Genomic DNA, 121,948 nt, shown 5'->3' with positions numbered 1-121,948 from the left:
ACCAACATAAACCAGCAACAAAAATTTAATTGGAAGGACTTCATTTTACTGCAAGTGACAGAAGCAATGAATAAAAAACTGTTGACATATTTTTCGGTTTCATGCTTGTTTCACATCAACAATTTTAATCGACAATATTCTACACAAAAGTTTATTTCTTTTTAAGCTATTGCTCTCTTATCTATCCATCTTTACACATTCATAAAAGGATCACACAATAAAGAGAGGATTTAATAGCAATTTGTGTCAATGGCACTGCAAACAAGAAACAAAAGAGTGAAATTTTTTCCATTTTAAATTTTTAAAATATAGCAAAAAAATGGTTCTGCTTCATGCCGTGCTTGGCAATGCCTACATAGTATAATATAGGCAATGTATGTTGTGCATATGTTCTATTTCCCATAATCTACTTACTGATCCGATTTCGGTAATAATATCGATAAATTTTTAAACATTGTTTTTTAGTATTTACTATGCTGTATTGTGCTGGATATCCAAATTTTTGAGTAATTTTATTGACTTTTTATAAGAAATACAATACAACTGTAAAATGACATGATGTATAGTCTATAGACTGCTAGAAATGAAAGCTTGATAAACAAGGAAGTAAAAAGTTGTTTGCTAAGCTTATAGTCATGAATTAAACTTTTATAAGTGATAAGTTTGTTCACTGGAAGTTCAGCAAATGTTCAAAGTCAATAGAACTGCTTCCATTTGATCTAACTTTTGAGTAAATATGTAACTATCTCACTAATTAGCTAGTTCCTTTAAATACACTTCAACATATATTTGAAAGCACAAAAATCTTAATCTGTATGTCTAAAGCAAACACCGACGTCCTGTAAATGCAAACGTAGGTTGAAAGTATGCATATATGTGATTCTCATGATTGCTTTTATCAAATGTTTATAATCTGAATTATGTCGTCAGCATTAAAATGTCTGAGAAGTTTTGAATTACGTATTTTAATTAATTACGTCAGTTCTATTTTTAAGAAATGGTGACCGACTTTGGAATCTGAAGAGCAGAGTTAGAAGTCGACTTAGATTTTGTAGACTCAAGTCGAATTGACTTCATATTGAATTTGAGTCGACTTCGAGTTTTGCTGAAGAGTTGACACAAAAAGCAATATCCAGACATTGTAGACAGATCCTTGTATAATCATGTACTGCTGCGATTCTACGACTTCAATGTTGAGCAACTAAACAGTTGTCCTCAAGTTTTAAATACAATTTAAATTGATTTGAATAACCTCAAAGCTTCTACAATGTAATTTGATAATTGAATAACTTTGCTGTATTTACAGCATAAAGCCAAACTTTATTCAACTGTCAAACCACTTAATTGACCACTTTTATGTGGATTACTTCCAAATTTTTATAAATTTAACTAAAAATCTCTAGCTTCTGCATGCTCATGCAAAAGCAATTATTGAAAATTAAAATTCGCTCCAATTAGCAAATGGGATCATGAATAAGCTTAAAAATAAGCAAAATATCATTTTGTTAATGATCAAAAAAAGTGAGAATAAATTGTAATCATCATTAAGTGAAGCATTAAAATGCGCAAAATAAAAAGATTGTTGAGGAATTCATCGAACTGAAAATGAATTATTCATGTAGATATTACGTTGATTTCACATTTTACAGCACGAGAAAATTTTGTTGCTGATAGACAACAAAGGATGCAAGTGAGATCGCATGAAATATTTTAGTGATAATAAAAATTTTACGATAGCATTTTCATTGTTACACGGTGCGATAGTCGTAATTAAAAATCATTTTTACACATGACTAGAATTAAACGATGTTCATTCAGGTAATAAAGGAAGAAGTTATTGAATGTGTGGTTGGAAAAGTTTCATTTTTCCATGGGGAAATCACTTCCAGTTGAGGGGAAAATTGAGGAGAAGTTTTGTTCAAAAAGCTCATTTTGAGGTTAAAGCTTTCAAAGCTCAAAAGCTCAGTTCAAAAAGCTTGCAAAAAGGAGAAGTTTTCCTCCCTTCCCCACTTCCAGTTGCTTTTTCCCCAACAATAAGAATTTTCCATAAAAGTTCTGTACTTCCAGTTTGAATTGACAAGTCTAGTCTGTTGAACGTTTTACGGTAATTCCAATTTTTTATTTCCTTACAATTTATAGTCATGACTTATAAGATTTTCTCGTTTATTTATATCCAAAGTGCTTCTATATCTCCACTCTAATATCATCGAATAGGTATTAAGGAATTCTCTTTGGCGAAGCTTCCGAGAAGGAAACGATTGCTAGGAAATGGAAGAAATTTTTCATGCGCGACGTCTTTATTATCCTCATTCTCAGTCTAATTTACTCCCTGGTTCCTTTCTTATGCATTTATACAAAGAACTATCATCGTCACTCGATGTCTGCATTGAGATATGATTTAAGATAGACACAAATTTTTATTGATCCAACTTCTGTGCAGGAATACTCTTAATGATGTTCTATTCTAGGTGTTGCTCACATGCTGTTTATGTCATCAAAATTGTCATATTCTCATTGATGCTCCAATTTATTTTATGAATGACTCGAATTTTCCTTGTCATAAATAATTAAAATTTTAACTCAACATCTGTATGCATGCATAAGTTCCACTGTGCTTCTTTGTTCAAACATTGAATGAAAGTTTTGCTAAAGGTGTCAATGTTTTACATTGAATTTCCAAGGATGTGCTCTTTGTTCTTTGTTGCTGCATGAACAAAAACTTTCTTTGATCATTGATGTCAAATTATTGAAAGCGAAAATAAAATCGTCATAAGAACTCATGGCTGTTGGAAATGAAACTATAATAATGTTTGCTTCACGCGACTGAAGGTTAATCATGAAAAATTGTAATCTTTGTTCAGTGCTACTGAATGTTCCGTAATTATGTTGGAAATGGATGTGGATTAAGGATTGAAAGCTTGATAATGGATTTGGGAATGGAAAATGTTTTATGAGGTTGAATTGCTGTTTTTGTCACATTGAAAGATCATTTTGAAATGCTGAGAGCTGAAGTAATTCAATTGGGTTGTGATTTCAAGGAACTCAAAGGTTACTTATGTCTATTTTGAGTATCAATCAGTGTTTTCGTGAAGTAACTTCAAATGTAGATAAAACAACACGAATTTCATAACGTTCATTTGATATTTGAATAATATTTACAGTCCATAGTTGAAAGCCCCTTTTTCATGAAAACATTCAGTCTGTTTTTGAACTCCAAAGAATAAACATCATTTTTAAATAAATAAATCCACTAGAAAGTCATTTATTTAAACTACAATAATACAATTAGAAATTCATTGAACAATTGCAAATCCATTGAATGATCTCAACCTGTAATAAAACTTGAATTCAGCGTAATCTCAGTTGTCATTCTCAATGAAAATCCGAGAAAATCCATAATTCAATTGAACAGAACTGCTTATTGCATGTAGAAGATTTCTTCGGAAATCCTTAAAAGCACAAAACTGACAACAAATATTAAGCAATACGTGCTGATGAACATATTTCCTAGAAAAATCGATTTTCAAAGCAATTCCTAGTTGTAAATAGAATAAAGTTAGTATTATTCAATCATTAATCTCCTGCAAAAGAATGTGAGTAATAGACACTAATAAACAACAAATCTGAAAGGCTAATCATTAACAAACCAAACCAAAAAGCTTCTGATTTTGCAGTTTACAATAATTCTTTTATTGGATTCTCTTCATTTCATTCAAGGTATGATGTTAAGGATGTTGTGGATGATAACAAAAATACCTTTCTACACTAAATTTCACCTGTATCTATCTAAATTTATTATCATCATCAACTCATGTCGATTCCAACTTAAAGATCCTTTATTAATGGATGTAATCCATCTTAAGACATTGTAATTTTGATTAAGGAGAATACTAAAAATATTTTTTTGTTTTTATTTTTAAACACTTGTCTTCTATTCTTTCATTAGTTTACATAAATCAGTAGAATTAATCATAATAATAATAATTTTACATTTAAGGGAAAATTCTATCTACGTTTTTTCACTTCTCTGACTGCATCTGTTTGTATTACATACTTATTATCAATATTTATTATGTCTGCAGTCAAAGCATCGTCAGCACTGCGATAGAAACATTTTTTTAAATATTTTTTAATTTCATATATACTTTTTTTGTCCTTTAATAAATTCAGAAAGTTTGCATAAAAGTTTTTTTATTTTTTTTTTCATGATTTCACATCAATCAGATTAAGTTTTGAGATTATTTGATTTTAATTCATTTTTTTTGTCATAAATTTTATTTGTTGTCACACGGGTGTAAAAACTGTGTGTATATAAATGAGTGTGTATACATGATGGAAAAAAACGATCAATTTTTGTATCTTGTCATTGTTACTATGTTCACATATTTTTTTTAATGCAGATTTATCGAATGATTTTTTGGATGGAACTCGATATCATAAGACTAGTTGAAAAATGTGTATTTGCAAGTGTTTTAAAGTTTTTTTTTGGACACAGAGTGAGAAGTCGACTCGAATTTGTATGGAGTCGAGTTGAGTCAAAATCTGAGTCAATTTCGATGGAAAAGTCGATTCAAATCAACTCGACATCATGTAAAATCCAAATCGACTTCGAAGTCTGAATGTACAATGAAGTTGATCAAGTTGTTATAAAATTAAAACAAAATTGAATTTCTATCTGAATGTTTCAAAATTAAAACAGGTTCAAATCCTTATTTAAAATTATTACCTTCTTTATAAATGTAAAGAACTTTGGAACATCGAGATTTTTATTTTAAATTTAAATTTTTTTAAGATTTTTTGATTGTTTTAAATTCGTTAAGATGTGTTAGAATTTAAATTTCACAAAAATGAATTTTTGAAAAAAAAAATTATCCTTTTATCAAATTTAAATTTGTTTATACGAAAAAAAATTCATATTTTTTTCACATGAAAAATTGAATAAAATCCTGGATCTGTCGTTATTACTTACATTGCCGTCTAAATATCAAATCACGAGTTTTCAAAAAATAAATAAATAAATTATTAAGTTTAGAATCTATTGACAATTCTGTAAGTCATAAGTAAACTTTTATGAGATCAAATCTCTATTAATCAATTAAAGCCCGTGAGTTCGATTCTCAAAACAACAAAACTATTTGTATTTCGAGTTAGCATACTTTTATTCCTTTTTTCACAAAAATTGATATCAAATTCCATCCACACCAATGAAAAATCCGATCTTTTTTTACTAAACCTAATCCCGTGACTATTACTTTTTTTCATGCTGTCATTTTTATCATTTCTTGAAATTAAAACGTGAATTTTTCATTAATTTTTTAAAAATTAAATTTTTCTTTTTTCAATATTTAACGGAAACACGACTTCCACGACATTTTTTTAAATTTATTATGGAAGGAATTAAGTTACGTCATTTTTACTGATACTCCTCATCACTCGACAGTAGCATCGATTTCTCATTATAATTCTGACTGATTGTTGACACTTTTTGAGAAAATTTCCTACTCGATCCTAGAGTCGGTGGTTGTGCTGGTTGTTTATTTTGGCCATTATAAGATTGTTGTTGTGACGGTTGAATCTGTTGTTCAGTTGCTGCATATTTCTGTGGTTGTGGCTGCTGTTGACTAGACTCATCTGGATCATATGAGGAAACGCGAATGCCACGTGAATTTTTTCCACCTTTAAGAACATAACAAGTCGTACAATGGAAATAAATTGATAAAGTTGGTGGATTTTATTCATTTTTTTTTAGAAATTTCAACGCTTTACATTTAAAATTCATTAATATTTTAATAAGTACCGAAAATGGAAACAATTAGAATATACACAAAAACTTTTGCTGATTATTCATGCTTCAATTTCATCGCAATTTAAATCTATGGCTTCAAATTCGTGTGACTTCTCCACATTTTAATATTATTTTACGTTCTTGGATTTTTAAGCACTTGAACTTGAAATTGTCATTCTTGAAGAACAAATGACGTCTGATACTTTTACTCAAAAAAACATTATAATTACAGCACGTGCTGATGACTGTTAAAAAATATTGGCACCTGAAGTGGTTTCACGTGGAAACAATTACTAAGAAATCTTTAATTAAAATCAATCGGCCTGTTTCACTAAAGTGGATTATCCTCGAATTCGGATTATCCACTTCAGTTTTTTGTAAATATCTCCAACATTTTAAGAGTTGCAATATTTTTTATTTTAGTTTATAATAATGCGGCCCAGCCGTAACAATTCTATACATTTTGAATTTTGTTGGTCCTTTAGATGTATTAATTATTCAATTTTTCAGTCAAATCTACTAGATTTGCCGCAATTATTGCTATAAATTTGTCAATAATAGAGAACCCAAAATTCCAAATATACGAAAATATAGGCTTAAGTGTACTCTTCAAGTATCACATATTATATCTTTGAAAACTCTCTAAATTTTAGAGATACTTCCGAATAACTGAATTGGATAATCCAAATTTGAGGATAATCCACTTTAGTGAAATAGACCGAATGTTCTCACCATGCTTATGGTTTTGATTTTAAAAGATCTTTGAAATCGTAAGCTACCTTTTTAAAGAATTTATTTATATGATTTTCGAGTTTGAAGAACAATATTTGAGTCTGATTTTGTCAAACAATTCTTAATCCAATGATGATCTAAAATAGCACAAATCGATTTATCGATCAAAAATCAGACTTCAGGTTGGGTGGATTCTGAGTTGGTGCCGAATAGGATTTAAATTTAACACCATGACTGTGTAATTTTAGCCTAGTGCCAGAATTTTGATCAATAAACCGACTTGTGCTATTCGGGTAGTCACAGGTTGTCATTGAAATCAGAACTTTTTTTACCAGATCAGGCTCAAATATTATCTAGATTGGATATAAAGTCGCTAAATTAAAGAAGAACTCAACTTCATACAAATCGCAAATCAAATTTGAGCTCTGAACTTAAGTTTGCTTAATGTCGATTGAAATTTCTAATGACACCTTGTGAAGTTCAACATTTCATACAAATTTCAATCGGTTCTTAGCGAACTTTGGGGAGCTGAATTTGACTTCTTTTTGATTCAAGGGTAGCATAGGTCTGAAAATCTGAGATTCACCAAAGTGTCACGACCAACTTTCATAAAATAGCGCAAACACTCTGTCAGTGCGAAGAAACATGAAAAATCTCATAAAATCGCACAAATTTGAAGCCATTAGAAATGTAAGTTGTATTAAGTAGAAAATAAAGTCTATGAATTATTAAAATAAATTATTCTTTTGAAATCTTAAAATACATAACAATCATCATTCAGCAATCATAAGATTATAAATATTTATCATCAAGCATATTCACGTGCTTCTTCTTTTTTTTTGAACTTTTTTGTTAAATTGTCTTAAAAATAAGAAATAAATTTTCTATACACAATATCTTGATTAGTATTATATCCAGTAAATAAATAGACATGCAATTGTCATCATCACATCCAAAATAGAAAATTGATTTCCTATTGAGACTGTCTTTTTTACATGACATGACAGATTTGATGGAATAAGCATAAACAAGTTAAATTTAATTTAATTTATATCCAAACATTTTCACTCTCGGGTAAATTTTTATTCATTTAATTCAATAACATGCTTCGTGCTAAGGCAATAAAAAATAAATAGAATAAAATGAAATTAAAAAAAAGTAAATTTAATATACAAATCAAAAAATATGTTTCATTAAACGATAAAAAAATGAGATTAAATAGAGCTATTTAGAATATACATCATACAGCAGAGGATATGACACCTTTCGGGTCGTAAATCACATCTAGAGAACGATTTATGTTGGCGATAAAAGGCTATAAAATAAATAAATTAAAAACTAAGAAGCAAACAGTCAATATCATCCATTTATTGAGTTTCCCTTAAAAATGACAGCATTTAATGAATTGATTGATGCTTTTTCGATCGCTGTATTTAATGACTGCATTGGCTTAATATTTGTGATGTAAACAAAGTGGTTAGGTCATAGATCCGCCAAAATTATTCGATTATTTAGGTAGAGAATGACTCATGAATGACGATGATCAAACGATTAGAGGTTTTGAAAGGTAAAGTATGAAATCATCTCTTATCCTATCACTAGCTTGAATCATGTAAATTCAGTTGAATCCAGGGATAGTATGGTACCATTGAGAAGAAACACTGAGATTCCCTAGTGACACAATACATCAAAATTTGGGTGAAATTAGCCGTCAGATCTACTTCGCGAATAACCGATAATGCGGTGACATGACGGTACATTAGCGAACACGCTGTGCTGTTCGGGTTCAGAGTAGTTATAAACTTAAATGCCTATTGGAACAAACTGCGAATAATCGACACTATGCTAAGTACTAAACTAAACTTATTCCATGGCATGTTTCACAAATGCTTAGTTTTTAATTAGGCATTAAATCGATTAATCCAGGCCTGATCGACTCGAGATTAGACCGTTCAAAAAATAATTTTAGGCATGGCTCAATCCTACACATGTACAATCAACCCCTAACATGCAAAGAGCATGCTTTGCCAAAATACCACAACGGTCCCTAAAAACGGTCTCTTTGTTTATCATGGAACTAGACTGTAAACTTGCTTTGATTTAACTTTTTAAAATCTAGTGACTAGTGCTTCATTGACCAATACTATAGAACCCCTAAAACCACAAAGTTTCGTGCTGAATGATATTGACTATTTAACAAAAAAAAATCCAATTAACCTAAAATAAAGAATGGCAAATTAAAAAGTAAAAATAAAAATAATGAACTTAGGAAGAAATAAAGACAGGAATTGACATTTATTTAAAAAATAATAAATAGAAATTATGACAACTATACATAATTGTGTAAACTTATTGATTAAAGTGTTATATCATAACAATTTTTATCATTAATATCTATCTATGGACAATAAAGTCGTCAAAAAGCCATAGCATGTAGCTTATGGTGTCAATAAAATCTAGGTCAGTTTCATGCTTTTTACACATGTTGGACGTTATTTTTTCACATTTTTTGCTTGTTGTGGATATTGCTTATTAAAAATAAGACATCCGTGAAATGATATTTTTGTCAAAATTAAATTGAGATAAGGCATTCGATGTGATGCAGCGATCTACGTCCGTAGATTAAATAGAGTCATTTTTATATGTATGTATGTACAACGATAATCATATGCGATTGAGCATTCAGTGGAAAAATATTTTTTAATTAATTATCATTTTAAATTAATTGCTTCATAACTAATTCATTGTTGCTTCTTATGTCTTATGATTTGGAAATGAAATTATAGGATGTTCTTATTGACTATTTTGATATACGCATACTGGTTTGAGGAAATTAAAAGTGATTAAAATTAATACAAAATATGAAAAAAAAACCTTTTTTTGTGCAAATTCATCGCATTCTTATTGAAACTATTTACTGTCTGGACTCTATTGGATATAAGTACAATTGCTTATGATAACACTCCCAAATTCAAGGAAGTTCCTTATCTAATTTAAATTAACACAGTTTTTATATTTAAATGTTTTTCTTTTTTGCATCGTTAAATTCTGAAAGCTCTTTAAAGGATATACGTTATTTAATGATTTAAAGTCTTTCGTATGGTTGTTGCGTTACAACTTCTGTAAAAGAAAAAGAATTAAACAAAATAAAATCATATTACAGAGAAAAAAGAAAATAATGGAAAATAATAAAAAGTTTTTCGGGAAAATGAGGGAAAAATCAAGGTCAAATCAACAAGTGATGGTAAAAAGTACGCATTGTTGCTGCTGAGTTAAAAATTACATAAGTTGAAGAATTATGCTGGTTATTTAGGATGGCTAAAGTGCATTTTTTGATATTTTGTGGAAATATAGGCTAGAAAGGATATCAAGCTAATGTTACGTGATTATTGCTATCTTTCTAGAGAGTCTGAAGTTGAAATTTTAAAGCTTTTGAGCTGTTTAAAGGAAAAAGCTCATTTTTTGTGCAACAAACTAGTTAATTATGAAATTATCAATATAAAATCGAGGAAGCCACACGAATCACGAAGTTCATTTAGACTCGGTATGGATTCTATTCTATTTGAGGCCAAGAATCACAGATGATCTGTATGGTCAACGAAGTTCGTAAGTAAGTATGGATTCCATATGGATATTCAAATTTCGTATTCCATATGGATTCTGGTATTGAAGTAGTGAGTCATTAAAAGAAATTGAAACTTAAACCTGTCTACAAGACATTAATTACGTATCGAAAGAAGTCAATAAACTTTTGCGGACATTTACAAATGAGTTTCTTCTTAATCAGTGGTGGGCAACCTTTTTTTGAACTACACCTTTAGATGGTAAACCTTGATCGAAATCGCATACAGTTCATAGCATTTCCAAATATTGTATGTGTCACACTCGTGTGCCGCAACATACAGGTTGTCCACCACTGTTCTAAATGAATCTGCTTTAAAGCTACAGTCATAACTTTGTTTACCAAATTGTTACTAAATTGCCATTACAACACCTCAACTCTCAGAAAAGTATCATTTATAGACAATATGTCTGGCAGTTGTGTCTTTCAATCTTTCAATGCACTCATTGAGTCGACAACACATATCAAGCACCTTTAAAGTGCTTCAAGTCCAATATAATGCAAAAATGCTTATCCATAAAATGTGTTGACTATGGATAAAAATTGGACAATTGAGATTTTCTTCGGTAAAACATCTGACTACATCTTTACATTCAATTTAAGATCTAACGATAAACTGACATAAATCTGATAGAAAATATCTCAAGTTGCACAATAAAAATAATCTTAAGATTCTGCAAAAAAATGCACAATAGCCATACGTAATCGCAATAATTCTTCTCTTATTTTCGCAAAGAATGCAATAAAAAAAAATATCGGATTAAGTGACAACAATTTACTTCTTTTCTTGCTATTTGTAGATATACAGTTAGATTATTTCTATTTCTCCTTCTTAGTAGTGACTTATTAGACTATGAAAATTAATTGTGTTATATACGGAAGCACAATTTTGCAGACAACTCATAACATAAGAAAAATAAGCAGGTATAGTAATGTAATAACCTTCCACCATTCAACATAAATCAAAAAATGTTATTTGCAATAATTTTTGCTTTATAATTAACGTTGAAAATTATGTAAATAATGAAATGGATTTTTTGTTCACTACCTTTTATACTGATTTATGTTCAACACTCTGTTCTTACCCTCAATAACTTTCAAAGTAATATACTGAACTGGGGTCCTCGATTTGAATAATTGTGATTTTGAGTAAAAATTTAATTCAAATTCATTTTCCCTTTGGGGTCGGTCACTTGTTGTGCTTACATTTTAAAATTTAGGAAAGTCTCCTATTTCCCAAAATAATAAGTGAACGATCCCTAACAGAAAATGATTTTGAATCCAATTTTTGTGGAAAACTTCAATTATTCAAACCAAAGACCCCCTAACTTTTTAATATATTAAACGGTTGTGGCATGTCGAAACTTTTATCAAACAGCAATAAGAGGGAAATTACGAATAAAAACATGAAAAATCCATATTAATAGATTAACATATTAAAAGATTGAACATATTAATTATACATGTTAATGGTTTTATTACAGTTTGTCATGCTATTTTATGCGCATTACTCAAATTCACCCACGTCAGTCAAATGATCATTACAGATAGCTTTTTTCGACTAGCTGCAATTATTTTTTTGACTTCTTGATGTGTTTTTCGGTGTGTACTCTATAGTATGTCCATTAATAAGGAGAATACTCAAGAGTACAGCACGGAAAACTCATTTGTAGGATTGTCAGAGAAGAAAACCAGAAAATATACAAGAAACATAAAACCAAGCAGAAGTAAAGTAACACTAAACAAGCAGAACAGATAAAAATGACCATTCATGATATTAAATAATAAAAAGCCTCAAATATTCCACGCATAATTAAGTCTTAAAGCATGCATAATGAAATAATACTCTGGAAAATAAAATTTCCATGCGAAATTACGCATAAAAAAGTTTTTTTTTGAAAATTTTATAATCACCTGAGCTATACTGAGTGTACGAGCTGTATTGAGGATGGAAGTTGTGAATAGCATCTGTCATAATATCCTAATAAAGAGAAAAATTGAAAAAATTGTTAGTATTTATATAATGAGCACGTTTGACATTTCCTTTACCTTTGGATTCATCGTTTCCTATCATAACAAAGAGCACACGAGGGAGATGAAAAGAAGACAGAAATGTAAATTGTAAGAATATATTCAACAAATTATCTCAATTCAATTCCATACCTTCAAGCTACTGGAAATTGATTGCATAGTGACAGAGCGGCCATGGATATCTGTTGCACAACTCTGAGCATAAACCTGAAAGAGATTGAAAAGGTTAATTTTTAATTATAATCTAATTTGTCATCCCAACTTACTTGATATGGGAAAGCATAACGCAACGCAATGGCAGCAAAAAGCATTTCTATGCAAATGAAGAAGTTCTGATATCCTGCGGACACCGTACCCGATGCGGTTGTATTTCCAGCTGAATCAACAATCGATGAAATGACACCACCTTTTTCTAGTATGGCAAGTAACACACCTACAAAAATAAAAGAGTATGGAATTTGGAATGGAGAAGAAATTTAGAAACGAAAACCAAATAAATTTCACATTACAATTATGATTTTCTATTTGTGGGAATGAAAATAGATAGAAACTTTTTCCGTAGACCATTAAGTAGGGTGAATGACGATTTCTTTTAAGTAACATTGATCGAGATAATCGATTAATGTTCGATTTTGCGGTCATAATATTTACAAAAATTTAACGGTTTTACAAGATTTGAATTTAAGTTGTACACTCTTTTCATTTTTGAACTTTCAAAATAAATTTCATAGTTAAACACCCTTTTCTAAGAAACGTGAATCATAAATTCACATTTATGTCTATTTAGTCTACTTAAAGTGACAATTTTATCAAAGTGTTATCTTAATTACATTGACAAATTTACTTGATACAAAGTAAGCGATTAGATTATCTTATACAAGAGCTTTTCATGTATTTTTGTGCATTTTTCCTACGTTTGCATTGAAATCATCTTCGAAATAGACATTAAATGTCATTCCAAAATAAAATTGAGCTGTACTGATAAGCAAAAAATAACTGGAAATCCCACACATTGAGTTATTCAACAGAACAACTCTCAAAAAAAATTTATGTCAATTAATATTTACGTAAACAATTTTACGCAATTAGACAATTTATCATTTTGTTTGGAATACTCCATGACTAAATGGCCAGTCATATAACCGCTTCATGAATCGACATCACTAAGTGAGTGTGAATTTTATTTGCAACGTTTTTATGTTGCATTTAAGTAGTCACATAATAGCCGTAGAGTGTTCAAGGAAACAACCATGAATCAAGTATACGCGACGACTTCTGTTCAACTTTTTTCTACGCAAAAGATCGTCAATAAATTCCAAAATAACACATTTTCATTGCCACAGACAGACATTCGGAGATATTTCTCAATCAAACTCACCTTGCCAAAAGCTCAAGAAGATGACCGATTTGATTGTACAAAATTTAAGTACAGGATCAAATGGTGTCAATAAATCACGGGTTGCAAAATAAAAGAGATAAAGTCCATAAAGAGCCAACGAAACTGACACATTGTAAATGATTGTAATATAGATATAGCCTGTATTTGCACTCCAATCACCATCATGATAATGTCCAGAAGATTGTAGAAAAATTATTATGAAAGCCATTAATGGTTTAACAAGACAAAATTGGAGTGTTGCCTGCTTGCAAAAGCGCAAGAATCCAATAGTATATGTCTTTCCTGCGAGACAACATGTTCCATATAGACATGATGACTTGATAGGCTTTCCACGAATTTCTGACATGATGTTTCCTTCCCCGCCGAGGTATTCATAACACAGTGCCAAAAAGTTGTAAATTACAAAAGCTACAAAGAAAAAGTTGTGATGAACGGGTGAGTGAGTGAGAATAAGATGTGGAAGTAGAAATATAATCATCATAAAAAAAGGTATATGGAAATTTTTTAAGCTTGACGTTGATGATGATTCACACTTACCTTCATAACAGTCTCGTACGGTAAAAAAATATATGTAAACGCTCTCTGAATTGAAGAACATTAAACTTATCCATGAATAGGTTGCATAAATGGGCACTATAAACAGAATACGAACTATCCATCTTTGTTCTTGTGGATTTGTGTACCACCTCAAATGATGATAAATCTGTTGACATGTTATAAATAGTGCTACCCATACAGCTATTCCGGCAGTTATCTGGCAAGTTTTTGTCTGTAAAAATATACCGTCACCGACGTGACTTAATAGCTGGGGATCAATTGGTAATAAAGCTGGAGTCTCTGTCATTGTGTGATCACGTAATGTTAAATTTGAAGTAGTTTTATTAATGGCATCGGATACAGAAGTCATAACAATGTTTTCAGTTGTGGATGGATTTTCCATGCCTTGCTTTAAAAGCCCGCTCTTAACTTATTCTTTGTCTGTTCTTCACCAAGCAGGCAATCAAAATTAAATGAAAGAGAGAAAAAAAGAGATATGAGCATGAATGAATGAATATATCCGCGTTATAAAACAAAACTAGTCTTGAAGTGTGAGATCATTACGAATTTGTTGTATGCATTGAGTCAAGGCAGAAATTGAACGAAAAATTAATGCTTCAATAATTTTTCCCAATAAAAAGTAGTATTAAAAATTGAAATAAATAATTGTGTAGATTTTTCCCACAAAATAAGCGGTTATCTTTTACAAGCTTATTATTATTTAAACTAGTAAATTGAAACCTTACAAGATACTTGCATTGCTTTCTTCTATTTGCTTAGTTTTACATTTCAATTTCAAGATTCTGATTGTGGCTTCACTTTTAAATAGAAATATTGAAATATGTATTTGTAAAGTCCATATGGTATTATATTTTTTTTTCCTAGCCCCAGTAACCTTGAGGAAACATGCAAACCAGTTTGTTGTTTTTTGATGTGTGTCTATCTGTATGTATATATAGATGACATTTAATTGATGAAAACTGAGCACAATAAAAAAAAATGTGACAATCTTTACTCAGTGAGGTTACTGCTCCATTGTATTTCGCTAATATACATTTTTTGACTGACGACACCTTTGTTCACTCGATGGAAATTATAGAAATATTTTTTATAGTCAAAAAAATTTGTATATTGTGTTGTTGAACCATATTTTCATGAAGTTGTATTGTAAATATATGTACGGAAAAAAGCATTTAACTATATATAGTTTTTTGTTTTTCATGGATGAACATAAGGAATCATTCATGTATGACGTATGATGTCCTGAACTAACCAATATCTACGAAAAGCCACAAAAGCTGTGGATTGTCAGTTTTGCATTAGTCATCCCTCACCTGTCCTTTTACTCTATATGGACGTAATTAATAAATCATCCCCAATACATTTAATAAATAAAGCAATAAGGTATTTTTTGGAAAATCAATAACTATCTATGTGGTGTAAATGTATAAGGGTTAGTCAACAATATTGTAATAATGTTTAGCTTATCATTTCCCTACTTGATGCAACATATACATCAATCATTTAGAACTGAAAAATTCGCAGTTTAGTTGATAAGACAATCTTGTCATTTTAAATACAAATGACTAGGCAATACGACAGTCATATTGTATTACATTGACAATCTTGAATGGAGCATTATTTCATGGCTATGGGAATGGAGATGATGTGTAAAGGAAAAACAAATTAAGCCAAGTACATGGAAAAATAGTTCAAAGACACAGTTTCTTCTTATTTCGGACTTGTGTATTGGAATGCTCACTTCTTTTTTTTCGTAATATTATTTTTTTTCTTCATTTTCTTACTTCACTCACTCATATTGTAATTATCCACATCTCGTTATTTTCGTGAATAACAGTTTATATTTGTTGTTATGTGGATTGCATTGTATTTCTTTAATTTTTTTTTACCCACCTTTCACTAGTGTTTTTCGTACACTCAATTGTATAGATGCTCAATATGTATATTTAAGACAAAATATGTATAATAAATTAATTGAAGAAATGGAAAATAGATTCAATGAGGCAGAAGTCTTATTGCAAAAGCAGATTTTTTTCTTTTCTCTCTTTTTTTCCTTCTCGTCGCCAGTTTCCTCCTTGAAAATTTTTATCCAATATTGTTGATTGTTATGTATAGTATTTGGTCTTTTATCAAACTTTTATTTACATTAACTGATTTCACAATCATAATTTATTAACGTATTGACATTTTTTCACTTCTCTGAACGTTTGAATCAGCAAAATTTTCAATAAATTTTTTCACGCATCCACTGTAATTTTTTTTCGTTGCCTTATTTTTCACTTTAGCACTTCGATTCTCACGTTAATTCGACTACTTTTAATTGTATCTGTTGCAGAAAGGTTTATTTAATTAAAAATTAACATAATAACTTCTTGATTATTATTAAAAAAGTTGAAAAATATAAGAAAATTGATTTTGTGTCTTCAAGAAATTTTTTTCTACTTTTTTACTTCGAAAATTTTTTTAGTTCTACAGGTCTGCGAGGTCTACAAATGTGTTAGCATTTTTGCTAGTGGATGGTGATTGCTATTTAATGCGGTTTGTCTGTTTTCAGTTGCTTAATGTATTACACCATTTTATTACAAAAATTACTGATATATTAGTTGTATTATACTATGTATGACGCCTTAGTTACTGCAAAGATCACTGTCAAGTGATTTCGGTTAAGTTCGTTTATTTCTTACAAATTGATTAATTTCTTAACATATTTTGAATTTGTCAAAATTTCAATTTCTTTCAAGTCAACATTGAAAAACACGAATTTTCAAAATAACTCACCAACACAGATTGTTTATTCCTCAAATGTTAAAATTCGAATGAGGATTTTTCTAAAATTTTGTCCGTTTTATACTTTTCAAAAAATATTTGCATCTTTTCACTCATTTTTCATCAATGGTCTCACACTTCAAGTTCAAAATTTGAACTCAACGAATTTTAAGAAAAATGATGAAATTACCACCAAATTTACTTAATTCTGCTACTAAAGCAGTTAATCATACCAAAAATGCGTTGAATACACTCACCGAATACGATTTTCCAACCAGTCTCTGTTAGATTTGTTTTTGTTTTTCTTTATTCTAAGGTTTCTACGATTATTTTTTCAGCAAAATGGCTTTAGTTAATATAGATGACGAATTTGATTCTTGGCTATCTGATTTCTCAGCTTTAGAGCGTCTAACTCAACAAATTTCAACGCAAATAACCGAACGAGATTCACAAAATACTGTTACAGGTACTTGAGTTATTCTGAAATGAATCATTCCTTATCAATTAATTGATTCGATCTTATCTCCGATAAATATAATAGAGTACAATAAAATATCTACACGCTTGAAAATACAAATACGACAGTTCGAGAATGAATATAAGCAGCTGGAGAGAAAACTGCAAGTGCTTGGGAGGCAAGGAAAAGTAACATCCGATGAATTAGAGCGTAGAACTCGTCAATTAGAACAAATTGCATCGAAAAAAGTTCAGATCGACTCAAGATTCCGCAATACATCAGCTTCCTCATCTCGTAGTCAGCTATTCCAAACAGCTGCAAGAAATGACATTCCTGATGATGATCCAATTTTAGATCCTGAAGTTCCAGTTGAAGTTTTTAGACAGGAACAGCAACAAATTATTAGACATCAAGATGATTCACTTGAGTCACTATCCAAAGTTATTTCTCGCCAAAAGAATATAGCCATTAGAATTGGCAATGAAGTTGATACACAGAATGAAATTATTGACAATATTGCTGATCAAATGGACACTATGAATAGTCGAGTAGGCAGCACGACTCGTAATGTTGAGAATGTTGCTGATAAAGATTCTACTTTTGGCTTATGGATTATTATAATTATCTTATTTGTTGCTATAATTATTGTTGGAATTCTTTAGTTCCTCTATGCTTAAGAAGCTTAAATTCCTAAAAATGTGACTGTATACCTAAAAATAATTAATTAATCAATATATCCAATAAATAATGAACTAATGATGTCATTTATTTTTTTATTTAATTATTTTTGTTTTATTCTCTTTTTTCGGAAGTGGCATTCATACTGTACTTAAGTGCCTCGATGACAGAAAAAAATTGTAGTCGATTCCAGGATTTATTTGACATTAAATACCCAATTTATTTAGTTTTAACAGATAATCTAAGTTTAATGAAGGTTTTTTTTTAATTTGTTTAATTCAAATCTGCGGCATATGGAACGTGCTCTAAGTTTCCTACTGCTCCTATGGACACTTTGTTTGAGAGTTTACGTGCAGCCTAAAAAGAAGTATCAAAATGTCAAGATATGTCAAATATAAAGAATAATAAATCATCTTACGGATTTGATGTCAGCAGCTTGTACGGCATCGATAGCATCGAAACAGCCCTTTAATGTGTATGTATTTCCATAGATGATGCCTTGTGCAGCAAGCTCATTAACGAGTGATCCGTCTGTTTCGTAGATGAATGCAATTTCGGACTTCAATTGAGCCTTTCCACGTGCAATATCTGCATCTGATAATGAAGCTGATTTCAATGCTTTAAGTCCAGCTTCGACGGCGATTCCAGCTTCCTTTGCTGGTCCACTGACAACGAAACCGAAAAGACCACTGTCTGAGTAGCTTGCATTAAGTGTTGTTGCTCCTGTATTTGGTGCTGCTGCTTGGATGGCTTTGACAAGAACTCCAGCGCTTTGTCCCCATTTTGTGGCTGGTCCTACACCTGCTGCACGTTGTAAAACAGCGAAAGCAATACCTTCTTGAAGATTTGCCCATCCAGCGCCACTTGTAGCAACGGCGACTGATGCAGTTTGTCCACCACGTTCCGAACGGACATCAGCTCCACCATGATATTTGCTTTCATTCTTTGCACCTTCACCAGATCCAAGTTGCAAGCTTTGAGCATATCCTAAGAGCATTTGATGGTCAATATTAACACCTGAGACAGCACCACGATTGGCTGTGAAGTTGCTTTCGAAGAAATGTTGGAGTGTCTCGCTTGAAATTTTGCCTACTTTATGATCTGGACAGAACAATGAGTTTCCAAGACCGGTACGGTAAGCAGCTTGATGGAGATTTTCAACGGCACGAACTTGATTTGAGACATTAGCTAAATCAAGCTTGACGCGTGGTGTACTGTCTTGAATTTCCCATGGCTTGAAAACTTGTCCAGTTACGCTCTTTTCTAAATATTGAAGTCCTGTCTCTAAATTATCACGAGTTACTTCAATTGTATAGGTGAGAAATTCACGATCAGCTGTTACTGATAAAGCTCCACCAACTTGCTGAACATTTCTTGTGATTCCAAATTGGGTGGCATGTTTGGTTGATAATCCAGCAGCAACTCGGATGATGTGAGCAGCTCCTAAACTATCGTGAGCCTCGTTACGGGATCCAGCGCTGTAATGAAAAAATGAACGATTACTTCTAGAAACTGTCTATTTGGCATAGAATATAATAAAAATTTACTTGAAAGCAATCGAGATACGAGAAATTGCACTTCCAGTCTCTGTGGATGAAACAACAAGCTTATTTGGTAAGGTGGTTGTTTGGATATCACCAGATTTCAATGCTGCGGCGACTGCTGGCTGTGAGGCATATCCACGAGCCTAAAAGATATTTAAATTAAGAAAATTAAAATTGCATAACACCTCAATCTTGACGACTGAGAAAAATTCACTTAAAATCCATTAATATCAATGTCCACTATGATTAACACATTTTAACTACTTACAGCTAATGTTCTGAATAAAGGAATCTTGGAAACCGCAGCGGAATTAGCCATTCTTCGTAATATTAATATTAAATTTAATGTTTTTCTAAATCGATGAAATAAACCAATCGCTGGTAAAGCTGAATGACTGCCTGAAAAGTTCTGAATTGAAAATTTTAAATTTTGAAAAGTTCGTTAATTTTATTACACATTTTTCGACGACTTACCTGGAGACTCACTATGTGATCTACTTGAGCCTATTTTAAGTAACACTAAGTTTGCTTTTGACAACAATCAAGTTAAAATAATAACGGAAATGTTCAATTTAAAAAATAACGAAAATTCAAAATTTAAATACATAGAAGTTCAAAATTTGAACTTATTTTTTAGACAAAAAATAGTAAACAAAGGAAAAGGTCTGAAATATCAACAAAATCTTAATTAAAGCAAAAAATGCATAAAACAAGAGAAAAAGTTATTGAAGATGTAAAGGAACCTATGGAAACGACCATATTTTCGAAGGGGCAGTCGACTATTGGAATAAATACATAGAGGAATAACTAAAATAATCGAAAAAAGAAAAATAAATTTTAAAAGAAATAAAAGGCTTTAAAAATAACTTTAAAGCTGTGTAATCAGTACAGTGGATATTGACAAAGACAGTGAAATTGGAGTATATTAAGAAAACAATTCAAAATGGCCAATTTCTTAAATAATTTAACATCAAATCTTTCAAATCCATTAAACTCAAAAATTGGTCTTAAAATCGGTAAGAAAAACATAAAAAATCATTTAAATCAAACATTCTGGAATCAATTATTCATTTCGTGTAATCACATAAAGAACTTTTCGTCCAGCAAAGTCAATCGATTTTCTTACGTATCACGAATTTTTCTAATTTTTCCTCAAAAAACTACCTCGATGGAAAAATGAAAAAAATAAAAAACAACAACAAGATCATGAAAAACATCAAAATATTAATTTATTACGGCATATTAAAGGATATCATGCAAATATCTTATTTCCGACTATGTTTCAAATAAGAATACATTCCATCTACTAGATCCAGTTAGTATAACTAACTAAATTTCGTATCATATTTTACGGAATGTTTATTTAATTAGCGACTCATCGCATAATAAAGACTGAATCATGTGGGAAGATAAATGATTTGCAATTTGCAGTCATTACAACAAAAAAGAGTAGATTTCATCAATAAATAAAGCCAGTGCAACTTAATATAGCACATAAAGGAACAAGAAGAGTAATCAAAAACTCTTTACTGAAATCTTATCAGACAAATGAAAATATTTTATTTTTATTTGTAGCCGTTCATGACAGCTCATGATGTTTTAAACTCAATTAACCTTTGTTAGATATGACTAATTACGTATTTAATGCATATTTATTAATATGAAATAATTTTTTTTTGTTTTTAAATTGATTATAGAGCAAGCAACAGACCCGAGTTTGGATCAAGAAGATTGGTCACTTAATATGGAGATATGTGACATGATAAATGAGTCTGATGCAAATTGTAAAGATGCTATGAAAGCTCTTCGTAAGCGATTAACACAATACATTGGCAAAAACTATAATGTGATTTTGTAAGTTCCTCAAAATAATTAAATGCGTCTGCAATTCATATTTTTCATACTCAAAATATTTTCATTTTCGTCTATGTCTGTAGATTGACGTTAACTGTTTTGGAGACTTGCGTGAAAAATTGTGGTAAAAATTTCCATGTATGCGTTGCAAATAAAGAATTTATACAGGAATTAGTGAAGCTCATCAGTCCAAAACATGATCCACCAATTGCTGTACAGGAGAAAGTCCTAAGTCTCATTCAGTCATGGGCTGAGACATTCGCAAGTCAGCCAGACTTAAAAGGAGTCGTTGAAATTTACCAAGAATTGAAGAATAAGGTAAAAATGCGTGTAATTTGATATTTACATGAATCATTAATTAATTCTCATTCTCTGTTCAGGGTATTGAATTTCCTGTAGTCGATCTTGAAAATACTGTTCCAATTTATACTCCACAAAAGGTATATTATCCTCAACATATGTTAATGCATAAAATAATTTATCTAATATTATTCTATTATTAAGAGTGTTGCTACGCCACCACCAAAACAAGTGTCTGTTCAGCGTTCACCACATCATGATATCGTAGACTCGCCGATACATGCAGTTGCTGGCGCCGGAATCAGCAGTGGTATAACACCAGATCAGATTGCTAAGTTACAGTCTGAACTCGACATTGTTGGCATTAATATTACAATATTAAGTGAAATGTTAACAGAATTGAAACCAAATCAAGAATCGCCTGCCGATTATAAATTACTTATCGATTTGGTCGGTACGTGCAAAGAAATGCAGACACGAATTGTCGATCTAATTGGAAAAGTCAGCAATGACGAAATAACGGCTGAATTATTGCGATTGAATGATGAACTTAATATTTTATTCTTACGTTACCAACGATATGAAAAGAATCGTGATCCAAAGACTGCAACTGATAAAACTCCATCAGCTATTTTGGGTGCTGCTATGGGTAAGTTTTAAATGCTCCCTTTTCCATGTTAGGCTAGTGCTCAATTTTGCTATTAAATCCCTTATGTAGGCATTCCATCATCATCAACCAATGATCAAAAGGATTCATTAATTGATTTAGGTGATCAAGCAGCTGGCTGTGATCTAAACACTAAATTTGGGGCTATGTGTAAGTCTAATACTATATTCATGACTATCACAGTGAAAACCGTTAAATTAAAATTTTGAATTTTTGTTTCGTTAAAAAGTTCGTTAAATTATTTTGAGTTCAAAAAATTTGAATCTCAGAAGACAGTTAAAAATATAATTTTTAATACAATTTTTATGTTGCGGTTCTTTCACTTCCGATGACCATACTCTGATAAATGAAACCATAAAAATTGAAATCATTCCGTTTCCATTGTAGCAACTTCACAATTGAGTAAGATAAAAAGTACACCAGCGAAAGTAGATACTGAATTCGATATGCTGGCACAATCAAGAAGCACTGATGCAAAGAAGGAACCAGACGTTGATCTCTTGCAATCGAAACCAACAGACTTTGACGAGATTGAAGAGTGGCTAAAGGCTGAAAAGTCGGCAAATGCCAAAGATGGTGAAGAGAGCTTAACAAGTAAGGAGTTTGATAAGTTTTTGGCTGAACGAGCGGCTGTTGCAGACACATTACCAACGATAAATAGTCGAAGTAGTGAGAAGAAGAAGCAAGAAGAACCGTTACTGGGTTAGTTATCGTCCTTAAAGTAGATATTTGTAAGATGATGATGATAATGTGTTAAAGTATGTAGTTTTTTGGGGAACATACAGTATGAGTCATAAAGAATAACTATTTTTACTAAAAGATAAAAAAAAAAAAACATTGAGTATAATACGTTAGATACACATAAATTCTTATTATCTAATCTTTTTTCGTCGAGTCTTTTTCTTACAATCAAAGCTATATAAATTAACTATAAAGGAACGAAATATGCTGTCAACTATAGAGTAACAAATTCATTAATTCGCTATTTATATGTGTTTTTTAATGTTCAAAGACTTTTCCTTTTTACACCGCTAGCTACTTATGGTGTATTATGCTAATTGAATTCCTTTTTAGTTGTTGACGTAGTTTGAGCTTTTGCCAAACCAATTTTTTTTGTTTATCAGTTTACCTGATTGTGTTATTATTTTAATTAAATTAACTTATTTGAAAAAAACAAAACATATTCGATGATTAAGGAAAAGCTTATTATTTCATTTAAATTAAATAATTAAAAAAAGAAATGATCCGATTGTAAATTATTGTTGTATATCACATGCTTTAAAAAAAATATTTTTTAAATTCCAAAAATGATGATAATTAGATGTAAAGAAAAAAAAAACAATTGTTTTGTGGGGAGACGTGCATTTTATTTGCCTACAACAAGACATTTATGCAAAATGATATAGATTATAAATTGTAACAATACATGATATATTATTAATAATGATAGAATCAACCTTTTTGAGAAAACAAAATTAATGTAGCGGAAAAAATAATGATTAAAAGAAATTTGGAATAATTTCTTTAACAATTTATTAAATAAAAATCTGTTTCAAGTGCAAGACAAAATTAAAATTTTTGAACAATTATTTATTACAATTTAACGGCTGAATTCAATTCAAAAATTCAGTTCATTAATCCAAATTAAGTTCAATTTCATTTTGTTTCAGTTCAAAATTCAAAATTTCCTTTCGTTAAAATTTTGAATTTAAAAAAACCGTTGAAATTCAAATTTTTCAGATCCGTTAAATTTTTCAATAAAAAACTCAAATGCTTCAATTTTCATAAAAACATTCCATAAACTTTATTCAATTAGTTTAACTTTTTCATTGTCTACAACGAATCCTTTTGATTTTTTCAATTTCTTACTAAATTTACTTTCTAGTTTTTCATTAATTTCACTTCCGGAAAATTTCTTGTATCGATTGAGGACTTTCTTCTTCAATTTCGACAGCTTGATTTCATTGTTTTTACTGACGAGAATGTTACGAATGGTTTCTGTCCAATTAAATTTCTCGGTTGATTCTTCTTGTGTATCACCATTTTCAGCATTTGCTTCCTCTTCAACCTTTTTCTTCTTTGCTTTAGTTCCATTTTCTTCAGGTTGCACATCATCCTTAATTTTACGTTTGTTGCTGTTGCCATTCTCAGCATGACCGTTGGTTTCTTTATCAGCTGAACCATTCTGTTGTGTTCCATTTTGTTGTTTACCATTCGGTGGCTGTTGTACAACTTTGTTTTCCTTCAAAGCGACTTCCAGCAGATCCCAAGCTTCCTCCAATTCATTGTATTTAAAATATTTAAATGAATTTTTCATAAAATTTAAGAATTTTGCTTTTTTACGAGGAATATTGTCATAAGAGGAAATTGTTTGCAGGACATTTTTGACACCTTGTGAGAGATTTGTATTCTTTTCACCAATCGATCTGATCACGTCAACCTACAGAGGAAACAGAATTAGCATCCAGAAAGTGAAATTCAGGATAATTAATTTACTTACCCAAGCTTCCTGTTTCTTCTGTCCCTTATTCTGATTAGCTTTTGGTACATAATCCTTTCCTGAATACCTCTCCGCTTCAGTAATACATGTGTTGTGGACATTATATTCATCGCCATAAAAATCTTTAAAGCAATCCATGCATGATACCGAAATATCCTTCCTACAACGGAATTTATGCTTGTCGACTACACCTTTTTTAAGGCTTTCGCCGCAATGATTACATGTGAAGACTACCATCGTTTAATATTATTTAATTAACCACTTTTTATTGAAAAATTATTTTGTTTAAAATTGCAATGTTATTTCTAGAAAAGCATGTTTTACTCAGGGGAACAACAACTGACGTTTCGTTAAATGTTAACGAATTTTAAATGTTTTGAACAATGTTTCATTAAAATTTAGTTTACTGTCTCCCCCTAATTTTTGAAAGAAAAAGGAAAAATTAATAAAAAAATAATAAAAAACCTTAGCTAGAGCTATCCTTTAAGTTTAAAAACAAGTTAGTTAGTAAGTTAGTTGTGGATTATGATAAAATATTGATTAATATATATGAAAGATGTGCAGTTAATCACATAACGAATAAAGATAGAAAAGTCGAGATTTAAATTTTTTTTTTTGGAAAGTTGCTGTAAGATAAATATCCCTTAAAAATGGAATCAGATGATATGGATTATTCAGACGATGATGATTTAGATGATGCAATGGATTATTATGGTAAATATAATTACTAGAAAGTGCAAGGCTATAAATAAAATGAGAAAATAATCTATTTCCTGCAAAGAATAATAGAAATGTGCAGCAAAAGCTTAATTTCTAAGGATTCTTTGATGACTAATTATAGTGAAATTATCTCATTATATAATAAACTCAATGACTATCCAAAACATGTGATGTAAACTTTCGAATAACGTAAAAATTAGGTGCTATACGTAAACTTTCATTTATGTAGTATTCATGTACATATAAATATCCTTGAACTTTTTTCTCACGCTTTTGCATTGTACTTTATTATATTTTCTTCATATATAAACGCTACCTTTATGTCTGCATTCATTTATTCAAGTTATTGTCAAAAAAAGTCTACGCTATAGCGATAAATATGCAGTACATAGAATATGATTGACTAATTTCCCATGCATTGAGTTTTTGGAACAATAAATTGACGTTGACTCCCGCAGAGTGCTAAGTACTAATGAAATTATGTTTTATTCTCTTTTGTAGGAAATGAGGATGATATCGATAATGTTGACCCGAAGAAAACTGATCCTGAATTCTTTCAATATGAATGTCTCACAGTGGACGAAGTGGAAAAGTTGCTGAATGAGTCAGTTGAAAAACTTAGTAATACGCTTAAAATTACGCCGTCATTAGCAAAGGTTCTCCTAAACGAACATCGATGGAATTCAAACGATATTATTGAGAGATATCGAGATAATGCATCAAACCTTTTAGTTAGTTCACGTATAAAATCAGGCAATGGAAAGAAAGTCGCACACGTTACACTCCTATGTCCCGTATGCATTCAATCCCAAAGTTTTGATAAATTTCAAAACCTTTCGTGTGGACATTCATTTTGTAAAAACTGCTGGTCAATGCATTTTGAGATACAAGTCTCGCAAGGTATATCCACTCAAATTCGATGTATGGCTGCAGGTTGTGATGTTTTAGTTCCCGAAGATCTCGTATTAAGCTTATTAAGTCGTCCTCAAATTCGTGATAAATATAATCAGTTTTCTTTTCAAGACTACGTCAAATCTCATCCCGAATTGCGGTTTTGTCCAGGTATGTAATCACTTCCTACGCATACTTTTATTGCGTTTTCTGTAAAATGAACTTTGACCGTTATTTTGAAAAAGAAGATTTTGAACTTCAGTTTTCAAATATTTTTTGACCGTTAATTTATTTTCATTAATAAATTTTGCAGGTACTAACTGTCAAGTGATTTTAAGGAGCCAAGACTTGAGTTCAAAGAAGGCATCATGCAAAACTTGCCAAACCTCTTTTTGTTTTCAATGTGGCAACGATTATCATGCACCAACAGATTGTGTTATAATTAAAAAGTGGCTAACAAAATGCGCTGATGATAGTGAAACTGCCAATTACATCTCTGCCAACACAAAAGATTGTCCAAAATGCAATATTTGTATAGAGAAGAATGGAGGATGTAATCATATGCAATGTAGGCTTTTCTTAATTAAAGGCTTTTGTGTGAGTCAATTGATTAATATTAATTACATTCTTTAGGTATGAATTGTAAGCATGACTTCTGTTGGATGTGCTTGCATGACTGGAAAAGTCATGGTTCTGAGTATTATGAATGTTCAAGGTACAAAGAGAATCCAAATATCGCTAATGAGAGTGTACATGCTCAAGTAAGTTTTTAATAACAATTAATCTGCCAGATTATGATTTATTGAATAGGAATTAATCCACTTGCAGGCTCGGGAAGCACTCAAAAAGTATTTGCATTATTATGAACGTTGGGAGAATCACTCGAAGTCCCTTCAACTTGAACAGCAAACATTAGAGCGTCTAAAAAATAGAATCAACGAGAAAGTAATGAAAGGCCTTAATTCTACATGGATTGATTGGCAATATTTATTTACGGCAGCTACTCTTCTTGCTAAATGCAGATATACATTGCAATACACTTATCCGTTTGCTTACTACGGTAATTGAAGCTTGAATGCAATCATCTGAAACCATAAAAATGTTTTCAACTTAAAACCATACAACAGCTTTCTAAATGTTATTAGATGTTTGAAATCCGTACAACAGCCTTTGAAGAGTGTCAAAACATTTGTACGGTTTTTAATTAGGTCTTGTTTCATATTGCTTGATATATTGAATATGAAATGCAAATTTACAATTTTACGACCCTGGAAATATTTACAAAGCAAGTGAAACTAAGCAATAATAAAATTATGTTTATTTACAGCCTCAATGGATCCGACATCATCGAGAAAAGATTTATTCGAGTATCAACAAGGTGAGTGTATATAATTAAAATATTTTTATTATTTTTTATTAATCCACATCATAAATTTAATGTTTAATTAACTCTCGTCTCATATAGCACAACTCGAAGCAGAAATAGAGAATTTATCATGGAAAATTGAGCGTGCAGAGACAACCGATCGTGGTGAAATAGAAAATCAAATGGATATATGTGAAAAACGAAGATTAACATTACTGAAAGATTTCTTTCCCACCACTACATCCGATATGAATAGTTAAAGATAATTCTTTTATTCGCATTAAGATTAATCGTTTAAAGAAATTAAAGCGTGTCTTTTTTGTTTTAATTTTTAACGAGAAATGAAGTAAATTTTTGTCCTACTTATTTTTAGAAAAAGAACTACCTAAGTGTCAGGTGATAAATTTTATGTTTTATCAATTTGATAAAAATTTTTGCAGAGTATGACAATACAAATTAGCAAATTGGCATGTTTGACAAATCAATCAAGTTGTTGGCAAGTGCTTGTACAACCCAAAACGCATGCCAATTCCATCAATCGTCAAAACTCTGGATTTAATTTACTTTTCAAACTAAATTTTTTCGATTTTATCATAATTTAATTAAATGTAATGTCTAATTCTAAAAGTGAATGTGTATTGTATATCCTTGTTCTAGATTTTTAAAGATTTTTTTCAGTTTAAATCGCGAGATAAATAAAGATTAGTTTAATTTATTAAATAATAATACAATTTTGTCGTCCTTCAGAACTTAAATGGAAATGCGACAGTTCTCAACATTCATTTTTTTCGGCGGCATTACTAGATATATAATAATATTTTAAAAAATTGTGGAATAAAAAAATGAAAAGATTTTTAATTGCAAATTCATAAATGTCTGTTAACTTTTTATGGTGGACTTTTTTTTGCAGATGAAAGCTGTTGAACAAGTCGGCATTTTGAGTATTACAGAAACTAACTTAAAAATTGACTTGACATACTTAAAATTACTTAAAGAAATTCATTATCTAAATTTAAATTATAACGACCGATATTTTTTCAAATTTTTGAACCTCAATCTTCTTAAACTTTTGAACCTCAATTTTTTCAAATATTTTCTGTCCGTTAAATTTTCAAATAATTTTCAAAAGTTATTTCAAAAATATAGAAACTTGATAATTTAATTAAATTAAGCTCTTCCTACCTCATCTTATTAAGTATTCATTACTCTTTTACCTGCAGCCTCTGTAGATGAAAGCTTTTATTCGAAAAAAAGCTCATAAGATCCCACACAAGAGTGTCAAATTCAAGACCTATCAACAAAAGTCTAGACGTTTATTATTTATAGCAGGAAAAAGGTATGAAGGTAATTTCAAATCAGAATCAGAAAAACACAATGTTGGGAGTAGAATCCATAGAAACAATTTTTTTTTTGTGCATCAACAATCCTCTCATGCTCTACATTCATTCAAAAAAATACATAATAATTTCCATAAAAATTAAATTCGGAAGGAATGAAGAAATATAAAAAGTTATAAGATGAAAGGAGCAGTCAAAGTCGCACACTCAGTAGCTAAAACATCATCTCATGGGTGTTGTTGGGTGGAAAGAAAAAATTGAAAACTTGAAATGTTTTGAAGGTCACTTGCTTTTTCCTTTATGTATGTCGACTACATCTTATGAAAATGTTACAACAAATGACCTTGACAATAGCCTTGCCCGGAACTTTCGACGTTGTAACACAGAAAATATCCAAGAACTGATTATGGAGCATATTTTTATCGATTAGAAATGAAAGATAAGATTTTTTTTTTACTTTCTTATTCTTAAGCTTGCTTCTGTGATGTAAAATAATGTCCCAACACACCTACATCTCTCGATGAAGACTAGAAGCTTCGGTTGAAGAAGATCCAAAGCATGCCGAACATTATGAAAAATTTAGAAGATGAAGTAGACTAAAAAGCCTGCTTTATACAGTAACAGTCCTTGAATGTGGAATATATAATGGTCCACTTGAGAAGAAGTAAGCTTTTGAGGACATTCATCTGTTAGAAGCTTGAATAATAATTTTAATTTCTTGTCTATTCTTTTCTATAGCCTCATAAAATATTGAGTTCTTCTTGTTGAATTTGATCAACGAAACGATAGAGAAGAATGAGCGAAAAAGGAGTATGAAAAAAGTCAAGAACAAATGATGATGATGTCGATGATATGTCCCGAGCGAGTCATAACAAAGTATGTGTTTGCTGATTCACTGTGTAAATTAAAGTTAACATGTTGTATCAATCAATTTTAGAACTTTTTTAGATGAAATTTTCTAACGGTCATTTTGAATTTGAATTGTATAAATTTCTTTACCGCGAAAATTTCAGTTTTAATCTAGAATTCAACGAAAAAGCATCAAATCTAAGGTAATTCTTCCAGTTTTCACATAAAAAGCTCAGCTTATCAGCACTTAACAACATTCAAAACCGATTTATTAAGGCTACTATAGGTCAAAGCATAGATTATCAATGTTTAATTGATTTAAATCAGCAGTGAAAATTCTAATTATGCAAAAATTAAAGAATAAACAATATTAAAGGAGCTGTAACTAAAAATTACCGGTAATCGGGATTTGACGGTAACGGATATTTACCGGTAATTACCGGTAATATCCGTACATTCCGACTGTATATATTCGAATATTTAGGGTAAAAAATTTTTTATTTTTGGTCACTTTTTTTGGTCATTTTTTAAAAAAAAGCCATTTACAAACGTTTGGTCAGTTTTCGTTTCAACCGCTTGTGTTAAAGAACTAGTTTTTCATAACCCAATAAGTACCTGAAAAGTTACCTTTCTCAACTCTCTATCATTACTGATATTACCTTTTCAAATAAATAAAGCCCTTCTTCCGGATTCATCATACAAAATGACTGATTTTCAGATGTAATTTTGGTAATTTGTTTTTCAATAGTAAGCATACGTATAAAAGTTGTAAAATATATCCAAATATCCAATGCTCGTTGTGAAAAAATATGACCAAAATAATATTTTTTTGACCAAAAAATTACATTTGAATTTGAAATTTATATATCTTTGAATTGACAAGTCTAAAAATCCACATTAAAAGTTTTCAAAAATGAAAAATGTCTAAAAATTACTTTTTTACCTTAACCAAAAAAATAAACTGCGGTCTTAATATTTGAATTTTTAAAAAATTCGTTAAAAATCTGTTACCGCTGGATAATCCATATAAATTAACGGTAACGGTAATGGATATTACCGGTAATTACCGGTAACGGACGGTACGGATATCCGTCATTCGGACCCCTAGCTGTAACTAATCAGGAATTAATGAAATAAAGTATGTAAGTGTCTTGCTGATCAAATAAGTAAGCTGCTTGTTCTTTTTTAGAAGTATAGATATTTCGACTGCTTAATGTACGAGATCAATCCATGAATGGGACTCTTAGCAACGTTGAACGGATCAGGAATCTGTATTGCAGTGGGAGAAATAGAGACGAGAGCTTTAATATTGGAATATTATCAAAACGGACCTGACAGTATCACATCACGTTCACAGAAGATGAAAACGAGAGTCTCTGCATATTCAACCGTTTCTCAGTACACTCGAGACAACATAGTTTAAGTAACACTGAACTTTAGACTTTAGTCTATTGAACATTCAATAAATCTTTAAAGTCTGCAAGACATTTAAGCTACCCGGGTTATAAACAATAACAAATACTTTGTAAAACCCCCAAAAATGTATTAATCTCTAATTATCCATTGTGCTATTGTCGTGAATAATCTTCAATTTACCATATCTAATGCGTGTGAGAGACACCACGCAGTTTGTCGTTCGGGTGGGACTGGTTTATATTCGCAAAAAAAAGCTAAAGACGAAAGAAATGTTTTCTCTCTTCTCATATATCTAAATTATATACATAGTCAAGACAGTGATCTAAATTTAAATTTTTTTTGATACTTTTTTTTCAGCTACGCTTTTCTTTCGTACTTTAATGATTTGATTGATGATTTCTTTTTTCTTTCTTGTTTTCGTAGTCAATTAATTAAATTTCTACGGTCATGTGTATTGCAAATATATAATTCTGTTTTTTTTTTTTTTGGGCGAATAGATAGATGGATAGACACAGAAACAAAGATCGAACAAATGAGCGAATGAGGCAGGCAAGAGAGGGAAGGCATAGAGAATCGCAAAAAAGCAAGCAAAAAAATTGTCAGTGTGTAAAATGAATGACTCTAAGTCCATCGAACTTTTAGATGAAATTAAAAAGAAATATTAACGACCTGTAAATGATGACGAAGATGAAGAAGTAAATAGAGAAAACTATTCATTGATTTTTATTTATATTATCATAATTTTTAATAATATAATTTTGAGATTTTGTAATAATTCAATTTTTTTTTATCCAATCAATCAAATTGATTTTTTACCACGTAATTTTTTTTTTTGTATTTTGTATTCCTAATCGTTTTTCATCGTACAAAATTTATATTTGCTTTATCGAGGATGAGGTATTTGTTTCATTGAGCACTTTTTAAGTCCCCAAAAAAGACATCTTTAGATTCCACCCCGTCATCCTCCGTTACTCACTTTCGTACTCTTTCAATCACTTTCAATCTAGCTTAGCTCAATTTATTTCCTTTAAATTCATTAAGCAATATTTATATATGTTCTCCTCAAACATCCTTCCGTCCATACTTATTAAAGCGTATACTAAACACAAACATAACCTTTTCACAATTTTTTAATTTTGTTTTTTTTTTTCAATTTTGTTTTGAAATTTGTACCAAATTTATCATCTTAAATTTTCATTACTAAAGCTTGCCAAAACCATTTGAATTTTCATTTTTAAATTCTAAATTGAGAACTTTTCTAGATATTCATCCTAAAATATCTTTCATTATATTATTTACATTCATTATGTTGAGCTCATAGCTCGATTTTTTTACCAAAATAGAAATTTTTCATATTCGTTTACAATTTTGTTTGTGATTTTTTTGCGTCTATGTTTTGTGTGAGACATATTGACTGTTTTTGGCGCGTTTTTGGGAATCATTATTATCCTCTATTCCGATATTCTCCATTTATTACTGACTAGTTGTAAATTAAATGATTTAAAATCATTATGAAAAATCGCATAGTATGCTATGAAAAAGTAAAATTAAATGTTACAACATAACTGACGTAGGATCTGACTTTTAAATTTCAAAAAGCCGTTAAATTCGATATTCATCATTTTTAAACGTCAAACAGTTCAATTAAATTGACTGTAAATTATCACAAATTATTTGAAATTTATCCTCATTCCACAAAAACACGCCCTTATCAATTGCCTCGGCTGTGGTGCTTGATTTTAAAGAAAAAACATTCAAACTCTGTGAGTTTTGTGTGTGTATGGGTGTGTACATATTTTTTGAAAAATAACTGTCACTTCAAATGCATTGAGAACATATATAAACATTGATTTGTTAATATATAATTTATCTTCAAATTGTAATGAGTGTAATATTCATTTAATATGGATTTATCTCATCTTTTTTTTGTCATCAACAAACATAAAATATTTTTTTTAAAGATTTTTTTTTCTCAAATTTTTTTGTGTCTCCTCTGTGTGCAAAGACATTAATATGTTGTATTCAATTGGTAAATTTTTAAGCAAATATATTTTTTTTAATATAATTTCTTTTTTTTTGTATCATCAATATAGGTAGAGCTTAATTTTCTCAAATTGTATTTTTTTTAAATAGGTAATTTTAACAAGTTACATTTTTTGAAGGTAGATTTTTTGTTGTGAAGTATAGCAATTATTTAATTTTTTTTTTAATTGTAATAATTTTTTTTTTCTTTTAAATCTCCTACATTTTTTTTAATTATACTCAAACATTCCATTCCTTTCTCAGTCGCACCGTCTTATAAATGTTGATAGGAAAACAATTTTGAACAAATGCCTAAATAACAATTTTTTTTTTAATCTTTGTTTCAGTTTCTCAGCCAAAAAGGTAATAACACAATTTCGATTATAAAATTTTTTTTTTCTTATCATTGTCTAATACCAAATAATCACAATTCCCTTTCTTAATATTAAGTTTTTTTTTTTTTCGTTTTCATCTCTCTCATATATTTTTACATTATTCTTAAAATCATAGAAAGAAAAATAATAAGTATAAAAAAAATGAAGGATCATAAGATGGGATTTTAGTAGACCCTTGAGAAAATTTTTAAAGAAAAACCTTTCTTTCCACAACATTTCACTCACTGTGATACTGTCAATATTTTCATTTGATTCATTGTTGCGCAACCTTTATCACGTTTATGCCACGTCACACATCTTGTCTCCTCAATGTCTACTTAGATTTTGTATGGAGAAGTCGACTTGAATCGTCACACTAGGGTGGCATGTGACACATAGGTTGCCCACTACCACATTAGTGTGACACACAATTACTATCACATTAGTGTGGCACGTGGCACACATGTTGTCCCACTACCACATTAGTGACACACGTAACACACATGTTGCCCACTATCACATTAGTGTAGCTCGTAACACACAGGTTGCTCAGGTTGCACTACAATATTAGCATGACTCGCAACACGTAGCTTGCCCACCACTGACATTATGTAATCCACGACGTTTGAATGATTTTTTCGGGTCGATAAAAAGACATTTTATGTCCTTCCGAAGAAAATCATTTTACGTCAGTCGTTTCGTATTTAGGCCTTAATATAATCTGTTATTTGATTCTGCCCCATGTCTCGAAATTGGCAATCATGGGGTGTACATATGAAATGACCTTCATGAACATTGAAGACATTCAGAATCAGTCAAATTTAATCACAATTTTGAAAATATTTCAAACTCTTATAAAACTATACAAATTACTCAATTTTTACATGAGAAGAACCACACAATTTCTTGATACTTTTCAACATAAGAAATTTGAGTATTTGTATGGTTTTAAAAATATATGTATATATAAAATTAGACTTTTTTTTGTATGGTTTCACACTGCTCAGCAGAGATATCAATCAGAAAAATTCACAATTTTTCAGTCTTTTTCTAAAAGAAAATTTGATTTTCTTTTTTTATCCACACAATTTAAGGAGATCATAGGTTAAAATTTTTGAAAAATTTCGTAGAAATTGTATGGTTTTCGAAGGAACTCTATAATTTGTACAGTTTTGGGAGTGTCAAAACTAGATTTTTGAGGTGTTTCAAATTTTTAAATCAAGAAAAATTGCTTTGAAGGTACACAATAACATAACCTCAAAATTTTTAAGAATTCTCATCTCTTTTACTTTATATTGCTTTCAAATACATACTACTTTGTAGTCAAAACTGCTTTAAAAGCACAACTGCACAGCTCAGAAGTTTTCTCAATTAACTTGATACTTAAAGATTTGATCCAAAATTTTGAGGTTAAGTTTAGTGTTCTTTCTTCTCAATGAGTATCTTACGGTACCAATGAACATGGTCTTTTGCATAGTCTTATCAGTACTAATGTGCATGCATAGTCAAATCTACAACAGATCCTGTTTTCCTTTGAAAAAGAGGAGACCTAACCTAAAAAGCACTAGTTGGCTAATTGATCCTTAGTCTGACACTTGGTTGGCGTAGCTCTAGCATAATGCAGGATTAGAATCCAACTCCTAGTCAGAGTCATGCCGACTTAGTGTCAGATTTTTGATCAATTAACCGACTAAAGCTTTTTTAGGTTAGTTTCAAGACAATTTTTCAAAGAGAAAAGGTTCTAATTCCCAGCATACAACTGGGAATGCATCCTTATTGTCTCTTATAGACCATTACAGCACTCAATAGCCAATTTAAGCTTACTATGTCATTTTTTCTTGATTACTAAGTGAATTCCCCCAAAATTATATCAAAGACATTCAAGTCTAATTTCATAATAAAGTTTAGACTAGTCTAGTCTAGTCAAAAAGGTCTTTAAAAATTTTCTCTAGGGAATAAGCTAGTTTGTATTTTATATTTATATTGAATATATATAAAAAAGAGAGGAAGGAGAAAGAAATCACGTTAATTAACTGCAAAAAATGAATAGTTCTCACAGAATTTATGCATGTATAATTTACTCTTTTTTTTGTATATTATTTTTAATAACGTTATCAAAAAAAAGAGAAAGCTAAAGAGACTATATAAAAAAAATCGCACTTAACATAATTAAAAAGATTTTTTTTTTCACTTCGAAAAAAAAACGCGTAAATTTTTTTTGATTTTTTTTTTCTTTCTTTCTTTCAATAATTATATATAGGTGATAATAAGGAACAAACATTTCATCATGTATAATAAAGAACAACGTAACGACGATATGGACTCATCTTTTAACTCACGAAAAGGGGAGGGTAGCAACATTCATATCACTTGCTCGTTCCCTTATATTTTGCTTGATTTTTTTTTCATATTTTTTTTTTATATCATTATTATCTCATTTTCATTCATTTTTTTAACTAAAAAATGATGTGCATTTCTCTACTGATTCTATATAATTATTTATAGCATCCTGACTTTATAAATTCTAAATTAAAAAAAAAATTAATTAAAAAAAAGAGAAATCAATTAAAAAAATTCTATGAAAAATGTTCCTTTAAAATTAAAAATTATAAAAAAAAAATCTTATAAATTAAAGTATTTAATAAATTTCATCACGCAAGAAAGAATATGATTATTATACGCAATGGACAAGTCATCTCAAGAATCTCTAATGCAAATCTCAAAGTACATATTTTAACTTATTTTTTGTTATAATATGTGTATACTTATTGCATTTAATGTGTTTCATAACATTATGCCTTTTTTTTGTGTGTTTTATATATGCTTATTATAATTTTTCTGTTCTTCTTTTCATTTGCTTCCTTTTCTCGTATGCTACGATTTCTATTACGTAACTTAAAAGTTTTTTTTTTTCTTGTTTGTTGTTGCATCTGAGATGTATACATGTGTGAATGCAATTTTGCCGGTTACTAACGGACAAATTTCTTTGCCTTTTTTTCTGGATCTTTTTATGAAATTTTGCAAATTTTTTGATAATTCTAGCTAAATTGTTGAGCTGGATGTGCTGTAAACATCACTTTCGGCAGTATTGTATCAGTATAAATCAAAGGATTGCTATGCTTTCTTATTAAATATTGAAAATTGATAAATTTGCAACTTTTCTTTTGTTTACAAAGTAAATTTTTGCTATGTTTACTAAATTAAGGCTGAATATTTCATCTTCCCTGGATATTAAAGCTTACTCAGTTACTATTAGAGGTTGCTTTAGGTATTTTATAAGAGATTTTCTCATTAATTTCATTTTTCAACCGGAAAATTCAAAATTTGCAATTTTTTTGTTTACAAAACAATCTAGTTTTGAATTTTTGCTATGTTTACTAAGTTAAGGCTGTATTTTTCATTTTCCCTGGATATTAAAGCTTATTCAGGTAATATTGAGGTTTCTTTAGATATTTTATAAGAGATTTAAACAAGAAATTTCAAAAATTGCAACTTTTCTTTTGTTTACAAAACAAAAATTGCAATGATTACTAAGTTAAGGCTCAATATTTTCATTTTCCCTGGATATTAAAGCTTGCTAGAGGTTGCTTTAGTTATTTAATAACATTATCATTGAGATTTTCTCATTAATTTCAGATGTCAACCGGAAAATTCAAACTAATCTTCATTTCACTGTCAAGAACTGTCCAAAAAATCATGAAACAGGTTCTAACAATAATGCCTTCAAAAATATCTGATACAGTTAGCTTCAATTTGCAAGAACAATAATTTCGCACATACCCATACATCTCAGTTGCAAAAAAAAAGAAAAAGATAAAAATAACGGATTTAATCTTACCCAATCAAAAGAGGAAATATTTTTTTTTTTTTGAAAAAACCATTTGTTAGAAGTAATAAAGAACACGGTCCATCGACGCAACTACGTTTTAAACACGGGCGTGACCATCTTGATGATAATTTTATCACACCAAATCCAACATGAGGTTTTTCTTGGTTTATATATTTTTTTTTGTTTGTAATATATGTGTGCACATGGATCATTTAAATATTATTATATTAATTTTTTTTTCTTAATTTTTTTTTTTTTTGCGAATTATGACGAAAACAAATTATTTGAAAACACACGACGAAGAAGAAGTAAATAAGATTGTTCTCATTCATTCAATTGTTGCATAATATCGCTCACGTTTTTGTTAATTCTTCTTATTCTTACTTTTTTTCATTTTTTTCATTTTTTGCTTCTTTTGCTCGATTTCATATATCATTGTATGTATGAAAGTGCAGGAAAAAAGGTTGCATGCACTTTAATGCTTGCCATAATCAAGATGATGCAAATGATGACTATTTAAATCTAAGAAGTTTGTAATGATGTGTCCATTTGTTGTCAAAATTTGATGATGAGCTGCGGCAATAGCCTGAGGTTGATGGTTGCTGACTTGAGAGTTGTGTTGCATATTTGAATGCTGCTGTAAGTGTGACATAACTGGTGGCGTATTTGTATTAGAGCCTTCATCAATTGTCTCAGTTTTAATTTCAATTGATTCTTTTTTGGGTTCTACTGAAGCAGCTACAGCAGATAGTACATTGTGTAATGAATGATGTACACCCCCATTTGATTGATGATGACCCAAGTGCGGATTGTTCATTGGATTCAAATTGCAAATCTTAATATGCTTATTGAAATCACTTATATCTGCCAATTCTTGCTTGCAAATGTTGCACTGGTAAATTATATAATTGGCAGTCGAGGTAGGTGGCAGAACTGGGAGAGTATTCTTTCCATTTTTCCCATTCTTCTTCTGATGCGTTAAAATATGCTTTTTCAAATTTGATTGCTGAGAGTAGGATTTCAAACAAATGTTACATCCATAAGGTCGAATTCCCTAAACATCCATACATAAACATGAATAGATCCATAATTAGTATAAATCAGATTAACCAGCTATTACACTCACCAAATGAATCATCTCATGCTTCTTTAAATTTGCACGTTGGGCAAATGCTTTATCACAAGATTTACACTTGAATGGCTGCATTTGAAACATAAAAAAGGACGAGTTTAGGTCATGTGAACAACAACAACAGCATAAAATCACTAAAAAAATCTCACCTTTTCGCCAGTATGCAACATCTGATGCTTAACCATATTAGCATGTTGACTGAATGCCTTTTGGCATGTTGGACATTTGTATGGTTTGAGACCTAATAATAAAATTAGAAATTAATATTCTAGCAACAACAACAGCTACAAAAAAAATCAATCAATAAAATGTCACACACTCACCATTGTGTACCAAATTATGACGCTGCAAATTTGCCAGTTGCGTAAAAGCTTTGTTGCAAATAGAACTGTAGATACATTTGTTATTGTTGTTGTTGTTTCGCAAGTCCAAAAAATTTTTTATTGGGTAGGTGATAAGAAGGAAATAAAGAATTATGCACGTGTAAGTCTCTTATCAATCATTATTATATGTGTAAATATTGATAAGGATTATATAAGTCTAAATATCAAGATTAGTATTAAGGAAGAGTTTTAAAACTTACCAAACAAAGGGCCGCTCGCCAGAATGCGCTTTTGTATGCTTCCATACACTGCTCTGACTCGGAAAATGTTTTCCGCAAAGCTCGCACTATTTGTTGTTGTTGTAGAGCATTCGAGAGAAAAGCAAAAAAAAAAAGAAAAAATAAGAAAAAGGGAAAGTGAAAATAGTTAGAAATCAGCTGTTGTTGACATGAGTTATCCGTATAAAACAAGTCAATAAAGTATGTTTGTATATGTGTGCATATCTACCTTATACTTGGATTCAGTCAAATGTTTTGCTTGATGGGCAACCATTTCTTCATTGGTATCAAAGCGCTAGGCAAAAAGGAAGAGAAGTAAGAAAAACTTGATGAAAATGATGATCTGAGTATAAAAAATTGGTTTACATAGCAGTCGGTCGTGGTATGAGCTCAGAATATTTTGAGGGGGGAATATGAAAATTAGATAGGAATGGGAAGGAAAACAAGTGGGTAAGGTATGGGTAAGGTGGATGAGAGAGGAAAGTACAGCACGTGCTCAGTACAACGATTGTTGGCCAAGGAAAAAGGAGAGAGAAAGAGCGTTAAAAAAAGAGAATAAAAAGTATAATTGGAACATGAACGAAAGAACAACAAAATTTGTATGATATATACTAAAAAACATTATTGCCAACAACAATGCCTTATTGCCAACAACGGTGGCAGAGCAGCAGTAATACCAGCTAGTGAGTAATAAGAAAGAAAAAAAGGCCGAAAAAGACGAAGAGATATCACCATGCCATGAAAAAAAAAAGACATTGTTGTTGGGGTTTTGTAGGCTTAAATAATTTCGAGGCCCAATAATAGCAACAAAAATATAACATACAGCAGAGCTATGGAGAACATGGAGAAAATTTCGTCGGTTTTTTTTTTCTTCATTTCTTTCTGTTTTTTTGGAAGAAAAAGAACATCGACAAAAAAGCGAATGTGGAGGAAAAAAAAGACTCATACAGGCACAGTGAGGCAGCAAGCAAGCAAGCAAGGCAGGAGAAAAGAGAGAAGAAAAAAGATTGGTTGAAGCGATGACGATAAATAAGAAGAAGAAGTCCATTACATATTATATCAAAGCATATTTTCAAGGTGAACTCACAACCGAAAAAAAAAAATCATTTTCGAATGTCTTCTTCTTCTTATGCCTCAATCGAATTGAAATCTTTTTTCATTTTTTTTTTCTCTCTCTCACTCTCTCACTATATTGCGTTATGCTGCTGCTGCTGCTGCTTTACTGATGACTATATGTCCTCTATGTTGTCCGAAAAGAACGAAAAAAACGATATATATGTACAAAAAAAAATGAATGAAGAGCAAAAGAAAGAATAGAGAAGAAGGAACAAGAAGAAGTTTTAAGCAAAAAAAATTGGATAGTCAGTAGAAATATGAAGAGCTTTTTTTTTTACCTTCCGGCATTGACCGCACTTGATTTTTACCAAATTCTCAGAGTCTCTGATGATGTTGGACACCACATTAACGTTGTTTTCCAATGATAGTATCATTGATCGGCTATCAGCTGCTGATACGGCCACAGATGTGCTATTTAAAGGAACGTGATTTGTACGGCTGTTGGAAGTGTCAAGATGCAAGGGCAACGGAATTTGTATATGTCCTTGTTGCTGCTCGTTCTGATGATGATGATGATGATCATTTTGAAAAGTCTTTTTAGTCAATAATAGGTGTGTGTATATATGATTTTTTTTTTTTTTTTGGGTATATTATGTATATAATTTCGGTATACATATATATATAAGAAATTTTGTATATATATTATATTATTATATATTATATATATATATATATGTATGCGACGGCGTGTGTGCGATGATGAGGGAGAGAGCGAGAATGAAAAAAAGACAAATGTCGAGAAAATTAGAAAAAAGGCAAATTTTAAAAATAAATGAAAAAGAAATTCAAATTGGCAAGAAGGTTAAGAATCGAAAATTTCGCGTCTTGTCGTCAAACTCGTTCAATATCAAATATTTGCAAACCCAGTTTTATTAGTGATCAAACCCTTGATATTGGACTCATTTGTCTTTTTTCGTTTCTTGCTTACTCAATTATCGTTTTTTCATAAATTTTATCAGCTTTTATCGAATGAATTATGCTTAAAATGTGATTTTTTTTCTTGCATTGAAAAGCATGTTTTAATGTCGGAAAAAAAAATCACATTTTATATTTATCGATAAATTCTGATCGTCTTGTTTCATTTACTTACCAACGGATAAAACATGATAAACTGAACTGATTAATAGCACTTTTTAATGAAAAACAACTGTTTAGGGCATTTTATTTAACTATTTAAATTCAACTTTTTTTCAAGAGTTGAAGTTCTCTTTCTCTTTTTTTGCAATGGAGTGAAAATTAAACCGGTCTCTAGTACATCGTACCAGTCATTGACAATCGTTCAATTTTCACGTCTACAACGATTTTTTTCAACTGTTTTGCAATTCCATCTTATGTTCCGCGGATGTTGTTTGTATCAAAACACATTATTCCATAACGCGACATTTTCAGCGTAGTAGATTTTATCAAGTTGAGAATGATTGAATGTGCTGCATAACATCAAAACATTCGTGCTGAGAAAAATGGCTGAGAAATCAAAACAAGAGTTTATGCAAAGGTTTTTAAATAATGCAAGGAAAAAAGCACTGAATATTAAAAGTCCACCAAGTGGAACTAGTACAATTAAACAGATTGAAACTCAGGGAATTGAGGCAAAAGATGAGGATTGGCTGACAAAGTAAGAAAATTGAAAAAAATATTATCGAAAAATTGAATCTATAAATTTTCATTTTTTTCTTTTTCAGAAAAGCTCTTGAGGAAATTGAGAGAAATGCAAAGATTCATAAAGTTAAGCGCGAGTCAGGATTACCATCGGATGAACCTAAAGCTAAAACAAATAAACGATTCTTAGCCACAACACTTACCAATGCCTTATCTCATAATGAACGCAAATCTACCAAAAACATAGAAAAATCATCTCATAAGCTTAAGGAACTTGATCGCTATCAGAAGCTTAAAAGTAGCACTGAAAAATTTGGTGATAGAAAACATCACTTTAAGAAACCTGAAAAGTCAAAGGATTCAGATGATAGCAGTGACTGATTGTTGAATTTATATTTTATGATGTATCTCCTTGAAATGTATTTTTCATATATGCAATAAGCCTTTTTATTTTTGATAAGTCAATTGTTTTACTTATTTAAATACACAATTATCTTAAAAAGCTCAAAATTTGAAATGTCTTTGAAGTTTTTAATTGATTTTTAAAGAATCAATGATATCATCCAGACTTTATATTTTCAGGGTCATGCATATTAAAAGTTACATTTTCCAGCTGTGCATAGCGCATATGAACTCTTCATTTCAAAATATTTACTGGATGTATTTTCATCTGCTGGATGTTTATATCTTTAAAATGGCAAGGTTTTGTGCATTCGGATTTGTTGCATTTGATTGATGTCTTTTTAGGATGAACTTTTTAAAGTTAAATTAATAATTTAATGTCTTCTTACTAATGATGTCTATTAAAAAGGGGAATTTCCGACTTCTTTCAACATTGTCATGAAATTTAAATTTAAAATTTTTCTTATAAAAGTTCTTTAACAAATGCTAGTTGAACTATAACATTTTATCCGAATAGCACAAGTCAGTTAATCAATCCAAAATCCAGCACCAAGCCGACTTAACACTGACTTGATGCTGGATTCAATTAAAATCTGGAATAAGACCGGTGTGATTCTGGAATCCAGAGTTCAAATCGAATTCAACATCAAGTCAAAATCACGTCGACCAAAAGCCGGTTTCAACCTGAATTCAGCATCAAGTCAGTGTGACGCAAGCCTGGAAACGAATTTTTGATCAATTAACTTATTTGTGTTTTTCAGGTTAGAGTTTAGAAATATTTTTGGAGTTTTCAGAATTTGAATAAAAGCTTTACCTACTTGACTAGCCAGAGTGTTAAAAAGTAAGTTCTAAACAAGCATACATCTTCGATATGTACCAAACTTCATACAGATTAGCTAAGAGATGGCTTTAAAACATACTTTTAAGAGTCCCTACAAATTGTTCACATCTGTCAAACTGCTGTTCAAACAAGCAACATATTGGCCTTCAGATTGGTAAACCTTTTAACGAATTGCAATGGTCAATATCACTCAATTTATCACCGACTACCCTTGAATTTTGCCAAAAAATCCACAAAAATTCATCATGTCTCACCGCAGATCAATGCAACCGATTATAGAAATAAATACATAAAGCAACATAAATCATAAATATTTCAATGATGCAAAACTTTTTGTGATGTACGCATAATATTGGCACAATAAATTATTTCATCTGCTGATGATGTTCACCTCGAACAAGATAAGTTTTACATCCAAATTTTGTGCTTATACAACTGAAATTCTCTGTCGAAATTGTCGATGTTTCCTGTGAGTAATGCATTCGATCGAATCGTAGCTTTAGGCAAATTTTCATCTCTGATTCAATAAATCCAATCAGATATAGTAAATCAACATTAGTCAATTTCAGCAAATAACATGTTAATGAAGTTTGTCTTTCAACATTTAATAAGAGATTAATGCACAGCGATAATCATCCCAAAATATAAAATTACATGTTTTGTTTAGATTGCTTCATCAAATTCCATTTATCTTACACTGTTCATAAGGTACTAATCTAATTTTCCCAAAAAATGTATAATAATGACAGGTCCACTAAAAACAACATCAAATTACAGTGTCCAAGTCCATCCTTTCACAATTGCTATAAAAATCAATTTTCATTACTATTTCCGACCACTTTTCACCTTTTCAAATGTCCATAAACAAGTATCATGCTGTCATTAACCAAAATAGTTGCATAAAGAGCCACTCGGACATTCACTGTCATCAGAAGAAACTAGATTTGACTACTCAATGTTTGATACTTGACTGTATGAGATTTTGAGGGTACCGAAGTTTATCAAGTGCCGCACAGCATTTCAACATGGATTATTAAAAGAGTTTGTGCTTAAGCCACAAACCAATGAGTAAATGAAAGTGATTTAAAATCTCATCAATGGATATAGTGATGCAACAATTGATTTAATTCGCAAATGAGTCACTTTCATTTTCGACTATGTTAAATACCAAAAAATATATAACAATATCTATTCATTTTCATACAATTTGAGATAAGATGATAATTAAACTTTAGTTTCTATCTCTCTCTCTCACTCACTCTCTCGTTAATCGAAAGAATTAAGAAAATAAAATTGAAATTGACATGCTTATGATCTGGAAAATTATCGAAAAATTTTCTTTTATTGATTTATTTTATTTTGGACTTTTACTTATTCACAATTTTCTGTATCATTTGGTGTGCTGGTGATGATAATGATGGGAATTTCATGAATAAATTGTTACGAATTGAATCTTTTTAATTTCATTAATTTTTCAAATTTTACAGATTTTTACAAATCAATTGTGATCCATGGCATACCTCAGATGGCACCTGATGCTGTCTCTATTGATGATGACTTCTTATTTATTGTCAATTTCAAGTGAAATACTGATAGTTTTAATAGTATCAAGTGCATCTTTAAATGACGAATTGTCAAATTTATTAATAAGTTAAAATTGCATATAGATTAGTAACAAAAAATGTAGAATTTGTGGGTTCAAATCCCAATTACAAATTAAAATATAGTTGATTAATAGGCCAAATGCGTTTCGATTTTTTTCTTCCAATTTTTTGTTCAAAAATTGTTAAATTTTTTTTTTTTTATTTTATTTAGTATTCGATGTGAAAAATTCCAAAATAATTTTTTGGTTAATAATTAAAATAAGTTAGATGTTAATTTTTTTAAGGATGTTAAAATCGATTGAAAATTTGTATGAAACCTTTGTATTATACTTCACAGGTAGTTGCAGTAAAAATTCTATTCAAATCTAATTTTAGCGAACTCTAGTCGAATTCGACCAATGGACTCAGAACTACTAAATCAAAAACTTTAATCAACAGCAGAGATATATGTATTACTATCAAACTTTAAATTGAACTCAATTACCGATTATTGATTGTAAATGTTCGACAAACATGTGTAAATTGCAATAAAATATTAAAAATTTAAAAATAAATAAATGATAAATGTTGACAACATCGGAGATAACCTTTGGTGAATATCCTATTAATTTAAATTACAATTGAGTTCAATAAAGTTTACAAATTGGTTCGAAGAACTTGAAATCAGGTCACATAAATTATCAAAAGATCCAGAAATATCTTCAAGACAACTAAAATAAATATCACAATATTTTATGTTCACAGTAAGTAAGCCAATATCCAAAATCACCTCGATATTTCAAGTCTCGACAAAAAGGCCTACCAAGAATTAATCACTTAATTAAAGACCTTACAAATGTACCCACACAGTTCTCAGAAAATCATGACAAAGTACTTCAATTTACAGCCTAAAAGAGAATCACCAACATGTATAAAGCTCCTCACGTCCACAACAAAAGCCTCCCTCAGTGTTTATTAATTTTTTGACATTTCAATTATGTTAAAGCACTTTTAATTCTGACAAAACCTATTACGAAATGTAAGTCTTTATAATTAATTTATCCGGATATTAATGTTATAGCAATTAATACAAAGTATATAATGAAATTTGGTTAAATAATAGCTTTGCATGTCAATATATTGAAAAGGCTTTTTTTGTTGCTCGGAAATGGATATTGATACAAAAAAAAAGTTATTAATTCAATATTTTTTCACAAAAAAAGATTTTAAGATAAATAAAAAAAATTTGCGTGCATTTTTTAAAATCAAAAAATATTTTCATTAGTGCCTGTTTGAGTCTAAAGAGCGACTTGAATGAGAAGAAAAGAAACAAAAAAAAAAATTAAAGAAAGTCAGATCCGTTGTTATTTATTGATCATTGGTAAGTTGGTAAGCTTAGCATTTTGAACTTCACGACGCATGAAGACGTTTTAATTAATTAAGAGGTTATTTATATCATGACTGGATGTATGTAAAAAGTTACATAAAGAAAAATTAAATTAACTTAATTAATTTTACAAGAAAAGAAACAGTGAGCACGTGAGCTGTCTGACATATATTTATATATGCGATTTCAAAAGAGGTAGGCAGTCGATTGCTTGCCATCTTCTTGCTAAAACGTGCAATTATGATGTTAATATAAATTGGGATAGAAGCCTGTTTGAGCGAATTTATGTTTCATAATAATAATTGGCGTCATTAGTCAGGTGAAAGAGTTTAGACAAGTCCTGAGTAGATGAGCAATTTTGGTTGGCAATTAAGGCAATTTTATTCACCATGGTCGGATTCCTTTTTGCTCAACAAGTCATGCTGTGGATAATTTTGATGATTTTTGAGGTGTTATGTAAGGCAATTTGCTTTAAGAATTCTTGTTCTAATTCTCTTTTGAAGCTACATATTCTGGGGTTCTTAAGTTGATTCCTGGTTGATCATTCCAGCAGTAGAGCTGCTATCCCAATTAATTACATCTGTCAATGTCTTGAGTATTGTACGCATTTATGATAATGATTGAGAGATCCGGTCTCTGGAAGGAATCGAACCCACATACTCTCAACTGAATGATATAGATTTCCAGTCTATTGCCTAACTACTAGGCAACACATATAAATACGGCTCAATATCTGAGATTCGACTCTGCTCGGACACTTGTTGTCAATCAATACTAATCGAAATTTTCCAAATTTCCAACCAAAACTCATCCAAAATGGCTGTTAAAGTTCAAAACCCAAAGATTACATGACACCAATCTTAAAGCCTTTCTAACAATCACCAAAAAAATATCATATCCATAAAAATCTTGCATAAAAAATGCATTAAAAAAATCATAACAAAAATTCCACACTTCCTTCTTCTTGTAGCATCGCTGTTGATGCGAAGTAAATAAATTTGGCATAAGCATAAGCAACAAGAAAAAGAGATTTAAATACATTAGATGATCAGATTTATGGAATAAAAGTAAAAGTGAAAAAGCAAGCAAGTGACTGATTCAGCAATCACCATGATTATGGATATACCATTTCATATTTCAAGCATTTGAAGCTCTTTTTTTGCCGATGAGAAGCCGCATTTTAATCAATTGCTTTTTTGCTAATGTCTGTCATCTGCATTCATCTACTTTTATAGTTGATGTCGATTACATTGATTGCGCAATTTTAATGAGCTATGCACAGTACACATAGACAGTAGGTATGATCATTTCGTAATTACTTAATTTACATACATTTAATAAACTTCTTTTCTTTACTTTGTCTATTGCGGTTTTTGTTTGTGTCTAGTCGCATGCTAGATCACAACCACAAATTGATAAATTCATCAGTTGCTGACCCAAAAAGATCAGTAAAAGAAAATAGATCTTATTGTATGCAATTGTTTGATTGTCGGCTTTTATTGTTTGTTGACACATCGTGAGCTGATTTATGTGAAACATACTAGTGCACGTACAGCACAGTAAATTCATTGATACATTTTAAGAATAGCAGGGCAAGAAAATTGATGAGATATTAGTGATGTTACTTAATACAGATGAGAGGTCTATATTTAATGGACAATTGAGACATTATAAAAATGATTTTGTTTCGTGCTTTTTTTTTGAGATGGATTGTCAGAAATTTTTAGCTAGGCATAACATCAAAGCAAGAAAGCGTGATTTAACAGTATGGAAAAAGACATAATGAAAACGGAAAAACGCCTCTGGTATAGATCGCTCGACATTTTGCACGTAATATCGTTATTTCATTGTAATTTCTTTCTTTTTATTCCTTAAAATGAAATATCTTTCAATCAAAACACAAGTCAAAATTGGTCAAAATAATAAGTTTCAGAATGTTGGAGAAAATTAATGCGTAAATTATCATTTTAAGTGTATTTTTCCCAAAGAAATGAACTTGCGATCGTTCGTACTTTGTCTGACTGTCCGTTTGTTTACAGCCTAAATTCTCTTTAAAACTAAGCATATTGTTAGCATATTTAGTGTTAAAACGTGTGTGCTACACAGTAGAACTGAATGTGAATAAATAATTCCAATTAGTTGCTTATTCTATTAGAAATGACAAAAAAACTTTTCGAAGTGGGCTACGTAAAGTTCTACGCAACGTAATTTTACATAACAGCAAATTTAACTAATACTTTTCAAATAGCTTTTAGCCGTTAATTTATACCGAAAAGATTATATTATGCTACGTACAATATGCGCCTCTAGCAGCTACCGACTACTAAGCCTCTACAATTTCATTGTGTGAGAAATTTAAAATTTCTTTGAAATCATCAGTGAAAAGGAATGTCCACACCTCAAGCGAAGGCTTTTTGCCGTGAGCGAATTTACTTTAATTGGATAAATTGGCGAACGCACGGGTCTTATTTGTTTGGACCCAAAACAATTAGGGACTAAAACACCTTTTTTAATTCACTGCCTACAAAACACATTCTTAGTCAAGTCAAATTAACAGCTGTCGACAAGTAAGTAATCATAATGATGAACGAAGGCAATGATTATGACATGTTCAGTAGATTTATTTGTTAATATTTATTTCTTATTTTTCCGTCCATGAGAAAATCTGATGTCTATTTCAGATCTTTCATAAATGTTAATACACTACTCAATAGAAAAAGATTTATCGACATTTAGACATGATCTTGTATCCATAGACTATGTAACAATAGGCCAACCTAGATTTGAATCTGGTCTATAGACTGTATCTGTCAATTATTGCCATAAAGACTATTCACATCAGCAAATTTTGAATAATCGACACTTTAACACTGACCTTATCTCAATACTTTTATCTATTTGCATCTCATAAATTGGCAAGTGTTGTATCACTTAACACGAAAATTAATGGTTTGGGATTTGAGAAGATTATGTGCGTTAAAATGATGAACGCCTTTATGTTGTTTTGATGGAAATTATGTAATTGATGCTCGATCAAGATTAAATCTTTCATCACTTATGTTTTTCATTCTGAATTCAGTCTTGTTATCAAGCATAATTTAAGTCTTGTGTGAAGAAATAATTTATTATAGCTTTAACAAGGCAATTTTAATCTTCAAATTATTTATAGCTATAATTTAGAATCAATTTTTTTGATCAGAAATAATTTGTTCGATCTCAGTGCATGTATAAATTCCCCGCAAAAAATAATCGTAAAATTAATGAGTTTGCGAAAAAAAATTACCGATATGACGTCAATGCCATTGTTAAACAAATTTTGAAGTATGATCTATGAGTAATCGACAAAATGAGATCAGTGGCCTGAATTGGAGATCAATGACTTTGTGAATATAATGATTTTTTAATGGATTAATCTTTAAAAGTTCCTTCAATTTAAACAAGTTTTGAGAATTATTTTAAAATGTTTCTGGATCCAGCATTTTCTAACAATTCTAAATGGATGTTACATAACGTTAAAAACATGGAGTCTGGAGAGGTTGTTAAGAATAGAATCGAATTAAAAATAAGTAACTTAACAATGCTAAAGATGTTTATTGTTTGAAGATTGGAAACAAACTTATTATTTTGAAGCAAGGGTTTGCAACTATGAAAGGAGATGCAACTTTAAAAGGGGATGCCACTAATTGCTATTGAAAATACAATTTAAATATCAAACGACTGTTGATACATTTTTTAACAATTCAATTTTTAGTTGATGATTCTCGACTGCTATCTGAATGTCTGCATCAACTTGACATCAAGTTTGTTACTCAAACCCACAACTCTTCACAGAGTTCCTCAATCTTAAGCTTTCTTTAAGCGTTTTAGTGAAATTTCGATAAACATCTCATTCGATGTCGCTTAACATTGTATGCAACATTATCACATATTTGACTCAGTCCACATATGATAACCTTGATTCTGAGACTAGCTAAAAGAAATCGCAGAGTTTTTTATTTACTCTACAAAATTTCTCTGTCAAGAAATATTTTTAGGGGTTTTTGTGTGCCACACACTTAAAAGTGTTTTCTAGAAGATAAAAATTTACATCTTTTTCAACGCTCAGTCATTAATCGGTAACTCATTTGTTTTAAAATTTGATGATGTACCGTTTAGTTTGTTATTCAGCATGATCAATCGTGGGACTGAATTTGGCATTTGTTCATGAGATTAAATATGTTAAAAATCGATTATTTCCATACTTTCATTCATTCATGCTGTGTCGATTGATATTAAAATGATATAAAATACATAAAAATAGTAATTTGGGCGTAATGGAATGTGCACTATGACTACGTATGTGATGAAATGCATAAATCGACTTTAAACAGCACGACATCGCACCAAATTATTGACATGCGTCTCTAATAATCAATTTAATATTTTTCATTTCCTTTCATTTCTTTCAATTCAAATTCAAAAAAAAAACCTCCGTATCCAAATTGATTCCGTACGCTAATGTATGATTATGTTTATTATACTTAATTTCTTTGTAGATAATCCACTGTCACTTGTGTTTATATCAAATAAATCATGTGTCACTATATTTTGTGTATTCTTCTTCTTGCCACAGCAAATTCTGCATTATTTTTAAGTCAGCTAGTATCTCTCAGCTGCGTCTATTTTGCTTACCTTTCTCTTCGTACCGACCGATATGATTATTATTATTTTGAGACGAAAGAAGAAGAAATTTTTGAGTCGTGTGTTTATAAAGGACGGTGGGGAGTTGCGTTCGAACGACTTTAACGTCAATAAACATTGAAGAGAAATAAAAAAACTTAAAACTTTCTCATGAGCATGTCTCTCGCACTGTAATGTTGAGCTACTTCTTGAGATAAAGATGGACTTTTAGTTGCTTACCAAATCGCGAGTTATTAGGACGTGCTTTTTTCATTATCCAACAAGCAATTGCATATATGGCAAGTTGAAACTTATATGAAATTCCATAAGGAATCAAGTCAAGCATCGTGAAAATAAATAGAAAAAAAAATCAAAGTTTACTGTGAGAAAATATTTGATGTTGCAAAATAAATAAAAAGAGGAACAATATATTGTGTGCAGATTGATATCTGTTCATCCATAAAAGGATAACAACAGTTTTGGATTTCAAGATATATAAAAATAATAATAAAAATGTTAACGAAGCTGCTATTTTTTGTAAGTACCATCCACTTTGATTAATTGATATTCAGTACTCCAATATAGCGATTGATCCATACAATCGTTATTCAATTGAGCTTATGGATATATATTTTTATTATCCAGAAAGTTAAATGTATGTCATCATTTTGTCCGAACATAAAAATTCTTCTCATGTATGCTAAGTTATTTTCATTATACCAGTTATTTTGTTGACACGAATATTTTTATAAATGAATATTATTGACATCTGTGTGCTCAAAAAATATTCAAATTGGACGCGATCATAGACAGTTTTAGAATAATTTTTACATTTTAACTTCTAACGGTTTTTTAATGTTTGAATTATTGAGAGATGCGAGATTTTGAGATGCAAATGAGATTTGAAATAATTTTTAACGGCAATTTAAAAAAAAAAAATCAAATTTCTATTGAAAAATATATTAAATAAACAATCAAGTGATATTTGACTGCAGCATGAACATCGCAACATTTCAATGACTTTAAAGAGCACTTTTGACTTTTTTCAACTCCATTAATGAAACTACTTTTTTGCAAGAAAAGTCACTTCTCGTTTGGACAAGATCCACTTTAATACATAATAATTTATTAAGTGTAATAATCAACAGATAAAAAGTCAACTTGGGTTTCTTAAAAGTCGAAAAACTTTCATCTTTAAACGACCGATGAGCTGAATATTATGCAATTTTATCGGCGATTTCTTGACATTCCTGCACATAGATTTCGTATGAAAAAGTAAGAGTTTGCTTACTTCATCAAAAATATTCAAATCACGGTAGTGAAATGATGATATTGTCAACTTAACAAGCAAATTAACAGAACTGATAATAAATGTGTTTATATCTTCATTTTCCCTGACTAATTGGCACCTCTATCGCAAAAATTAGTGAGCATTTACAATTTTGGATTAAGGAGAGTCTGTGAAAATCCACTTGAGGTATAATATTGTGAGCATACAAAGTAATAATGAACACACAATGCAGAGATACGATAATAAGACTTGACATGAAACTGTCGAAGGGTAATTGGTTATTTACAATCTAATAAGACTTTGTGCTATTAAATCAACCGTCAACATGAATAATTGAAAAGATTATTTCATCTCCATGTCTACCTCTTCTCTTGTCTTCTTCTTCTTTATGGCTATCAATTAAAAACTGCCATTCACTTTTCTCATAGATATGTGGATATGTCTAGGGTATCTATATGTGTCCATATGTGGGTTGACTGGCGGGACTGATTGAGATATTAAAGAAATTGATGTAAGTCATCAACGGATGTCTCATTTCTGGACACTAATAGGATATTTCAAGTATTATTTACGAATTCTCGAGATCCAGGAGAATTTCATTGTAGTTTCATGCTCGATCATGGTTTTGGAACTGACTTAGACCAATTTGAAGAATTTCTAATCCAACAGTCAAGGCCTACGCAATCGAAAGTCACAAAGTCAAGACAAATCCGATATAGCCAGCCCATCCATGCTTCGCACTCAGCAGATGAAGAAGATTACGTTAGCTAATTTCTTGTTTAAAAGTCCACAAATTGTTTTTACCGGAAATCGAAAACAAAAGTGATTTTTTTTTTTTCATTTTCGGGGATATGTTTAATGTTCATACATATAAATAATGTTGCTCAATGTCCATGACTATTAACCGTTTCATATAAATAAATAAATGAAGAGAAAGAAGAAAATTAGCGGATTGTAGTGAGGCGTTTGGTGATTTCACACAGTAATGCATAATTAATGTTGACCTTTACAATTAAATTTTTATTCATTTCTTCGTCTTCCTACTCTCTGTGCACCGCTGCAGTGCATTTAGTTTATTAAGTTTTTACTTCAGTTAAGTCTGGAGAAATGAGAAAAAAGTGTTATTATGTTACACAAGTTGTTGAAAAATATTGATGATGATGTCTTATGGGACATGACCAGAAATAATTTTCGTTTATCGTTGAATGAAAATAAATAAAAAAAAAAGTGAATCCGTTTCACGAACATTTGAATAATTTCGAAAGTAAACGTTTTATTTTAAGTGAAATAAAAAAATATCTAAAGTCGTTTGGCAGAAGCTCAACCGACACATTCCCACTATCAAAATGAATATATTTTTTGATATTCAATCAGAGCGGTCACGAAAAGTCTATTTTATATGCACAGTTGATGGCTGCAAAATTTTCTCAGTCATCACACTTTCAATCTCAATCTTCACCACCAAGTTACTACTTATCCATTTTAAGTAAGCATCTTAATTGATAGTGAATTGAACAAGGTGCCAGTTCAACCTCATTATTATGAATAAGCTTATGATTTCTCGTGACGCACTCAATGCATGACATGAAATTACTTTTCTCTGTCACTTAATTTCAATGCTCTTGGGCACTTTGCCTGATGAATTGAGGATTTATTTTTATAATATCATGAGATTTCATGTAGTAATGTGTTATAAGTCTCAGGTTGTATAAGATTTTATATTGTTTACGGCTTAAATCGTCATCAACATTCACGCAATCTTAGAGAACTCTAAAAAATAATGTTCAAATGCGAAAGAAGCAACTGCCTTTGTTTATTTGATAGGCATCAATTGAAAGTGAATTAGTGGAGTTTTTGAACTTTTCAATTTTATACACAAAATTCCCATATCACTTCATGCTTATTGTCATTCAAAAAGTTATAATTCACTAGAGTAGGCACTCTGGTAGAGTAGGACTGTGGTAGGCAACCTTTGTGTCTCATTACTATGAGTTCTCGAGATATCCCGGAATTGTCTCAATCTTCAAAGTCAATGTCGAGACATCTGTAGTCCTTACGATTAGCAATACAGAGAGAATTACGCATGCAATTCAAAATTTCATAAGAAACCCTTGCTGCACCCCAAAACCCAAGCAATTCCTCCACAACTCCGTAATTCGCGAATATTTAAAAGCAGCACATTTAAAAAGTGACTGTGCCTTTAATGAATTTCCCACAATAATTTTCTATGCAACACTTAATAACTGTATAAATCTATAATGATCCGCTTACGGTGACGATTTTTCTATACTCTCATAACAGCAACAATTATTATGAATAGAGTTGGAATGAAGTTATGCAATGATGCCCAAAAATAAGATTGAATTTCTTTCAAATTCTTAGAATAATTATTGAATTTTGTTCATGCAGGAAACACGTTTTTTATATAGCCATTTTGTAATGATTTAATGACAAATTATAGCAAGCTAGTGATGGAATATTAAAATTTCGTTCAAGTACAATAGTGGAACGTAATAACGACAATGGCTATATAAACTTTATAAGTATATTTTTGAGTGTCAAAAATTGTACAATGTGAATTTTTTTTTCTTTCCATTCTTTCACTCATCGTACTTCCTCTTCATTGGACTAGTTTGTCTTCTGATCGATGATGTGATGTAATCTATTACAATTGCAGTGCTATTGTGTGATTGTAAAGTGACTATTTACATACAAATGCTATAAAACCTAATTTTCATAATCACAATCTATTCATTCGCTCGTTAATCAGCTACTGACAAGAAACATTTATTATTAAACTGTCAAAGATCTCTTCAAATTTTTTTTCGACTGCTCTGACGATGATTATTGGCTTTTTTTTTTGAAACACATTGTGAGTCTCAAGTTTTCTTCATATCAATAAACTTTTTTTTTTGCAAACCGCTTTAAAGACAGCAATTTAAAGATCGATTGGCGCAATTTGTAAAAAGAAAAGCATTTTTGCTTAATTGTACACTATGGGTGATGCTGGATATTATTGTGAAATGAAATTTGCTGGTAAATATTTGCAATTTACAATCTCAAGGTCTTGAACTTAATTTATCAACGGAGTTATGCTAGGAAATTTCAATTTAAAGATTGCTTTTGTATTTTAGTAGGATGTGAATGTAATTAAGAATTCCTTACGGGTTTTATTTATTCACAATATTGTTTATTCTTTGAAGTTCGAAAATAGACTGAATATTTTATATGAAAAGGGGTTTTCAACTAAGTTCAATATTATTCAAATCTCAAATGAACGTTGTAATTACCCTTAAAATATCAATCAATATAGCCTCACTAACTTGATATCTTCAACAAAAACTATTGAATTTTAAAATATAAGCAATTTATCACTATTATTCTCTATAACTCACGTGCCTGCATCTTCATTTTTTCTCATTTTCTATTCAAATATCTTCATGCAATGATAAACGAACAATACACTCTGATAGCTTCAAGATAAAGTGATTTCTCATAAACAAAAGTATTTGCTGCATGAGACTAATTCCTGAGAAAATTATGCATTTATGTGGACCTCTGTCCTCATATTCATTTATTTAATAATACAACATTCATCTGTTGTTTAATAATAAATCAAAATTTAAAGGCAACAAAATAGAAAGAAATAAAAGAGATGAAATGTTTGAGACGTGAGATCTACCAAATGACATGTAAACATAATATATCAAAGTTGCTGTGGATGAACCACAAATTACTACTTTAATTATCATTTATACTGTTTTCTGTCTTGCATAATAAATGAAAATTATTATTTTTTATAGTTAAGTGTGGTTTTAATGATATTAAACAGTCATTAAATTCTTCATTTGGTTATTGGATTATATTGAGGTTTTATTCTCTTACAATTGAATAGTCATGAGGGATTGCATCGTATCATTAAATTCTGCTTACGGAAATGAAATTGAAATAACGATCTTTTATCCTGAGGAATTAATGGAGTGTTTTTTTGTTTCGACTGTAAAGTCAGATAAGTTTGGTAGCCAACACGAGTGGCCAGGTTTTTGTTTGATTGATTCAAACAAATCGACAAATCTCGGGATCTAAACTTCGAAGAATTTCTTTATAGTCTCGGTCTTGAAAATTCGTCAAAGACTAGACTTCGCGAAGCTCTAATATGTACGTGAATCTGCCAATATATTCTATATACATAAGACTATATCTCAGCAAATAAGCCCTAAATTTATGATTTTCTCTTTCAAGAGGTTGTGTGGGTTCAAATTCACAAATTAAAGATCTTGCAATCTTCATTTGAATAATGTCAACCATGTCTATGTGACATGAATTCGGCGAATATTACGATATTCCTAACCTACTTCCTATTCGTACAAATCAATTGTAATCCATGGCCTTCCTCATATTACTTACATAAGCCCCATCAAACTATCTAATAACCCCTTTTGAGTCATACCGCGATCTAGTATAAATCCATCCCAATATCCAATTTCGCGGAACTATAAATGGCCTTCAATAAATCGAGGGGATGTGAAGATAATTTTACTTCTCTATAAAAACTCCCAAATAATAGACTTCAACAAAAGGCTTAATCATCAATCTAGTAATTGCTTTTTCATTCATCAATTGCAAATAAAATCGAAAATGAATTCGTGAACTTATCAAAAACTCAAATGGAAATCGAATGAGAGAGCAATAAAAAAATTAAATGTCATTTTTTCCTAAGCAAATTCTTCTCGTGCATTGCAATGCTCAATTTTTTCTCCAACATCTCCAATACCTTTCTCTGCAATTTTGTACCAAAGCAGCAAGCAGAGAAAAAAAAGATCACAAAAAAAATATTGAGATTCACTAAATGCGGTGGGGAATTTTTCTTCTTGTTTCATATTTTTTTTACAGCCGTGGACTTCTTTAATAACGAGCAAATTACGTTAGAAAGGCAAAAAAAAAGCACTACCTTAGTGACTTTCTCAATGAAAACAGGCGAATGAAAAGTAATAAAAACATAAAAAAAGACTCTCACACACGACTTTTGGAAGAAGTCTTTTATATTTTCTTGAGATGGACTTCAGTTGGAGATTGAATTTCGAATGCTTTAAACGCATCGTAACGGTTCCGCGAGAGCTTTAATATATTTTTTTGGTTATTTAAAACCATATCGTGTGAAGACAGTTTGAACGAAGTGTAAATATATATAATTAAGACAATCTCGCTTTTAGTTTTTTGAATATTTAAAACGATCTAAGAGTTGTCTCGGTCAGTTTAGTGTGTTTGTCAGCAGCATCTTATGACTTTCACTTCTTTTTTTCGGGTGAATTTAATTAAGTTTAATGTGAATTTTATTCACATACAATTGATCGGCTAATAATCACATGTACTTTAATTATCTTAAATGATCATTGTTTTATTGTCTTAACAGCAACTGGATTTACATGTGGATAATTGAATACATTTTTTTGTGGACTTGATTTGTGTACTTAACAACATTGTGCAATAAAATTATATGGATTACTTGCTGTGAACAGTGTATAATGATATAAACGACACCTCAGTGTGTATGTGAGGAACTTATGCGATGGGAAAATTATTAGCTTGAGAAAATTCAATTAAAATTTAGTGACATTACTGCATAGGAAAGAAAGCACTACACAAAAAAGTTGCTTGTAATTAAACTGATTGCAATCAGTATTTGCAGTTGGAAGTAAAAGAAGGAAGAAAGTTTCATATATATAAATACAAAAATGAGGATTTTACTTCTTGTTACGGTAAGCATTTGAATATGTGCATATCATAAGCTTAGTGATCATTGCTGTTATGCCTATAGCCATGCATCTAATTCGAATTGAATGGATGACTATTGCGCTGATTGGTAAATGGTGTCATACAATTCAATGCATTGCCATTCACATTATTCAGATGGTAAAATATTGCAATGTATGCACAATTTATCAATGCACAAAAGATGAAACGAGTAATAATTGACCTACTTTATGGAAACAGCGATGGTAGTCATCATGTGAATAAAGAAATTTTAGAATACATTTTGTGGGACGCTGCATGCCAAAAATGAAAATGAAATTCAAATCTCAAGTTTTAGCATTTTTAATGATTTTTTTTATGTCGACGGCTATAAAAATTCAGTGTACTGAATTCCTTGCCAAAAATAGAGATTTTAGGAAGTGGGTTGACTTGAGAGTTAAGTTTATCTAGTTCTGCTTTCGATCTCTGTTGTGAGAAATCATAATCAATACAAAAGTTGCAGGTTACTTTGATTGACGAACAGATCAATTGTGATCCAGGGCATTGCTCAGATACCGTCTGACATCCATGGCCCTATCGGTAGCTTCCGCTTGTCAATTCTCAATATCAAATCCTATGCTATCTCTATAAACTGCTTCCTTGTAAGATCTTAACCTCAAATTGTTGTCATATTGAAATCTTCACAAAAAGATGACCTTTAAGATCCATTAAGGATGCATGTCGTAAAATAAACAGCAACAGTGTGTGTCCCACCCAACAAATTGTTCCGGCTTCATAAATCATTGAACAATCCGCACAAAAAAAATATTAAAAGTCATCGATGTAATGTACCAGAATAATCAATGTACATGGACTTATTGGCAAATGACGAGATTTTCTGCATTGCAAGTATTTCTTCTCTGTATCTCACCGAGTTTCTTTCTTCTTCTTTCAAGCAAAATTTATCTCATCGGTGCGGTGCGGCTGCAAGTGAAAGTAATCTTTCGTCTTTCATGCTATGTATAGCTTCTTCTTTTTTTTTCTTCAAGTTTCTGTTCGGTGCCTTTTTCTTTTTTTTTCATCTCTTGTTTCTTGCTCGACAATCCATTCGCGTTGCTTATTAACGTAATATTGTCTCAATAGAGCACCCCATTATAATGACGTGAGATTTATTAGCAAGACGTAGGCAAATTGATGCATGTTGCGTTATGAATTTTTTTTTAAATAGAAATTATTGCCTGTCTAGCTAATTGTTAATCTGTGCATCTCATTATTGAGACATAATGACTGAACTACTGACTGACTAAGTAACTAACTTTACCGGACTATTATGAGATGAACGTAGATTGTACTTGCGAAACAGCATCTCTTTTTAATATTCGAAACGCTGTCTATCCTATCATAAATTATTCGAGGCACAAGAAAAGGTTTCTTTGCAAAAAATAAGAAATATAAATTATGATGTAGCACATTTTGGAAATCCCAATACGAAACGAGTTTATGTAAAAAAATGCATCGAAATTTTATCTCGTCCGTCAGTTACTTTTGAGAGGTCATGAAAGTGAAATTCAGTTGAAGGAACTTTCTGTCTGATGTGATGTAATTACACCTCTTATGAGATCATATGTTGAAAATTTAAAATATTTTCTGTGTTTTTATGTACTGCACAACGGTAAATCGGATTAAGATTCTTAAGTAAAGATAATTCAATCATCTCATAATAGCCACTGTAAAGTAATACCAAGTAATACAATTCAAAAATTTGACAGTGAGACATGTGCGAAATTTGAGAAGTGAGTGTTAAAATTGTTGGAAGTATTTTGGTGTGGAATGCGCAATTTCTCTTGCTTGTTGTTTACAGGAATCAATGATCATCTTTTAGATGTTGCATATAGTAATGAATATTAGTAAAAGCATGAGACTTATGAATGAGGGATCATATTAAAGCATAGGATCAATTACTATAGAAACTATGGAACTAATCCTCAAAAGAATTGCTAAACAAACAGGATGACTACAGCGGAATGAGCTCTTGAGTCAAGCTACATTTGAGTCATCTGATATGCATACTAGGTTTCCCGGATATTACAAAGGCACTGAAAATTTCCTGTTCCGTTCCTAACTTCTCAGTCTCAAATCTCACAACAAACCGGGAAAGTCGATTAATCTTACATGCAAATCATATCCACTCCCCAAAAAAACACCTTCGTACTTTCCAATAAACATAAAATTCCCATCAAAAGTCAAATTCACAGTAGCACATTTTCATATAAGGTTCACGCCGGTCAAATACATTGCGTCAAGCTAAGCAAATTTAGTAAGTGAATGGATTGAGTCGACAGATCATTCATTTATTATATGCAGAATCCAAGATGGATGACCACATGTCACTTGTGAGAAAATTCACCGAAAACTTTTGGATAAATTTAATAAAACATTAAGGAAAACACAATTATATTTCAATAAGCACGAATGAAATTATGAAGCGTTATGATGAATACTTGTTGTGGCGTGGCGCATTACATATGTATGATGATGAACGATAAACAATTTTTTAGGCTCAGCGATTGTTTCACTATCGCATTAAATTATTATTAGATATCATATGAAAGCATCACGGATACTCTTTTTCGCTTGGTGTCTGAGTAATGAAAACTAATTAATCAAAAATTTACGTTTTTATGTGCTCAATCTTCAACATGTCGGAAGCTTTTCTCGCTTAGTTAGAAAAAGATTGAAGATAATCATGATTATATGTTTTGTGAACTTAATAATTGGCTTTAATTAATTTAAATCAATGATATTTAGTAAACCTTTTGTGAAGATTCATTTCCCTTCATCCAAGTTAATTGTTTCTATTGAATAACCAAGATCCAGTAAAAGATCCAGTAATGTACAGGCATTAATGGTGAGAAAATAACTGATTGAATTTCTGTCATAGTTTCAATTTCCCAGTGCATAACTATTAATAGCATGCAAATGATTAATGACTAAACATAATTAATTGGTACTTAAATTAATTGCTACTGACAGTATGCATTACTTTTACTTTCATTTGTGTCAAAATTAATAAAACTAAACCAAAGTTTAACGACAATCATCAACGATGATTGACTTCCTACTTGTCTGCCTTATGCTGAATGCAATTAATGTACTGTATAATTTTTACTTGAGAATTTTTGTTTTTCATGGAATTTAGTTTTTATGTACAATAAATGAAAACAATGGAAACTTCATCCGGGACAAAATAGGCGTCGATTTTTTTCAATCAATTCTTCAGTGATCTTTATCTTTGTTACATCAAATGACTTACTTGTTGTTTTGTTGGAAATTTTTGATGTTGAAAGTAATGACTGGAAAATTTAATTCAATTTCTTCCGATTTCTTGTGGTTTTCTGCATTTTTTAAGTCTTTATGGCTTCAAGTGCTGTGCGGCAATTTGATGGACTTGATTTTTGAAAAGATCACTTCACTTTTTACTAATTAAAACTTAATTGCCAGTCAAATTAATGACGATGGCATTTAAAAAAATTCAAATGCAAAGGTCACTTTGATCACTTTCGAAAAAGATTTATTAAAATGCATTTTCACTTGTATCCAGCAGGGATACAATATTCTTTTAAAGGTCACGTCCTTACTCTGAATTGAGGATTCAACTTCCAATACTCAATAACATCCGTCATGAATCTTAAACAATTTAATTAATTTGCAATATCCATTAAAGCATCCAAACTTTGTGTGTTAAAATTTAAAAACCATTTAATTTCCATAACGAAGCAGTTAATAGCCTGAATGTCAATTTGGCATGTTTCATTTAACCATGCATGTGACTTGACAACAAATTTTGTCAATTACCGTGCACATTAAACAGTTTGAAATCATAAAATGAATGAATACAGGTGTAACAATAAACATAAATTATCGACTCACAATAAAAAATAAAAAAATTAATTTATAAGTTAAATTACTCATCAAAAGAAGTTGAAAAATGATCGAGAAATGTTGTGTTAATAACTTTCCATTTCTTACTCACATTACTGGTAATTGAATGAAGTGTCTGAATGGACAGAAATAGATAGACATACGTACACCCACTTAGTGTACAAATTAGCATTAAAAGTCATCAAGATGAATAAAAACTCAGTAATTGGTTCCGTTATTTTCTCTTCTTTTGTCAATCTCTTTCTCTTTCTCTTTAAGTATTCAGTCCACTAACCAAATGTTTTGACATCTGCTAATGATTAAGTTGTGTGCTCTTGATAACCCCACAGCCTTCTTGTCTCGTCAAGTTTGTTTTGATGTTTAGAGCATTTTTTCACATAAATGGAGCTCTTCTCATTGATGGACAATTGCTCTGTCTGGAATTTAGTTGATTAAAATGCTTACTTCGTTGTAATAGCATAGTGGAATTTGACATAAAGGCTGGAATGTAGGCTAGACAAGCTAATGTATCTGTAGTGATTAGACTCTCTCATTTGAAGACGATTTGATTCCCAGAAGAAACGGATTTGGCATGATTTACTTCTTAGCAACTCAGGATTGAAGATAATAAGGAGTCTGGCATCTTTTTTCACACATCCAGCACAGGAATTTATGACTTTTCTCACGACATTAGTGACAAAACTCTCCAAATTCCACTTGTCATTTCACCTTATAAACATCATTGATCATATTTCACATTAGCCAATCCAAATTGCAGAAAATCTCTCTTTTTGAACTCTCACTTCTCTCTTAGCGTCAACAGCTATACGTGCTGAGAAAACGACTCACAACTTATCATCAAAAAATTCCCATATCGTACACATAAAGACTGTGTAAATATTTTATGATCTGCTGCGTGTAAAATAAATCACCTGTTTATGTCTATTGACTTTCTTACTTGTGCCTTTTGTTTCCTCAATAAAAAAACAATTTGTCATTTATTTGTCTTTACTAATGTACATCATGTACTTTAAAATGCTTTATTTGCACAGTAGCAATTTAATGTTCATTGACTCAGTTTAGCTTGTCTAATGCTTAGTACTACATAATTTTCATTCTCTGTGTCTATCTATCTACTTCTTGACTACCTCTTCTTGTTCCTTTTCTTTAAAACAAATAAACATCACTTGATGACTACATCAAACAAGTTGTATTGCACGCGATTTTAAGGCGTGATTTTTAAAGCATGTAATTTTTATTTATGCATTCTTATTTCCCATTCACAGACTGCAATTGCATTTATAATAATCGTCAATGCTGACGAAAAAGTGTCGAAGAATGCAACGAAGACTGACACAATAAAGACAAAAGACGCACGTGGAAAGAGGAATTTAAATTTATTTGGAAATTTTGATAACAACAACAACAGACGAAACTATAATTATCAACCGAATGGATATAGTAAGTATATGATTATGACTATTGTTGTTAGTTTAATACGCCTATTAGCTTGACTGTACGGAAACTTATTATTACAAGTATAATGTGTGTTTATACACAGCATATCCAGTCATTTCGTCTTCTATTATTTGCTTTATAAACATATCATTTTATTTTCACGATAGATTATGAAACCAACAATTTTATTGGAGGAGGATCGGCACCAGACCATCATAATCTTCACCATCATCAATATCCAGAACCACCAGAGCCTATTATCGAAATTATTATTCAAGATAGTAATGATACATTGCCTGAACCTGAACCATTGATTCAAACCAATGGAAAGAAGAAGAAGGAACAAGTGCAAGTGTTTTATGTCAAATATCATAAAGATGAGAAGAATGGATTAGTTATTCATGATCCTGTAGCTGCACTCTCGCCAATTGGTCATGAACAAAATGAGCATGATGACGATGTACATGATGAGCCGATTATAGTTACGCCACTTCCAAATATTCCAAGAAAAACAACAACGTTACGTACGATTATAAGACCAGAAAGTGAACAGTACGAGAGCAATAGTGGAGTTCATGTAACATTCAATCATCCACATAATCATCACAGCAAGTCGGATAATAATATTGCTCATGATGAAGATAAACTCGAAAGTGCCATACAGCCAGTAGTCCAATTACCTCAAAATCGAATTGGATCATTACAAGTAGCTCCATTAGAGAGACCACCACAGCATGTCTTTCCATCAATTGCTAATCAGGGACGTGTTGTAAATTCACCTCCTTCTCATTCAAATGGACATTTCCATCATCAACAACAGCCACAATTAGTACAGCCTCTCCCTCATCAGAGACCAGCAGCTGAATTCAATCCACAAAATAATTTTGTATCACATCAACAACATGGAGTTTTAACTAATCAATTAACACTTCCTAGTCAAGAGCCATCTAAGCCATTCCATCCACAATTCCATCAAGGACCTCCAAATCATCATCAACAACAACAACTCCGTCCACAAGGACCTCCATCAATTCCAATAAATCATCAACAACAGTTTAATCCTCAACAATTGGGACATCAGCAATTCAGTCAGCCACCACAAAGAATTCCTCAACCAGGTCCAATTGGTGCACAAAATACACAGCATCAAACAATCTTGAAGCCTCCACAAAGACCAGCAGTTCCTGGCAACTTCAATCAGAATCAAAAACCATTCAATTATCATGCATTCCCTACCCAGCCTCAACAAACTCGTTTCCCTCCAAATCAACAAAATCATAACCAACCACAATTCCAACAAAATCAGCCACAATTCCAACAAAATCAACCACAATTCCAACAAAATCAACCACAGTTCCAACAAAATCCAAATATTCAACATCATCAAGGACCACCACAAAGACCACCACAACATTTAGGACCAAGACCAAATGGAATTCCACCACCTCCACCTCAATCTAATATCCATAATCCATCTCAACAATTATTGCCATTCAATCGTCCACCAGTTCAATTTAATGCCCCACCATTCCCACAACAGCAATTGCCTTTACATCAACCACCACAGAACTTCAAACCAGAGCCAACTCGTCCACAAGTTCATCATTCCCAGCCATTACATCAACACAATCAATTTGCAGCTCAACAAAATGCCGCTGTACAACATAACATCCATCAACAGCAACAATCACATAATCCAAATGTCTTCCAAGGTGGTTTAGTGGAACAACAAGCACCAAACTTATCTCAATCACGTCCACATTTCAATCAACCACAATTCCAGACACAGGAAGATGTGCAATTCCAACAGCAACAAAATAAGTTTATTCAATCAGCATTCGGGGCCACAGATGTTCAAGTTTCATCATCAGTGCCGAAATATGAGCATCACATAACAGAAACCGTCAATCCACCAGTTTTCTTTCACTCGAAAGCTGTAGACATGGAACAACTAAATAGTGAGAAAAATATTGGACCCCTAGCCGGAAACATTGGACATTTACAAGTCACGCAACAGCCTAAAAAAGAGCAACAACAACATCACAGATTTGCAGTAAATTCACAGGGCAGTGTGTCAAATCAGTTTTCACAAGTCTTTTCACAACCAGACAACAGCCAGCAACAATATCAATCAGTAAATTATGTCAATCTAGATCCAAGAAATAATTTTTCACCAGAACATCGTGCTCAGCCAGTCATTCGTACACAACCAACAACGACTGTTCAAACAACTACAAGACGAACAACAACAACTGTACAAACAACGACTGCACGACCAGCAACAACTAAAAAGCCACCAGCATACTTTGATTTACCTGATGAAATTCCAGATGATTTGAGAAAGCAACTTGAAGAATCCGGTGTACTTGAAAATGCACAAATTTCAATTTTAGATTATGACAAAATTGGCGAAACACCATTACAAGATTTACCACCAGAGCACTTGGCTAATTTCTTCAGTGCCGGTAAGTAAAGCAAATGTCAGTGTAAACTTAATTTGATAATTAACAATGATTATGTCTCAATAGGAGGTGGCGCACAAATCGGAGCTTCAAATAAAGTCATTTCAGTGTTAAAGCCTAACGGTGAAAGTGTTGATGATAAAATTGAGGCATTACAAGGTAATAAGGATGTAGCAAAATTATTAAGTAATGCAGGCAAACTTCCATCAAAGAAAGAAGATGTTAATTTGAAAGTAGTAACATATGATGCACAGTCAAATGTCGAGAAATATATACAAAAAGACGCAATGATTCTTCCAACGATGAACATAAAACAAAATTTCAGCCGTTACTTGCCAATCAAAATTAATGGAGCTCATTTCCCAGTACCCGATGTTGAGGAATTGCGCGGAAAGAAAATCTCTAGTGTTGTTGTCTTAGCGCCCGTTTCACAAGACAATGAAGATATTCGATTTGAACGTGATGTTTTAGAAAATAAGCATATAAAGTTTCTAAGTGGAGATATCTTTAAAAATGTCATTAAGAAGCCATCGACAGAGAATTTCAAGAAATGGCTTGAGAAGGAACAAAAGTCCAATCCGGATTCACAAAGTGTCGTTTTGCTAGTTACAAAGTAAGTCACGTCTTAATTCAACAAAAGTGTGCAATAACTGCGCTTTTTCATATTCAATTGGTCAGGGGCATTTAATTGCTTAACTGCCTGCATGAATTCAAGTCTCGTAAAATTTTCCAATAATCGTTTAACTTTCTTTAAATGAGTTTTTCGTGAATCTAAATTAGTTTAACAAATTATCGACCCTGAAAAATTTTCACTTACGTTAATGACTTGCTAATCTTATGTAGCAGCAAAATGAGAGATTTTTCGGAGATATTTAATACAATAATTCGTTTAATTTTCTTACAGAGATAGCACAACAAACGAGCAGCAAATCTTTATGTATGATATACCAACAAAGTCTGTGAATCGATTAAGTGGTGAGCTTTCATCGAAATTCGTTGATGTTGCCGAAGACAATGCAAATGCAGAGGATGAACATGGTACACTAATAACTGAACAAATTGATAGAATCGATGAAGATATTGAGGATTCTGAACCAGAGTCATCAGATATTGTAGAATCAGTAGTTAATTATGACGATGAGTCGCCAGTAGAAGAAGAAGAAGAAAATAAAGTTCTCATAAGTTCCGGATATAGCGTGATTAAGAATGAGTGAGTCATAATGGACATAATGTGTTTAGGAATCAAATCGACAGACCTTTGTAAATAATTTTTCTCAATTGCTGCATTTCAATTTCGTTAATGAAATGAATGTTCTTATAATTATTTAGTTAATGAATTATAAACGGTACCTACATTGATATTGTGATGTAAATCCGTTTTGACACAAAATTATTTATATGAAATTTAAATTAATAAATTTTCAATTGTTATCACTTGCTTCATTTTGACATCATTTTTTTGTAAAGACGAAGTGTGCTTACTAGTGTCAGATTTCATGTTGCTGTTGTGTTAATCTTACTTACCCATATTTCTTTTTTACCTTCTTATAATTTTAAATTAATTATAAATGCAAGTTCAACACTGTTGAATAAAGAAAAAAAAAATATTGTTGAAATAAAAATTTCCATTTAATGAAAAATGTGAAAGTAAATTGTTAACGAACGTGATATTAATATTTGATAAACTTCTTTCTTCTTTCATAGTATTTCGTTAAAACATTTATTTTTTTTTTTGTAGTTATCTTTTCATCAAGGTCTCTCCTCATAATCAATACAGTGAAAAAATATCTTTTTAAAACTAATAGTCTTCCTCTTAGAAAATGAAAAAAATCACTTAAAATAAAGTGGAAATTATTTTTTTGGAATGCATTTTTAGTGTCACAACGTGAATCAGGTAAAAAAATGTATGAAATGAACAATAACTCTAATTAAACCTAATTTGTAATATCTTTTACTTAAAACATAATTTCATCATTATTTCGCAACACAAATTAGACTTTGGCATTTCCGTTTCACTAGCTTCACTAACCAGGACATCATCTATAAATTTAATTATTATTGGAATAAATGTCTACTTAGTAATTTTATGTAACTATTCTCTGAATGTCTTTTGAGAACAAAACTTGTAATGAACAGTTTGTAATAAAAATATCAAGGTTTGGTGTAGTTTCTGATTGAACGTAGAATTTTTAGGTTAGTCTTTAATTAGTAGCTTGTGGCAATAAATTTGACTTAGAGATTAGTGTCTAATCTGCAGTTCTAATAATTAAATTAAGGTAAATTCTTAGTAATCTAAAAAAATCTTGTTCTGTACTCCAACCACACTAGTATATAATATCACCAGTTTCTGTTCTCAAGAGACATTGTCAGTTGCTAATAAGCAAGGATAATTTAAGTTCACATTAAGCTTAAAAAATTATTTTTAAGCAAAACTTCTATGCATCAACATAAAGTAATTCATAGCACTAATATTTCTAAGAAAATAATGGCAAATGTTACGGATAATTTTAAACACTTCCAGATCATCTCGGATATATTGTGATGATATGGTATGAGTTAGTTCTATCTATAAAAATAAGTTTTAGCCATTTTAAATAAGTAAGTTCTGTAGTTCTGAGCAAAGCATAGTGTATCTTTAAAATTACTTGAAAGTTAGTGGATTATTAAGATCCTGAACTGCTTAAAATCATCCAAATTTAAATGCCTTATTTTCTTAGCATGTCTAGATATTAAGAAATAATTTTGGCAAGAACAGCTATTTAAAAAAGAACAATAGATTGATCGCGTTCCAACTTTCTCTTGGCTTGAGAAATAATGGTAAATTCTGAAGGTGCTAAGAACCCACTTTGTTGTTTAGCTGGATGTTGATAGAACACTTCAAGACCACCGGAATTATGACCATATATTAATGAATCATTAGTTCTGACAATAACATCAGAGATATTTTTATTTGCTGTAAAGTTGTCATGTATTAATATTGCTGTTTGCTGATCAAACGCACCGCTACGTTGCAAAACATTCCAATTATGATCAAATGTTATGAAGGAATATTCACTTGCCTTCAAGTCTACCGTCACGTTAATAACTTCATTTAATTTTGACTCCAAGCGAGTCAATCTGTTAACGCAAATTTCAAACATTTGCTGAACCATTAACTCATCACACAAATTCTCATCAGCAATCACCATTAATGTCATATTTTGATGTCCTATTACCAACAAATCCACACGCTTCATTTCATTTGAATGTTCATTATCTTCATTAGCTGTATTTTCATCATGTTTCTCTTCATCAACTTTAGACAAACGATTAAATAAAGTGCGATTGGTGTTATCTGTTGGTGTATCATAATAATTTGGTGTTGGTAAATCAAAGCTTGAAAATCCACTGGAGAAATTTTCATTTTCATTCATGGCCAATAATGTTAATTTTGACATTAATGGTGTAAGTTGTAAGCCACCCATGTTCTTCTTTGTCTTTGTGGATGGCGAATCGAAAATTGATGTGTTATTATCAGCTGCTATTGCTGCTTTACTTGTTGACGGCTTTCCGGAATCGACGAGATCTAAACATGGCTTAATTGGCAATTTTAGTAATTTCTTCTTTTGATTTCGCATAATCCTATTCGGACTGTTTTTAATATCTGATCTTTTCATAATCATTGGATCAGCTTCGAATATCTTTTGTGGTAAGCTCTTTAATTTCATTAAATTTTTCTCTTCTATTGGAAGTGGCTTAAGTTCATTGACATTTGGATTATGTAAAGTTTGAAAATCATCAAAAAGAGTCTTTGATATTGGCATCTTTTTATCACTAAATATTGGATAAATTGGATCTGTTATTGTATCATAAACTTTATATGAACTAATATTATCATTTTCATCATCATCAATTCTTAAATCATCCCATGACTTCTTCTTCCATTGTGACTGACTCTTGAATGGATTGTGTGCAAATGCTATGTAAACATTTTCCCATTCTTTTGGTATATCTTTTGGCTTCTGTTTAATAAGTGGCTTCATTTCAATCGCATTGACCTCATCGAATAACGATTGAGTGGTTTCTGTTGATTTAGCAAATATTGACTGAATTGGTCCAGCAAGAATCTTATTTTCAGTCATTGGTGTACTAGCAATGCTTGCTTTACCAATAAAATCCGGATATGAATCTGACTCATCAAATGAAACAATCGATGCTATGCCTGATTCTGGTGGTATTGTTTTCAATTTCAATGGTAAATGATTCGGTCTATTTGTTCGAATCTTTTCAACTGGCGACGGGATCTCAATTAATGCCTCTTCTTCCGGAATATTGGTAAAGATAAGTGATTTATCTCTTTTCATTAAAGAAGATGATTCTTTGTTCTTCTTCTTAATTGAAAATGGCAATGGCAAAGTGTTTTGAACGCCTAATGATGTAGCTTCACTCATTTTACTCTTAATTTGCTGTAGCTTCTGATATTCATTAAGTGAAATATGGATTTTAATGATTTGAGTGCCAAATGGAATGTGAAAATCGACATTTTTGGTAACTTCTGATGTTGGTTTAATCCTTACTGGATCTGTTGCGACGAGAATCTTTGTGAGATCAATAGACAATTGTGTAGATATAACTTTGTTATTATATAAAATAACTCCACCGAGAACATTAGGTTTGCATGCTGCATTCTCTAAAATCTGTGTAGCATCAAGGAATAGATTGCTTGCACTTTTCGGTAAGTACAGTTTATAAATATTTTGTAAATGATTACTGTTGTATTGAAGTGTGGGCAAGTAAGTTTCAAATACGTGATAAAGTTTGTCTGAGAAATTCTTTGAATCACTAAAATTTTCAAAAATATCATTGATATCATTATGGTATAGTCTTAGAATTTTCTTCATTAATTCAGCTCGATGATTAAGCAACGATTCTTGAATATTTCGATCCGTTCCAATTGCCATTACAAAACGTCCAAACTGCTCAATTTTAAACTTCCCATTTTTTAAGCTAATACAATCAACTTCCTCAAAATCCGAACAAAAATTAAGCATTCCAACTAGCTGTCCACAAAGTGCTAATTTTTGCTGCTCAGACACCCAAGATGGATGAAAATATTTTATCGCTTTTAATGGATCATCGTCTATAAAGAAAAATTGCAATTATTGAAAATTTTCTAGACAAAATTATCAGCAAAAATTATCTTACCCTCATTTTGGCAGTATTCTAGATCATAAATAAACACAATTAACATCTCCTTAACTGCCATTTTTACCGCTTATTATCTATACACTACTTAAATCTAAAATTGCACTGCTTAGACTACTTTAATTAATTTTTCTCATAATTTTGCTCTGTTGTTATCAAAAAATTCTCTCTTTTAAAATAAGTTTATTCGGCCCAAAGTCTACACGATAGACAACAGCGCACTAAACTTTTAGGTACCTACTTACCTGACTTTTTTATTCGGAAATTTTGTTGAAAAATCGACGAAAATATTCGTTAAATTTTAACGAAGAAAATTTAAATAAATTATATACGTTATCGAAGTCATAGAATAGCAAGGTGAAATTTATGGACATTGTGCGACTTCTGAAATCCTTCCTTGCAAAATATTGCTATGAAAATGAGCAAATTTGAGCAATTTCTCTCATTCCTTTTGAAGGTGTGAGTGAGTATGTTGTGATCAATAAATTTGAAAAATTCAAAAATCGAAAAAAGGCATTTTAATTAAGTTTTTCACAACTTTGGTTAAACAGTTAAATTAAAAAGAATGAACAGTATAGGTGATAATTGTAATGAATTAAAATCAAAGTACGATGCATGCTTTAATGCTTGGTTTAGTGAGAAATTTCTGAAAGGGCACACGGATGATTCTGTATGTAAACCCTTATTCCTTAGTTACCAAAAATGTGTACAGGTAAATCCACTTATTCTTATTAGACTTGACAAGTTGCCGGTAAATTCATTTGTGTATAATTTTAGGAAGCATTGACGCTGCATAAAATAGACGTAAAGGACCTAAAAATTAACCATATCGATGGAACTGAATTTGATAAGCCATCAACAAGCAATGAAGATAATAGTAAAAAAGGAGCTGAAAGCTGATCAGAATTAAATGAATTACTTATAGAATATAACAAGAAATAAGATTTTAATGTTACACGTACTAATATTCAATAAATCGTTTATTCATGTTTTTTTGATGAAATGCATTATCTTTTTTTTATACAAAGTACGATCGGACTAAACGACTAAAGCTTAAGATATTGGAAATATTACGTAATTAATTATTAATCATTTATTTTGTATCAATTGCAAACTTAGAGAGACCTTCAAGAAGGCTGATGTATTGGTGATGTTCATAAGCTGTACTGAATTCAATAATCTTCTCGGCAAATTCATTGGAGATGCCTTTTTCCTCGAGGAAGTTCATTAAAAGATCATACAAATATCCGTCTAATACGTCGCCGGCAACAGCATAAGTCTTTTCGGTCCATTCTCCGTCGAAAATAGTAAGTTCGTCAATGCCAAAAACGTCATTGTATTCTCCTTCTTGTGCCTCGCCTTGTAAGAATGAACATGAAATAGAAAGTGTCTTTCCATTTGCCTTCTTGATGTCAATTTCAAATGTTGGCTTGCTCTTCATTTCTCCAAATTCAACATTATCTTTTTCAGGTGCAATTTCTGGTTCCTCTTCTGCATCAACAGTATGATTGACATTGAAGGAAATTGTAATTCTGTGAATAATAAGGAAGCATTAAAAACCATTCAGCAATAATTGGGAAAATTTATGAAATTACGTTTCTTTTCCAAGATCTTTAACTAGCTCGACATCTGCACCATCCAATTTGACTTTAAATCCATCAATCTCAGTTGGCAATGTCTTCTTCTTTTGTGCTTTTTGTTCAGCGATGATTTCTTCTGCTAAAAATTCGACTAATTCACGTTCGCCTATTGATATTAGTAAACAAATAGATTGTTACCGGCTATAACCTCAATTTATTTAATTAATTTAACTTACCCTTTGTGTGCATTTTTGACATTCCTCCGCATCCACATTTGCAGTTTATGCTTGGATTAGTTAAAGTTATGGCTGTATTTGATGCGAAGTTGTTTCTCGAAACGACCATGTGATAGATTGATCTATTTTGTATCGTTTTAGTGATCTTTGGGAGCGTGACTAATGAGCGAATTGATCTTACTGACGTTCTAAGTATTGAATTCATCCTGAATAATGTGTTTTAAATGACTGTTAATGTTTAGATATAGGATTAATTTAATTAAAATTAATTTGTGTATTTTCTGAAAAAAATTTGTACAGAAAATTGAGATATTCCCCTAATTTGCGTTGATTTTCCCCTGTTGCTATTTTTCAAGGATGTGATACTTCTAGAAATTTCTTTAAACTCGAGAAAAACATAGTAAGCTTAAGAAATGATGTTCATAAATAGAATTGTGTGTAGATAATCTGAAGCAGAAACATACAGTCATTCGAGAATTCTCCATCAGCTCTTAAAACATGCTTTTGAAATCATTTGGACATAAACTAAGAGTGTCATATCCTTGCATCTTTTAAAATATCAACAAACTGAATGTGAAAATTAATTAAAGTTTTAAAATGACGAGTTTACGAGCGTTCGTTTGCAATGACATGTTCAAATTCAATGGAGTGAATCTCGACGCATTGACAGAAACTTATGGATTATCATTTTACATGCAATATCTTGCTCATTGGCCCGAATACTTTCAAGGTATGAAATATCTTTTGCAATATTAATTTTATTCACTAAAGCATGGTTTATTTTTCTTATAGTCGCTGTATCTCCTAGTGGCGAAATCATGGGATATAGTAAGTAGTGTAAATACATTTAAAAGTCACTAAATAATGAGAATTTCAAACTTCCAGTAATGGGAAAAGCAGAAGGAATGATGGAAAATTGGCACGGACATGTTACAGCATTAAGTGTTTCACCGGATTATAGACGTCTTGGACTTGCTGCAACATTGATGAAATTCCTTGAAGATGTGTCAGAAAAGAAGAGATGCTTCTTCGTCGATCTATTTGTTCGAGTTAGCAATCAAATTGCAATCAACATGTATCATCAGTTAGGATATATTGTGTATCGGACTGTGTTGGAGTACTATTCAGGCGATGAGAATGCTTACGACATGAGAAAAGCATTAAAAAGAGATGTGGACAAAAAATCTGTAATTCCTTTAACTAATCCTGTTCGTCCTGAAGATATTGATTAATTAAATTCATTCAATAAATTTCATTTTCATTTACCTACCCAAAAGTAACTTGTTGAAACGTGCGAATATATTTTTTTTTCCACAGTAGTCTGTCTAGTTGCTCAAAATCAGCTGTTAGTCTTCAACACATGAAAAATGGATAATTTAGAAGAACAGAAGAAATTAGCTAATATAATTAAAGGAATTCATCAGGACTTGAGAAAATCAAGTAAGGAAGTAGGCGCAGATGAGGCATGGACAAAACATTTGAAGAATAAAGAGAAATTAGACCTGTATGCAAAAACAATGAAGGAATTAAGTGAAACTCATTGGAAGCAGAAAAACACGGACAATTTAAATGATAGAATTAAATGGATTATTAGTTATAGTGAGTTTTACTTCCAACAAAATGAACTGGAGAGTTTTAGACAAAAAGATTTGAATGTCATTGAAAAATTAAGGCAAGATAATCAGGTTGACATCAATGACTACAAGAAAAGTATTGAAATTAATGAGAAACTGAAAGTGCTGGATGTTGGATCAAATGGAAACTTCTTCAAAATCCACGAAAGATTTGATTTGACGCCAATTGACATTGCTCCATCATCTGACGACTGCTTTTACTGTGATTTCTATTCAGTTCCAATATCTCAGGAATTAGTACAAGACAACCAGAGAATTACAAATCTTCCAGAGAATCACTTTGACATTGTCACGTTCTGCCTACTACTCGAGTACCTCCCAACGTCCGAAATGAGAATCAGGTGCTGTGAAAATGCGTATAAAGTGCTCAAAACGGAAGGAATTTTAATAATAATTACTCCAGATTCAAGCAGCCAGCATCGAAATGCAGCACAAATAAAAAACTGGAGGTTTACATTAGCTATGCTTGGATTCAGAAGAATTAAAGTTGAAAAGCTTAAAAATCTCACCTGCATGGTATTCAGAAAATCACTGTCCAAAGACATCTCAAAAAAATGGGCTGAAAAATACAAGGAACCGTACATGGATTTTAAACTTGAAATTCCACAAGATAGAAAAATTGAAAATGAGGAGACACAGGATGAAAGTGACAGCATACAGTACACTTATGAGCCAGAAATCATGAATGAATTACCGGTTGATTTTGATTGAAGATTAGATAAAAATAAAAATTTAACGGAAATTTTGAATTTAAAATTTAACGAAGTATGAAGTTTGAGTCTGATGGAGTTCAAAAGTTGAACTTGATCATTTTGGCGGCAATTTCTTGACATAAAAGCTCATTTATGCTGATTTATGCTAGGCAAGCTTTTGTTTGTTTTGAAAAAAGAATGTACACATTGATATTTCTGAAAGTGTAGAAGTCTTACCTCACATATTATGTACAAACATACATACATATTTACATTATTATTTTTTTGTGTTTCGTCTGCGAGCATTAATCTATAGTTTATAAGAAATTTATTTTTAAATGAAATAAAGGCTCGAAAAATGAGGAAATATCAGCAACTCTTGCTAGTTCTAATATCAGTAATCTCAGTTAGCATATTAATAGTGTATAAAAGTGAAAATGAGAGATTAAATCATGTATTAAATGTTGTTAATTTTTTCGGCCAAAAAGATGCAATTAATTTAGTGAAAATTGAAAATTATTCGAATTTTTCATATCGATTTGATTATCCATTGCCGAATTGGGTTAATTTAAATAATGATTTTCATGGATATTCATCATTTTGGAGAAAAAATGACTTAATTAAAGGTGGTGAAGTCATATTAATTGCTGTCGGGAGTATTTTATCTCCTGTATTATTTCAGGTAAATATTTTATGTCAAACATTTATCACCCAATAGGGATTAATCAATCATCCTCTCCTTTTTTTCATAGTGCAAAGTTCACTACAGTGATGATACAATAAAGCCTGGAAAGTTTGGATTTATGAGAATCGAGGAAACGGACATGTCTGAAAATAATATTGAGCTGGAGAATGAGAAATATGTGATTTATAAGTTCCTATGTAAGACACAAGCTGACTACAGCAGTGAGCCGAAAAACTTGATTCTTCTTAATACTCAAACAAAAACTGAACATTATGTACCAATTAGACATGTAACAATTAAGCAACGACCGAATATTGATAAATCACTCTTAACCATCTGCTTGGATCTGAACAGCTACAATAAATCCTTTCCCGATGAATTCAATAATGACACGAATGTGATTCAGTTCTTCTTGCATCATGAATTAATTGGAATTAGAAACTTTATCATTTATAATTCGTATATTAATCAGATGCATCAACATGCTATTGATCTTCTCACTAATAAGTATGGTGTACGATTGAATATTTTGCCATACAATTTCCCATTTGCCTTAAACAGTAAAATTAAAAATCGTTTAATTATTGATGCTGACTGTATGTTACGAAGTTCTGGATTAACAAAATATGTCATGGTTTCATCACTTAATGACTATATTTATCCAGCACAAAAAATATCCACTATGCAGTCACAACTTATTAAATTTATGTCACGAAGTTCCAATGAAATAAGTCGTTTTGGATTAAGTTCCAAAGCTGTTTGTACGGACCCGCATAGAAAAATATTATCAGATAATGAAAAATACAGCGTAGATGTTAAATCCACGACATTTAATATTGAAAAGAATGAATATCCTTACAATAATAAGGAAGTGAATGATAACAATAAGAAAAATATTGAAATTGATTCAGATATTGCTGTTGTCCACAGATATGTCAAGTGTCCAAAGAAAGATGATCTTTATAATTGGAGAACGACATTGAAGGAACAGCATGTAGAATATATCAATTTCATATCGAAGGAACTCAATAAGCTTTTGTTTTTCAATAACAAATAATTATCAAGTGATTTAATTTTTTTAATGCTCAAATTTTAATAACTTTTTCTAGTTTAGGAAATTTTTTGAAAGGATTATATGCCAAAAAAATAATAAATTTCGATTATTAGATTTTTGATCTCTTCTCTCTGCAACCTATTTATCAAGTTCTATTAATAACTAGCATTTTTTTCTCAACACATGCTCTATCAGTAAATTATCGTTAAGTTTTCAACGGTTTTTTAAAATTCAAAAAGTAACGGATATTAAAATTTCAAAAATGAACTGAATTGAAATGAAAGGAGAAGTTCAAAACTGAACTGAATTGAAATGAACGACTGAATGACAAAATCATTCAAAACTAAAAAGTCGTTAAAGTATGCTTCCCAGTCAGACAAAGTGCTATATGAAAAGAATATATATTTGCTCTTATGTATACAGCAGCAATAATAATATTTTGAACATTATTTTTATCTCTCACAATTTTTGACTCACATTATTATGATTACACACAAATGGAATAATAAGTCTGTCCAAATTAGAATCGATTAATAAAAATTTTACTAAATAATTAATTTGTAACAAAGAATTGTTTATTGTGACATTCCTTCTTTTTTAGACACGAGCATCAGTACGATATATATTATAGATTCTTACTTTAAACGTTGGAGAATTGCTGCATTTTGGAGGCCAGCTTGTTGAATAGTATCTTCGGGATTTGTTAATTCTTTATTTGGGAAAGTTGTAAGCAATATGTAATTTCGACCAGTATATTCAGGACGTGCTGTTACGATATATTGACGAATATCCTGAATGGTGTGAGTTAAATTAAATCGACCAGATAAACGGCTTCCATCAGTAAGTCTTATTGACAACATAGTTGTTGGCTGTTCTTGATTAACCTTAAGATTCGAGGAAGCTTTTGCTTCATTTTCAGCATTTGTAGCCTTTGGATCAATGGCAGCAACAGTGGCTGCATTGGTTGTAATTTCTTCTACTGTCGGAGGTGCTGGAGATCCCAAAGTATGTCCTGAGCCAGTAAAAGCCTTAAACTTTGGTGTCTTTTTAACGAAATCGTCACTTAAATGATTTTCAACATTTACATGGACCATGGCTTTGCCTTGTTTTCTCAATTCTGCTGGAATTTCATTCCTTGTAATACTCTCAAAGAATTCACGATTGTTTGGATCTTCATACGATCTTAATTCACCATCATCAACTGTAAATCCTTGCCTATAAACTTTCACAGTCACAGTTTCTTCTTGTGGCTTTTTGTTCTTAGAACCGGAAGCCACTGGCACAGAATCATCTTCAGATTGACCTAAACGATATCCAGTTCCAGTAAATGATCGGAATGAAGGTGAGTCACCATCATGACTTGATTCGAATTGCTCCATATTTCCCGATTGTGCTTGTCGAAAAACTTCAGAAACCATATCTTTAATTGGATTCTTTTTAGGTGGTCCTAAGACTTGTAATCCCGAATGTTCAGATCCTCCAGCATAAAATGCTTGTCCTTTTTCATCTCCTTCTTTTTCCGGTTCTCTTACTGAAGACATTGTTGCGAAATTTTGATTTCCATAACTTCTTTTCTTGCTACTTGCGGTTTCTTTTGAGCCGGATAAAACTTCATCATCTGAACTATCTGATGCTGCTGCCGGTACATCAGCTGATTCTTCATAAAAACTAGATAAAGCGACCTAAAACGTAATTAATAAAATTTTCATTGTAAAACAAAACAATCGACGATGATTAGACAAAAATTACATCAAGTTGGAAATTTGCTGCTTGTAAGAAAAATTCAGCTCTATCTCGTTGGACTCCAGTTACATCCATGAATTGAGTGATTAATGCATCATTATCTGCCATTTTTACAATCTTAATTACGCTACTTTTCACAATTTCTTAATTTCACAATTATTCAATTTTTCAAAACAATTTTTTTTCACGAAGATATTTTTAAATTTAAAAAGTTCGTTATTTTAATCAGAAGTTAATTTTGAATTGAAAAAGTTCGTTAATTTTCGTTAAAATTTTTTTATTGCTAGGTATTTTAAGTAATTCTAATAATTTAATTATTTTCTTGATCTATAACTATCCAATTTTGTCCCGACAAATTCTCATTTTTCGGTCCAATCACTGATCGTCCAACGACCGTTTTGCTATCATCAGAAAGATATTTTTCAGCAACATTCTTAATATCATTAACAGATGTCTCTAAAATGCTTGATCGATGCTTTGCAAACATGTCATGTGTCACTCCAAACTTGAAATGCTCTAAACCTTTATCCATAGCTGATATTGGTGCATCTAATTGCTGTAAAACGCCAAGTTTAGCCTCAAATAAAGCTTGATCGTTGATGACTTTTCCAACATTTGAGGATATCCAATTGGAAGATTCATCAAAAGTCTCCAATGTCTTAACAGAATTAGGATCTCTGTACGAAAAGAAGCTGAAAATGCCATCTAGACCAACTTTAGATCCAGCTCCGTACGCTCCATTTTGTTCTCTAATTGTTGGAAGTAAGAATTTGGACGAAAGAATTCTGGCGATTACTCTTAATTTAGGATAGTCTTCATGTGAATAAGGAACTGCATTCATAGCTTTAGCACAGAAGTTAACTGGGATATTCATGACATTATGACGTGAATTTGATGTCAGTAAGTTTGATTTATTCCAGTTAACATCACTTTTGTCCAATTTGAGTGCATTAAGGAACCTTCCAATCTGCTTAACACTTTCGTCTGCATCATTCTCAGATACATTTAATGCGCACCTGACTGGACGTTTGTTAAGAATTTTCTCATGGATTCCTTTGATGTCAGCAAGAATCTCTTCAGAACTTTTACTTTGAAGCAACTTTTTGATGTGAATCAACTGTTCAATTCCATTCATTTCCTCTCTCAACTTTGATGCTTCTGTCACTAATCCACTAGCATTTTGGATGGCATATAAATGTCCACTTTGAGCGATTCCAACTGACAAACTTGAGAGATAATTTTCCAACAGCATTTCAAATCTATTAATGTCGTTAAATTCAACGGAAGTAAGTAAATCTGTGAAAATATTAAACATATCCTCAGAATTTTGTTTCAAGGCATAAGATCCAAATTGAAGACCAATCTCATATTCCTGATTATTATTGACATTTTCAGTTAAATGCACATTAAATGACAATCCAGCAGTTTTGGTCGACACTAAAGTATCAAATTCACGATAATCATGCTTTTTAGTTCCAAATTGTGTGACTAATTCTGAAAACAAAGGAAGTAACTTCCTCTCGTCATCACTTAATACTGATGTGTCTAAAATGCCTCTAAAGTAAATGATTCCGTTCGTGTCTGTTTTACAAATTTGAACTGGAATTGACTCAACTTTGTCGAATATTAAGGTATGTCTTTCAGGTGTCTGAATATCCTCAATTTTCAGGCATGGCAAGCAGTTTATGTCTTCTTCAGCTTTTTGAACTGAAGCAAGTAATTTTCCGTCCTCAAAAATTCTCTTCTTGTCTTGTTCTGTGAGCTTTTTGACTTTTGCTTCCAAATTGGCCTTTTCAGCTTCCAATGCATTCTTCTCGTAGCTTTCGTCCGGTTCCATTGTTAAGATCAATTTGTGTCGATTATCCTTGAAATATTTCTGAACTGCTTCCTGCAAATATTTTGGATTCTTTTGGATATTTTCCTTAAATTTCTGGATCTGCTTATTGATGCTTAATGACTCGATAATGTCTCCATTGTGATTCAAAATTGGAGTTAAATTAAACAGTAGTCCCAGACCAAATTTAGGAGTTTGATGCTTTGTTTGCAGCTCTAAGTTGTGCAAGACACTATCAATGTGCTTCTGTTCGAATCCATTCTCAATAGCTTCATCAATTGTTGTGTCTACAATATCAAGGATCTTATCAAAATCATCTTTATCGACATCCTGTAATCCAATTGTTAGAATTGTGTCTTTTGTTGTTGGATCGTATCCAGTAATGCTGTTATATCCACCTGAGATGTTAGGCTCAATAAGTGATTTATAGAAATATGAATTTGGACCTTTAATCATTAATTCCGTTAAGATATAAAGAAGGAAGGTTTCATAGACACTTGTGATGTCTGACATGACATATCCAACAGCAATTTGATTCTGTTTCTCATATGGAGCTCCCATACTATCGTATCGTGCCTTAACTTTAGCTATCTTTGGACCCTTCCATTTAGTTTGATTTGGAACTTCACTGTATGTGCTGTCGATTCTGTCATAATCTTTTAAATAGTCATTAACATAATTAAGGTTCTTGTCTAAATCGAAATTTCCATAAGACACGATTCTTGAATTTGATGGATGATAATATCTCTTATGGAAATTGACAAGATCTTCGTGTGTTAAATTAGGGATGCATTTTGGGTCACCTCCTGAAACGTAGCCATAAGTATGTTCAGGTAATAGTTTATTGAACAATTCCTGTCCAAAAAGCTGCTGAGTTTCTGCAAAAGCTCCTTTCATTTCATTGTAAACGACGCCTTTAAAGATATATTCTGAATTATTGTTGTCTAATTCCTTATGTTCTAATCTCCAGCCTTCTTGTAGAAAGTCTAGGTACTTTAAGTTTGGTTTAAAGACAGCATCCATGTAGACTTGCTGAAGATTTCTATAATCTTTCTCATTTGTAGATGAAAATGGATAAAATGTGTAATCAGGTCCTGTCATGGCATTCATGAATGTTGCTAATGAACGATTTAACATCTTAAAGAATGGATCCCGAACTGGGAAATTTACAGATCCACAAAGAACTGTATGTTCCAAAATATGAGGCAGTCCTGTGCTGTCAAATGGTGTTGTTCTAAAATTAATTGAGAACAAGTTGTTGGAATCATTTCTATCGATGTGGATGTACTGTAAGCCGGTTTTTGAATGCTCCAGAATGATGGCAAACATATTAAATTCCGGAATATACTCAACCTTCTTGCACAAAAATTCAGAATAAACATTTTCAGGTTTATATTTTGGATGTTCTTTAACTTTATGTTGTGCTGCTGTTGCATAATGTCTAGGGCTCCATGAGCTTCTTTTTACAGTATCTAGAACTTTCTTGGATATACTCCAATTTCTAATCATTTTCGGCTTCATTTGTAAATAAACGTGGAAATTGTGTAATTATTAGAAATGAATGATATTGACAATGATCTTAGTCATACTCACTTGTTTATTAATGTAAATGCAGTGAATAATTAGTTTATAATATTGTTATTAATAAATTGTGTTTATTTCCGCTAATAAACGTGAAAATATTTCTTCTGTGAATTTTCTGAATGAGAAAAATTGTAAACATTGGATTTTTAGTACAGTTATAGATTGTATTTATGAAATGAGCACTGTGTAATCACTTTGTCTTATGCTGTTCAATGCTTTAAAATACTTCTCACCGGCACAGAATGCTTAATTAACGAATAAATTAACAAAATCTAATTTTTTTTTGATTTAAACTGGAATGAAATGAAGTTTCAAGTTTGTTCAGTAAAAGTTTCGTTAAGTTTAACATTTTTCGAATTCTAAAAAACCGTTATACTTCAAATTTCATAAAAAAGTTTTGTAATAATTATTAAAATAATTATGAAGATCCAGCCAGCATGACTTTCCAAAAAAATACGCTTTATTAATCAACATCACAAAGAGGATTTCTTATTAGTTCTAAAAGCCAAGTGAAAAAAAGAGAGCTATAAAAGTCAAAAATGGATATATTAATATTTTAAAGTATTCTCGTAAGTATTAAACATCACTAATAGCTTATTATTGATTACATTGAGTGAAGTATCTAGATAATATTGAAGGAATCGTCCTCAAAAATCATTTTCAGGAAGTTGCAAAAAAAAATTCTTTTGTTTTTCTGCACAAATCAATTTTTCCCTTCCTGATTAATAAATATAAGGTTTAAATATTTATATGCACTTGTAAAACTTCCAAGAGCATGTATTAAATGCTTCACATAATATACAGCATATTAAAAAATTAATAGACATGAAATATTTATGTTAAAACATTATTTTCCAATGTTTGCTTCGTTATCGACAATTTTCAATCAAATATTAATTAAATTAAATAGTGAGTTTATTAATAGCCAGCATGTATAGTGAAAGTTGACATGAACATGAAAAATGGCAATGAAATTTTTTAATAAGACGAATCAAAAGACTTTCATTCATCATTACGGAATCAAAAGAAGTACGAAAAAAAATAAGCAAGAGAGGCACTTGATCTATAAAAAGAGAGAATCTACAGCTGCAAATAATACACATAATCATATGTTTTCAAGGTCAACAATACTTTGTGTATGTGAGAGGCATTGAGAGGATTTTCTCGAGCATATATCCCCAAAAAATATATTCATGTACCTACTGATCGTAAACAAGACTCGCGAAAAAATTATTTAGTTTAGCTTTAGTGCTCAGCGAGAAGAGAAAAGCAGTTCATCAACTTAAATTAATTCAAGTTGACCTCATTAATCAGACCGCTCTGCTAATGACAATTATACCGTCATAAGCCAGTAAACATTTCCTAATACAAATAGTGGGAAATGACCTTAATAAGTTCATTGCATCGTAATCTTGCAAGCATTTAAACTTTAAGGTAGCCGTTGCAGAAAATCAATTTATTCTTGAAAATTTTATTTTTGTGCTATACTGAAATGTCTTGCAATTGATTGAGGAAGACCTTTAAGTTTAGACACAAACCTGTTGAACAGAAATTTGTTAGATTTTTTAACTTTAAAAAACTTTTAAATTTTTGAATTTTTGAAAACCGTTAAATTTTGGATTAATGAAAACCTTTAAATTTGAAATTTTAAAAAACCGTTGATTAAAAATCCGTAAGCATGGCTTGATATAAGATAGCAAATCAATTACCATTTGACTTACTTGAACTCATTTGTAAATCAGCGACATTTAAAAGTCACAAAAGGACCGAAAGTTGTTTACTAATAATTTTTTTCATTCACATGCTGTTTTATTTGTATAGCTGATTTCAAACAAAGGAATTAATGATAAGGAACGATAAGAAATTTGTGATAACAAATTCGCTATGCGATTGGATGACATAGTTTTAAGGTGAGATTCGAACGTATTAAACGAAATTTTATGAAATAATGAAAAATATGAAAAAGTGAAGAATTAAATTTTAGTTCCATTAGTTAGTTACTAACAAGTTCATACTCTTACAGGTACCAGAAGAAGATAGGCTCATATGATAAGCAAAAATGGGAGCGAACACTGGAAGAGCAAAAAATCATCGACAGCGCATTAAGCTTTCCGCTGAGATCCACAAAACTAAAAACTGACTTTATCGACATTGATCTAGTCCGTGGATCAACATTTCCAAAATTAAAGCCTAAACAGTCTCTCATCCAAGTCCTTTATTTATCTGTTTTAAGATATTTCTTCCTACCATTATTTTCAAGATGGTGGGTCAAGGAGACATCCGCAAAAGTTTTTATTGTTCTCCTTGTATTGTACTTCCTTCAAATGATTAATTGGGCAATTTACTCGTTGCATGCCAAAAAAATTGGCGACGATGATGAAAATATTATTCCATTATGTGAATTATTGGTACCAATGAGCTTATCGCTTCTTCTTTGCTTCGTTCATTCACAAATTGTTGCTACTTCGGTAGTGTCATCACGATCTTCCAAAAGTCGTCAACAGAAAATGAATTTTAATGGCAAGAGCAGTAAAATCGATAAAATCAAAAGGAGAAAGAAAGTATTCAGGTATGAAATTTGTGACATAAATCCGATATGTGCTTCAATTGTTGTTGTTTCCTGAATTATGCAAGAGAAGAGAGCTTTTTTGGAGAGCTTTTTCATTTCAAAAAAGCTCATTTGTTGGAAACTTTCTCTTGTGAAGTATAAAGATTTCATACAAAATTCATCAAATTCATTTAAGGTTCGAATCTCAAAATCTTTTATGAATTTTCACCAAAAATTAATTATTTTAATGATTTATTTCGAGGAATTACAGGCATCTATCGGTCACCAGTCACAAATAATAATCAAAATTAATAATTTTGTATCTTTTCTATTTTTAGACCTCGTCTGTCAAATAACTCACTAGATATAAAAACCTTGGAAGGGTATGATTCCGATGATGAGCAGTCAATACCTAACTTGATCTTAGATCTAAACTCTTCGCTCAAAAATAAAAATATTATAATTAATGAAAGTAAAAGTAATCCAGAATCTCCAGTAATTCGAAGAAGAAATGTAAATTGGAATCTTGCAGATGCTGCTCCTGCTCATGAAAGATCTGCTGATCAACAGCAGCAACAACCATCAATTAGATTAAGAAGAGGCTTCCAGAATCCCCTCGCAGCACGACTTGATGATGATGGATTTGAAAGTTTAACGGGTAAAAGTTGCTCAAGTGGAGAGGAAGTGCGACAGCATGTCCAAAATCAATCAGAAAGTGATACAGAAACACTTAGAAACACGACGCCGATAAAGAAATCTAAGAAGGATGGAAAGAAGAACAAAAGTGACACTTCTGAATCAGAATTTGAGGACAATGACGATTTATCATCTCCATCACCAAATCAGCATTTTGAGACGACTGATGGTGAATATATAGGCGTGACGTCAAACAGTGAAAGTGATTGTGCCGAGGATGGAAACTATTCGGAGACAGACGACGACAATTTCCCAACAAATATTTTAACTCCAAATGATTCTAGTGAAAAAGTATCTGTGACTTTATGGACGAAACGTGAGCCTAGAAAGGCTGAAATGAGTGTATTGGAAATAAGTAAAACAATCATCCAGAGAGTTGATAATCTTCCTGAAACCTATGACTATGTTTACATTGGCGGTGCTCTAAGCTTAATATTGTCTATAACACCAATTTATTGTAGATTATGTGACCTTTCAAAAGATACAAATTCAACAAATAACATTTTTGATCTTCCTCGAGTCATTCAGGATGACTCATTGACCATATCCACGTTCATTCAATTAGCATTTGGACAGAGCTTCTGGGAAAAAAGTTTATTTATAATTTCGACCTTTCAACGACTTGTTCTCACCTTTTGCTTCTTTTTCCTGTTGGCTGTAGCTGAAAGAACCTTTAAGCAACGGTGAGTAGCACTGGATGGGTGTGTTTAGGGCAGGAATGCAATGAATTTTGGGATTTTAATAATCAGAGGAATTGAAATTGATTTTGGGATTAAGAATTAATCTAAGGATTAAAAATTAATCCAAGGATTAAAAGTTGGGATTAGTAATACTGCGACTCTAATGTACTTCCATTTCCATTTTAGATTTCTGTATGCGAAATTATTCTCACATTTGACTTCCACAAGACGTGCAAGGAAATCGTTGATTCCACATTTTAGACTCAACAAAGTTCGAAATATAAAGGCATGGCTGAGTGTACGATCATATTTAAAGAGACTTGGTCCACAAAGGAGCGTGGACATTATCGTATCAGCAGCATTCATCACAACACTTATTTTATTGGCATTTTTAAGTCTCGAATTCTTAAAGGACTCTGAACATATTCATTCACAAATTAATTTAGAGGCACTAGTGTTCTCGTCATGCTGCGGGATATTCTTGTTGAGATTTTTTACACTTGGAGCCAAGATCAATAAGAAGTATCGATCAATTTCCGTTTTAATTACAGAACAAATAAATTTATATGTACAAATAGAAAAGAAGCCACAGAAGAAGGAGGAATTAGGCATTAGTAATAGTGTATTGAAGTTAGCCAGTGATTTACTTAAGGAACTAGACTCACCATTCAAAATATCTGGCTTAAGTGCCAATTCTTATATTTATAATACAGTTAAAGTCGTTGTTTTGTCGGCTTTATCTGGTGTTTTATCAGAGATGCTAGGCTTCAAGTTGAAACTGCATAAAATCAAAATCAAGTAAATTGCATAGTGCATAGTAATGCATAAAGGAACTCATTCATCACAATATAGATCAAAGTATTTTAATAAGAGATTTATTTTATTTTATTTTTTTGACATTATATAGAATCAAATTATGACGATATTAATAAAAGTTATGACTAAGTAGGACAAAAATGAATTAAAATGTGTTAAATAATGCAAAACAACAAAATTTAAAATTTTGAAAAAATAACGGTTTTAAAATATTTGAAAAATATCAACCAAACAAAGTTCAAACAGGTTCAAAATTTAATTTTGAAAAATTAATAACCGTTAAAAATTGTCAAAATATTTTAAATCCTCCAGAAAATTGGATCCAATGAGAATGGATTTTCGTCCTCAAACCAAAATGACTTCTGACTCAATTTGATGTCTCTATTGATATTCCCATCAGATTTAATTAATTCGTGATAAAATTCAGTCACATCCTCTTCAATATGCTCGTAGAACAAATTTTTGACACTGAAGCTTTCTTTAGCGATTGTGCCCATCATGTGACGATTGAGGATACAGACATGAAGACAGTCGACACAAGGTGCTGCTCTTAATAATTTTCCTAGCTGACTAATGAGGACTTTTCTTGAGATCAAGTCTAATTTCGTAATTGACATTTTTGGCTGTAGATCAAATCCCATTTCAAGTTCGAAGAGCTCCACTAAGCCGATGAAGGACGCACGTTTAATAGAATGTAGTTCATTCCAGATGACATGCAGTACATCGTCATTAAGTAGTTCCATTGTAATGATCCATTCAATCTTCTGTTGTGTCCTTAGAAACTCGACCATTTTGTCAAAAGCAATATCTGGTAAGTCATTAGCTATTGGCAGTTTTAGTAGCAAATGAGTTAGTTGGAACTCAAAAGTAACTGACTCATTTTCGCTAAAAAGTGCTCGAATGAAGTCTGGACCTAGTTGAAGATGCTTTAACTTTTTGCAGTTCCACAAGAATTCGTTCATCAGTTCTCTTAATGGCCTGAAGCTTTTCATTTCATTGGCTATATCAAATGTAGCAACTTCCAGATTGTCACAAGATTTGACAAATACTTCCATTGTATTGGACGGCATGTTTCTCAACATGATTCTCTTCAATGCTGGGAATTTTATGTTAGCATCTTTAAACCTATCATAGCACAATACTTCAATAACTGCAACTTCCAGTTCTTCAACATGATCAGCAATAGCCTTGATCAAATTTAAGTACTTTTCAGCATATTGAAATTCACAATTGTAAATTAAAACTTTTTTCCAGCACTGATTCAAGTTTATTAAATAATCAAAGTGATCATCAGTCTTAACTCGATTGATCTTTAATTTCACATAATGCCTACAGCTGTTTTCCAGACTGTCTAAATCTTTCAAATTGAAAGTATAAAACTTGATCCAATATTTTTCCATACATTGTCGGCAACTTCCAACAGACTCGTTTAAATTCTTACTCACTAATGCTAGATTAAGAACATCTGAGGAACTTAAGTACTTAAAGATTTGCTCTTTAATTTCTATCGGCAAATTTTCTAAATAACTCTGATTCATCTTTACTAATTTTTATTGTAAATGAAAGGGAATCTGAAACAGCGAAGAAGTATTTAGAGCTATAAATAGAATGGTAAAATGTTAGGGATGCGCAACAAGTTTCTCGAGGTTTTGTTTACCTTTATATCGAGAGTGTTTGAAAACGTTATAAATGTTTTGTAAATAATACAAAACCATACAAATTAACTCAAAATTAATTATTTTCTTCAAATTATTCAAAAACGAAACCATACAAATTCCCAATTTGAACTCTTGTGAATAATCATTTAAAAACCATACAAATGTTTTTAAAAGTAAATATTCTAATTTAAAATCTTAGTTGAATCTTGAGAACTAATAAGAAAATGTTTCACTTTCCACTACGTTCCAAGTTTTAAGCATGAAAATTGAAAAGATCCTCAAAAAGAAATTTTGCAAACATGCTGCAAAAAAAGAAGGACAAATTCTCCAGGTTCCACCGAGACTTGAACTCGGATCGCTGGATTCAAAGTCCAGAGTGCTCACCAATTACACCATGGAACCGCAAAAAAGAATAGAACTGGAGTGGCAAAAACGCAAACTCATATTCAGGACGTTCCGGAATTTTTGCATTTTCGACAAAATAATGATTGGAATCGATACGTTGTACATCTTACTATTTAATCGAGTCATAAAAATTTTAAAAATTTATTTTTAAAGATTCTGTTTTTTAATTTTTAGGATATTAAAAAATTCATCTGCAAGACTGTTCTAAACTCACAAGAACGCTTCAAATGTTTTAGAATTTTAGATCTAATATAATTGTATATCGTTCCGGAGAACAGCATAGAAACATAATTATTTAATAATATTATTTTTTTAGAATTTCAATTTTTTTTATTTCCATGTCAATCATTTGCTTGACAAATAGTCCTGAATATTTTAACAAAATAAATTAAAATTCATTTCCAGCAGTTTCATTCATAAAATAAAAACTTAAGAGAAAAAGTTAATTAAATTAACAAAAAAAATTCCAAAAAATTTATAATTTGTTAGGTTCTGCCGAGATTTGAACTCGGATCGCTGGATTCAAAGTCCAAAGTGCTAACCGTTACACCACAAAACCGCTCAACAGTTCTTATTTAAACAGATTTAATTAAAAATCTCTTTAAAAATCTGTAAATTATTCAGAAAAAGGAAAATTGTGCAAAAAAGATTGAAGGTTCTGCCGAGATTTGAACTCGGATCGCTGGATTCAAAGTCCAGAGTGCTAACCATTACACCACAAAACCTTACAATTTCTCTTTTGACCATCCTATAATTAATCATATGTTCATTATTAATCATTTTACCTGAGAAAAATTGCGAAAAAATTCAATAAAAAAGTTAATATGCTCAGGTTCTGCCGAGATTTGAACTCGGATCGCTGGATTCAAAGTCCAAAGTGCTAACCGTTACACCACAAAACCTCTCAACAGTTCATATTTAATCTGATTTAAATGAAGATCACTTTAAAAATCTGTAAATTGTTAAGAAAAAATAAAATTTGTGTAAAAAAGAATGAAGGTTCTGCCGAGATTTGAACTCGGATCGCTGGATTCAAAGTCCAGAGTGCTAACCATTACACCACAAAACCTGCCAATCGACTATTACAGTCAACTGATCTGTTGAATTCGGCGTTGCTAAAACACAAACATATTCTAGTGTATAATTGAAAACATGATTTAGCACAATTTTTTGATGCTATAGCATACTTTGATGTATGATTTTGATGAAAACTAAATAAATCAGATTTTAATGTAATTTTAAATTTTTATTTTTAAGAGTTTTTTTAAGGCACTTGTGTATGAACTCACTCCCCTCAAGTAACTAGTACTCAATATTGTTTTCGTATTATCGTGCTTACATGAATTTATAATAAAAATGTCATTCTGAATGTCGCTTAACTTAATAGACTATATATCCAATACTTTGAATCGCAATGGTGATGACGGAATATTAATTGTTGTACTATTCCATTTGATATCACCTCCATGCCATTCTAACTTAAATTCACTAAGCAGTCTAGTCAATAAAATTTCAATTTCCATTTCAGCCATTCTTCGTCCAATGCACATACCTGTTGATTCAATACATTAATACTGTTGTTATAATTGAAATTATTGCAACTTACGTGGTCCGTTCCCGAAAGGTAAATGCGCAAACGGATTGACGTCTTTAGCATGAGGGCATTTTTCAGTCGTATTTTTCAACCATCGTTCTGGGATGAATTTTCTTGGTTCCTCAAAGTCTGTGTTTGATGTCTGAACCATCATAATGTCAACCTAAAATGGAACAGACGTGATTTCTACTCAAGTTGGTCTAGAAAATGAGTACAACTTACTCCTTTAGGGATTTGGTATCCTTGTAATACAATATCATGATCTAGTGCTCTGGCATTGCCATTGAAGATTGGAAACATTCTAAGAGCTTCTTTGACTACAGCTCGCATATATGGAATACTATCTAAAGACTTTTCATTCATTCTAACATCCTTTGAGGGTAGAACCTTCTTAACTTCCTCTCGAAGAATTTCCTGCTTGTCAGGATTTGTAGCTAAGCAGTGCAATACAGCTGCGGCACTTGAAGATGTCTAAAAAATATAAATCATTCAACAGCCATTCAATTTATTTTGTAGTAGAACTTACAGTATCAATTCCAGCACCCAACATGTCAACAGCCATAACTTCTGCTACATTACGGTCGATCTTCAGTAGCTTCTCTAAAATACTTTGATGCTCCGATGTTGATGGGTTCTTTTCATACTTATCAAGTGCCTTTCCAACATGTCCGAAAATAATTTCGTTGATTTTGTCAATGCTCTTCATAGCTTTATGAAATGCAGGTGTCTTGTAGTACCTCCAAATGGACGGCTTTATATCAAACTCAAATGATATTTCGAAAGCTTCTTTAACAAGCTGTAAAATAATGAGAAATTAAATGTCAGTCAAACTGCTTGAATCAAAATTAAGGCAGGACACCTCCAATGTGCAGCAACACTTACCTCATACAATTGCTTTGATTCTGGGTTTTGCCCATCAAAAAGATTCAACCTTGTATCAAGTGCTATCAGTGCAATGCTTTCAAGTGCCCATTCGTTCATATTTTCTAAGAAATTGTCTGGAACTAACATGTTGTCATTTCTGATAGACCGGATTCTAAGATTTAATAGGATCAGAAATTAGTCATCAAAAAGTATTAAAATTAACATCCATACTTCTTTACAAAATCCACAGCAACTTCGTCAATGCCGGGTATGTACATCTTGACATTTCTAGGCTGCATCATGATTTGATTAACTTTCGTACGAAACTCGTGCCATGGATGGTCTTGCCTTAAAAAATAGTTATACGATAAACTAAATCATATCTTATCAATATGCTGAAAATCATTGATAATTACTCAACGGCTAGTCCAGCGCTTGCTTTAAACAAGTCAGGTCGATGCTCCTTCCTATAATATGCAAATGTTTCTAAATTTCGCCGGTTTGGATACCTTCCTTCATTCCTAAAAACTTTTTCGGCATCTTCCGGCAAGTATGTCATCACAATTGGCTTTGCTCCCATGAATCCAGGAAAGAAACAAATATTTCCATAGTCCTGCCTGAACATTTGAAGCATTTCATTTAATGGCTTATTATAGTATTTTGAGTTAGGCAGTCCCATAAGTTTCATAAGTTGAAATGAGTTTCTAGGTCCCGGAATCTCTTTGTAAGGCTTTGCATTTTGGAACTCTACTTCTGCTATTGATGGCTGTGCACTATAGCATCTGCTATATAATCTAGGAACTATTATTTTAAGATGACTATTCCTTAAAATTGACATTTTGTGATATTATTTAAGTCTACTGATGTCTTCACGGAATGAAAACAAATCAACAACTGAGAGAAGATTGGAAAGTTTGAGAATATATTTTGGTAAGAATCAAGGTCACGCACACAGTTTTGTCTTAGGTAAATGTATTTCGTGATATTTTGAAATTTTACATTATAATTTTCGTTCAGCAACAGGTTGTTGTGTTGTTGCTTGTAGCCAAAAGTATATTTTGAAGTCATATCTGGTCCTTGTGGATGCCCTATGATACCCTTTGATCATCACGTGTTAATTTTCTCTCATTTTCGTCATTACACAAAAACCGTTATTTTTTGAAAATTCAAAAACCAACACGTGGCCAACCCTTCGTATTTTTTGTTTACAAAAACATAGTAAGTCATGAATTCTGTTCTTTCACCGGAATTACTTTGGATAGGATCTCGTTGTTATCGTGTCAACATTCCAAGTGAACGGAGAAATGACCAGGAACGAGTGAATATTAATTATGAAGAGGAAGAATTCGATTGTGAGCTGGATGCTGACGATATTTATGATGAAATTGAGCCGATTGACAATGGAACTAAATTTCAGCTGAAAATGCACATTCCATCAATGTTTTATTCACAAATTATTGGAACTAAAGGTGCAACGAAGAAGAGATTAGAGCAAGGTGAGCGAAAAAAGCTTTAATTAATTTGTTTCTGGATCTTAAAAAAATTACGAAATTCCAGAAACGTCAACTCAGCTAACAGTGCCGAAAATAGGATCAAAGGATAGCAATGTACTTATTATTGGAAAATCTAGGAAAAACATAGTTTCTATGAGGAATAGACTGGAACTTATTGTAGTATCTGGACGTGCTAAACAAAATTTCACTCATTTCCTTTCTATTTCATTCACATCCAGTGAGATACAGGAAAATTTCAATAAATTTAAAAATGAGATTCTGAATGATCCAGAGATTTATGGAATTGACGAATCACTGTTCCAAAAGCCTCAAAAGCTGCATATGACAATTGGAACATTATCACTGCTTGATAATGAGGATCGTACGAGAACAGCTGAGATGCTTCAAGACTGTAAGGAATTCATCATCGACCAAATATTGCAAGGAACTGAACTAAAGGCAAAGATGGTCGGATTGGATTATATGAACGATGATCCATCAGCTGTAGATGTTTTATATGCAAAAGTTGTGTCAGAGAATCTACAAGAAATTTCTAATGGAATTGCTGAATATTTTTCATCCAGAGGATTTATGCAATTAAAAACTGATCACGTTAAGCTTCATGTGACATTAATCAATTCTCTATTTCGTGATAATGACGATGCAATCATTAAGGATGAGAATCAGCAACGTGACAGTAGAGATAAAGACCAAGGAAATAGAATTAAATTCGATGCTTCAAAAATCTTAAAGAAATACAAAGACTTCTATTTTGGAGACATAAAAGTTAAGGAAATCCATCTTAGTCAACGGTACTCGAAAGCCTCAAATGGCTACTATGAAGCAACTGGAATATTAAAGTTATAAATTAAAATAATTAAGGATCTTCATCATTAATAAAACTTTAATGCTTTTCAATCTTTTGGCTTTACAATTACTTGGATTAATCATAATTAATAAAAATGAAATTTGTTGAGGCATATCCATATTTTACAAAATATTCACTTCTTACAATTTTTGGATATGTTTTTCGAAAAAATTGGTAGACGTTTCCATTCTTGCCAATCCAATGGTCCTATATTTGTTTATTTACAATCATCCATAAGTCATTTATATTCTCTCATTTATTTATTTTGAACAACATGTAAATCAGTTGAGTTTTGGGGGATATTTAAGGAAATAAAAAAAAATGTTGTGATGATAACAATTGTGCAGTCATTATTGTGACTTCAACAGCTGTCTTGTCCATTTATATTAAGTAAAAAATAAGCTCTATCACGTTTCGAAGAGATACACAAAAAATGAAAAATTCATTAGTAAATATATTCTGTAATGTATCTGTATGTGGAATAAATCTCTTCAATTTTTTCAGTTACAAAAATAATTATTTCACTTCTTTTTCATGAGACATTGAGATGATTTTGTTGGTTGCTTTGTAGGTTTTTCATTTCTTTTAAATATATTCTCTGCTATAGATTCTATTATATCATTTGTAATTAATAGTTTTAGAAAAAAATCAAGCATTTCATTTCTCGCAATTAGACAATAAAAGCTCCGGCTTCTGACAGCAATGCTGTAAAATATTGCTAACGTATTTTTGAAATTTAAAAATTATGATAAAATAAAACATTTGTATGGTTCTGAAATTTGAAATTTTGAAAACCGTTAAAACTAAAAATTTTGAAAAATTCAAAGCCTATTAAAATAAGATTTTTAAGGTTTCAAACCTTGATAGTACGGACAAAATAAGTCTTAAGATTAATGAACAAAAAATAAAATAAATCGTCAAATTGTAAGCTTTGAAAGCTATCAGAAGTCTGCTTTTAAAGCATCAATCATTACATTTTGTACAAAAAGTCAATCAATATTTCCGAAAATCAATAAACACAACATATTAATGCAAAAAAAAAAGGTTAAGCAGTGGTCGGCACTGGGTTACAGTCTAAAGTTAAAAATTTGTGACATTAATCATGCATTAACTAATTTAATAATATAATATAAAGCAAGTTAAGATTCAATTTGTGATTTTTTTTGTAATCATTTTGGTGTTAATTATTCATCTAAGTGTTAGCAAGCTTTGGCTTTGCCGTATGCCTCTTACTTCCTAAATGGCTTGTTGAAAACTAGCTGCTTAATATAAAAAATCAAATACCTAAGCGGCCTTTAAAATATATTAATTTAATTAACAATCAATATGGAACTCATAAAATATCTAATCAATCAATGGAAGCTATCTGTTGTGTGTTTTGGTCAAAAATTAAAAATTTGTGCTTTTGTCCATTTTTTTGGAATCACTAAAATATCTTCGGTTGTCAAAAAAATTGTATGGAAGCGCTGAATGAAACAGAAGAATGGCATCTTTGTAGGATTTTACCGTTATAATTATCTAATGCTTATTTATAGGAAGCCAATTGAAGATTTGTTCTTTTTCTTTGCCATTTGTCAAAAATATCATGATAGACCTCGTATCATCATTTAATTAATTAAAGGACATTTTCCTGCACAAGTTTCGTTAAGTTCAAAAATTAAAAAAAAATAGCCGTTATATTTTAAATATATTTTGACCGTTAATTTTATGATGACGACTTTACGGTCTTTATGATGAATTAGTGCAGGAAAATACGGTTCTTCCGATTACGAGTGAATGACCGCGTATATAATAGTTGTTTCTTCTTCATACTTTATCCTTAATGGAACTTTATAGTATTTTTCATTCATTTTTATATTTTGAAAATATTTCAATACTAAAAACCGAGATGCATACTGCATCCGATTTATAAGAATTTGATTTGATTTGAATATTATTAGTTTTGTTTCTTGTGATAATAAAATCGTAATTCTATAGATTTTTTAATATTTTTTTTCGATATATTTCCTGATCTATTCTGATTCATTTTTTTCATCACGTTTTGTGCATTAAAAAAGTTTATCAAATAGAGCAAAATTTTTGGCGCTTATTTAGCATGTCCATTACTTAAGACAGCTGGAATAACTGTTGATTCCTTTTTGATCGCACCAATTTCCTTCTTTAAAAAGGCGCCACTTGCATTTCCATCACTTGTTGATCCTTTTGTTGATATTGATTCTAAATCATTATTGGAAATATTACGCTTCCTTAAACTTTCTGTAGTTGGTCCATAAACCTCAGGTTCATTCATACGCATCAAATCATCTTTCAATTCGACAATTCCGTTAACAGTTTTGTCAATAAATCCTTCAATATTTGCTGCCTCGATTTTCTCTTTCAATAAATTTGATAAATTATCTGTTTCGTCCTTGATTTTGTTAACTTCCTTATTTATGAGATCCTTTAGCAAATAATTTGATTCCGTTTTTCGGACATGTATTTTATCACTTATATCATTCATACTATTATTAAAGCTACTGCATGAACTACTTGATTCCTCTGACTCATGATTTGAGTTGCTCTTTCTAGTCACTACTGTTATTCCATTATCCTTATTTTCCATGTCATCGTTTTTTTCATTCTTTTCTTCAGTCATCGAGGACACATTCGTTTTGGTTGATGGAGATACCGATTGTTTTCTTGCGTGACTTGCACCACGCATTAATTTGGGAAGAAGAAATATGGTAGATAGAGCAATTAAATGAAGGCACATGAAAAGTCTCAGGTACAAACGGAAATTGACCTAAAATAATCAATAAAATTTAATTGTTAGCAAATTTAACAAATTTTAAAATATAACGGACTTCAAAAATTCAAAAAAATTTAGAATTTTTTTAACGAAACTTCTAAAATTCAAAAAAATAATGTCCGTTAAAAAGTATTTGAACGACTTACTCCAAGCTCAAGTATAACAAATGGGAATGTAATGTATCCCATGAAAAGACGAGTCACCAAACATGTAATAACGTCGTATAATGTACGTGAGAATTCGGTTTGTTGGAAATGGTGACGGAAAAATCGACGAGCCTTAAAAGTAAACAAAATTAATTAAAATGATAAAAAATCAATAAATTATAATATAGAGCATACTGTTCTAGCAGCCGTTACAGTTAAAGCACCAGTAGCAAAAGTTAAATAATATCCAGGATAAAATCCATGCCATAGTGCTGATAATGAAAATGTCAGAACTGTTCCATATTTCTTTGGTGCTCTCTCATAAACGACCATTCGAAGCCAGGAATTTGTACCGATATTCCAACAATTAATACAGTCACGAATGTTTGTTCCAAGCTAAGAAGGAAAGGAAGAAAGCAAAGAAAGAGAAAAAAAAAATCTATAAATAAACATTCACATTCACAAGTATGTATTTTGAAAGTTTGGTACACGTGAATATAGAGAGCGAATTTAAGACGATCGACACAAAAATCAAGAGTTGGTTTTGTGGTGTAATGGTTAGCACTCTGGACTTTGAATCCAGCGATCCGAGTTCAAATCTCGGCAGAACCTGCAAAGTGTCCCCTAACCAAGGACCTTTTTTTGGACAAAAATATAACATTTTTGATAAAAATTTTTATATCCATCCATATACTTACTTCAAAAGGTATCACATAAATATTTGTTAAGCCATCCCACTTAGCCGTTCCATCACTTTCGAATCCATTAAATCCCATTCCTGCATTATTTACAATCGCATCAGCAAACATCCAAGCAAAATAATACTTAAAACGGACTGCCATTGTCATCATCATTAGATACCAAAATTTATAAATAATTGTTGTGTCATTGATGAAAGCTTCCTCTGAAAAATTATTTTTTTGCTATTAGTCACTAAGGTATGGCGGAAAATTAAGTCGCTTTACCTTTAACATTTTTTATCGGATAAACATTAATCAGCTTGATAAAGATATATGCACAAATGACACTAGCTAAAACTTTTTTCAATACAGTTTTCACTGGTGATGGTTCCGTGACGATTTTCTTGTTTGCTCCATCCAATTTGCTCTAGAATGTCATAAATCATGTATTATTAATTATGTCATAGCTTAAACTTTATCCTATTACTCACATTTGTGTGCGATTTAATGTTACATCCTTCAATAAAGTCATTATAGTCACGATAGAAGACTAGAGGACCGGCCATGAGACTTTGGAAGTTAAGGACATAGGAAAAGTATTCTAGTGGTGATGGGACTTTGTCGATCATGTGATATTGTTGATTCTTTGAAAGTTCCTGTTAAAAAAATATGAATAATAGATAAAATACCCAGTGAGTCAACAATATTCAGCTACATACCTTCTTATTCTCGGTAGCAACAAATCCATCATGAATACTGAAAGCCAAGCTAGTAACTTTCTGAGTAATGATCATCAAAGGTCCTGTAATATCCAAAGTATAGGCTCCATTGCTGTTATATTGGCGGTGCAAATGAATGCATGACAAGTAGGTGAGGGCAACAACCATTACAATTCTGTCGAAATAAGTCGGAACATAGTAGAAAATGAAACATGACTTATCAGTTAATCGTAAGCTTTTTACCTTTGAACAAATTCGGGATTTTGAGTTCTGATAACGACATAGCAAATTGCTGGTAATCCTGCAATATGAATTGCTTGTGGTCCGAAACAGAAATATCCAAAGAAGAGTCCAACGAGCAAACCAAAAGCATGTCGAACGCTGACTGATACTTTTGATGTGTGCAAGTATGAACGGAATAAAGATGCTAAGAGTAATGCTGACGTTTGTATTATGAGGAAGTTGGTCTGAAAATGATAAGAAATGTCGATTCATAATTATTTGAAAATTAACGGATAAAAAATATTTGAAAATAAACGGTCAAAAATTATTTGAAAATTAAGTGTCAAAAAAATAGTCAAAAAATTTGAACATTTTGAGAATACGTAAGATGCTAGAATGAGTTCAACGAACATATTAGACCGGTAAATGAATCACATGCACGAAAAGGCTTTAGGTTTCGATAATTTCCCACAGCTGTAGATAAACAAGCAATCTCTCATTGTGACGACATCACTTAAATATAAACATTTTTAAGAGTAAGCACGTTGCTTTGTGCATTTATTTTCATAATAATTAGTGAACCGTTTATTGACACAATCGCCTGTTTTCAGGGACATCCACTTTGCTTATGTTGCAAAACTTTCGAACGTATTTCATAATCAGTTCACAGATGTCTAATAATTTTGCGGCTGTATAATCACGCCACTTACGTTTTATTAACCTCTTGCTAACTTATCGCTTGACAGATAAAGAATCACCAAAAAATTGTTTAAACGTGATAAAATTAGCAGGAAGAATACGACAAGTTTCTTTATTGACCTTAAGTATTGTCAATTCGTGTAGAAATTTTAAAAAAAATATGAAAATTTGTTTGAGAATTCTTTGTGTACTTTGTGACTATCGGATGATGATCAGCTGTTTCCCACTCTCAGTCTTCTGTATACAACCATCAATAAAATATGTATCAGATGCGAAAATTCTGTGTACACAAGTGAAAATAAAGCTGTATAGAGTATGCCAAAGACTAATTAATTTATTTAGAAACCGTTGTTTTATGTTAATTAAGCATTTTGTCAAAAATGATCTTTGTCATCGACAGGAAGGAAAGCTTGCTCGAAAAATTAGTTTCGTTAAAAATTCAATAATTTCGTCAAGTTTTTGAAAATTTGAAGACCGTTAAATTTTTAAATCTCAAAAGACCGGTAAACTTTCAGAAGTTCTTAGAAATAGAATCAATTAGACAGCCGTTTCTAAGTCGTATTTTTGCATACCCTATAATTTTATATTATGAAATCATCATCACATTAAACAGCCGATCAACTTAAGTGAACTATATTGTGCGATCAAAGGAGCTTTAAATTGAGTCTAATTTAAATCCTCATAAATCCTGAAAGCATTCCATAAATCATTTGTCAGGCGATAATTTGACCTTGAATCTACTGTTATTAATATTGAAGAGAATTTCTCCCTTCACATTTTTTTTTTTGTTTCTCGTCCGCGAATGAATTTTTGGATATCATAGAAATAATAGCTTTTTCCGTGCAGCTTACAGAGCTGTCAATTATATGTTTATTTTTGAAAATAATACATTGTTTATAAAGCAATTACAAATTTTTATTTAATACAGGCACGTTCTAAGTTCCGTTGCTCTGCATTTGGGGCTAACTGATCGCGTCTGTCGATATATTTTTATAGATTCTAAAAAAAGACTTTTTAATTGTGGTGATATGGCAATCGCAAGCGAATTGACTGACTTATGTCACTTTCTATAAGCGTGACTATCAATTAATTAATTTTCAACACTTTACATTATCAATTATTCCTTAAAAATATTAATAATTATAAATGAAGCGGTTCCAAACATATACTCAAATCTCAATATTTGCTTGATAGCTTTCAAAAATTGAAAAGCATTTCTACCGTGACTGCTTACAATAATCATAAAAACTCAAACATAACATCAGAAATGTATGTATTTTTAGAGAAATTTCTACATCAAAAAATTGACTTCTATTGATTCATGGCAGTCAAAAATATCCATGGATATTATTAAATAATGTCTAGGCTCTATCGGTGGCTTATGTAAGACAAATATCTTATCAAACACGGACTTATGTTTGTATCGTCTATGACATTTGTCCAACGCAACAAAGTCACCGAACATCTAGTTTTTTAGCACATAACTTGATTTGCGTCGCAAATGACCATAAAATGCATAAAAATCTGTGTTTATTTTAGATTTTTTGTTCTTTTTTTGAAACAAGTGTTCTAAATTAATTCAATTCACGCGTGTGGAACGGAGATTTGCATTTAACAGAAGTAAATTTTGTCAACGCTAAGTGGGTGTCGTCGCACGAATTCCCGAAAGTCATTTAATGTTTTTATCACTTTATTTTGGAAAATTCCATACATATATTAATTAACTTACCAAATCGACGGATAGGCCAATGGAATCTGCTAATGCTGCAAATATCTTGGATCCTGGATAATCCGTCTCCTCACCAATCTCAATTTGTAATTTTGTCATTATTACAAATTGCGAAATATTTTTTGTTTCTCCTTTTTATTTATTTTTGTTATCTTTATTGCACGAATTTTACTGGATTTTTCCACGTAACTCCAATATTTTATAATGGAATCTGGAACTTGTTTGTTCCTTCTTCATATATTTTACGTTTTTAGACCTCTCACTTAGCTTGTTGCACTATTATGAATGAATTATTTTTTGCACACCGAAAAGTCCATCTATTCTCTTCTGTTTTGATTAGGGTTCATTGAAATGACATGTACGTACATGCGTATATATGCGCACTCCAGTTTGTCCGAACATACTTTTATTCATCAGATTTGATTTGAAAATATGCTTACTATGATTTTCTAATTTTTATCAACAATTATAAATACGAACCCTAGCTTTTAGGGTAAATGTCTGGATTTTGAGACAATCATTGTTGTCAAGCTTATTTTGAATTTCATTTGACCGTTATTTGTTGAGCTAATTGATATTTTTTTAATTGTTAATCAAAATCTGCTGTGCATTGAATAAGCTAATCTAATCAATTTTTAATCACATTGAATATTAAGCATGCTGTGATCACATGAGCATTTATAAATTAATTTAAGAATATTTCAAAATATTTTTCCCGCACTTTTATAGGGTTTGTGAATTTGAACAAAAATATTCCCAATTAGTTGATAACCCTAAAAATTTTGTAAACAATAATCATGCTTAATATTTTCCGAAAATCCAATATTTTACTAGTTTTTAAGCCACGATTCTATTCATCGCATTCAACAACCAAATTACATGAGAATCCTCATGACAAAGTGCTTAAAGTTGCAGTCATTGGATTGCCAAATGCTGGAAAAAGTACATTAATCAATTCGATTTTGGACAAAAAGGTAAAGTTGATTAATTTTTTAATAATTCTCCATAATAATCAGGTGATTCTTATAGGTATGTCCAGTATCGCAGAAAGTGCACACAACGCAATCACATTCACAGTCTATAATTAATAAATTTCATTCGCAAATCATAATTTTTGACACACCGGGAATTGTCAGTGAACAGGAGAGGAAGAAACATAGTTTAGACAAGGAATTTACGTCAGCATGTCGTCATTCTATAGAACAATCTGATGTAATAGCAGTTTTACATGATATTTCAAATCGTTGGACACGTAATGCATTACATCCATTAATATTGGAACTCCTCAGTGAATACCATACAGTCCCAAGTCTTTTAGTGCTTAATAAAATCGATAGAGTTCGTAGTAAAAGAGTATTACTGGAAGTGATTCGTTCATTAACATGCAATAATATATCACTTGATCCACAATTCATGAAATTTGTCAAGAAGAATCGCATACAAGATGATCAGATGAAAATACATAAAGATCAAGTTGGATGGCCACTATTCAAGGATGTATTCCTAGTGTCGTCATTAAAAGGCGATGGAGTTGATAGAATTGTAGATTATTTTAGCTCAATATCAATGCCAAAACCTTGGGAATTTAAAAACAATGAGTTTACAGATCAAGAACCAGAGAAGCTTATAGAACAATTTGTACGATCGAGATTATTGGATTATTTGCCACAAGAGATTCCATACAATCTGATTTGTGAATTAGAGTATTTCTCAAATGATAATAACAAAATATTTGCAAGTGTCAACATAATCTGTCCAAATGAGCGTCACGAAAAGCTAGTTTGCGGAGCATTAGACGGGAAATTGAGACAAATAACGGATCGTGTGACATCAGATCTTATCGAGTGTTTTCGACAGCCTGTAACATTAACAATCTGTACGACTGTTGATAAGAAAAAGAATAAAGATTAAATCGACAGTTAATTATATTTTATTGAATAAATTTTTTTAGGTATTTAAATGCAAATATTGCAAAAAGTTCCATGATTTTTTTGTTTTTTAATGAATTAGATTCAAATAGGATATAATCTTGTAAAGTACTTAAAATGCAGCACACACACAACTTTAAAATTACTAATTAATTTTAATTCTAGTGAGCATCGCTCTTTAGAAATTCTTCATATTGCTTTTCATCTAGTAGCTCGTCCAATTCACTCGTTTTAGCCAATTTGATCTTGAATAGCCAGCCTTTATCATAACATGATGTATTTATAAGACTCGGTGTCTCTTCAACTTCCAAATTCTTTTCGGTTACGTCGCCACTAACTGGAGAATAAATTTCACTAGCTGCCTTTACACTTTCCAATGCACCGCATTCATCCTTTTGACGAAAACTACTTCCAACATCAGGTAATTGTGCATAAACGATATCACCAAGTGCTTCCTGTGCATACGTTGAGATTCCGACAATTCCTATATTATTCTCTTCAACTTGCACCCATTCATGCTTCTTCGTATATTTTCGCTCTAAAGTACATAGAGTATATATAGAATTTAATTCAGACTAGCCTTATATAAGTCATTGACAAAAGGTTATCAAAATATTTTAAAGCTACATGTCAATAAAATATTTACGGATCTCTAGCAAACATTTTAATTCGTCTTACCTGAGCAATTTGATAGTGAGACACTGAAATATCGTGCATTAATCTTCAATTGTGGCTTAATTGATGTTTGCAAACTTCTGAATGCATTTCTAACAAGAATTTGACACAGAACCATGATTTGATTTACACTTTTTTAATAATCTACAGCACAGACAGCTTTTAAAGCTCACTGATCAACAGTCAAAATAAGAATGAAGTAATTTAATTAAGCTTATTTTCAGAGCGAAAAAAATAATAAATTTACAATTTTATTCCTATTGAGGGGAAAATCAGCGCCGGACTAAGGGGATTGTTTTCTTTCGCAACATAAAACAAGCGAAAAAATTCAAATTTAATTTGACCAGTTGTGATACACCTGCAGTATTATTTGGTGTTTTATCAAGTTCCGTGCTGTCTAATATTGCGTTTTACTCATTTTGGCTCTTACTACAATATTGATGGGGTTATTAGGTTATCATACAACTCTCAATACGCTCTATCGTCATTCAGTCAAAGTTAATAAAACATTTCGTTAAAATGGTAGACAAATAGGAACTTGAAAGATTCACATGATGTTTAAAAATAGCACTTGGAGATAACTGAAGATGACTTGACGATTTTTATTGAAGAAATTGAAATGTAAGTGATTTTATTGAAAAGTTCAAATTATTGAATTTGTATGGTTTTTGAACATTTCGGCAATATGAAATTTTCAAAACCATACAAATGAGACAGAAAATTTGTGTGGTTTTAGAAATTTCCAGTATTTACACATTTCAAATATGAACCGTTAGGACTTTGTACATGTTTCCAGCACGAGAACATTCCGGAAATTCCAATAAATGCAGCATGTGAATATGAATAAAAGATTGAGACATAATACGAGTCTTATCAATCACCGCCTTGACGATTTGTTGTATTCTCTTCGCAGGGGATGAGAAATAAGATTGTAGCTTGAGACAGTTGGCGATAATAAAGTAATTACGACTTTAATATTTTTAGAACGTTTTAAAAAATAATGTTTATTATCAAATTAAACTTTGTCTCAAATAAAAATAACCCGAAAAGGTAATAGACAACATATGCATAAAGTTACTGATATCTTGAATTCCTTAAAATTCCACTTCGAAGTTGCGGTTTAGCTTCAAATGCTGGTGCAGGAGTTTGAACGTATCCAAGATTATTAGCGTTGCTGTGACGATTTGGCATTGTGTTGTTACTTCTTAAGACTACTTCTGTGGGTGTTGTGTTTTTGGGATCTACTGTGTTCATTCGTTTCTGGAAGTTGTCTTCTAATGATGATGATCTCATCATAGTTGGTGGTCGTGCACGTGGAATGTCTGTTGTCAAGTAGTTGTACCAAGGATGACTAACTCTGAAATTGTAAATAAAATTAAATTTTTGAGTCAATTAACTTGGAAATAAGTCACTCAACTGTGTCTCATATCCTTTGATAGGCACATTGTTGATTGCTGCTTGTGGACCATCTTCATTCCTATAAGCATTATTCAAAAATCCATTATTAGCAACTCCCGATGCTGCAAGCTTGTTAAAATCATAAATCTTGAATGTTTGAGTAAACAGGAACAAGCAAATTCCTAAATTGACGGCCCAAAGGAAATATCCACGAAGTGCAACTGAAAACATAATACCGGCAGACACTTGAGCACTAAGAAGAACTGATGTCGTAGGAGGTGCAAAATTCAAACTCTGTGAGAAACTATGACTCAAGAGGGTCTCATAATCAAGCACAAAGAATATAAACACGACTAAATCAATCATTGAGATAACGAATGTGATTAAGACCCAAATATAAAGGAATACGTTTGCGTACTTCAGATTTGATTTTTTCACATCTAAAACGTAAGGAAGATAACGATAATGAATCCTAAGGAATTTTTATGATATCTCGAGACTTACTGATTATCAATGTAAGCGAACTGAAGAGCCATACAGCGCTAAATGATAAAATAACCCACATCCAGATATTAACTGTCGACGGTGTCATCAAGTCTAATCCCTGAATTGCCTCAAACTCAATACCTGGAAATTGGTTTGGTGTACAGTCTTCGCCTAAAATAAAATTTATTAAAGGAATTATTTTTTGTGTATTTTAAAGCACTTTATGGCTATAAATCAATTAAGGTAATAAAAATGCTCACCTTGAAAGTACATATGATACAGTGTCAGTTGTAAAATTGTGCCATAATTCGCTCCGGTTCCGGCAAAGTCAATATTGCAGTAGTATCCAAGAATGGCTGTTATACTGAGACCTAGCCATACCAGTGACTGAAACTGTAATATATAGATAGACTTGATCAGTTTTGAGTGGCAAATGAGTCATACAGCTATGAGCACTTAAGGGAAAGCTTCAAAGTTCATAATAAACCATCCTAAGCAGCATAATGCCTAATAATTGCTAATCATGTAAACACAAAATGATATTGCGTATAATCTTTTTTAAGTACGCGTTATAAAATCCACTTGATTCGCTCAATAGAATTATTTTTGGCTATACATTTCTAATAGCTATCAGTTCTTTAAAAGGCAGTCATGTCGAAAAAGTGCTACTACATGAAAATATAATTAGAAAGCATAACTTCCAGGTGTGATAGAGCTTTTCTTTGAAATGTCTTGTGATGTGATATTCACATTGTTTTATACTTTAACTGTTAATGACTATCCTAAAACTACTTCCTAATGAATGTAACCGAGTTCAACAACAGACTGAACTTTTGTATAAAAAGGGGTCTCCAACTGCATACAATAAATATTATTCAAATCTCAAATAAACGTTATAACACATGAGACTTCATATTCCAAAAAGAACAGCCAAAATTATCAATTCTTTGTTGTGCATTCCTTCTTATCAAAAAAGCTATGATGCACAGTAATTTCACCATTTTTTCATTATCAATTTCCTTTGAATTTCACAAAAAAAATCACACGGAAGTCCAACAGTCACCAAAAAATAACCCACCCACTTTTTAATGTGTGTATAAAATGTGACTGATAAAGAAGTAACTCACTAAATATTTTCACAATGAAGTCATGGACATTATTAATTTATCAGGAACTTACAACGCCAATTAATCCTCCAAAAATTGCGAAAAATCGCATCAACTTGTACGACGAAAACGGCACTGTTATCTCCATTTTTAATTATTTATTTTCTGTAATTAAATTACAATTAATCACAATTTTATGTCTGTAAAAGCAGTCACAATACCTTTATTGACAAGATATCATGTAATGATTAAGTTAATTAACAACCATCACTTTGGAGGCTTCTGGTTTTTTGGACGTACCGTACACAACTGAAAATCATTATTATTTTTTTGGCAATATTGGTATCACAAAATACTTCCTTATCAATTGGCTCGAAAGACAATTGACTAAAATTTTTGATAAGTTAACAGAAGGAAAAGCCGATAAAATTTTTCATCTCTTTCTAATCAGTCATTGGTAAAAGCTCAATTAAGTTTGATGATTAGTTCCTTTTGATTGATGTTTTGATGACATTATAGTTGATGAGGTGATTATTGATAGTTTCAGACAATTTATGGTAGTTAATTAGATCATCAATCAAATCATAGAAAATAAAAACATTTGAAAGGTTTTCAGAAAGCTCAACGGTTTTTTAAGATTTGAAAATTTTGAATTATTTCTTAACGGATTAAAGTAAGCTTTGGAAAAATTAGTCAGTGAAAGTTTCAGTGAAAATTGCAAGAATAATTGTCAATTCCGGTTAAAACATAAAGGAACACATCCAAGATCTATCAGAACACATCATAAGGACCAAGAAAACAGGTTAGTTAACTTAATAGAAATATCTCAAGAGATAAAAACATTTATTTCTTCTCATAACATTTGTTTTCGTATCGCATAAAATAATTTGAAGTTAAAAAAAGTAGCAAGCAAAAGAAGCTGATAAAAAAAATTGTTAAATAATAATATTAAGTATTGCACAACATACATTAATTGACATCTTATCGAAACTCTTTTATGGACACTTGACATTATGTATTTCTAATATCGTGAATGGCTCCAATTTCCATCACTTTCATTGTCGCCTAAATTTGATCTTCCTTTTTTGCCATAGTGAAGTGTGTAGTCGGGAACGGGAACAGCTGGAATGTCTTCATTTTCTTCTAAATGATCAAAAGCTTTCTTTGGTGTTGCATCGCGTGGTTTAAAGTAACTCCATGGCAGTTGACTTCTTAATTCTTCTGGTGCTCTTACATTACTGCTTGTTCTTTCAACAGCTACTCTATTGCTATTTGATCGTTCTGGTCTATATAAAACCGGTGATTCACGTCCTACCGGCATTGGTTGAACAGAAAATCTATTATTATTAATGTTGTTATTGTTAGTATTATAATTATGTGGTTTTGGAGGCGGAATTGGTTTGAGGCTGTGTGGACGACTTTCTGATATTGGTGGAAGAACAAGAACTCTTGTATTTGATTGCTGTTGTTCAGGAATATCATCATATTTGATTGGTTCGATTGTTTTAATTGCATGTCCACTAGTTTCTTGATATCGACTCAATCGATTGTCAATTTCTCTGTCCGATTCATTATTATTATTATTTTGATATTGATTGCTATTTTGATGATGATATTGTTGTTGCTGTGATGGTGGACGTTCGGGGCGTTCAGGAAGAACTAAGGTCGTAGGACGTTTAATTTTGTATGTTGTTTGTGGATCATCCTCAACAATTTGTTTTGGTGGCTGTGGTGCATCTCTGCGTTGCTTTTCGTTTCTCGTATTTGACATATGATAAGGATAAGCTTGTGCTTGAACTCGGGATGTGTCATTATATCGTGATTCTACATTTTCTTCTAATGGAGCAGAAGCAGTAGGACGTGGAGAACTTGATGGCACTTCATGGATTGATGACTGATCACTTAAATATTCCATTTGTTTTTCATGTTGTTTCTGTGCCACAACATCATCTCTCATTCCTTCAAATGCTGGATTTACATTAGCCATTGTATTTTCATAATTTCTTCTTGTTTGATCATGATACATATGGTATGTTGATGCTGCCCAACCTGCTCGTGTGATGGCAATAACCCATACAATATTAATTATAATGAATATAAATATTTTAGATGCAGCTAACATCATTATGATTGGTGGCATAATTATAGTAATAGATGATAATTGCTCAAAAAGTCTTAGGACTTCATCAAAAGCTGTTCCAGCTTCTACTTCTAGTATAGACATTAATCCATCAACGCTCTAAAATTAAAAATAAAAGGATCTTAAATTTAACGGACAAATATATTTTAAAATTTAACGGAATGAAGAAATTCAAATTGATTTTTTAAAACTTAACGAAAGATTGTGTTTAAAATTTTTAAAACCGTTAGACAGTTAGTCTTCATTATAAATTAAAGACGAGCTTTACAAGAAAATGAGGACATACCAAAGGGAAAGTGTTACTACAAGTAATAAAGATTAGGTCTTTAAATAATTTCCAATACTTACTGATAATTTAACGACATCAAATATATAATATGCGGTCGCTAGAACGTCAATGATGATGATAAGCCACCAAATGATAATCCAAGGAAGGAAAAATAATGGAAAACTACGACGTCCTAAGCAGGAATTATTTACACCACATAATGCATACAGACTTGTTAATACTAATATTGCATGTAAGCTTAGATACACTATCAGATATAGGAATGTGAAATATACAGCACTTGTCTCTGACGGCATTGGTACTGATTGTGTGCTGGCAATATTTAAAAGGTTCCAGTCCACATCTGCTTCACAGCTTTCGACTATTGATAGAATTTTATTAGTATAATTAAGTTATTGAATTATAGTTTACACACCTCTAAAGTAAATCAAATAAAGCAAGTAATTAAGTGGATTGCCTTTTGATTCGATCATACACCATCTTGTCATCAATCCTAATACTGATAAAGCAACGTAGATCAGCCCAATGAACTGAAAATAAAATTAAGTAATAAATTATTTAATTTAGGAAGTTGTAATTGTAAGCAGCAATAATAATTCAAATTCTAAGAAAAATAAGTACACACGAGCCCTGTTTATCTCAGTAAAAAGCTTCATTGTTTTATGTCGTTGCTCTTATCACTTGTAATAGAGTATGTGATAAAATGTCTTGATTATCATTTCGCACCAAAAATAAGTTTCTTCTATTCACACGACAGGTGATGTACTTTGTTTGGATAGAGAAAAAAAAGGTTTGCGTAATATGCTTTGGAATGTAAGGAATTTAAGAGTATAGAAAAAATTGCTACTCTTGTGAAGCTTAGTAGTTTTGTAAGGTACAACACAAGAGTCGTATGTTTTACATGACTTCTGTTTTAAATTGTAAATAATCAGGAAACACTTGTTTCGATCATAACAACGCACTTGAAATGGCGAAATACATGTGATTATATTGTTATTTATGACTTTTCTTCGGAACTCAATCAGCTGTCAGTTTGCATTGCAAATTTTTTTAATCTTGTCCAGATCTTTCGTTAAAATGCATTTTCAAATATTTTTTGACCGTTAAATTTCAAATACTTTATAACCGTTACATTTTACATTTCATTCAGCACTAAAAATGCGCACTTATTTGTCACAATTCACAGTAAACTCATACTCATGTCCAAAATTGATCACTTGTCAAAATTCCGTAATTAAACTATTTTAATGACAGCTGCGCTACCTCAAACGTGCGAATATAATTGAACATTTACCAAAAAAATCAATTTCCCATTCATTCGTTCATTTTTGTGATTCCGAAAATGACATCAACTTTCATAAAACATAATTTTTTTTTGTGACTTTTTTTGGAAGCCTGTACAAAGATACATAAATCAATCAATCCATAAAAAAATAAAAATTGACGGGTTTTAGTTTCTTTTTCTGTGTGCTGTTAATTTCGTTTATCATTTACGCGACTGAATAGCAGTTTTATGTCGATTTGATTTTGTAAGAGCAACTGAGCCTTTTGATATTTGGCATTAATAGCTTATTATCCTGAGTATAATTGATATTGATGAACTTACGACTGAATATGCTACTGCACCATATAAAATTCCTTTGTAGTTCTTCATCGTGATGATTCTCTTTGGTCGTTCGTAGTTTGTAAAATTGAATCCTGTGGACGAGTCACGAGATTAATTAGAAGCTTGTCATATTGCAAGTTTTATTGCTTTTAAAGTGTTACACATAAAAATGCGGCTATTAAGTTTAATTAATGTTCTGTCTTCCTATTGAATATGAGATAATACAGTGACGATAAGAATTTTAATTCCTGTATACGCGATAAGGAATGGGGATTAAAATTGCCAATTACTCGGTTCCTTTTTTTGTTTCTGTACACAAATTACATGCTTATGAATCATCCAGAGATTCATCAAAATATTGACGTGATTCACTTAAAAACTTTTATTTTTTTTGCTGATAACATTGTGAAATTTCTTACGCAAAATCGGATTAGATAGTGGATGGTATTAATTACACTATGTGCTACATAATCCAATTTTTCTTATCACTAATGTCCCATGTAAAACAGAATTAATTAAAATTAATAACTTTGTAACAAGTCAAATGACCTTTAGATAAGTGAATTTAATTCACAAAAACAAACATCCCGTACTAGACAAAGTCTCTCACACGACTAATGAATGAAATTAAGAGAATCGAGAATTGTATTGAATTTTTATTTCGAGTAATGTACTGCGTCATTGATAAGATAAGGAATATTTGATAAACCTTTATCTCTGGATGTGAATTTTACACATACGTAAACTAATGCAACGTCTCTTTGTATTATAATTAATTACATACCGTATTTAAAAAAATCATCTGAATCTAAGGAAAACATTTGGGATCCAGACAACATTAATTAACGCCTATATCAAGCGATTGTTGATTATTTGGTCAAAACTGGATTGTTTATCTCGTAATTAGTTATGTTTAAATTATCTCTGGTGATTAAAAAGCCTTAAATTGTTAAAACTACATGGAATTTGTTAAAATTCTTTAAAACACGTTTTTTGTTTACTTTAAACCGTTAAAATTTTGAATTTTTGACAAACATTTGACAAGATTTGAAATTTTGAAAATCGTTATTTTTTTGAATAACAATAATTCGTTAAAAAATCGATCGGTCAATCAAGGAGAACTTCCAGTACTCAGAGTTACAAATTGATAGCCGGGAGAGCTAATTAAATTAACGTTAAGCTTTTTATGGGTATCATAAGAGACGTTTCATTAATTTGTTCCAAAAAGCTCAAGAGAAATAAAAAATTTGATTAATTTTTCCTTACAACTTATATGATTGTTAATTATTTAATTAATTCAATAAATTCCAATAAATCATATTAAGAAAAAAAGGCAACAGAGAGAAGAAAAAAAAAATCAGAAAAGTCATCGTCGTTTAAAATTAATCGTGAAAATTATAAGATGACAAGTGTAAGGAAACCAGTTCTTTATTTGAACATAAGCATGATGGCATTTCTCATTTAATTCTATCTCTATAATTGAAGCTGCTCCTTTAACTAATTGAATTTTCGATTACGCTTTGTTTCTCATTTTTTTTGCTTTCCTCATCGTTGCCTCTTTTCCATTTTTATTTAAAATTGCGATATATACCTGAATAACGACAAATAAAGCCAATTAATATTAAATGCGTGTATGTCGCACGCCGAATAATGATGAAAAGAAAAAAATACAGATAAAAAAATTATTGCGACAAAATTCAATCTCCTTCTTTATTTCGCATTTTTTATTTATTTATTCTTCTTTAAAATTGAAAAGAAATATACAGAGCAGCGATGAGAGAAAGAGAGATGATAAAAAATGTAAAGCAAAAATCGAAAAAAAGAAAGGAAGAGAAAATAATAACAAAATACTAAGAGCAGCTTGTTAAAATTCTTTATGCTTCAGCACGTATATAAGTAGCACCATTTATATTATTGCAACAGTATCAGTACGAAAATATTGCTAAACTTCAATGTCTTGCCAATAAGTTTGATTTTAACTTCTTTTTGGCGCATTTTTTAATTGAAATAAGTTTTAACGGCTTTCTAGAATTTGAATGAAATTAAAAATTGTAGGGTTTTTACCTTAGACGTTGTATGGTTTTGAAGTAACAAAACATTTGAAAGGTTCTAAAATTATTATTTTTTTTGAGTCAGTTTCTTGTTGATCTTGTGAAAAGTTAGATGTTTCTTAAATTTCTTCGGAAAAATTAATTTTTCTGCATAGGAGCTAACCAAAAACCAGTGCAAAGTACTAATAAAATATTGCAAAAGCGTTTAATTATGAAGATAACTCAAAAACTCACAGAAAAGCAGAAAAAGTCACGAAATTTTTTTCAATATAACCTAAAGAATATGAATTTTGTTTCAATGTGAAAATTGAAAACAAAATAAAAGGTAATTCCATCAATTAATCGAAATAATACAATAATATAGAATAGTAGCAGTAGAACCTGTATTATTTTTATAATTTTGAACAATCTTGATCAAAAATGTATAGAACTTAATCATAGTGGCTACTGGAGTGCCTTAAATGTGGCCTACCTAAGCCTGTTTTTAACAAAATAGTCAAAAATCACTTTTTTTTCGACCCAAACTTTTTAAAATTGATATATTTTGCACAAAATTGAAAATGAGATTTTTGAGTTTTGAGATTTTCTTGCTCCAACTCCCCAAAAAAAATCAGCTAAAAAAATCAACAGCACTAACAGAAGAATAGCGAGAAAGAGAAGCAAACACATGAAGGAACATAACGAAACGCCATATTAATTGGCTTTCTTTCTTATGTCTTATTTCATTGTGCATTGTGCTAAATCTCATTTTCCCTCAACCCGAAAAAAAATGACTGCAATCAAAATTTTTTCTCCTGTTCTCCTCTTCACAATGTTATGCTCCCAATTAAATTTTCGATGACAAATTCGTGCATTGCGTTTCACTACCGGTTTTTTCCTCTTAATTCTTAATTCAACTCAAAGTCATATGATATGAGTCTAGGGGTCATTCATTAATGATGTCAAATGATTTGGCGGTTGAAAAAGAAGGTTAAAAGCTTTGGAGGATAGAAATATAGCACAGAAGGGGTGGTCTAGACTCAAAGTCCAATTTTCGATGTACGTCACTAGTGAACGACCTCAAACGGCTACTGGAAACAATAAAAAGAGAATATTCGATGAAGAATCAGCAGAGAAAGAAAAATTTTACAACAATTAAAATTTTTTCTCAATAAACAAAATATTTATGTCTGTAGATATGTGCATTCATATGTATATAGGGTTAATGTCAATCATTGTAGTTCGTGTATGTTGAATGAATGAATGAATTGAGTGTTATTCTCATTCAAAAAAAAAAATATTGTTTTGTACCATATAATACAGGAAACATTAATCTTTAATCGCGCTATATCCAATGAAAAAGTAAAATAAAAAAAGTTTAAAAAATTCTTATCAGATCACAGAGACATCAATACAACGCATAGGAGTGAAACGAAAACAAACAAGTTTTTCCATATCTAATGATGTATATTTAATTAAGTAGTCAGTCGTTTAGTCCAATTAATGAAACTTTATTTCGACAAAAATTAATTTTAAAGGTTCTCTCCATGCCGATACGAAGAAGTGACAACGATTGTTTTACCATCGTTTTTATATGCACTAAAATCTTGAAGAGAACTGGTTATTGTTGGATGAAGTTTGTCTGATTTTTGATTGACTTTTTTATGGATTGATGATTGGATCTCGTGAAGAGGTTACGCTTACTTTGTCTTTTATTGTGATTCTTATTTTGTTGCTTCCGTTTTAGGCACGGATGAATTTGACATAAGGAATAGTCAACTGTTTTTTATAAAGGATTGTTTATAAATGGAGTCAGTTAAATAATGGCAGTTTTGAGCAGTTCTTCGATACTCTTAGGGTTTGTAAGGGTTCATTATTATGCTCCTTACTATGGAATTTGTCGTTCATGTATTTAAAGAATAAGAAGGAAAGGAAAGGGAGAATAGGAGTAAGGGTCGGGTATCAATATTGAGAAGAAGCTCTGCCTTTCAGTATTTGGGATGCCCAGAAGTTTTGGGAGTTAGAGTGTGTCCAAGGCTGCAATTTTTTTTGTTGGCATACTGCAATCTACTCAACACTCCTTAAAACAATGGACATTTCTAACCTACAAAATGGGAAATTTTAAGTTACTTAAAATCAAAATTTGGTTTCAATTAACAACTCCTTAATTCTTTCAATTAATACAACAACGCTAATCTTTAAATCAAACATTATATTTGACGAAACTCAAAATTGTGAGTCATTTAAGATATAGTAATTAGCAATTAACCTCCAATTAATTCCTTTTCGCAAAATGAAACATAATCCGCCAATTTTTCATAAGCTTTAATTTAATTAATAATTAGCAAATAAAATGACTAATCAGATTGAATAAAAAGCGCAATGATAATACGTTTACGTGAGAACATAATCAACTTGTATCATCTCTCTTATAATTTCGGTATATATATGTATATATCGTTAACATACCATAACTTTTGGAATTTTATTGAAAATCGTTTTTTGAATGAAACGACAATTTTATATGTCGCTTATAACTTCTGTATGTCTCGCTGACACTGCCTAATTGGGATATTTCTCGAGAAAATTTTCGGCTACTGTGTCTCTTTTCTGTGACTACATATACATATTATATTTTTTTTTTCTCTTCATTTCTTTCTTCAAGAAGTAGAGATAAATTTATTGGATTTGAATTTTTATTAATTGTGCTTATTTATGGATATTTAAAAAGATAAGACGCTGTCGTATCATCGCACCGTATGTGTATATGCCAATTGAGATACGCTTTATAGCTTTTTTATGGTAATCGCGGTCAGGTAATCGAGTTTTGTGTGTGAGAGACATTTCAGGCTCATTTTAAAAATTCTTTTTATTATTTTCTTAAAGATTTTCGATAATTAAATTTAATTATCTTTGATTTGTATCTATCTTCTTTCCTTTACGCGGTTACTGGCTGCTGTTTACCCGAGGAAGGTATCAATTTCAAGTTGAGAAAAAACAAATTAATTAAGTTTGATGGGATTTTGTTCTTATAAAGTTAATTTATGGCAATAAAATTCATGAATTTCTCTTGTATTTTGGTACTACTTGTTGTGTAAAGGAACTTATAAGGAATGATATACTCAATAAATGTCAAGGAAGAGGAATCTGCCCCCATGACTCAATGCCACACGCAAAGTATTGGTAGTCACACAAAAAAATAAATTAAATTATTATTATCGACTTTCAAATGAAGAAATTTATATTAAAATGAGCATTAACACAGTAAATCGGCATAATCCTTGTTTATGGGTGTTGAAATCATCTCTACATACTCAAAACGGGCCGCAATAAATTAGAATTAATTATGAATTCAATATCACCTCTAGTCCGAATGGATAAATAAGAAAGATGAAAAAGTAAAAAAAAATATAAAAAAATTTACAATTTATTAACTTCCATCCATAACGCAAGCCATGTACACAAGAAATTTTATATGTATCGTGCATCATTTTAAACAAATTAGGCTCACAACAACACAAATGCTAATCAATTGATAATTTTTCAAAACGATAATATATGAGACTAATGTTGAATTCAAATTCAATCAGAAAGACATAAATTTATGATTAAAAGGGGAAAAGAGATAGAGATGGAAAGAAGATATAGCAAGTATGGAATGTTTTTGTAAGCGAGTTATGATTCCATATTTTTACCCTTGAATTAATTAATCAATCGCTTGTGAGGTAAAAAAAAATATTGTCGATTTGTTGCCGCACATGAAGCTTTTTCTCGATGGATGATGTGAATCGATGATTCTTTGATTGACGAGATTGAAGAAAAGTTCTTAATTCCTTTTTATTGGACTGAAGGTTTTTTTTGGGAATGTAAGAATGGTAAATTGATTGTTGAAGATTTGTTGAATATTTGTTGACCATTTAAGTTTTAGTTTGATTTGGTTTAAGCATAAGTTGAAGTTGATTCGAATTGTGTATGTAGTTTAGTCTACTTAAGTCATCTTTTCTGCCAAATTTAAGCTCCGAATTGAAATATTATTTGGATATTGCTTACCCAAATAGCAATAGTCGGCTAGTCTATCCAAAATCTGACAACAAGTCAATGCAACTCTGGCATGGTGCCTACTTAGAACTGAATCCGGCACCAAGTCATAGTCACATTGGCCTGGGCTTTAGACAACCGAAAGCAGTAAAAATCAGTTCCTTAAATCAGTAATTGAAACAATTCAAATAAATTCCAATTAAATTCTATCTTATAATGGGTTGCTAAATTCTATATGCATACTCAAGAGCCCGCTCCTTGTCTGTACATGTATCCAAAGTGCATCCAACCATGCAAATGTCATTCCATAAAAACATTCAATATTCATTTGTAAAAATAACTTTTTATTAAATAATTTTTTCTTAATTTGTTTTCAAAAGAAGAAGAATAATAAGAGTCGAAGAGCTTTAATTTATTAGTTATCAGCTTTTTGGGCGGTCGAGTAGCTGAACAAAAAAGAGACAGTAAGTGAGACGGAGAGAGAAAAGGAATTAAAAACTCACAAATATGGTGAATAATAAAAAAAAATTAATGATGATTTATTTGGGAACGATTAGTTTTTCTTAATTGCACAAAAGAACATTTTACAGTCAAAAAGAGGTCTCATAATAATTTTGAATACGAATGAGAAGATAACAAAAATTTGCATAATTATGTGTCAAATTTTATTAATTTATGGGGTTTTATTAATTCTTTTTTACTCTCTCTCCATCCTCATCTCTTTTCAATATTCAGGTGATAATCATTAATAACATCAAATGCGCATGACAAAGTTCAAAAATCATTTTTGCTATAATTTTTTTATTTCTATGCAATGTGCATTGAATATTTAATAAGAATGTAAGTGAAACATTCACACATTCACAGCATGATTGACATTGTTCGTAATTGGTTATAGCAGTGTTGGGCGTGGCGTCTACCATTATTGTAAATACATCGTATTTTTAACATATACAATTGCAATTTAATTTTTTTATGCTACACATACATTGACTGTATAAAACATCATCAAATTAAAGGCGATTAATTGCCATCAATTTTTTAGTTGAATTCATAGGGCGCGCTAAGTGTTTTATTTGAAGCAAATTGAATCTCCCAATCATGATTGTAGAGCATAAAACTAAAATAAAAAAAAGATGAAAGAAGAAGAAATAATGATTTTATTTAAAGTGGAATGTTTTTCGTCATTCCGACGGAAAATTTTGCTCGTCTCGAACATTTTTGCTGTTCTTAATTTATCATCATCAACGATGATTGTCGTAATGGAATGAAATCATCAAAAAAGTGATTGCTACAATTATGAACTGAAATGTATACAATTCATTAAGTACATGTATAATTATGAGTGTACAGAGAAATTAAGAATTTTTGTTGGTTCCTTGGGGGCAGTTGTGATTGGAATTCTTGATTTTTAATTGTCCTTTTTCCTTAATTTGAGATTTCAGATGAAATAATTAGCTTTAATTATTTGCAATATTCAGAAATTTCCCGCACTTTTTCATAACTTTTTTTACTGAATTTTTTGATGAGTAAATTATTAAAATATGCTTATTTATGAATATTTAGATTAATTTAATGTAAGAACAAGATGTTATGCTGCTTGCTCACACTTTTTCGTCAATTTCAAATTGATTAAATATACAATATTCATGAAACTTAGCTAAAATTAAAGAATGAATAATTCAGGTGAGATAGAAAATTTCTAATTTAGTGTTTCTGAAATTTTGAATTTGAAATGCTTTCAATATTAACTTTAAAGCTGTCTAATTAGGGTTTTATCAAGTTTTTTCAATAATTTATGATAAAAGAACTAAAAACTTTTAATTTATCTTTCAAAAAATACCAAAACTCGTCAAAATTTGACTCAAGGGACCAACGTCCTCTCGTTATTAAATATTTTCGTCCATTTGGGGTATGTACGTTAGAGTCTATTGCGTGCACAAGAATATTTTACATTAATTTTCTGTTCCATTTTCTTTCTGGCGATAGCATTTGCTAAATGAGCAATTAATATACGTTTAATTAATATCAAGTTAATGTTGATGAAAATGAAAATGAAACAATCATTAATTAATTCAATTTTATTCTTTAGGTACTTTTTTTTCATTTAATTTATCGTCCAAAAAATACAAAAAACCGGTCTTAATTAACAACAAAGCTTGTAACTTAATGGGCAATTATGCGATTATTGCGGTTATTTCATTCAATAATTTGCTTTTGGTGAATAAAGAGAAAAAAAAAGAAATGGAAAAAGAAGGAAATCTCTCAAGAGACCATTTCCCCATTGTTTCATTATTTTTGGACTTTTGACTCTTTTTTTCTCTTCCTTTACGTTTTTTAATGATTCTTCTTCTTAATTTAAGTAAATAAATAAATAAAATTCAATAAAACGCAAGTTGAGTTTGTGTACAATTACGAATGCTAAAGCATGGAAGTCATTTGAATTTATTTGGGAGTTTAGACGCAGTTTTAAGGCTTTCTTCAGACATTTTGAAAGATTTTTGAATAAATTTTGCATTTGTCACGATTCTTTCATGATTTTTGTTTGACAAAAATGGTTATTACTTAGAAATTGAGTTTTTTTGGCAGCTGTCAGGTGACCATAACGTAACCGGTAAATTGTAAGAATTATGAAGTACAATTTTGAGTTGAAGGCTGATTGGAACACCTGCAAGTTGCAATAAAATAACTTTTTTGGGAGGCAACTCCAAATTTTTCTCAGAATTTAAGTTATTGCCAATTATTTCATACTTACGTCTATAAATTCACTATTTTTACTTCACCGGTAGTCAATATAGTGTTTAATATTGAAGAAAAAGGATAGACATTGCAGAATCAGTATAGTATCCACAGGGTTACCCTCCTAATTCAGTCTAGTGATAGCAATGACTTCGAACTTATCTGTGCAGCATTGAAATGATGAAAAATCAATAAATTCGAATCTTTTCAGTTGAAATCTTAGAAAAACTGAACTATGTCGTCTATTCCAAATTCCATGACTATTTCTAGGTTATACGTGAAAAACTCACCTTAGAGATATTAACCCCGATCATAATTGCTTTGGCAAAGATCACAAAATGCAGATAAGACTGATTCTCACAGAAGTAAAACAGATTGTGAGACATGATTCAACATGAAAGCACAGCTACTTTGCGAATTATCACGTATTTTGCTGCCTTATCAGTCAATTATCGATCCCAAAGTGAGCAAGAATGTGCATTGTGAAAGAAAAAATGTGCTAAAAAGAGTGTTTCAATTAAGGCAACGAAGGCAACGCACCTTTTGGTCAATATGAAAAAAAAGTAAGCAGAGAAGCAGACAAACACAAGTAAACAGCAAAGAAATTATCATCACGTAAAATGATTTAATGAATATAATTTTATATCGCTGTTAATTTGTCGCTTTTGTAGAGAAAACTTAAATAATATTATATATGTTTTCTGATCTTTCTCATTCTCTCTCTTGCAATTTTATCTCCTTTTTCGGTTGCATCACGTTTCATATTCTTCTTCTCAATATCAATAGCTGCAACTCATTCATTCGTAGTTGAAGTAAAGGAATAAAAAAAAAATACATAAAAAGTTGAAAAACACTTTTTTATGAAAAAGAAAAAAAAATCAGCACAACAAACTTTCGATCCATGTTTGTAAGCATACTTTGCCTTATATTGTACCAAATTTGTAAAATATCTACCGTTTATATAATTACAAGTGAGCATGGAATTCAATAAAGTATTTTTTTATTGCATAAAGATTTTTTTTTTCATAAAAAAAGCCTAACTATATTGGGAAGCTTTCGAGTTACTGCTTGAGATTCGATAGCCATTTTCCACTTCAATATTGCTTGGCTTGTTACTTGATAAGGTATGCGCACCTTGCAATGTATTTAATATAATGTAATGATAAAATCATGTGTGAGCTTGCTACTGCCGTTAATTAATATTTCTTAAATTCTTTTCAATTCAATTTAATTTTTTTTGCTTGCTTCTTCTTCTTTATTCGTCTTATTTTATAAGCAAAACTTTTGTGCAAATGGAATTTACTCTGTTTAACTTCATTATGTCTTTACAATAATTTTAAAAGTGGTGTGGTTTTTGAATGGAATTGACTTCTTTTGATAGATTAAGTTTATATATGCAATTAATTCTTAAATTTGTAAGACATTGATTTATTGACTGAAGTTTGAAGGAATAGGAAGAATATGATTAATAATAATAATTTTTGAGGTTGTGTTTAGGGGTACTTTTAATGATATTTCCTGCCGACAGGAAAGGTGGAAACATTTTGAGATTTTACTGTGAGAAACTGGGAAAATGTCTGTGTCATAGGGGTATGGAATGAGTATTTTTGGAAATCATTTGCATAGCACTATGGCAAGGGTCAGACACTAATGCAAAAATAAGAATACCTTAACTTCGTCGACTTGGTGGCAACATTTCCATATGTGTAGATACATCTGAAAAGCACAAGATATAGAAATGGCTGAATATCCGGTCATAGAGTCAGGGGCTTGATTCTGACATTTCCGCCATGTGCTTTCTGGATTGTATCATCTAGTTCCATCATATCTTAGAAATTAAAACTCACTTGAAGACTCGCTCAGCTAAAGCTTAAGACGAAACGACACTGACATATATGTAACGACACAACCAAAATTGTTATAGATGCGCTCATGTCATTTTCCCATCAATGACAATTTTTAAGTATAAAATAATCTTTATGTCTTACCATTCTGTCTGTAAAGTTCACAGGAATGAGAAAAGAAAGATATAATGTCGATGATCATGATGATGACAATGTGATATGTTTAAAAATGGAACGAAGTAGCACTTCTGATTATCATTATTACTTACTACTACTTTCATTTATGGTTATCGTTGTTATGCTGTTATGGTGTGGTTGATAATAAGTATAGTTGTGAGATAAATGAAAAATATTTCTCATCAACACCCGTTTTCCATATATCTATCAATTTAATATTATTATTACTATTATTATCTCCTATATTTCTATAATTTGAAATTTTAATAGCGGAGAAATATGCATTGAATTGCCTATAAAATTTTTGAAACGCTCTTCATTCTTTTAATTTCTTCTTTACTCATAAAAAAAGTCTATATCTCATGTTCTCGTTCTTATTTTTCCATTTTTTTTCCTTGAAATTACCAATAATAATATCTATGGAATAATTTTACAATATTCTTTTTAGCTTCTTGATAATACGATATGTATACACAAGAGTAGGAAAAAAGGTGAGGCGTTCCTAAAAAAAAAACTTTTTAAGATAAACTTGTTTGTGTGTTCGGTAGTGAAGATATGTGGTAAATATTTTGAGGTCTTTTAAAATTTCCATATCCGAAGAATTTATGATGGTAATCAAATAAAATTACTAGACTTTTAGTCTAAGTGCCTTTTACTGTTGAACTTATATTTAGACTCACACTGTGTGTAGCATGCTCGAATCTAGTTAATTGATATTTTATGTACTTTGATGTTTGTGAATCATCTTTGTGAATATTTACAGTTTTGAACAGCATTAT

General features: G+C 31.0%; 24 protein-coding genes and 6 non-coding genes across 40 annotated transcripts; 12 read left to right on the top strand and 18 right to left on the bottom strand.

Annotated features, from left to right (window-relative positions):
• Positions 1 to 3,660: 3,660 nt before the first annotated feature.
• Positions 3,661 to 17,347, bottom strand: Tmep (Transmembrane endosomal protein). Of its 3 annotated transcripts, none has more exons than XM_070641623.1 (8): positions 17,151 to 17,347; positions 14,107 to 14,547; positions 13,549 to 13,977; positions 12,437 to 12,603; positions 12,303 to 12,377; positions 12,189 to 12,206; positions 12,054 to 12,120; positions 3,661 to 5,676 (listed from the first exon to the last, which is right to left on the bottom strand). In XM_070641623.1, the coding sequence occupies exons 2-8, from the start codon at positions 14,507 to 14,509 to the stop codon at positions 5,414 to 5,416; spliced, it is 1,422 nt and encodes a 473-aa protein (XP_070497724.1). In that variant the 5' UTR covers positions 14,510 to 14,547; positions 17,151 to 17,347; the 3' UTR covers positions 3,661 to 5,413. The 3 variants fall into 3 exon arrangements, with proteins under 3 accessions (XP_070497724.1, XP_070497723.1, XP_070497725.1); XM_070641622.1 differs by lacking the exon at positions 17,151 to 17,347 and adding an exon at positions 16,021 to 16,578; XM_070641624.1 differs by lacking the exons at positions 3,661 to 5,676; positions 17,151 to 17,347 and adding exons at positions 8,783 to 9,637; positions 16,021 to 16,578.
• On the top strand, positions 17,151 to 18,131 carry Syx8 (syntaxin 8). The gene is made up of 2 exons (XM_070641627.1): positions 17,151 to 17,359; positions 17,435 to 18,131. The coding sequence occupies exons 1-2, from the start codon at positions 17,236 to 17,238 to the stop codon at positions 18,010 to 18,012; spliced, it is 702 nt and encodes a 233-aa protein (XP_070497728.1). The 5' UTR covers positions 17,151 to 17,235; the 3' UTR covers positions 18,013 to 18,131.
• On the bottom strand, positions 18,115 to 19,976 carry UQCR-C2 (Ubiquinol-cytochrome c reductase core protein 2). The gene is made up of 4 exons (XM_070641625.1): positions 19,841 to 19,976; positions 19,576 to 19,715; positions 18,447 to 19,506; positions 18,115 to 18,385 (listed from the first exon to the last, which is right to left on the bottom strand). Exons 1-4 carry the CDS (start codon positions 19,889 to 19,891, stop codon positions 18,302 to 18,304), a joined length of 1,335 nt encoding a protein of 444 aa, XP_070497726.1. The 5' UTR covers positions 19,892 to 19,976; the 3' UTR covers positions 18,115 to 18,301.
• Positions 19,977 to 20,335: 359 nt separating this feature from the next.
• On the top strand, positions 20,336 to 23,968 carry LOC139091252 (TOM1-like protein 2). Its single transcript, XM_070641237.1, has 7 exons — positions 20,336 to 20,588; positions 21,270 to 21,426; positions 21,510 to 21,744; positions 21,807 to 21,866; positions 21,931 to 22,375; positions 22,445 to 22,543; positions 22,781 to 23,968. Exons 1-7 carry the CDS (start codon positions 20,516 to 20,518, stop codon positions 23,098 to 23,100), a joined length of 1,389 nt encoding a protein of 462 aa, XP_070497338.1. The 5' UTR covers positions 20,336 to 20,515; the 3' UTR covers positions 23,101 to 23,968.
• Positions 23,969 to 24,167: 199 nt separating this feature from the next.
• Positions 24,168 to 25,247, bottom strand: LOC139091407 (cell growth-regulating nucleolar protein). Its single transcript, XM_070641484.1, has 2 exons — positions 24,894 to 25,247; positions 24,168 to 24,833 (listed from the first exon to the last, which is right to left on the bottom strand). Exons 1-2 carry the CDS (start codon positions 25,128 to 25,130, stop codon positions 24,198 to 24,200), a joined length of 873 nt encoding a protein of 290 aa, XP_070497585.1. The 5' UTR covers positions 25,131 to 25,247; the 3' UTR covers positions 24,168 to 24,197.
• A 64-nt stretch (positions 25,248 to 25,311) lies between these two features.
• Positions 25,312 to 28,735, top strand: ari-2 (E3 ubiquitin-protein ligase ari-2). 2 transcript variants are annotated; one of them, XM_070641483.1, is made up of 7 exons: positions 25,312 to 25,607; positions 26,115 to 26,675; positions 26,818 to 27,072; positions 27,138 to 27,265; positions 27,333 to 27,564; positions 27,832 to 27,882; positions 27,970 to 28,735. In XM_070641483.1, exons 1-7 carry the CDS (start codon positions 25,544 to 25,546, stop codon positions 28,128 to 28,130), a joined length of 1,452 nt encoding a protein of 483 aa, XP_070497584.1. In that variant the 5' UTR covers positions 25,312 to 25,543; the 3' UTR covers positions 28,131 to 28,735. The 2 variants fall into 2 exon arrangements, with proteins under 2 accessions (XP_070497584.1, XP_070497583.1); XM_070641482.1 differs by having other exon boundaries at positions 27,315 to 27,564.
• Positions 28,736 to 32,172: 3,437 nt separating this feature from the next.
• LOC139091502 (zinc finger protein OZF-like) lies at positions 32,173 to 41,795 on the bottom strand. 2 transcript variants are annotated; one of them, XM_070641645.1, is made up of 8 exons: positions 41,637 to 41,795; positions 40,825 to 41,046; positions 39,660 to 39,725; positions 39,413 to 39,498; positions 39,153 to 39,217; positions 38,979 to 39,070; positions 38,824 to 38,898; positions 32,173 to 38,751 (listed from the first exon to the last, which is right to left on the bottom strand). In XM_070641645.1, the coding sequence occupies exons 1-8, from the start codon at positions 41,649 to 41,651 to the stop codon at positions 38,173 to 38,175; spliced, it is 1,200 nt and encodes a 399-aa protein (XP_070497746.1). In that variant the 5' UTR covers positions 41,652 to 41,795; the 3' UTR covers positions 32,173 to 38,172. The 2 variants fall into 2 exon arrangements, with proteins under 2 accessions (XP_070497746.1, XP_070497745.1); XM_070641644.1 differs by having other exon boundaries at positions 40,825 to 41,079; positions 41,637 to 41,794.
• Positions 41,796 to 41,882: 87 nt separating this feature from the next.
• On the top strand, positions 41,883 to 42,645 carry LOC139091503 (protein POLR1D-like). The gene is made up of 2 exons (XM_070641646.1): positions 41,883 to 42,161; positions 42,229 to 42,645. Exons 1-2 carry the CDS (start codon positions 42,007 to 42,009, stop codon positions 42,524 to 42,526), a joined length of 453 nt encoding a protein of 150 aa, XP_070497747.1. The 5' UTR covers positions 41,883 to 42,006; the 3' UTR covers positions 42,527 to 42,645.
• An 8,535-nt stretch (positions 42,646 to 51,180) lies between these two features.
• LOC139091345 (uncharacterized) lies at positions 51,181 to 67,403 on the top strand. 4 transcript variants are annotated; one of them, XM_070641381.1, is made up of 6 exons: positions 51,181 to 51,554; positions 57,722 to 58,067; positions 63,249 to 63,423; positions 63,588 to 65,885; positions 65,949 to 66,495; positions 66,787 to 67,403. In XM_070641381.1, exons 2-6 carry the CDS (start codon positions 58,044 to 58,046, stop codon positions 67,094 to 67,096), a joined length of 3,354 nt encoding a protein of 1,117 aa, XP_070497482.1. In that variant the 5' UTR covers positions 51,181 to 51,554; positions 57,722 to 58,043; the 3' UTR covers positions 67,097 to 67,403. The 4 variants fall into 4 exon arrangements, with proteins under 4 accessions (XP_070497482.1, XP_070497485.1, XP_070497481.1 ...); XM_070641383.1 differs by lacking the exon at positions 51,181 to 51,554 and adding an exon at positions 57,540 to 57,613; XM_070641384.1 differs by lacking the exon at positions 57,722 to 58,067.
• Positions 67,404 to 67,551: 148 nt separating this feature from the next.
• HPS4 (Hermansky-Pudlak syndrome 4 protein) lies at positions 67,552 to 71,223 on the bottom strand. The gene is made up of 3 exons (XM_070641385.1): positions 71,067 to 71,223; positions 68,728 to 71,001; positions 67,552 to 67,922 (listed from the first exon to the last, which is right to left on the bottom strand). The coding sequence occupies exons 1-3, from the start codon at positions 71,125 to 71,127 to the stop codon at positions 67,834 to 67,836; spliced, it is 2,424 nt and encodes an 807-aa protein (XP_070497486.1). The 5' UTR covers positions 71,128 to 71,223; the 3' UTR covers positions 67,552 to 67,833.
• Positions 71,224 to 72,017: 794 nt separating this feature from the next.
• On the bottom strand, positions 72,018 to 73,194 carry P32 (complement C1q binding protein P32). Its single transcript, XM_070641339.1, has 3 exons — positions 72,883 to 73,194; positions 72,662 to 72,812; positions 72,018 to 72,598 (listed from the first exon to the last, which is right to left on the bottom strand). The coding sequence occupies exons 1-3, from the start codon at positions 73,085 to 73,087 to the stop codon at positions 72,160 to 72,162; spliced, it is 795 nt and encodes a 264-aa protein (XP_070497440.1). The 5' UTR covers positions 73,088 to 73,194; the 3' UTR covers positions 72,018 to 72,159.
• A 227-nt stretch (positions 73,195 to 73,421) lies between these two features.
• Naa20A (N-alpha-acetyltransferase 20 A) lies at positions 73,422 to 74,158 on the top strand. Its single transcript, XM_070641585.1, has 3 exons — positions 73,422 to 73,612; positions 73,675 to 73,710; positions 73,768 to 74,158. Exons 1-3 carry the CDS (start codon positions 73,480 to 73,482, stop codon positions 74,112 to 74,114), a joined length of 516 nt encoding a protein of 171 aa, XP_070497686.1. The 5' UTR covers positions 73,422 to 73,479; the 3' UTR covers positions 74,115 to 74,158.
• A 1-nt stretch (position 74,159) lies between these two features.
• On the top strand, positions 74,160 to 75,277 carry Samtor (S-adenosylmethionine sensor upstream of TORC1). The gene has a single exon (XM_070641584.1). It carries the CDS (start codon positions 74,250 to 74,252, stop codon positions 75,225 to 75,227), a length of 978 nt encoding a protein of 325 aa, XP_070497685.1. The 5' UTR covers positions 74,160 to 74,249; the 3' UTR covers positions 75,228 to 75,277.
• A 130-nt stretch (positions 75,278 to 75,407) lies between these two features.
• LOC139091467 (uncharacterized) lies at positions 75,408 to 77,518 on the top strand. Its single transcript, XM_070641582.1, has 2 exons — positions 75,408 to 75,890; positions 75,961 to 77,518. Exons 1-2 carry the CDS (start codon positions 75,567 to 75,569, stop codon positions 76,948 to 76,950), a joined length of 1,314 nt encoding a protein of 437 aa, XP_070497683.1. The 5' UTR covers positions 75,408 to 75,566; the 3' UTR covers positions 76,951 to 77,518.
• LOC139091468 (NSFL1 cofactor p47-like) lies at positions 77,501 to 78,876 on the bottom strand. The gene is made up of 2 exons (XM_070641583.1): positions 78,697 to 78,876; positions 77,501 to 78,629 (listed from the first exon to the last, which is right to left on the bottom strand). Exons 1-2 carry the CDS (start codon positions 78,796 to 78,798, stop codon positions 77,583 to 77,585), a joined length of 1,149 nt encoding a protein of 382 aa, XP_070497684.1. The 5' UTR covers positions 78,799 to 78,876; the 3' UTR covers positions 77,501 to 77,582.
• A 70-nt stretch (positions 78,877 to 78,946) lies between these two features.
• LOC139091465 (presequence protease, mitochondrial) lies at positions 78,947 to 83,851 on the bottom strand. Its single transcript, XM_070641578.1, has 3 exons — positions 83,830 to 83,851; positions 82,118 to 82,223; positions 78,947 to 82,039 (listed from the first exon to the last, which is right to left on the bottom strand). Exon 3 carries the CDS (start codon positions 82,031 to 82,033, stop codon positions 79,001 to 79,003), a length of 3,033 nt encoding a protein of 1,010 aa, XP_070497679.1. The 5' UTR covers positions 82,034 to 82,039; positions 82,118 to 82,223; positions 83,830 to 83,851; the 3' UTR covers positions 78,947 to 79,000.
• Positions 82,609 to 87,012, top strand: phtf (putative homeodomain transcription factor). Of its 3 annotated transcripts, none has more exons than XM_070641579.1 (5): positions 82,609 to 82,677; positions 83,930 to 84,018; positions 84,132 to 84,677; positions 84,995 to 86,035; positions 86,219 to 87,012. In XM_070641579.1, the coding sequence occupies exons 2-5, from the start codon at positions 83,993 to 83,995 to the stop codon at positions 86,832 to 86,834; spliced, it is 2,229 nt and encodes a 742-aa protein (XP_070497680.1). In that variant the 5' UTR covers positions 82,609 to 82,677; positions 83,930 to 83,992; the 3' UTR covers positions 86,835 to 87,012. The 3 variants fall into 3 exon arrangements, with proteins under 3 accessions (XP_070497680.1, XP_070497681.1, XP_070497682.1); XM_070641580.1 differs by lacking the exon at positions 82,609 to 82,677 and adding an exon at positions 83,343 to 83,542; XM_070641581.1 differs by lacking the exons at positions 82,609 to 82,677; positions 83,930 to 84,018 and adding an exon at positions 84,019 to 84,073.
• Positions 87,013 to 88,835: 1,823 nt separating this feature from the next.
• Positions 88,836 to 88,908, bottom strand: TRNAQ-UUG (transfer RNA glutamine (anticodon UUG)). Its single transcript has one exon. It is a non-coding gene; the product is annotated as a tRNA-Gln (tRNA).
• A 490-nt stretch (positions 88,909 to 89,398) lies between these two features.
• On the bottom strand, positions 89,399 to 89,470 carry TRNAQ-UUG (transfer RNA glutamine (anticodon UUG)). The gene has a single exon. It is a non-coding gene; the product is annotated as a tRNA-Gln (tRNA).
• A 94-nt stretch (positions 89,471 to 89,564) lies between these two features.
• TRNAQ-UUG (transfer RNA glutamine (anticodon UUG)) lies at positions 89,565 to 89,636 on the bottom strand. The gene has a single exon. It is a non-coding gene; the product is annotated as a tRNA-Gln (tRNA).
• A 105-nt stretch (positions 89,637 to 89,741) lies between these two features.
• TRNAQ-UUG (transfer RNA glutamine (anticodon UUG)) lies at positions 89,742 to 89,813 on the bottom strand. Its single transcript has one exon. It is a non-coding gene; the product is annotated as a tRNA-Gln (tRNA).
• A 95-nt stretch (positions 89,814 to 89,908) lies between these two features.
• On the bottom strand, positions 89,909 to 89,980 carry TRNAQ-UUG (transfer RNA glutamine (anticodon UUG)). The gene has a single exon. It is a non-coding gene; the product is annotated as a tRNA-Gln (tRNA).
• A 156-nt stretch (positions 89,981 to 90,136) lies between these two features.
• On the bottom strand, positions 90,137 to 92,262 carry LOC139091269 (probable cytochrome P450 12a5, mitochondrial). Its single transcript, XM_070641265.1, has 7 exons — positions 91,786 to 92,262; positions 91,601 to 91,717; positions 91,388 to 91,541; positions 91,032 to 91,301; positions 90,728 to 90,976; positions 90,518 to 90,668; positions 90,137 to 90,463 (listed from the first exon to the last, which is right to left on the bottom strand). Exons 1-7 carry the CDS (start codon positions 92,205 to 92,207, stop codon positions 90,300 to 90,302), a joined length of 1,527 nt encoding a protein of 508 aa, XP_070497366.1. The 5' UTR covers positions 92,208 to 92,262; the 3' UTR covers positions 90,137 to 90,299.
• A 298-nt stretch (positions 92,263 to 92,560) lies between these two features.
• On the top strand, positions 92,561 to 93,780 carry LOC139091229 (activating signal cointegrator 1 complex subunit 1). Its single transcript, XM_070641186.1, has 2 exons — positions 92,561 to 92,865; positions 92,927 to 93,780. The coding sequence occupies exons 1-2, from the start codon at positions 92,595 to 92,597 to the stop codon at positions 93,727 to 93,729; spliced, it is 1,074 nt and encodes a 357-aa protein (XP_070497287.1). The 5' UTR covers positions 92,561 to 92,594; the 3' UTR covers positions 93,730 to 93,780.
• A 1,949-nt stretch (positions 93,781 to 95,729) lies between these two features.
• Positions 95,730 to 101,077, bottom strand: oys (lysophospholipid acyltransferase 6). The gene is made up of 9 exons (XM_070641185.1): positions 100,714 to 101,077; positions 98,307 to 98,530; positions 98,064 to 98,238; positions 97,836 to 98,000; positions 97,630 to 97,771; positions 97,363 to 97,568; positions 96,860 to 97,060; positions 96,665 to 96,796; positions 95,730 to 96,512 (listed from the first exon to the last, which is right to left on the bottom strand). Exons 1-9 carry the CDS (start codon positions 100,810 to 100,812, stop codon positions 95,817 to 95,819), a joined length of 2,040 nt encoding a protein of 679 aa, XP_070497286.1. The 5' UTR covers positions 100,813 to 101,077; the 3' UTR covers positions 95,730 to 95,816.
• On the top strand, positions 97,205 to 97,276 carry TRNAQ-UUG (transfer RNA glutamine (anticodon UUG)). Its single transcript has one exon. It is a non-coding gene; the product is annotated as a tRNA-Gln (tRNA).
• Positions 101,078 to 101,493: 416 nt separating the features above from the next.
• Positions 101,494 to 102,631, top strand: LOC139091320 (GTPase Era, mitochondrial). Its single transcript, XM_070641349.1, has 2 exons — positions 101,494 to 101,687; positions 101,743 to 102,631. Exons 1-2 carry the CDS (start codon positions 101,511 to 101,513, stop codon positions 102,622 to 102,624), a joined length of 1,059 nt encoding a protein of 352 aa, XP_070497450.1. The 5' UTR covers positions 101,494 to 101,510; the 3' UTR covers positions 102,625 to 102,631.
• On the bottom strand, positions 102,621 to 103,585 carry ppl (glycine cleavage system H protein, mitochondrial). Its single transcript, XM_070641350.1, has 2 exons — positions 103,320 to 103,585; positions 102,621 to 103,179 (listed from the first exon to the last, which is right to left on the bottom strand). The coding sequence occupies exons 1-2, from the start codon at positions 103,432 to 103,434 to the stop codon at positions 102,803 to 102,805; spliced, it is 492 nt and encodes a 163-aa protein (XP_070497451.1). The 5' UTR covers positions 103,435 to 103,585; the 3' UTR covers positions 102,621 to 102,802.
• Positions 103,586 to 104,286: 701 nt separating this feature from the next.
• Positions 104,287 to 106,617, bottom strand: LOC139091319 (uncharacterized). The gene is made up of 6 exons (XM_070641348.1): positions 106,528 to 106,617; positions 106,380 to 106,470; positions 105,461 to 105,593; positions 105,219 to 105,371; positions 104,734 to 105,154; positions 104,287 to 104,673 (listed from the first exon to the last, which is right to left on the bottom strand). The coding sequence occupies exons 2-6, from the start codon at positions 106,452 to 106,454 to the stop codon at positions 104,391 to 104,393; spliced, it is 1,065 nt and encodes a 354-aa protein (XP_070497449.1). The 5' UTR covers positions 106,455 to 106,470; positions 106,528 to 106,617; the 3' UTR covers positions 104,287 to 104,390.
• Positions 106,618 to 107,113: 496 nt separating this feature from the next.
• On the bottom strand, positions 107,114 to 110,953 carry LOC139091364 (uncharacterized). 2 transcript variants are annotated; one of them, XM_070641409.1, is made up of 5 exons: positions 110,891 to 110,953; positions 110,342 to 110,433; positions 109,151 to 109,265; positions 108,795 to 109,096; positions 107,114 to 108,545 (listed from the first exon to the last, which is right to left on the bottom strand). In XM_070641409.1, the coding sequence occupies exons 2-5, from the start codon at positions 110,387 to 110,389 to the stop codon at positions 107,328 to 107,330; spliced, it is 1,683 nt and encodes a 560-aa protein (XP_070497510.1). In that variant the 5' UTR covers positions 110,390 to 110,433; positions 110,891 to 110,953; the 3' UTR covers positions 107,114 to 107,327. The 2 variants fall into 2 exon arrangements, with proteins under 2 accessions (XP_070497510.1, XP_070497511.1); XM_070641410.1 differs by lacking the exon at positions 110,891 to 110,953 and adding an exon at positions 110,761 to 110,816.
• Positions 110,954 to 121,948: the final 10,995 nt, after the last annotated feature.

The sequence above is a fragment of the Chironomus tepperi genome, unplaced genomic scaffold, assembly GCF_022539635.2.
Source record: "Chironomus tepperi strain 1889 unplaced genomic scaffold, CSIRO-AGI_Ctep_v1 contig_244, whole genome shotgun sequence".
Taxonomy (NCBI): Eukaryota; Metazoa; Arthropoda; class Insecta; order Diptera; family Chironomidae; genus Chironomus; species Chironomus tepperi.
This window is presented reverse-complemented; position numbering and strand designations above follow the sequence as displayed.

What these genes read in the sequence shown, in the direction of transcription:
- LOC139091465 (XM_070641578.1), bottom strand. Translation starts at nt 82,033, where the DNA reads ATGATTAGAAATTGGAGTATATCCAAGAAAGTTCTAGATACTGTAAAA.
- LOC139091269 (XM_070641265.1), bottom strand. Translation starts at nt 92,207, where the DNA reads ATGTCAATTTTAAGGAATAGTCATCTTAAAATAATAGTTCCTAGATTA. An exon ending in AGCGCTGGACTAGCCGTTGA is followed by an intron (nt 91,718 to 91,785) that starts GTAATTATCAAT and finishes CTATTTTTTAAG; the next exon opens with GCAAGACCATCCATGGCACG. An exon ending in AATCAAAGCAATTGTATGAG is followed by an intron (nt 91,302 to 91,387) that starts GTAAGTGTTGCT and finishes ATTATTTTACAG; the next exon opens with CTTGTTAAAGAAGCTTTCGA.
- oys (XM_070641185.1), bottom strand. Translation starts at nt 100,812, where the DNA reads ATGACAAAATTACAAATTGAGATTGGTGAGGAGACGGATTATCCAGGA. An exon ending in TTGGCCTATCCGTCGATTTG is followed by an intron (nt 98,531 to 100,713) that starts GTAAGTTAATTA and finishes TATCATTTTCAG; the next exon opens with ACCAACTTCCTCATAATACA. An exon ending in TCCGATAAAAAATGTTAAAG is followed by an intron (nt 97,569 to 97,629) that starts GTAAAGCGACTT and finishes ATAATTTTTCAG; the next exon opens with AGGAAGCTTTCATCAATGAC.
- LOC139091503 (XM_070641646.1), top strand. Translation starts at nt 42,007, where the DNA reads ATGGCTGAGAAATCAAAACAAGAGTTTATGCAAAGGTTTTTAAATAAT. An exon ending in GATGAGGATTGGCTGACAAA is followed by an intron (nt 42,162 to 42,228) that starts GTAAGAAAATTG and finishes TTTCTTTTTCAG; the next exon opens with AAAAGCTCTTGAGGAAATTG.
- LOC139091320 (XM_070641349.1), top strand. Translation starts at nt 101,511, where the DNA reads ATGCTTAATATTTTCCGAAAATCCAATATTTTACTAGTTTTTAAGCCA. An exon ending in ATTCGATTTTGGACAAAAAG is followed by an intron (nt 101,688 to 101,742) that starts GTAAAGTTGATT and finishes TGATTCTTATAG; the next exon opens with GTATGTCCAGTATCGCAGAA.
- LOC139091407 (XM_070641484.1), bottom strand. Translation starts at nt 25,130, where the DNA reads ATGGTAGTCTTCACATGTAATCATTGCGGCGAAAGCCTTAAAAAAGGT. An exon ending in AGAAGAAACAGGAAGCTTGG is followed by an intron (nt 24,834 to 24,893) that starts GTAAGTAAATTA and finishes TTTCCTCTGTAG; the next exon opens with GTTGACGTGATCAGATCGAT.
- LOC139091319 (XM_070641348.1), bottom strand. Translation starts at nt 106,454, where the DNA reads ATGGAGATAACAGTGCCGTTTTCGTCGTACAAGTTGATGCGATTTTTC. An exon ending in GTATCATATGTACTTTCAAG is followed by an intron (nt 105,372 to 105,460) that starts GTGAGCATTTTT and finishes ATTTTATTTTAG; the next exon opens with GCGAAGACTGTACACCAAAC. An exon ending in TTCGCTTACATTGATAATCA is followed by an intron (nt 105,155 to 105,218) that starts GTAAGTCTCGAG and finishes CTTACGTTTTAG; the next exon opens with ATGTGAAAAAATCAAATCTG.
- phtf (XM_070641579.1), top strand. Translation starts at nt 83,993, where the DNA reads ATGCGATTGGATGACATAGTTTTAAG. An exon ending in TTGGATGACATAGTTTTAAG is followed by an intron (nt 84,019 to 84,131) that starts GTGAGATTCGAA and finishes ATACTCTTACAG; the next exon opens with GTACCAGAAGAAGATAGGCT. An exon ending in AGGAGAAAGAAAGTATTCAG is followed by an intron (nt 84,678 to 84,994) that starts GTATGAAATTTG and finishes TTCTATTTTTAG; the next exon opens with ACCTCGTCTGTCAAATAACT.
- Samtor (XM_070641584.1), top strand. Translation starts at nt 74,250, where the DNA reads ATGGATAATTTAGAAGAACAGAAGAAATTAGCTAATATAATTAAAGGA.
- LOC139091467 (XM_070641582.1), top strand. Translation starts at nt 75,567, where the DNA reads ATGAGGAAATATCAGCAACTCTTGCTAGTTCTAATATCAGTAATCTCA. An exon ending in TATCTCCTGTATTATTTCAG is followed by an intron (nt 75,891 to 75,960) that starts GTAAATATTTTA and finishes TTTTTTTCATAG; the next exon opens with TGCAAAGTTCACTACAGTGA.
- LOC139091229 (XM_070641186.1), top strand. Translation starts at nt 92,595, where the DNA reads ATGAATTCTGTTCTTTCACCGGAATTACTTTGGATAGGATCTCGTTGT. An exon ending in GAAGAAGAGATTAGAGCAAG is followed by an intron (nt 92,866 to 92,926) that starts GTGAGCGAAAAA and finishes ACGAAATTCCAG; the next exon opens with AAACGTCAACTCAGCTAACA.
- ari-2 (XM_070641482.1), top strand. Translation starts at nt 25,544, where the DNA reads ATGGAATCAGATGATATGGATTATTCAGACGATGATGATTTAGATGAT. An exon ending in TGATGCAATGGATTATTATG is followed by an intron (nt 25,608 to 26,114) that starts GTAAATATAATT and finishes TCTCTTTTGTAG; the next exon opens with GAAATGAGGATGATATCGAT. An exon ending in AGGATGTAATCATATGCAAT is followed by an intron (nt 27,073 to 27,137) that starts GTAGGCTTTTCT and finishes TACATTCTTTAG; the next exon opens with GTATGAATTGTAAGCATGAC.
- HPS4 (XM_070641385.1), bottom strand. Translation starts at nt 71,127, where the DNA reads ATGGCAGTTAAGGAGATGTTAATTGTGTTTATTTATGATCTAGAATAC. An exon ending in AGAATACTGCCAAAATGAGG is followed by an intron (nt 71,002 to 71,066) that starts GTAAGATAATTT and finishes TTTTCTTTATAG; the next exon opens with ACGATGATCCATTAAAAGCG. An exon ending in ACATCCAGCTAAACAACAAA is followed by an intron (nt 67,923 to 68,727) that starts GTGGGTTCTTAG and finishes TTAAATTTATAG; the next exon opens with ATGATGTCCTGGTTAGTGAA.
- P32 (XM_070641339.1), bottom strand. Translation starts at nt 73,087, where the DNA reads ATGAATTCAATACTTAGAACGTCAGTAAGATCAATTCGCTCATTAGTC. An exon ending in GTCAAAAATGCACACAAAGG is followed by an intron (nt 72,813 to 72,882) that starts GTAAGTTAAATT and finishes TAATATCAATAG; the next exon opens with GCGAACGTGAATTAGTCGAA. An exon ending in AAAGATCTTGGAAAAGAAAC is followed by an intron (nt 72,599 to 72,661) that starts GTAATTTCATAA and finishes TATTATTCACAG; the next exon opens with AATTACAATTTCCTTCAATG.
- UQCR-C2 (XM_070641625.1), bottom strand. Translation starts at nt 19,891, where the DNA reads ATGGCTAATTCCGCTGCGGTTTCCAAGATTCCTTTATTCAGAACATTA. An exon ending in CGTATCTCGATTGCTTTCAA is followed by an intron (nt 19,507 to 19,575) that starts GTAAATTTTTAT and finishes TTTTCATTACAG; the next exon opens with CGCTGGATCCCGTAACGAGG. An exon ending in AAGCTGCTGACATCAAATCC is followed by an intron (nt 18,386 to 18,446) that starts GTAAGATGATTT and finishes ACTTCTTTTTAG; the next exon opens with GCTGCACGTAAACTCTCAAA.
- LOC139091364 (XM_070641409.1), bottom strand. Translation starts at nt 110,389, where the DNA reads ATGAAGAACTACAAAGGAATTTTATATGGTGCAGTAGCATATTCAGTC. An exon ending in GTGCAGTAGCATATTCAGTC is followed by an intron (nt 109,266 to 110,341) that starts GTAAGTTCATCA and finishes TTTTATTTTCAG; the next exon opens with TTCATTGGGCTGATCTACGT. An exon ending in TTATTTGATTTACTTTAGAG is followed by an intron (nt 109,097 to 109,150) that starts GTGTGTAAACTA and finishes TTCTATCAATAG; the next exon opens with TCGAAAGCTGTGAAGCAGAT.
- LOC139091468 (XM_070641583.1), bottom strand. Translation starts at nt 78,798, where the DNA reads ATGGCAGATAATGATGCATTAATCACTCAATTCATGGATGTAACTGGA. An exon ending in CAGCAAATTTCCAACTTGAT is followed by an intron (nt 78,630 to 78,696) that starts GTAATTTTTGTC and finishes ATTACGTTTTAG; the next exon opens with GTCGCTTTATCTAGTTTTTA.
- ppl (XM_070641350.1), bottom strand. Translation starts at nt 103,434, where the DNA reads ATGGTTCTGTGTCAAATTCTTGTTAGAAATGCATTCAGAAGTTTGCAA. An exon ending in CTCACTATCAAATTGCTCAG is followed by an intron (nt 103,180 to 103,319) that starts GTAAGACGAATT and finishes TATGTACTTTAG; the next exon opens with AGCGAAAATATACGAAGAAG.
- Syx8 (XM_070641627.1), top strand. Translation starts at nt 17,236, where the DNA reads ATGGCTTTAGTTAATATAGATGACGAATTTGATTCTTGGCTATCTGAT. An exon ending in TTCACAAAATACTGTTACAG is followed by an intron (nt 17,360 to 17,434) that starts GTACTTGAGTTA and finishes TAAATATAATAG; the next exon opens with AGTACAATAAAATATCTACA.
- LOC139091502 (XM_070641644.1), bottom strand. An exon ending in AGTGCGGTCAATGCCGGAAG is followed by an intron (nt 39,726 to 40,824) that starts GTAAAAAAAAAA and finishes CTTTTTGCCTAG; the next exon opens with CGCTTTGATACCAATGAAGA. An exon ending in TGTTGCATACTGGCGAAAAG is followed by an intron (nt 38,899 to 38,978) that starts GTGAGATTTTTT and finishes TTTCAAATGCAG; the next exon opens with CCATTCAAGTGTAAATCTTG.
- Tmep (XM_070641623.1), bottom strand. Translation starts at nt 14,509, where the DNA reads ATGGAAAATCCATCCACAACTGAAAACATTGTTATGACTTCTGTATCC. An exon ending in CGTACGAGACTGTTATGAAG is followed by an intron (nt 13,978 to 14,106) that starts GTAAGTGTGAAT and finishes TTTTCTTTGTAG; the next exon opens with CTTTTGTAATTTACAACTTT. An exon ending in CTTCTTGAGCTTTTGGCAAG is followed by an intron (nt 12,604 to 13,548) that starts GTGAGTTTGATT and finishes TTATTTTTGTAG; the next exon opens with GTGTGTTACTTGCCATACTA.
- Naa20A (XM_070641585.1), top strand. Translation starts at nt 73,480, where the DNA reads ATGACGAGTTTACGAGCGTTCGTTTGCAATGACATGTTCAAATTCAAT. An exon ending in TTGGCCCGAATACTTTCAAG is followed by an intron (nt 73,613 to 73,674) that starts GTATGAAATATC and finishes TTTTTCTTATAG; the next exon opens with TCGCTGTATCTCCTAGTGGC. An exon ending in TGGCGAAATCATGGGATATA is followed by an intron (nt 73,711 to 73,767) that starts GTAAGTAGTGTA and finishes TCAAACTTCCAG; the next exon opens with TAATGGGAAAAGCAGAAGGA.
- LOC139091252 (XM_070641237.1), top strand. Translation starts at nt 20,516, where the DNA reads ATGGCCAATTTCTTAAATAATTTAACATCAAATCTTTCAAATCCATTA. An exon ending in AAAAATTGGTCTTAAAATCG is followed by an intron (nt 20,589 to 21,269) that starts GTAAGAAAAACA and finishes AATTGATTATAG; the next exon opens with AGCAAGCAACAGACCCGAGT. An exon ending in TATTTTGGGTGCTGCTATGG is followed by an intron (nt 22,376 to 22,444) that starts GTAAGTTTTAAA and finishes TCCCTTATGTAG; the next exon opens with GCATTCCATCATCATCAACC.
- LOC139091345 (XM_070641384.1), top strand. Translation starts at nt 51,531, where the DNA reads ATGTTAACGAAGCTGCTATTTTTT. An exon ending in TTATCAACCGAATGGATATA is followed by an intron (nt 63,424 to 63,587) that starts GTAAGTATATGA and finishes TTTTCACGATAG; the next exon opens with ATTATGAAACCAACAATTTT. An exon ending in GTCGTTTTGCTAGTTACAAA is followed by an intron (nt 66,496 to 66,786) that starts GTAAGTCACGTC and finishes ATTTTCTTACAG; the next exon opens with AGATAGCACAACAAACGAGC.